Here is a 144,179-nt window from a genome sequence, read left to right on the forward strand (position 1 = left end):
GTGCTTGAGTTGCCAGTGTCAGACATGTTCAGCGGTGCTTTCCATGGCAGTCTTTGCCCTGTTCAGCGGTCCTTGCCAAGGTGGTCCTTCATTGCCCAGCAGGGCTGTGGCTGGCGGTCCTTCATGGGTCAGCTGGGCTGTGGCTTGCGGGGCCCTCCTGGCCAGCTGGGCTGTGGCTGGCGGTGGCCTCCTGGACAGTGATGATGGGGCTGGCGGTGGCCTCCTGGGTAGTGACTCTGGCGGTGGCCTCCTGGCCAGTGACAATGAGGCTGGCGGTGACCTCCTGGCCAGTGACTGTGGGGCTGGCGGTGGCCTCCTCGCCAGTGACTCTGGAGCTGGCGGTGGCCTCCTGGGCAGTGACTCTGGCGGTGGCCTCCTGGGCAGTGACTCTGTCGGTGGCCTCCTGGCCAGTGACAATGAGGCTGGCGGTGGCCTCCTCGCCAGTGACTCTGGAGCTGACGGTGGCCTCCTGGGCAGTGACTCTGGCGGTGGCCTCCTGGGCAGTGACTCTGGCGGTGGCCTCCTGGCCAGTGACGATGAGGCTGGCGGTGGCCTCCTGGGCAGCGGGGATGATGGCGGTCTTCTCCAACGTGCTGCTCCTCCCAGACTTTGGAGATTTCTTCTGCCCCTTCCCCACCTTGGGAGGAGTCACAGCTGAGTCGACACTCCCCCCGGGACCCCTGTGAGCGGCTTTGCTGGCTGGAGTCTTCCCCCTCTCCCGCCAGGCACTGTCCAACTTCTGGTGCTTCACAGGGGGGGGGACCGGCTGTGCTGTGGCTCCGTGCCACACTGGCTGGCCTGGTGGCCGGTGCACTCCACATACCTGTAACAACAGGCACCACTGGTCCCGGAAATTTTTGGGCTGAGGTGCTAGTACGGGACCTATGAGTTGGACGGGGGGGAAATAGGTTAAGGGTGGACAGGAAACGTTTTTTGGAGACACTGGGACGGGTAGCTGGAGGGGTTTTGGGAGTGGAGGAAGAGGTGGTGGTTGTAGGAGGTGTAACTTTTGTGGATTTGGGCACGAGTGCATGGGCTGGAGGCTGTCGTGAGGTGGATGGCTGTTAGGTGGGTGTGTGCCTGCGTTTGTGTCTCTTGGGAGGGGGCGTCACAGACACACTGGGAGAGGACACAGGGGATGTGGAAATGGTAGGGGGGTGGTGACTGCACGTGAGCGGGGTGTGGTAGTGGGTGTGCTGGTGTGGGATGTAGTGGCTGTAGTGGTAATTCATGCAGGTGTGAGTGTAGACGAGACTAGGAGGGAGGAGGGTGACGACGAGGAGGGGGACACAGTGGAGGCAGTGGATGTTGGTGTGTCTGCATCTGTGTGATGCTTGCGTGAGTGCCTGTGGGATGTGTGGTGCTTATGTTTCCCTGAGCTTCCCTTGTGTGGTGAGGTGTGTGCAGGCTGGTCTGATGGTGTGCTTGGGATAGGCAGAGGTACAGGGGATTGGGTCTGGGTGGAGGAAGTTGGAGGGGGGAGGCTAAACACAGGGACAATGGCTGCCATCAGTGCTGAGGCCAGAGTTTGCAGGGTTCGATGAAGGGCAGCCTGACCAGAATGAATGCCCTCCAGGAATGCATTTGTGTGTTGCAACTCCCTTTCTACACCCTGGATGGCATTCAAAATGGTAGACTGCCCAAAAGTGAGGGACCTGAGGAGGTCAATGGCCTCCTCACTGAGGGAAGCAGAGGTGACAGGGGTAGGGGCTGAGGTGCCTGGGGCGAAGGTGATGCCCACCCTCCTGGGTGAGCGGGCACGGGGCGCACGCTGAGGGGCTGCTGGGAGGGCGGTGCTGGTAGGGGGTGGCGGCTGTACCTGTTGAAGTGGGGGGCACAGATGTTGCCGCCACCACAAAGGAGCTCCCATCGGAGGACGAACCCGTGTCGCTGGTTGCAGATCCTGTGACCGCCGTGGTGCTCCCTTCGCCCTCCGTCCCACTGGTGTATTCTGAGTCCGTGGTGTGGCACTCCATGGCCATGTGGGATGCAGCTCCCTCGTGCTTCGGTGCCACTGTACCTCCGCCTGATGATGCTAATGCACACAAGAACAGGGAGACCACAAAAAGGGGGGGAACGACAGAAGAAAGACAGGTTGAGTGCATGGCTCACCGCTACCGTTGACGGACAATACAGACACAGCAGCCCCCTGCACTACGTCGAGCTGTTGGGCTCTACAGATGCAATTCCTGGGAAATGGCCTACAAGGCTATGGACGACATCTGCACACATAGATGACACAGGGGCATGAATAACTGTACTTGGCACTCTACAGAGGTGGGGTGCCACATGGCCTGCCTTACGGAGGGGCCTAGCCTACGGAACTCGCCCTGGCCTAGGGAAACCCACAGCCCTCCTCCCCCACCCAGACACCTTCACTGCGCGCAAAGTCCGCTGAATGATAGTGTACTCACCCCCTTGTGTCTGCTGTGATGCCCTCAAGCACCCATCTAACTCAGGGTAGGCCACCGCCAGGATCCTGAACATCAGGGGGGTCATGGTTCGACGGGCACCCCTCCCACGTTGGGAGGCCATCCCCAGCTGAGCCTCTGCCATCTTCTTGCTCCAGCGGCGAATGTCCTCCCATCTTTTCCGGCAGTGGGTGCTCCGTCTGTGGTGGACCCCCAGGGTCCGGACGTCCTTGCCGATGGCACGCCAAATATCCTTCTTCTGGTGGGTGCTGACCTACATGACATGTACAGGGAAAGAAGAGAAGTAATTACCAACTGCACCGTCAAAGTTAGTGGCCCACATCCCTACCCTTGCCATGTGGCACATGCATTCACAGTCCTTCACGCACACAGAACTGTGCCCCTTTCCTTCTTACAACCAGCCCTCCCTGTGTACTTACCTGTTGGTCTGGAGGACCGTAGAGTAGCGTGTTCTGGGGGAGGACCCCGTCGACGAGCTTCTCCAACTCCTCTGCAGTGAAGGCAGGGGCCCTTTCCCCAGACGCACGAGCCATTGTCTCTTCCAGACCGAGGTCACAGCAGCACTTGCAGTGTAGGTCCTCTCCTGTCGAAGATGAGGTATCGAGTGATTCAACAGCTAGAAAATGGTGGTCACGTCGGCGGCGGTCACGTCCGCGGCGGTGCGTACCATAACCGCCGTGAGGAGATGGCGGAATCCTCCGGTGTACCGATCGCTGGTGGACCTGTCGACAATGGAGGAAATAAGTTTGATCATCACCTACAGGTTTGACCGTGCCACAATCCAGGAACTGTGTACCCAGTTGGAGCCTGACCTGATGTCATCAATCCGCCATCCCACAGTAATCCCCCCTCAAGTGCAGGTGCTATCAGTGCTCCATTTCCTTGCAAGTGGGTCATTTCAAACAACAGTGGCCATGGCATCAGGGATGTCCCAGCCTATGTTTTCCAACGTGTTGTCCAGAGTGTTATCTGCCCTTCTGAAACACATGCGGAGTTATATAGTTTTCCCTCAGGTGGAGGACTTGCCTACAGTGAAAGGTGACTTCTATGCCCTTGGACATATCCCCAACATCATAGGTGCCATTGATGGGACCCATGTAGCTCTGGTCCCCCCCCACAGGAGTGAACAGGTGTACAGGAACCGGAAGAGTTATCATTCCATGGTATGTTTGGCAGACCAGTACATCTCCCAGGTAAATGCTATGTTCCCTGGCTCTGTGCATGACGCCTACATCCTGCGGAATAGCAGCATCCCTTATGTGATGGGTCAACTCCAGAGGCACCGGGTGTGGCTTTTAGGGGACTCTGATTACCCCAACCTGTCATGGCTACTGACCCCAGTGAGGAATCCCAGGGCAGAGGAACGCTACAATGAGGCCCATGGGCGGACTAGGAGGGTGATCGAACGCACCTTCGGCCTCCTGAAGGCGAGGTTCAGGTGCCTCCATATGACAGGTGGTTCTCTATTCTACTCACCAAAGAAGGTGTGCCAGATCATCGTGGCCTGCTGTATGCTTCACAACTTGGCTTTGCGACGACAGTTGCCTTTTCTGCAGGAGGATGGTCCAGATGGCGGTGTTGTGGCAGCTGTGGAGCCTGTGGACAGTGATGAGGAGGAAGCAGAGGAAGAAGACATTGACAACAGGAACTCAGTCATCCAGCAATATTTCCAGTGACACACAGATGAGAAAACATTCCTGCCTACTACAAGTACTATAACACTTCTACCTCTATCCTGTCTGTCGATTTCAACCAGTATATGGTCACTGAGTTGTAATTTTCCCTTACAGTTTCACAGGTGTGGTTTCCAACGTGTGTCATCTGCTTAGATTCCTCATGGACTTGAGATGTGTGACATAGGTATGTTGACATTACATTTGAAAAAGCATTTTGTCACTGTCATTGCTAATACACAATTTTGAAATCACAGACTGACTCCAGATTGTTTTGTGCTTCAAGGGTGTTTATTAAAGTGCTCAATATTGGAGGGGGTTGTAAAATGGTGAGGGGTGATGGTGGAGGAGTGTCCATGGCAGAGTCCAGTCTATTAGTCTCACAGGTGCATTGCCCATATGGGAATAGGAAGTGGAGCTGGGGCAGTTCCAATATGGACAGGGTGACAAAGTGGGACAGTGGTTTGACAATCAGGGTGGTCTCATTTCATGGCGGGGGTCTTGGCATCGTGCTCTGTCTTGTTCCTGGATCTCAGGGACTGCTGGCGGGGTGGTTCTCCTTCTGCAGGGGGGGGTGCTGGTGTGGTGGTCCTGTGGCGGTGCCTCCTGTCCACTAGCGCCGGCAGAGGTGGTGGGCAGTTAATCGTCCATGCTAGTGTCAGGGGCCCTTTGGAGTGCCACAGTGTCCCTCCTGATGTTAAGTATTTCCTTCAGCACCCCTACGATGGTGCCCAGGGCAGAGCAGATGGTTCTGAGTTCCTCCCTGAACCCCAAATACTGTTCCTCCTGCATGCGCTGGGTCTCCTGAAACTTGGCCAGGACCGTTGCCATCATCTCCTGGGAGTGGTGGTAGGCTCCCATGATGGAGGAGAGGGCCTCGTGGAGAGTGGGTTCCCTTGGCCTGTCCGCCCCCTGTCGCATGGCAGCCCTCCCAGTTCCCCTGTGTTCCTGTGCCTCGGTCCCCTGGACCGTGTGCCCACTGCCACTGCCCCCAGGTCCCTGTTGTTGTTGGGGTGGTGGTTTATCCTGGGTTCCCTGTAGTGGTGGACACACAGCTGATTGACGTGTCCTGGGCACGGAGGTATGGGCCCGCTGGGTGGGTGCTGTGCTGGTGTTATCAGAGGGTGGAAGGTCTGTGGTGGACTGTGTCTGTGTGAGGGGAACCGACTGTCCCGAGGCCCACGATGGTCCGGGCTGGTCATCTGGATCCAGTTGTACAGAGCTGCTGTCATCACTGTGGGCCTCTTCTGTGGGTGGGGTGGAGATGTCTGGACCCTCCTGTCTGGTGACATTGGGTAGTGGTCCTGCAGGGGTGTAAAAGCACGATTATTGCATCTGTGTGTGTCATGGTGTGCAATGGGTGGGTGACCGTGTACCCCAGTGCTAGCATTCCTGTGTGGGGGCTTGTGTGATGATGGTTGAGGGGGGTGTTATGGGTATGTGCAGTGGGCATGCTTTAGTGATGGGTGTCCATGCTTTGTTATGTCATGCAGGGCTTGGTGTTGGGATGTGTGGTTTGTGTTATTAGTACATTTGTGAGGAGTTGGAGTGATAGGGGAGGGGGCGAGTGTGGGGGTCTGTGATAGCATGCAGGTAGGGTGGGGATATGATAGTTAAAGGTTTGACTTACCAGAGTCCATTCCTCCACTGACTCCTGCGAGGCCCTCAGGATGCAGAATCGCCAAGACCTGCTCCTCCCATGTTGTTAGTTGTGGGGGAGAAGGTGGGGGTCCGCCGCCAGTCCGCTGTACCGCTAGGTGGTGTCTTGAGACCACGGAACGCACCTTCCCCTGTAGGTCATTCGACCTCTTCCTGATGGCGTCCCGATTTCTTGGGTACTGTCCCACTGCGTTGACCCTGTCGACTATTTTTCGCCATAGCTCCATCTTCCTAGCTATGGAGGGGTGCTGCACCTGGGATCCAAATAGCTGTGGCTCTACCCGGACGATTTCCTCCACCATGACCCTGAGCTACTTCTCAGGGAACCTGGGGTGTCTTTGCCGTGCCATGGGGTGGTGTGGGTGATGTGTGGGGTGGTGTGTGTGGTGATAAGTGTGGTGATATGTAGTGGTGTGTGGTGTTTTGTGCATGGAAGTTGTGTGGGTGATGGTGTTGAGTGCCTTTGGCTGCTTGTTTGTGGATGGTGGTGTCTCTCTCTGGCCTTCTTTCGAAATTTGTGGTCGTAGGGGTTTGTGGGTGAAGTGGGTGTGTGTTTTATATTGTATTGGGTGTGTGGGTGTGGTGTGTGTATGTGTATCAGGTGTTTGTGTTTGGAATCGTCCAATGTGGCGGTGTTTTGTATGTGTGTGTGTATTTTGAGCGCGGCGGTGTGTACCGCCAATGGAATACAGCAGTTAAAAGACCGCCGCGTGGATTCGTGGGTCGTGATAGTGTAAGCGAATTTCTGTTGGCGTGATGGTGGAGGTTTTGTTTTCGCCAGTTTATCACTGACCTTTGGTGTGGCGGACTTGTGTGGGTGTCTGAATTTTGTCGGATTTCGAGATGTGGGTCATAATAGCTGTGGCGGAATTCCGCGGCCGCGGCAGTGTGTTGGCGGTCTTCTGCACGGCGGTAAGCGGCTTTTACCGCCAATGTTGTAATGACCCCCTTAGTCTCTTTTTTGGAGATTTTCTTCACCGGGACGAACCCGCAATTCAGGCCGGGTCGCGGTTGAGGCAATCCGGCTAGAGTTGCCGCAGTGGGTCGGTCCCTCTATGGAGGTTTTTTTTAACAGTTCTCCAAACTTCTCCAAACTTCTGGGTCTTCTCCCAGATGTTCTTTTAAGGTTCTTTTGGGGTCCACAGCTCACCCCAAGGGTCCAGAAGCTCTGAGATGATCCTGGGGGGGGGTGGACTACAACTCCCCGAATGCATCTGGGCAAACTCCTTTTTGGTCGCTGGGCAGTGTTCAACTGGTTGATTTCTTCAGGAGTTGGTGCAGGGGACTCTGGTTAGCAATTTTTCACCTGTACCAAACAGGGAGTCCCTCCTTAAACCAGTTGAAGCCAGGAAAAGTCCTTCTTGTAGGGAAGCCCAAGCGTGCAGCTGGTGCAGTCCTTCTGAGTGCAGGTTCCAGGTGCAGGCCAGGGGTCTAGCAGGGCAGTCCTTCTTCTCCTTTGGTTCTTCCTTGTTGGAATCTGATGGGGCTCTGAGGTGTGGGTGCAGGTCTGCCAGTTTTATCCTTGCTCCTGGGTGAAAAACAGGGGGGTCCTGATTCTCCAATCAGGTGCAGGGTCCTTCCCCCTGTGATGACCACTTCCTGGGAAGTGTGGCAAAAATCTATCCCAGGAGGCAACATTCTTCAAAAATCCATCATGGCTGAAAATGTCTTTTGGAGGTTACATCTGGCTGAGCCCACTCACTGGTGTGGCTAAAAATCATAAACACACCCCTCTCCTGCCCTCTCCTAATCTAATCAAGGGGGCACCTAGTTGTCTGGGGTTGCAGGATGTGGGGGTGTTGCTGGTTTGCTCCAAATGTCCTTCTCTGCCTTTGAAGACCAGTTTGGTAGCCCTACCCCTTCCTGCCTCACCATCTGCTGAGGGGAAAATCCCTCCCACAGGCACATCTCTTTGTGTGAAGCCAGGCCACTTCACACCTCATCAAGGCAGCCTGACCAGGCTGCCAGAGGCTGGCCATATCAGAGCACAACAGTAAAAACAATGCAGGTCTGAAATTGGCAACTTTTCAGGTAAAGTTTAAAACTCTTTACCTGAACAAGTTATATTAAATCCCACAACTGGAAGTTGTGGGATTTTTTATAACAATTAATTTGATACCAAACTCTTTGTATCTGACATTAAAGGGGACTTTTAAAATTAAAATAAAGTCTCCCCATTCTAGCCCATGAGGGAAAAATTAATTTGGCTGTTTTTACCTCACCAGGGCTTATAAAACTACTTTTATAAGGTCCCTGCTTATAGTTACATGACACCCAGCCCTAGAGGCACATAGGGCACACCTTAGGGGTGACTTATATGTAAAAATAAGGTAGGTTAAGACTTTGGAACTACTTTTAATTCCAAAGTCGAATTTGCATATAACTTTAATTTAAAAGCAGCCAGCAAGGCAGGCCTGCCTTTAAAATGACACTGGGCACCTCAGCAGTGCGGGTGCACTACCTATGCTGTGGTCCAATACCCTACATGCCCTACCATATACTAGGGACTTATAGGTAGGTTAACTTAGCCAATTATAATTAGCCTAATTTGCATATCCTCTTTACACAGAGCACTGGCCTTGGGACTTGTAAGCAGTACCCAGGGCACAGCCAAGAGTCAGTAACCACCAATACCTGTCCAAAAAGTGTGGGGGTGACCAGGGCAAAATGGAAGACTTTCCTACACTGCCCCCCAGATGAAAGGTGATGGGTACTAACCTACACCCTGGTAGTCCTCATCAGCTAAGTGGGAAAACCTGGGAAGGCCATCTGCATTGGCATGGGCAGTCCCAGGTCTATGCTCCACTGTGAAGTCCATCCCCTGTAGGGAAATGGACCACCTTAACAGTTTTGGGTTCTCCCCCCTCATTTGCATCAAACATCTGAGAGGTCTGTGGTCAGTTTGTACACATAAGGGAGTGCCAAACAGATATGGCCTCAACTTCTTCAGGGACTAGACCACAGCAAAGGCCTCCCTCTCAATGGCACTCCATCTTTTCTCTCTGGGGAGTAGTCACCTGCTGATGAAGGCAGCTGGTTGATCTTGGCCCTCTTCATTAACTTGTGCTAACACTGCCCCAATCCCTTCCTCCGAAGCATCTGTTTGCACTATAAACTCCTTGCTATAGTCAGGGGCCAGTAACACTGGTGCTGAACACATAGGGGGTCATTCTGACCCCGGCGGGCGGCGGGAGCCGCCCGCCTGGAGGGAACCGCCAAATGACCGCACCGCGGTCAAAAGACCGCGGCGGCCATTCTGGCTTTCCCGCTGGGCCGGCGGGCGACCGCCAGAAGGCCGCCCGCCGGCCCAGCAGGAAACCGCCCTCAACAATGAAGCCGGCTCCGAATGGAGCCGGCGGAGTTGTAGGGGTCCGACGGGTGCAGTGGCACCCGTCGCGATTTTCAGTGTCTGCAAAGCAGACACTGAAAATCTTTATGGGGCCCCCAGGGGCCCCACGACACCCATTCCCGCCATCCTGTTCCTGGCGGTAAAAACCGCCAGGAACAGGATGGCGGGAAGGGGGTCGGAATCCCCATTGCGGCGCTGCAAGCAGTGCCGCCATGGAGGATTCCCTGGGCCAGGGGTAAACCGGCGGGAAACCGCCGGTTGCCCTTTTCTGACCGCGGCTTTACCGCCGCGGTCAGAATGGCCCAGGAAGCACCGCCAGCCTGTTGGCGGTGCTTCTGCGGTCCCCCATGGACCGCCAGGGTCGGAATGATCCCCATAGTCTGTTTTAGGGTGTCAAAAGCGTTCTGACACTCTGGAGTCCAAATTACCTTCTTGGGCTGTTTCTTGGAGGTAAGCTCAGTAAGAGGGGCCACTATGGTCCCATAATTCTGAACAAACCTCCTGTAGTACCCAGTCAGGCCAAGAAAGGCCCTGACCTGAGTCCGGGTTTTAGGAGCCTTCCAATCCAGATTTTGGGCTGGAGAGGTTGTACATGGCCTCCACCAACAAGGTGGCCCAGGTACACAACTGAGCTTTGCCCTATCTGGAACTTGCTTGCCTTGATAGTCAGGCCTGCTTGGAGCAGGGCCTGAAGCACTTCCTTGTGGACCAGGTGGTCCTCCCAGGTGGAACTAAATACAGCTATGTCATCCAGATAAGCTGCACTGAAAGATTCCAACCCAGACAGGACTCTATTCACCAACCGTTGGAAGGTGGCAGGAGCATTTTTCAGGCCAAATGGCATCACCTTGAACTGAAAGTGGCCCTCTGGTGTGGAAAATGCTGACCTCTCCTAGACTATCTGCCAGTATCCTGAGGTCAGATCAAATGTGCTCAGGAATTTGGCAGCCCCCAGCCTATCAATGAGCTCATCAGCTCTAGGTATGGGGTGAGCATCAGTCCTAGTTACTGCATTTAGACCTCTGTAGTCAACACAGAATCTCAATTCCTTCTTCCCACCTTGGGGATTAGGTTTGGGCACCAATACCACTGAACTGGACCAAGGACTGTCAGAGGGCTCAATCACCTTGAGCTCCAACTTCTTAACTACTTCAGCTTTGATGTTGGCCTTGACCTGGTCAGACAGCCTGTACATCTTGTTTTTTGACAGGTAAGCTGTCACCAGTGTCAATGTCATGGACACACCAATTGGTGAGTCCAGGGGTCAGGGAGAACAGACTAGCAAACTGTTCCAAAACTTGTCTGCAGTCTTTTTGTTGCTGGTCTGTCAACTTGGGAGAGAGTACCACTCCCTCCACTGACCCATCTTGTTCATTTGAGGACAGGAGGTCTGGCAGAGGTTCACTCTCCTCCTCCTTCCCTTCATCAGTGACCATCGGCATGGTCATGTCTACCCTGTCCTGGTGGGGTTTCAACCTGTTAACATGCAGGATCCTATGAGGATTCCTGGGGGTGCCAAGGTCCACCAAGTAGGTGACCTCGCCCTTTTTCTCCACAATTGGATACGGCCCAGTCCATTTGGCCTGAAGTGACCTAGGAGCCATGGGCTCCAAAACCCTCACCAGCTGTCCTGGGTGATACTCAGGCATGGCAGCCTTCTGATCATGCCAGAGCTTCATGAGCTCTTGGCTGGCCTCCAGGTTTCTGCTTGCCTTCTTCATGAACTCAGCCATGCATGACCGCAGGTCCAGCACATAATCTAGCACATTCTCCTTGGACTCTTTGAGAGGCTTCTCCCAAGACTCTCTCACCAAGCACAATGGGCCTCTTACAGGGTGCCCAAACAGTAACTCAAAGGGGCTGAATCCAACCCCCTTCTGTGGCACCTCTCTGTAGGGAAACAGCAGGCATGGGAGGAGAACACCCCATCTCCTCCTGAGTTTGTCAGACAAACCCATGATCATGCCCTTCAGGGTCTTATTAAATCTTTCCACCAGACCATTGGTCTGTGGATGATATGGGGTGGTGAACTTATAAGTAACACCACACTCATCCCACATGGCTTTCAGATACGCAGACATCAAATTTGTGCACCTATCTGAGACCACCTCCTTTGGGAATCCTACTCTGGTGAACACACCAAGTAGGGCCCTAGCAACTGTGGGAACAGTGACTGTCCGGAGGGGTATTGCCTCAGGGTACCTGGTGGCATGGTCCACAACCACCAAAATGTACCTGTTAATCCCCACCCTCTCAAAGGGAGTCCCAACCACTGGCAGTGGTATCAAGGGAGCCTTTGACTTGCCCTCTGCCTTGCCACTGGCTTGGCAGGTAACACAGGAGCTGCAAAACTCCTTTACTTTTTCTGACATTTGGGGACAACAAAAATGGTTGACCAGCTGGTTCCAGGTCTTGGTCTGTCCCAAATGTCCAGCTAAGGGAATATCATGGCTTAAAGTAAGGAGGAATTCTCTATACTTCTGGGGGACCACTACTCTCCTGGTTGCCCCTTGTTTGGGGTCCCTTGCCTCGGTGTAGAGAACTCCATCCTCCCAGTAAACCTTGTGGGTCCCACTGGTATCCCCTTGTTCTTACCTGGCAGCAGTCCGCCTTAGGCCCTCAAGAGTGGGACACTCTCTTTGTCCCTGGCACATCTCCTCTCTGGTGGGCCCACCTGCCCCTTGCAGCTCTGCCAAGTCAGGTAGAGCTTGCAGGGGAAGTAGCCCTCCCTCAGAGGTCAGACCCTCCCCCTGAGGTTTGGATTCTTCCTGATCCTCTGTACTTGTAGGGGCTGGCAAGCCAGACCCAGTGCCCTTTCTCTTCTTCTTAGAGGCTTGGCCCATTGTTTCAGGGTCCAAGTGTCTAGCACTTCCCTGTTGTGATGCCTGTGACCTGGTCACAGCACACACCCATTCAGGGAGGTCCAGCATCTCTGCATGGACCCTTCTCTCCACCTCTGACCATTCAGATGCTTCAAGATCATTTCCCAGCAGACACTTTACTGGGAGGGCAGGAGCTACAGCTACCTTCGTAGGGCCAGTCACACCTCCCCATTCCAGGCTCACCATGGTCATGGGACGGAGTTGGGTTCTTCTATCTGCATAAGTTACTTGGTAGAAGACACCAGGTAAGACCTGTTCTGGAGAAACCAGCTTCTCTGTGACCATTGTCACACTGGCTCCTGTATCTCCCAGAGCTTCCTCCTCAGTCCCATTGACTTTAGGCCTCTGCCTATACCTCTCCATGCTGGGAGGTAAGGTGGCCATAGTTGCAATGTCCACCCCACCCACGGATACTAAGGTGACCTCTGTGTACCCTGATCCCAGCCCTGTGACAACTTCCACCCTCAACCCTACACTAGCAATCCCCTGGGATTGCCCACCAGTGGGGGGCTTCATGGAGCAGATAGCATCTTCTCTTTTGTGTCCAGGTTGATGACACTCAAAACACTTGCCGGCCTTAGCAAGCTCCTGAAACTTTCCTGCTTTAACAGGATCATAATGCTTCCCCTGATACCCTTTCCCCTTAAAAGTGGAATTGCTCGGGGCTCCCCCACCCTGAGAAGTTTTTGGGGACTCTTGTGAGGAGTCCTTGGGCTTTTTGTCATCTTCCCCTTGGTTCTTCCCCTGAGAAGAACCATGTCCTCCCTTTTTCTGATCACCCCATGTGGGTTTCGGGTTAACCCTAGTTCTTAACTAGTCATCTGCTGCCTCCCCCAGCTCTCTGGGGTTAGTCAACTTAGAGTCAACTAGATACTGGCAGAGCTTCTCTTGGACACAATTGGTTAGAAGGTGCTCCCTCATAATCAAATTGTACAACCCCTAAAAGGTACTTACCTTGTTGCCCTGTATCCAGCCCTCCAGTGCTTTAACTGAGATATCCACAAAGTCTACCCAGGACTGGGTACTTGTCTTTTGGGTGTCCCTAAACTTGAGCCGATACTGCTCTGGGGTCAGACCAAACTTTTTAGTCAAGCATCTCATCATACAGTGGTATGAATCTGCCTCCTCCCCCCTCAAGGTTAGGAGCCTATCCCTCCCAGAGTTGGGGACCAACTCCCAAAGAAGTGAACCCCAGTATGAGGCTTGACTCTCCTCATCTGGAGGGCCCTCTCAAAGGCCCGTAGCCACTTGTCTATTTCATCTCCATCTACATAGGCAGGAACCACCACCTTGGGTAATCTGGGGCAAAAATCCCCACCCACGGACATCTCGGCTTCTCTGTCGCTGCCACCATCTCTTTTCTATTCCCTTGCCCACATTTTCTCTTCTAGGGTCAGCTTCTTGGCTTCCAAAGCTATAAATGCTAGCTGGGCCTCCAGCTCTCTTTCCCTGAGGAACAGGTTCTCTCCTCCTGAAGGGACCCCCTTCCCCCAACTAGCTTTGGGTATGACCCTAGTAACTGTGTGCAGTGAGGACCTGTCTTCCTCCTCCTTACTTAGGCTCAGATGCCCTCCCTCCCCTGAGTGGTTGGAGCTAGCATCCACCCCTGCTTCTTCTTCCTCTGGAGCTTCCTCTGAGTCTACCTCTTGGGCCTCAGCCCATGCTGTCAGGGATTTGATCAGGACATGCTTCCTGAGATCAGGGGTTGCAGGCAACCCTCTTTCAGTACACATCCCCCTAAGATGGACTACTGTCAGTGTGGGTAGGCTAGCCAGATCAAGCTCCATGGTTCCCTAGTTCTGTGTCAACAAAAACTTTTAGCAAAAAAGTGGAAACAAGAATTTAGAAAAATCACAAAAATTCAATAATTGAAATTAATCCAAATTAAAAATTAAAATCAATTTTTCTACTAGGACAATTTAAATGATTGTTAATTTGTTTTACTTAAACTGTAATGTAATACTGAACACAAGTACAGGATCCCACCACTGCGCACCAAAAATGTTGGAAAATGGGTTATTGGTAAGGGCAGGTAGGTACTTACACTTAGCAATAGGCCACTAACCTCCACTTAGGTCCAATTAGTACTCAGTAAATTAAACCCAGCTCAACCCTTGGTAGCTTGGCAACGAGCGACAAGGCTTAACTAAGGAGAATGAGTGTAAAGCATGCAAATATCACAAAACAGTAATTAAATAAAACACAGGAAACAGTTTAAAAATCCAAAACCAAGTTATAAAAATAGATTATATTTTTATCTTTAAAATGACACAAAAAGGAATAAAATCGGATAAGGGGAACCGGAGATATTAATTTTAAAAGAATTATTGTTTTTTAGCGCCTAGAAACAAAAAGCACCAATTGGGTCATCTGGTTGCACCTCGACTGGGGCAAAGTCAAAGTTTAAGGCCGACCGCGACGGAGCCCGGCTCAGCTACAGCCCGCGGGAGGCCTCGGTCAAAAGTTTACTTTTGTACTTAGTCATTTTTATGAAGATTTTCTTCAGCGGGACGAACCTGCTAGTCCAATCCGACCTCCTGGAACCCTTCTCCGGATACGCATCGCGGGAATCCTCAGTGGAGATTTTTACCTTCGGACTTAGTCGTTTTTTCGAGGTGAAAATCCTTCGACCGGGGTAAATCTGGATCTTGATCCGACGTCCCTGGAGCCCTCCTCGGATACGCTGGCTGGGAGGTCCCGGTCAACTTTGTAGGTTCGGACTTAGGGCCAGATATAGGAAGCTAAAAAATAGCGAGTTGGAAATTGCGAGTCGTTGCGAATCGGAATTTGCGACTCGCAAAATGGTATCCAACAAGAAAAAGCAACTTCATTTTGCGACTCGCAAATGAAGTCGCAACGCAGATTGCGAGTCCGCTGTTTGCGAGGTCACTTTTTGCGACCTCGCTAAAAACGGACTTGCAAATTGCGAGTGGGTGTCGCAAATTGCGACTGTGCTGCAAATTGCATGCAGGTGCAGCAAAAAAGTCTGAAAAACACTTCCTGGCTCTTGCTGATGACATCACAGCCAGGAAGTTAACAAATACACCTGGGAGGAGGGAGGACCACACCCTTCTCTAACTGCTGAGCAACCACCTGGAGGAACAGCAGCAAGAATGGAAGACTCTGGCAGCGCATTCAGGAAGAGAAAACTGAAGTACTCTGAAAAGGAACTTGAGGTGCTGACAGAGGAATGCTGCCAGCACCATGACCAGCTTTTTAGAAGGGCTGTCCTGAGTGTTCCAGACTCGGAAAAAAAGGAGGATCTGGCATGACATCCAGGAGAGGGTCAATGCCATGGGGTGAGCCACAGGAGTATAGAAGAGATAAAAAAGAGGTGGTATGACCTGCGCTCCAGGACCAAGGAGAGGGTGGCAGAGCGCCTCAGGGAGATGAGGGACACAGGAAGAGGCCCATCCACCGTCCCACCACCCACACCCATGGAGGAACTGGTGGAACAGACCCTTGAGCCAGAGGCAGTGGCAGGAATGGGAGTACTGGACATGTCAGCGCCAGGGACTTCAACAAGTGAGTACCATGAAACATGCATGTACACCCATAAGTGCCATACCCCCACCCACCCAGTACACAGCAGCATGCACAACCAAACTAGCTCCATTCCAGACTTGCAACAACCAGAATGGTGCATTATGGGCAATGTAGTTCAGTAGGCAGCTGATAGGCAACAGTTTATTAGGAGGCATACAACAGATGTTAGATACTGACAGTGTGTTCCCTATGTCCCACAGGTCTCCCACAAGACACCCTCACCAGCCAGTCCGTCCAGGGTGCAGAAAGCAGGCAACAGGCAGCACAGGAGTCCCAAGCAGCCACTACAGGGCCCAGCACCACACCACCACACCACCACAGTTCCCTCCAGCTGAACCAGTGGACATGGTGGAAATAGACACAGCACCTGGTCCCAGCCACAGTGTCAGACAGCAGGACCCTGAAGCACCACCGCGTCGCAGACGCAGACTCCATGTCCCAGCAGTGTCCCAGGAGGATGGAGGTGACTCATCTATGTCCGCAGCGGAGGCAGCCATCATATCTGGTCAGCGCCTGCAAACAAGGCAGATGAGAATCATATCTGGGGCAATGCAACGGATGGAGCATAACTTCACCACTCGGCTGGCACAGGTGAACACACAGTTCACACGTCTGAACGATAATGTTGGTGACCTTGCACTCTCCATACGTCAACTGGTAACAGAACTAGTGTCAGAGAGACAGAGCGCAAGGCGCCGTGAGCGGCAACTGGTACACAGATTGGACCGTATGGCTGCATCCATCGTCCGCCTCGCAGTCAACACCACAGGGCTGTCACTGTAGGAGGCTGGCCTGGCTTGTAGTGGGTACCAAGGGGTACTTACACCTTGCACCAGGTCTAGGTATCCCTTATTAGTGTAGAGGGGTGTCTAGCAGCTTAGGCTGATAGAAAAGGTAGCTTAGCAGAGCAGCTTAGGCTGAACTAGGAGACGAGTGAAGCTCCTACAGTACCACTAGTGTCATATGCACAATATCATAAGAAAACACAATACACAGATATACTAAAAATAAAGGTACTTTATTTTTATGACAATATGCCAAAGTATCTCAGTGAGTACCCTCAGTATGAGGATAGCAAATATACACAAGATATATGTACACAATACCAAAATATGCAGTAATAGCAATAGAAAACAGTGCAAACAATGTATAGTCACAATAGAATGCAATGGGAGCACATAGGGATAGGGGCAACACAAACCATATACTCTAGAAGTGGAATGCGAACCACGAACGGACCCCAAACCTATGTGAGCTCCTAGAGGGTCGCTGGGACTGTAAGAAAACAGTGAGGGTTAGAAAAATAGCCCACCCCAAGACCCTGAAAAGTGGGTGCAAAGTGCACCTAAGTTCCCCAGAGAGCACAGAAGTCATGATAGGGGAATTCTGCAAGAAAGACCAAGACCAGCAATGCAACAACAATGGATTTCCAGACGAGGGTACCTGTGGAAAAAGGGGACCAAGTCCAAGAGTCACGATCAAGTCGGGAGTGGGAAGATGCCCAGGAAATGCCAGCTGTGGGTGCAAAGAAGCTGCCACCGGATGGTAGAAGCTGAGGATTCTGCAAGAACGAAGAGGGCTAGAAACTTCCCCTTTGGAGGATGGATGTCCCACGTCCTGAAGAAGCTGGCAGAGGTATTTTCGTGCAGAACGACCGCAAACAAGCCTTGCTAATGGCAAGGGTCGCGGTCGGGGTTTTTGGATGCTGCTGTGGCCCAGGAGGGACCAGGATGTCGCCAATTGCGTGAGGAGACAGAGGAGGCATCCAGCAAGACAAAGAGCCCACTCACAAGCAAGCAGCTCCCGCAGAAGTGCCGGAACAGGCACTACGACGTGGAGTGAACTGGAACTCACCCAAAGTCACAAAGGAAGGTCCCACGATGCCGGAGGACAACTCAGGAGGTCGTGCACTGCAGGTTAGAGTGCTGGGGACCGAGGCTTGGCTGTGCACAAAGGAAATCCTGGAAGAGTGCACAGGAGCCGGAGCAGCTGCAAATCACGCGGTTCCCAGCAATGCAGTCTAGCGTGGGGAGGCAGGGACTTACCTCCACCAAACATGGACTGAAGAGTCACTGGACTGTGGGAGTCACTTGGACAGAGTTGCTGGATTCAAGGGACCTCGCTCGTCGTGCTGAGAGGAGACCCAGAGGACCGGTGAAGCAGTTCTTTGGTGCCTGCGGTTGCAGGGGGAAGATTCCGTCGACTCACGGGAGATTTCTTCGGAGCTTCTAGTGCAGAGAGGAGGCAGACTACCCCCACAGCATGCACCACCAGGAAAACAGTCGAGAAGGCGGCAGGATCAGCGTTACAAGGTCGCAGTAGTCGTCTTTGCTACTTTGTTACAGTTTTGCAGGCTTCCAGCACGGTCAGCAGTCGATTCCTTGGCAGAAAGTGTAGAGAGAGATGCAGAGGAACTCTGATGAGCTCTTGCATTCGTTATCTAAAGAATTCCCTAAAGCAGAGACCCTAAATAGCCAGAAAAGGAGGTTTGGCTACCTAGGAGAGAGGATAGGCTAGCAACACCTGGAGGAGCCTATCAGAAGGAGTCTCTGACGTCACCTGCTGGCACTGGCCACTCAGAGCAGTCCAGTGTGCCAGCAGCACCTCTGTTTCCAAGATGGCAGAGGTCTGGAGCCCACTGGAGGAGCTCTGGGCACCTCCCAGGGGAGGTGCAGGTCAGGAGAGTGGTCACTCCCCTTCCCTTTGTCCAGTTTCGTGCCAGAGCAGGGCTGGGGGATCCCTGAACCGGTGTAGACTGGCTTATGCAGAAATGGGCACCATCTGTGCCCATGAAAGCATTTCCAGAGGCTGGGGGAGGCTACTCCTCCCCAGCCCTAACACCTTTTTCCAAAGGGAGAGGGTGTAACACCCTCTCTCTGAGGAAGTCCTTTGTTCTGCCTTCCTGGGCCAAGCCTGGCTGGACCCCAGGAGGGCAGAAACCTGTCTGAGGGGTTGGCAGCAGCAGCAGCTGCAGTGAAACCTCAGGAAAGGCAGTTTGGCAGTACCCAGGTCTGTGCTAGAGACCCGGGGAATCATGGGATTGTCTCCCCAATACCAGGATGACATTGGGGGGGCAATTCCATGATCTTAGACATGTTACATGGCCATGTTCGGAGTTACCATTGTGAAGCTACACATAGGTAGTGACCTATGTGTAGTGCATGTGTGTAATGGTGTCCCAGCACTCACAAAGTCCGGGGAATTTGCCCTGAACAATGTGGGGGCACCTTGGCTAGTGCCAGGGTGCCCACACACTAAGGGCCTGATTCCGACCCTGGCGGTCAAGGACCGCCGGGGCCGGGGTTGGCGGGAGCACCGGCAACAGGCTGCCGGTGCCCCGCAGGGCATTCTGACCGCGGCGGTTTGGCCGCGGTCAGAACAGGAAAACCGTCGGTGTCCCGCCGGTTTTCCGATGCCCTGAGGAATCCCCCATGGCGCATGGGGGATTCCGACCCCCTCACCGCCATCCTGTTCCTGGCGGTTCCGACCGCCAGGAACAGGATGGCGGTGAGGGGTGTTGTGGGGCCCCTGGGGGCCCCTGCAGTGCCCATGCCAATGGCATGGGCACTGCAGGGGCCCCCGTAAGCGGGCCCCACATAGAATTTCAGTGTCTGCATTGCAGACACTGAAATTCGCGACGGGTGCAACTGCACCCGTCGCACCCTTCCCACTAACCGGCTCCATTCGGTTCCGGCATCCTCGTGGGAAGGGGTTTCCCGCTCGGCTGGCGGGCGGCCTTCTGGCGGTCACCCGCCAGCCCAGCGGGAAACACAGAATGGCCGCCGCGGTCTTTTGACCGCGGTGCGGTCATTCGGCGGTTCTCGCCAGGCGGGCGGCTACCGCCGCCCGCCGGGGTCCGAATGACCCCCTAAGTAACTTAGCACCCAACCTTTACCAGGTAAAGGTTAGACATATAGGTGACTTATAAGTTACTTAAGTGCAGTGGTAAATGGCTGTGAAATAACGTGGACGTTATTTCACTCAGGCTGTAGTGGCAGGCCTGTGTAAGAATTGCCAGAGCTCCCTATGGGTGGCAAAATAAATGCTGCAGCCCATAGGGATCTCCTGGAACCCCAATACCCTGGGTACCTCAGTACCATATACTAGGGAATTATAAGGGTGTTCCAGTATGCCAATGTGAATTGGTGAAATTGGTCACTAGCCTGTTAGTGACAATTTGTAAAGAGAGAGCATAACCACTGAGGTTCTGGTTAGCAGAGCCTCAGTGAGACAGTTAGGCATCACACAGGGAACACATACATATAGGTCACAAACTTATGAGCACTGGGGTCCTGACTAGCAGGGTCCCAGTGACACATAACAAACATACTGAAAACATAGGGTTTTCACTATGAGCACTGGGCCCTGGCTAGCAGGATCCCAGTGAGACAGTGAAAACACCTGACATATACTCACAAACAGGCCAAAAATGGGGGTAACAAGGCTAGAAAGAGGCTACTTTCTCACAGTCACGCCGTACTGTGAGTTTACAGGTGGACTTGGGCCACTTTGCAGGGGATGTGGCTCTGGGACTGGGTCGCATTAGCCACGCTGTGGACATGCTGGAGGCTAGACAGGTGCCTAGGGGCATGACAGAGACACCTCAGGATAGTGAGGAGGGGTCCACCGTCAGCAGCGCATCTGCCACAGACACAGGTGTCTTGAGGAGTGGCAGTGCACGTCAGGGGTCTGCTGACACACCGAGCACTAGCCATGCTGGGCATCCCAGGCGGAGGTGTTAGGCCCATGCACTGCAGGACACACGAGGCACATGAAGTGAATGTGTCCTCATTGCAGGTGGACATTCACAGCCCCTTCACAAAAGTTCAGTTCTTCACTTATTAGGTTCACGTAATAAAACTTCTTGTTTGTTCCACTTCACAACTGGGCTCTTTGTGTGTGACATTAGTGTGTGTGCTGACAGTTACCACGTACCGTCCAAAGTATTGGTTTGCAATGTGGTCCCATCTCTGTGTGCCTTTATTTGCAATGCTTCTATCCCCATGATGGCGATGTGGTAGCTCTTGCTCTTCATCCTCTGAATCTGGGTCTTCAGGGGTGAGATGTAGCCCACGCCTGGTGGCAATGTTGTGCAGTATAGGCCATGCGCCAACTATCTTGAATGCTGTTATTGGGGCATACTGGAGCGCACCTCCACTTCTGTGGAGTCATCGGAATCTTGCCTTTAACAGTCCAAATGTCCTCTCTATGACATTTCTGGTCCTCCTATGTGCACTGTTATATCGCCTCTCAGTCTCATTGCTGGGTGTTAGGTACGGGGTAAGTATCCATGGTCGTAGCGCATATGCACTGTCACCTGTTTGGCAAAAATGAACAATGTTAGCAGGGCATGGATGGTTTCTACAGTGACCTGTGTGTATGTCTTCAGGGTGTCTGCATCAATACCTAATAGATATCCGTCTCCAAAATCCCCACGTTCTAGGCGTTGGTGTATCCCACTGGGCCTGAAAATGTAAGAGTCATGTGTACTCCCTGGAAATTTGACTATCATGTCAGTGATGACATAATGGGCGTCACATACCACCTGGATGTTCAGTGAGTGTGTACACTTCCGGTTGCGGAACAGATATTCCAGATTTGCAGGAGGGCATATTTGTATATGTGTCCCGTCTACACACCCTATCACATGAGGGAAGTTGGCAATTCTGTAGAATTTCAACTTGGTGCTGTTGATTTCTGCCTCATTCCTGGGTAGGTATATGTATCTGGACATGTGTGTGAGTATGGCATCTAAGAAACATCTGAAGAACCGTGAGAGTGAACTTTGGGATACCCCACCTGCCACAGCAATTACCCTCTGATAGCTACCTGAGGCCAAGAGGTGCAGTGAGCATAGCACTTGCACATGTGTGGGGATGGCGCTGCCGCGCACAGTTTGGCATTGCAGCTGCGGATTGAGTAGATCTATTAATTCTAATATTGCTGCACTGCTGAGTCTGTATTTATCATATATCTCCTCCTCTGTTTGTTGGAAAAGTGTCTGCCTGGTTCTGTATATCCTCTCCTGTCTCTGGCTCCTCCTCCTCCTCTGCTTTGCTGCTTGGACTCTCCTCCTCCTTGCTATCACATATATCTCAGCCATCTTGAGTAACCCAGATGCCTTCTGGGTCTCCTTTTATACTTAGGTTCTGGTTACCACTTGCTCTGAAATAGTGGTAATTTGGGTGTGCAAAATGGGCTTTTTGCGACTAGTCGCAATTTGCAAGTGGCTTTTTCATATGGTTTGCGGCTCGTAAATTGCGTATCCCTATTTGCGAGTCGCACAATGGGGTCGCAGAATTTGCGAGTCGGTAATGGCTCGCGTCGCAATTTGCGATTTGAAAATGGGGTTCTTGCATCCCATTTCCGATTTTGCGGGGTCGCAAATTGCGATTCGGGCCCTTTGCGACTCGCAAATTTTTGCTACATCTGACCCTTAGTCTCTTTTTGGAGATTTTCTTCACCGGGACGACCCCGCAAATCAGGCCGGGTTGCGGTTGAGGCAAGGGGGCTAGAGTTGCCGCGGTGGGTCAGTCCCTCTATGGAGCTTTTTTTTTAAAGTTCTCCAAACTTCTCCAAACTGCTGGGTCTTCTCACAGATGTTCTTTTAAGGTTTTTTGGGGGTCCACAGCTCACCCCAAGGGTCCAGAAGCTCTGAGATGATCCTTGGGGGTGTGGACTACAACTCCCAGAATGCACCTGGTGCAAACTCCTTTTTGGCCACTGGGCAGTGGTCAGCTGGTTGATTTCTTCAGGAGTTGGTGCAGGGGACTCTGATTAGCAATTTTTCACCTGTAGTAAACATGGAGTCCCTCCTTGAACAAGTTGAAGCCAGGCAAAGTCCTTCTTGTGGTGAAGCCCAAGTGTGCAGCTGGTGCAGTCCTTCTGAGTGCAGGTTCCAGGTGCAGGCCAGGGGTCCAGCAGGGCAGTCCTTCTTCTCCTTTGGTTCTTCCTTATTGGAATCTGATGGGGATCTGAGGTGTGGGTGCAGGTCTGCCAGTTTTATCCTTGCTCCTGGGTGAAAAACAGGGTGGTCCTGATTATCCAATCAGGTGCAGGGTCCTTCCCTCTGTGATGACCACTTCCTGGGAAGTGTGGCAAAAATCAGTCCCAGGAGCCAACATTCTTCAAAAATCCATCATGGCTGAAAATTATTTTTGGAGGTTACATCTGGCTGAGCCCACCCACTGGTGTGGCTCAAAATCAGAAACACACCCCTCTCCTGCCCTCTCCTAATCTAATCAAGGGGACACCTAGTTGTCTGAGATTGCAGGATGTGGGGGTGTCGCTGGGTTGCTCCAAATGTCCTTTTCTGCCTTTGAAGACCAGTTTGGCAGCCCTCCCCCTTCCTGCCTCACCATCTGCTGAGGGGAACTTCCCTCCTACAGGCACATCTCTTTGTGTGAAGCCAGGCCACTTCATACCTCATCAAGCAGCCTGGCCCGGCTGCCAGAGGCTGGCCAATCAGGGCATAGCAGCAAAAACAATGCTGGCCTGAAATTGGCAACTTTTCAGGTAAAGTTTGAAACTCTTTACCTGAACAAGTTATATTAAATCCAACAAATGGAAGTTGTGGGATTTATTATAACAATTAATTAATTTGATGCCAAACTCTTTCTATCTGTCATTTAAGTGGACTTTTAAAATTAAAGTAAAGTCTCCCCATTCTAGCCTATGAAGGCCATTCACTACAATGAAGGAAAAATGAATGTGGCTGTTTTTACCTCACCAGGTCATATAAAACTACTTTTATAAGGTCCCTGCTTATAGTTACATGGCACCCAGCCCTAGGGGCACATAGGGCACACCTTAGGGGTGACTTATTTGTAACAATAAGGTAGTTTAAGGCTTTGGAACTACTTTTAATTCCAAAGTCGAATTTGTATATAACTTTAATTTAAAAGCAGCCAGCAAGGCAGGCCTGCCTTTAAAATGACACTGGGCACCTCAGCAGTGCACCTATGGGTGCACCACCTATGCTGTGGTCCCTAAACCTACATGCCCTACCATATACTAGGGACTTATAGGTAGGTTAACTTAGCCAATTATAATTAGCCTAATTTGCATATCCACTTTACACAGAGCACTGGCCCTGGGACTGGTAAGCAGTACCCAGGGCACAGCCAATAGTCAGTAACCACCAGTACCTGTCCAAAAAGTGTGGGGGTGACGAGGGCAAAAAGGAGGACTTTCCTACACATAATATTTGATTAAGCATGGCTAGTATAAAGGGAAACAGGTCCATCATGTTCCTTCACTCCTTCCTCATGGTTATTGAGACACCTCTAACAAACTGTGGGTCTCATGTACAAAGATGTGGCATAGGACAGCACCACAAGTCTTTTTGCTGATTTGCCTTAAGGCAAACCGAAAAAGCAGAAATGCACCGTATTTACGAGATACTGTGCATTCCTGTCATTTCAGCTGGTGCACAATTTGGTGCCTAGCAGCAGGGCAGACACCTGTGCACCATGTGCAAGGGTGTCTGTGTTGTTAGCAGGATTGAGTTTTGTGCAGAAAGGAACCTCTTCCTGCAGAAAAACAATCTGTGGATGTGCTTTACTCATTCTATGTATGCTGCAGAATGCAGCACACATGGAAAGAGGAACGAATGAGAAGAAATTAAAACATTTCTCCTTGTTATGCCTACTCTGCTAAGGAATAAGATTTTGATGCTATCTGGGGCAGCATCAAAATCATTGAGTGTTGCATGGAAACACCCACCTCAACATCCATGGAACGCCTCGTTGATGCAGAGTAAGGCGAGGCAGTGCTTTGTTCCGTACCTATGAGGTCATGCAAGGCCATGCAGCGTGACTTTGCGCCGCCTCATAGATATCATTGAGAGACCTGCACCACTGGAGTGCCTACAAATTATCACTCCTGTGGCATAGTCCTCTTGTATATAACCCCCTGTATGTCTATATTATTGAAAATCTCTGAACTGTTAGACTGTTCTTGGCCAAACTGAGTAAAATTAGTGCTCTCATGAATGAGGGTAAACCTGCAGGGCAGCTGAATCGTTCTTGCGAGTTCAGTATAGTTGATGGTATTATGAGTGTCCTCCTCAGTGCAACTGACTTGCTGGTTCCTCATTCACTGCTTTATATCCTTTATCATAGGTTCCATAAAAGTGTCCTCTTTAGCCTCATTTCTTTGAGCAGAATGCCAAGTGTCCAGAAGTGTGTCTATCTCTCTCTATCTCATTGTATTCAGTCTTCATGTGTGATCACTAGAAAAGCTGACCCACCCTTTTGGCTTCAATGTATTTTTAAACTGACACCCAGGTACTTTTGGAGTGTTCCCATCAGCCATCCTTTTCCATCTCTGCACTGCCTAGGTCATGGGCCATGAGCATCCTTTTCCACCCTACACTTCCATGCCACTTTCCCTGACATGGAAAGGCTGGGGGAAAGCTGAGTTGTAATCAGCCAGGCAGTGCTGAGTTCAGTGCCGCCCTGCCTGAGTACAAGTCAGGCCACAGTCACCACGTCTGGAACCAGGTTCTTGGCGGGCACGGTAGTCTTTAGGTGGGTCAGCCTGCCAGGGTTGTAATGTGAAAGTCTGACCGCCACCACGAGTGTAGCAGTCTTTGGACCACCACACTCATAATGAGACCCTCAGTAATTACAGAAAAAGAACAGTAGATTGTGTGAAGCGGTCAGGAATAAGTAGACTTGCATATATACATCATCTTCATTGCCACAATGTATTGTCTAACAGCAAGAGCAAGTGGGGATTCCTTTAAAAAATGTTTTGAAAATAGTACAGAACTGCATGAAATTTAAAGAAAAATGATTGCTGGTATTTCACATGAAAAAACAATGTTGAGGGGTACATTGGGCTCAAATGAGACTCAAGAGAGCAGCAGGGGACTGGCTTGGGAATAAAATATCTCCCTGTTGTAATTTTACTGATTCACTGAGACATTTCTTGCTGGAGGCAGCCTCCAATTGTCAAAACTCCTGAGACATTTGACGACGGCAAAATCTCGCTAGATTTCACGTGAATAAAGCCAAAGCTTTGACGAACCTAATTGCAAGGTCACTGATTATACATTGAAGGACTGACTCTAGTAATTTTACTACTAGAGACTTGTGGAGACTGTTGAAAAAACAGTACTATTGGTTTCGTGGAATAATAATTGCAATCATTTCAGAGAACGAATTCGTTGAAATAGTTCATTCTGTATCACTGATCTTGCTTTTTTCGAGACACTGCGCAACCTCCAGTACATTTGTTTTGGCTGTTGCATGTTCGATGTGAAGCCCAATGCTTTCCATAGATGAAATGTTTCTAGAAACGTTCTGAGTGCTCCAAATCTGATCGTCTTAGACCCAGGACGGCACTAACATCAGCAGCATCTGAATTTTACACCCTGCTCCTGGCAGCTCTAGGCCATTCAGCTCTCCTGTATTCTGTTAACTTTCACATATTTTGGAAAGAAGGGCTTAACTGTTAGTTAGCATGTCTCCCGTGGCGGTGCCAGGAATTAATAGACTCCACAGAGCCCTCATATTATACTAAACTGTTCTGTGTGTAATTCGTTTACCCACCAAAGACAGCAACGACCATTCAGATTGCTGGAGTTGGCGCCTGTAGGATTTACAGTACTTCTGTATTCTGCTATTTTTAATCAGGGAGGTAATATATTACGCTGTAAAATTCCTTTACGAGCGTGCACTAACAGTGCAGAGCCATCCGATTCTTGGCAGGCCCAATCTAAAATAGCACCTTCTGACACTTTCAAAGCAGAGAGATGAATATTCAAACGCGGCACTAACTTTCGATGGGGGCCTGGTGGGGGGAATTCGAAGCGAATTTATTTTGCAAGACTCTTGTTTTGAAGTGACAGGGTGATCGCCCGGGACGAGAGGGGCTGTCTGCGGGACCCACCACGCAGGGAAGCAGCAGGGGAGTGGCAAACCGAAGTCAGAAAGGGTGTCGGGACCTTGTCACACGGCTTATACTGTTTGGACAAATCAGACAAGCATGTGGTGGAAGTCAGCTTGAAGCATCACACCTGGAGCATAAAGACAATTTGCTCTAGTCTCAGTGCCACGAGACTGGCTCCACTAAGTCTAGCCAACATCTGGAATGGATATCTAGAGATACAGTGCAGCCCTGACTGGCTCCACTCTACCTTTGTACTTTCCACTGCAAACTGAAAAGCAAAACAGACAAGAAGGGTATATTTATATAACTGTCTTCAAGCTGCATGCTGTACTCCCATCCGCTACATATGATAAGTTTCACGTTTTCTCATAAAAACACAAAGGAATTCATTCTGTGCTCTTGTCGAGCACTCGTTCCTTTTCTAAGAGAGAGGAGCGAGTTTTAACTTTCCTAACTTGTGTCAATGCATTGATATATGCAGGAATTAAAATGTCTGTTGTTTTGTGACATGGAGGGTTGCAAGCTTACAAACAGCAATACGCACTTGAAAAGAGCACTTAGAGGGACTGGAGGAAACCAAACAGCGGCATAAAAATTGTGAATAGATAATATCAGCTGACCACCTCTCAGAAACCTAATAGGAAAATAGACACATTATATGATGAGTGGTTAACTATTTATTAGCCCATGTGGTTTATGGATTTGCCAGTATTAGGTATGGCTCTGCTCCTGCAGACCTTGAGGGCAAAAGAGAGAAAGCCAGCATGTTGGGCGTAACCCTCACACACCCTCTCGGTTTCTCATGACACCCAGATATCCTGTGTACAATGTGGCACTTACCTTTACCAGGGGGCGGGTGGGGGTGGTGGGTTCGAATCTGGAACCAGTACCCCTTTTTCTCTCTCTTGCAGGTTCCTGATTTCTCCCTTTGATTCGTTTTTGTCCACCCTGCTCTTCTCCTCTTTTCACTTTGTGAGTTTTTCCCTCTCTTACTTTTGGCAAATGTCTGATACAGTGTCGGTCCCCAAACATGAGTGTTGTGGGCCACACCAGCCACCACGAGCTCAACTTAAACACTGCCTGTCATCCCATATAAGGGTGGGTGCTTTGGTGGCCAATTTAGGCACCTTCGCACTTTCTGCATCTGTATTAGGCCTCGCTTTAGCAAACAAACATTCTCAGTTTTAGTGGAATATGCAAACTACCCTGACTGGTCCACATCTCAACTGCCACCCTGTGAAAAGAAGGCCTTATCAGAACAGGCGCCAGATTGGTTGGGATAACAGCATTCGCTTGTAGCAAACAAAGATAAATGCAGAATTACTCTAATCCTGTAATTCCATGTAATCTTGTGGAATTCTCAGGTGGTGCTGCGTGATTAGGCTACACGGTATTACGCAAGTTACATCCACCTCTAGTAACTTAAAGCATTTCCACAGCTGGCACTGTTGTTCCTAAGCTTGGAAATGCAGGGTCCCAAGGTGGTAGATTTTATGGCTGTATTATGTGGCCTCGGGTGTTCAAGAAACACGTTTAATATTTTTATGATAATACATGCTTTGACAAAACCAACGGGTTTCAATTTAATATATTGAAAGTAACACATAAAAAAAAAAAAAAAAACTAGAAACTCACTCACAAATTACAGCTTAAAATGATAGTTACAGTGGAATTCACTAGAAAGAAGAAATGTTAAAGGGACAATAAAGGTATGTGAAAATGTCAGTTAAACATGTTTCAAAAAGACAAAACCACTGACATTCACCAGTTATAATAGTATCTAGTAGCTATGACTTGTGCCCTAAAGTAGCTATAACTTGAGCCCCTCTCTTAAGGCCCCAGGTGATGGGGTCATAACTAATAAGAAAAGCAAAACGTATCAGGGGTTGCTTTTATTAATTGCAGATTGTCTTAGATGGGATTTTACCAATCCAAAGATGTAATACTGTGCCCTGAGTGCTAAAAGGCTTTTGACATTTTTCAGGTCAGCATGTATGGCACTAGCTAATACTATATTTAAAGACTATATTGTAAAAATGGCAAAATACTTTGTCACTTTCTAGCTCAGAGTGGATGGCACCGAAATTTGAGGTGAGCAGATTCAGAGTGTTGCTGGTGTTCTAAGGTGCTCTATACAGGAGCTGCTCTCCTCCTAAAATCAGTAACTACTCCCCAGAGTTCTTTACTTCCTTTTTTTGCATAATTTATGCAACACAGATATATATATATATATATATATATATATATATATATATATATATATATACACACATTTATGTGTTTGCCTTTTTCAATACTCACTACAAACAAGATAACACAGCGGACTTTAAACATGGCATCATTCACTCCCATTGGACAAATAATTTTAATATGGTTAAGAGGTCTGCTGCTGCCATCCTCCTGGTAATACAATGTCTCTGGCAGCCATTCTTGCCTGGTATGTTCAATGTGAATCCAAGTGGTAACACCACATATTGAGCCAATTACAGACGAAGTATATTTATGTATTGATATATATAGATATATCACTCAATTTGGTATTTGGTGTAAATCTATTAAGTAGTTTTTGGGAAATTAAAGAAAAAGCTAATTTGTATATATAAGGGCATGAAGGCTTCACAAACCCTTCTGATCTGATTGGATATCATCACTTCAACAAGGAAGTGTTGGCAGCCATCTCGGGACTAAGCTTCAGCCGAGTCCCAGAAAAAAACATTAAAAACAAGAACATGCTTTTATTGAAGTAGGCTGGTCCTGTGCCCTGAGGACCTCCACCTCCCGGGGCCAAATATAGAATGAAATGCAGGGGAGCCACATGGCCCCCTGCAGCCCCCGGGACCGTCACCTCCTTGCAGCCAAACATATAATGAAATGTGGGAGGGATACCCACCTCCCTCTCACCCCTGGAGACCACCAACTCCTCGGGCCAGACATAGTATTAAATGCTGGGGGTCTGCCTGCCCCACAAAACCGTAGTGACTGTCACCGCCCCAGAGCAAACATACATTGAAAGGTGGGGGCCGCTACGGCCCCACATTCTCAGGCACTGCCACCTCCCTGGGGCTGAATGTAAAGAAGATAGGGTTCTGTTGTGGACCCCTTTCCCTGGGGACAACCAACTCCTCGGGGCAAATTTTAATGATGGAGGGGGGGCCATGAGGCCCTCCTCCTGGATCCAACAATGGCCCTGGGACCACCATGCCCCAGGGACGGCTCCTGCTATATCCCAGGGTGCCCACCCCTAGGATATAGCTGTTTGCTCTGACTTGGCGGGAGCTAAAAGCTCCCACCAAGTCAGAGTAAACACCCCAGTTCCAGCAAGTGAGAGCTGTTAAACAGCTCTCTCTTGCTGATAGTGAATATTTCTTCTGTTTCCCTGTCTGTAGACATGCAGGCAGGGAAACAAACAAAAGTATTACTCTCACAGAAAGGGAGCTGCATCTTTCGCACCTCTCTCTCTCTGACAGCAATGCCGGCTTCCACAGGAGGCAAGAGCTGGCTGGGACCCTGGGGATGGGGTACCCAGGGCCAAAATCAGACTGGGGAGGGAGGCCATGCTGTGCCCCCTTCCCTAAATATATAAAAATATTAACACCGGGCCCTGGGAAATGGGGTTCACAGGGCTGAAACCGGCTGGGAGAGAGGGGCCATGTGGCCCCCTTCCCCACAAACCATATTTAAGAAGTCCAAGCCCAGAGGAATGGGGTCCCTGGGGCCATAATCAACCAGGGGAGGGGGCGATGTGAACCTGTGGCCAGCTCCCCCTACACATGGGCAAAGGCCATGCACAGTGTGAGGTTGGGTGGTTAGGGAGGTTGGCCACAGGGAACGGCCACATGCCAGGCCCTGCAGCCATCACCACTGTGCATGGCCAAAGGCTGTAAGCGGTGCAAGGTTGGGTGGTTATAGGAGGTTGGCCGTGCGGCCTTGGTTAGATTAACATATAGTAATGAAAATTACTTTACGTTGAAAAAAAAGCATTGAAATTCAATGAAAAAAAGAAAGGTTACAGGGACATTAAAGTTAGAAAAATAAAATTAAAAAATGACAAAAATTCACTTAAAAAAACAAAGGTTACATTGGCGTTATAGTTAGGCTCACATTTTAAATGTACAAAACCATAGAAGTTCACCTGTTATAGTTAGAGTTAGCTCAGGTAACTATAATTTATGCCGTAAGGTAACTATAACTCGCACCTTAGCCATGTACTGCTAATGATAAAAAAACTGCGCATGGCGGGGTGCAAGTCCCTAGAAAAAACACCAAAAAAACATGAGCCAAAGTAGTAATACCCTGACCGCTGTACCTGGTGGTGGGATCTCACAGGGACCTGGCCTGGGGCCAAAAATGTTTTTCTCTTATTTTGCTGCAGATCTGGGAAGGTTCCATGGATCCTAGAAATGTAGTGCGGTTCCCCATGCTTGTTTTATTAATGACCCCTGGATGGGTCAGGGCTGGGGGTGGAAATTAAATGTGGCGGTGGGGGCACATGTGCCCCCCCAGGCCGATTTCATCCCTGGGACCCAACCCTCAGTGCCCAGCTAGTTTTGAAAACAGGGAGTTGGGGCCACATGGCCCCTCCCTCCCCGTGCTTATTTCTGCCCTGGGGACCCCATTCCCTGGGGCCAAGCTGATTTGAAAACAGGAAGGGGAGTCATGCAGCTTCCCTCCCAGGCTAATTTTAGCCCCTGGACCCCATCCCCTAGGGCCTGACCTTATCAAAAAAGGGGATGGTTGACCATGTGACTCCCGTCAGTAAGCGATATTTGGCCACAGGGGCCCCATCACCAAGGCCCAGCCATGCCTTAAATGGTGAGACAACTGGATTGCTCCCCTTCCTGGAACCATTAACGGACCTAGGACCCCAACCCCCAGGGCCGGCTCCTGCTATGTCCCAGAGTGCCCACCCCCAGGATACAGCAGTCTCGCTGCCTGCACTGGCACAGGCAGGGAAACGTGTGTTTGCTTTTGCTTGGCGGTAGCTAGTTCAAAGCTCCCACCAAGCTAAAGCAAACATGAAGTCCATTCCCAGCTGGCTCGAGCTTTAACACTGCTCCCACCAGCTGGGGGCGGACTTCAGATCTGTTTCCCTACCTGCAGTGATGCTGGCAGGGAAACAGATCTGAACAGTACTGCCACCTGCATGGAGCAGCATTTTTAACTGCTCCCTGCTGGCGGCAGCCATGCTGGCTTCCGCTGGAAGTGGGGTGCTTTCTGAAGCCGTGGATGCCTTGTGTCTCCCCCATGGCACCAAACAAGGACATGGTAGGTGCCCAGGGTGGGCACTAGGGCACCCACCCATTGTTGGCTGGGTCCCAGGAGATTGGGTCTGTCAGGACAAAATCAGCCTGGGGAGGGGGTAACTCATGACATCATCAGTGATATTAAACGTCTCAAATGACGTCACTGATGTCATCATCTAGTGAGTTTGTTTCATAAACGTTTCTGACACCTAAAGATATATAATGAGCTACTGCATAAGATAAATTACTATTCTTTCCGTACTACTAATGAGTGACACTATGTCATCTGATCTATAATTCTGTTTTTAAAGGGGTTGTACTTTGGTTTCTTCAGTGAATTTCTAAGCTTTATTAATGCCATTGCCTAACTGAAATGTCCTTATAAACCTTTTTTTTGAGTTACTTTCTCCACTTTGTTTTCAATATAAATCATACTACAACTTCACTCGTAAGCTCAGTTAGGCAGTATACATTTTCACAAGTTTATTAATATATTTTATTCAGACATTTATTCATATTTTACATTTTAAAAGTGACAACAAATCAGGGTAAGGCAATTTATGTTGTTTTTCCATAAATGCAATATAGCAAGTTTTTCTCTTATACTGATACGCAGATCCAATACGAATTCTAGAGGGGAGCACGTACGAGTACTCTATGGTTACTAGATCCTGGGCCAAAATTGTTGTGGCTCTGTAGATTCATTAAAACATTAAAAAAATAAAAACAACCTATATAGGCCCCTCAAATTTAAACATTTACATCAGAGAAATCATATCCATGCATTATTATTTTGAAACCTATCTGTGTTCGACAACATATTTATTGTACACATTCAGCGAATCTGCTGCTCTGTCACAATGTCACCGAAGTTCTGCGGTGCTACCAGAAACACACACAAGCCTCAACTTCTGATTGGATACAGTAAGTCCCCACCTATGCACATTGTAAACAACACCATAAATCAGTTATTTGGCTTTCACATCTTTCTAGAGAAGACCTGAAATCCAGAGCTCCACTGTTTTTGTGGCTTTCCTCCAAAAGAACACAGTTTGAAAATCAAGATGTCTTCTTCTGAAGATAGAAGACAAGGGGAAGAGCACAATGAAGAGAAAGACGGCTTGCCACCACCCAAGAAGGAATCTGACATGTAGAAGCATTGCTCCATCCCATCAAAAGAAAATTGTTGTCAAAATGATACACTGCAAAATATGCAACAAAAAACTATTGAGAGGAACACAGAAAGGAAATGTTCTCATGGAACATCTTTCATGTGAAAACATCTCAAAACCATTTATACATGGACATATGACAGGATGATTTGAGAAAAGGAAGGCAGTGCAGCATCATCAGCAGCTAAACCATCTGTGGGGTCCTTACCACCCGACTAGATGATTACTATCCCTGCGGTCTCACAGAAACTACCAGACATGGTCCCTCCATGTGGCAAGTGTCATATGCAAGTGGGACTAAAAATGCCAACTGTTGCCGACTTCACGGATGCTGTCAACAATCACACCTGTTAATTTTTTTCTCCTCACTGTTCCACATTTCATTCCTCATAAAGACAGGAGCCAGTTGCTTCTGTTAAGTTACCTTCCCTTACTCCTTTTACTCCTTTTACTACTCTTATTATTTTTGTTCCAATAGAAAAAGAAATTGACATTTTGTTTAACAAAACACACAAAATGGTTCTTTTTTAGAACTACTTCATCTGGTCTAATATTGTGTGTTTAAGTGTTTGTTATTTTTTATGAGTACATGTATCATACCATGCATAAGTGATATGAAAGTAGCACAAGGGATAACCAATAAAGCATTAACGAAGAAACCAGCAAACATTTTGCAATGTCATCTAGAATACTACATTGGAAATGGATGTGTAAGCCGCTGTATGGGTGTCTCTGTGGATGTGTGCATGGCTCTATGGGCGTATGAGTGCTTATGTAAGTAGATCTCTGGGTGTGTGAGTAGCTGTATGAATCTATGAGTGGGTGTGTAAGTGTGGGTGTGTAAGTGGCTGTGTGGATGTGTAAATGTATGTGTGAGTGTCTGTACAGGTATATGAGTCTGTGTGAGTAGGTGTGTGCATGTGTAAATGGGGATATGAGTGACTGTATGGGAGTGTGAATGGGTGTACAAGTGTTTGTGTGGCTGTGTCAGTACGTGTGTGAGTGACTGTGTGGGCGTGTTAGTGGGAATATAAATGACTGTGTGAGTGTGTGAGACTGGGTATATGAGTGGCTGTGTGGGTCTGTGAGTCAGTATGAGAATTGCTGTATCAGTGTGTGGGTGGGTAATTGAGTGGCTGTGCGAGTTTCTCAGTGGCTGTATGAGTGACTGTGTAGCCATGTTAGTGGGGATCTGAATGTCTGTATAGGTATGTAAGTGGGTCTGTGAGTGTGTGAGTAGGTGTGTTGGTGTCTGTGTGGGTCTGTGAGTGGGTGTGAGAGGGGTTGTATGGATGTGTGAGTGGCTGTCTGAGTGGCTGTGTGGGGGTGCCATTAAAATGTAATTTCTGCATCCTCTTGAGTATTTTGAGTAAACTGTACAGATCAACTACATACATCTACAGTGTTGTGAATACTGATGCAGAATTTATTTTCATTCTCTTATTACATAGGTAAGTCAACAAAGTACACAGAACACAAAACCTGCTGTTTCACTTGCATTGCATCTACTAAAAGAATGCATTTACCACAACATTAACATAGCAATAAACACCAGAGGGGTTGGACAATTTATAACCAATATCTTCCTCATTTTCAATTTTCTGTTTCTTAACAACTTCCTTCTTCACTTTTATTTCTTTCTGTGCAACACCATCACTGCACTGCTTTGAAACCTTCATTTTGGACAGATGGAATGTCTCCCATAAACTGGAAGCTGTCCTAACTTGAGAAGCATGCAGGCTTCTTAATCAGTTGTATTCTTTAATACAACTTGAGTTTGCATTTACTATGCTCTCATCAAATGTCCTAACTCAAGGCAACGTTACATATGACATGCCTTGCTTGCACACTGTAATACCAATATTAATGAATGCTGCATCTAAACTTAAACCTTATGGTTTATGAATAGTAGCAGCATATGCTAGAGAAACTGGAAAATGTTTCTGTTGAACATAAATTTTTCACAAGCACAACACGTGTAGTAGATTATCCAATTTGCTTTGTGTTGTCAATCGATCAAATTTAATCACAATGTATATCACATAATTACTATAAGGAAAGGTAATAAAATCAACAACTTTACCCATAGCACGATTAACCAAACTTTCTTCAACATTTAAGTTTCAGCACAACATTTGTGCCTAGAAAAACATTTCTCCAATCCTGCAGTTTGTGAAATAATATTTTCTAATGAATACAGTTTTGTTTTTAACACCAATCCATTGTTGAAATATGCACACTCCTCAAATGTAGGCATTAGGCACACACTATTTTTACCATTGTGTGTAATACTGAACATTAGTTGCACTGCTGTCTTCATTGTTGGATAATGGATTTCTAAAACATGCTTTCCCTCTCTAGAGAGACACCTACTGTAGTATCTTTCAAACTATTACTATATTCAATATCTGATGTGTGTCACGTAGTCCTAATTAATTCTTTGTATTTCAAATTTAATAAAATTTTCACATTTCCGAAGCTTCCGAAAGAATTCCTAGTTTCATCATGCAACAGTGTTTGACCATAAACTGACCCTTCTCATGTGTAAGTTACAGTCAATCTCCAAAAACAATCAAATATTTTCCTCCAATAGGACATCATAATACATTCTCTGAACCTCTTGCATTCTCAAATGTAAAAAGGCAAGCATTAAACTTGAGGCTATACTCACTTCATCAATGATTAAAAGTTTCAACATTTTTAACACGCTTGACACTCCATGACAAACTTCACCACATAACTTTTGGTATTCCAATTTGTTGTCATGTTCCACAGGTAGCATCAAACGTTCATATGAAGTAATACCTTTGATATTGTATAAATCTTATCGAGTATGTGCCGTAATCACACATGATAAATTGCAGTCAGTAGTTTTCTGTAGAAAATCAGTAACAACTTGCATAAGAAACTTTTACCAGTCCCATCTTGACAGCTGACATACAACAGCATAGGTTCAAATGTTGAGCATGCACACTCTGTCTTGCCATGAAGGAATCCCTGCTCAACTGCAGCTTTCACCTCCATATTTGCTTGTCATTTAGCTGTGCAACTAAATCTGCCAAATTAATTGTTTACTGTCTTGCTTGCTCAATTTCAATCTGCACATCATTCATTGCAATATTAAATTATTAGCTGTCCAGGTGGGTCCTGACTTTGAGAACATTAACTTTGGCTGCTTTGTGAACTCAAGTTATCAACCTCAGTGGGAATTGTATTTTCCTGCTGAAATTTATCATTCAACATTTTCAAGTAGTTTGGAAATACTGAACACTCAATGCTATCCTTTGCATCATTGAACGAGTCTTCACAGCAGTCAAACTCTCTTAGCAAGTCTGTTTTACAATGACAAGATTTAAACAGCTGCAAAAGTGTCAATTAGAAAAAAAAAAAAAATTTCTGCAGTCTGGCAACTCAGTTTTCTAAGGTTAATTATACCACCTTTGCTCTGTTGCACCAAACACCCATTGCAACCAACTACTGCAAATTTACCTTCACCTACATTTTCTGTCACATTGTTTCTATATGTATACTGCAGCAATTCATAGAGACAAACATTTTCAAGATGTACACTCAATTTGGATAGTATGTGTCCAGGATGTTTGTTCTTACAATGTCTGTACTATCATGCTCAAATTCAGCAAGATATAGATTTTCCAGAAAAGACTTCAAAACTCTGTTCAAGCTGATGCTAGGCATAGACTCACTCAAACAATTCTGTTCAACTTAATATAAACCAACAGAACTCAACTGATTGCAGCATTCAGAGGATCCAACTTATCTGTGAGAAAGCATCTTCAAACTGATGCTCTACAATTGTTTTCAGCAGAAATCTCTTCCCATACATCTTTCACCTCCATGTTCTCAGCTTTGTTATATATAAAGTAACAGAACGAGCAGTAGCTATAGAGTTGCCTGCCGGGAACTGAATATGCATATTGGCATTACACTTTTTCAAAATGGCAGAATTGTAGTCATTAATATATTGTGAAGCCACAGTGCTCCTCATGTTGTAGGTGTTTTTGGGTGATATACGAGTAATTGTATGTTTACTGCAGGCATAAAATTGTTCACCCTTCCTTTTGATATAAGAGGCCTTGGAAATCCAAAACGACATGTTAAAGTTTGCTTGTCACAAAAAATCATGGAAATCATCCCATGTATAACTCAGTGTTACAAACCAAGCTGGTGCACCTAAAATTCATAACTTATAATGATGACGATACCTAAATTAATTGGTCCCATGTTGGCATGCCATCAAATCTATCAAATTGTGCTTGAACTTCTCATCCTTTCCATGAATTCTTTCAGCAAAGTCTTTTGCAGACATACTTTATACAATAACTCCTGTCTTGAGAAAATGTTTAATGGCATATGACAGTCCAGACAACTCACTTTCAAATAAGAGATAGACTCTAGGGTCTTGAGATCTAGGTTCCTCTGAAAACCTATTTTGAATGTAATGGATGGATACTGTATTGCTCAAATATTTCTTCAGATCTACTTATATCCAATTTTTCAAACTGTCCTCTTGATTGAAAAAATTCTTCCTCCATGCAACTTCAATATGCAACAACATCTACATTTTTAAGGTGCACATTGGGTGTTAGTTTCCTAGTTTTTGGCTCCATACATACTATTGCTTCTAAAGTGTGTTTAGATTGTATTAGTATCCCTTCATAAATATTTAGATGTCAAACTTCCTCTGGAATATTAACCACCTCTAACTTATTGTGCATTGCTGTGGCGAGCATTTCATTGTCCTCTACTTTCTTGCAGCCATCCTTGCCCATGAGCTGGCATGTCGACAAATCAAAACGTTCCTCCTCAAATTAATACACTCCAAATCCTAGCCACTTTTTGCTGTTTTCTTCTTCAGTTTTCAAAGATACAGCAACATTTTAACTTTGGCCTTCGTAATGGGTGATTCGACAACAAATACAAACATATCGCTTGATTGCGAGTCTGGCAGTCTCAAGACCGGCAAACTCGCAGTGGAGGTCGGACTGCCGTGGCTGTGGCAGCCCAATGGCCACATTGCGACCCTGGTAGTCAGACCGCAAGGGGACAACCATCTCCACCAGGATCTCTGGTCCTGACAAGCTAACAGTCGTCTTGGTTGTAATCAGCCAGGGCAGCACTGAAGTCAGCACAGCCACGCTGTTTACAACCACGTTTTCTGCCAGCCTTTCCATGGTGGTTCAAGTGCCATGAAAGGCTGGTGGAGAACAAGTGCTGGGTGCCACAGGAGTAGCCTTGTACTTCCCAAAACATCGTCGTGAGCAGTGAAGAGGCCTCGCTCCCTAGCACTATCAGAATGCACAGCATTCTTAGGGTGCTGGTCGGCCCCTCTCTGTGACGTCAATGGATGAGTGCAATGCCACAACATGTTTCCCACTGGGCTGACTGGCAGAAATCTTGGTTTCCATTGGTCAGCCCCATGGAAAACTCATGATAGGGCAGGGTGGGGAGACCACCATATCTGCAGTGGTCTCCTCACCATGGGTCTGGTGTTCGGGTTTTATGACTGCCAAACTCAAAATCAGGCTCTAAGGGCCTAAGAGCCCCTCCAAAATAATAATCAATCCCATGGTGGACCACAGGGCTCAAAAGAGCCCTAGGAGGAGAGCGGCATGCACCCCCTCCTTTATATTTTATAATCGCATTCCCCCAGGACCTGGCCCATCCAGGGGCTGAATTGTTAACAAGCATGGGAGATCATGCTTGCATTTTTTTATTTTGTGGGAATTCACAAGTCTGTCACAATTGTCTCTGTGAAAACTCAAACAAAATGCTATTGTGCTCTGGAGGGGTCCCAAGGGGACCCGAGCACGAATGCTAGGGGATGAGGGTATTCCTACCCTGCTTCTTTTTTTGTTGTTAATGTTTTTGTTTGGACCGCTAAAACTTTTGGGTTGAAGATTTTGCAGCTGATCAGATATCTGCACAAGATCAGGAGGAATCACAAACTGTTTATGCCTCTAGATATACAATTTATTTTTATATCTCAAAAACTACTGAACCAAATATCAAAAAGGTCACTTTCTGGACCAAGAGCTACCTTTCTGCAAAGTTTGGTGTAATTCCATCCAGCAGTTCGGGCTGTATTGATGTTCAAAATCTCTAGGGGAATTTGCATGGGAAACACACTTTTTTTGCCCCCTCTTTTTCTCTGCCCCCACTTGACAAATCATCCTGATCCAACAATGCCAAAGATATAGCCAACTCAAAAAAATCCTAGTTTGTGGGATTTTAATGAAAATCCAAATTTGTATATCAGGGTGCGCAAATTATTTACAGATAGTCTCGATCTGGAACAGAGATCTGATTGGCTGCCAGCACTTTAACTAGGAAGTCTTGGCAGCCATTTTGGGACTCAGCTTCAGTAAGTCTGGAAAAAAATGCAAAAAAAGAAAAGGGCACATTGTACAAATACCTTAACCCCTTAGCCTTGGTCCTGGGGTCCTCCTGCGACACCACCACAGCAAAAAAAACATTATTTTTTAATTCATGGTGACATTTGTACATATTTGCAAATTTTGCTTTGAATTAAAAAAACAAAAAAAAGAAGTGCAGCCTCCTGCACTTATTATAATTGTAGCCGCAAGATGGGCCAGATCATGGGGACATGGAGAGTTTATTTTAAAAAAATAAGGTGGGCACAAGGGGGACCCTCCAATAGCTTAATAATGACCTGGGGACAATCACCTCCCCAGGACTAATGGCATGATTCAGCAGGCAAGCCACGTGGACCACCCCCCAGGCCCGGGGGACAACCACCTCCCCAGGGCTAGAATAAACATTAAAGATGGACACTGCACAGTTCCCTGGTCTTGGGGACCACCACCTAACCGGGGCCAATAACCTTTTTAAAAAGAAGAAGGGGGCAATCTCATGTACAGCCCAAGGGACCACAACCTCCCCTGGGATGGCCTGTGCAGAACCAAGGAGGCCGACCCCTTTTCTCAACCACTTTGAAAATTTGCCTCCTGGCACACTACTCATTGGGGGATGAAGTCTCCTCTGATGTTGAGGGTCATTGGGGGGCCAAGAACCACGCCTGTTACCATCAATAAGTCCCACACAGTGGGATTGCTGAGAGCTCATCAGCTCATCATCAGCCCGGACCACTTTCTCAACCACTCTAAAAACACACCTCCTTCTGCACAACTCACAGAGAAAAAGTCCCTCTGGCAGCTGAGGGTCACTGGGGGTCAAGAAAAACAAGTAAGTCCTACACAGCCAGGTTGCTGCAAGCTCATCAAAAGCCCTGCCCCTTTCTCGAACACCCTGCAAACCCCCCTTCTGGTAGACTTCTCCTTGGGGCTGAAGTCCCCATGGATGCTGAGAGTCGTTGGGGGCCAATAACCTCTTCTGTTATCACCAGTAAGTCCCATTCAGCTGGATTGCTGAGAGCTAGTCAGAGCTCATGAGAGGCACCTCCCCCTTTCTCCACCCATTGTACAGACGCATACAGCCACTCAGACACCCACTCACAGACCCATACAGCCACTTACACACCCACTTGCAAACCCATACAGCCACTTACAAACCCACTAACACACCCACACAGCTACTCACTAACACTAAAAAAACACAGATATTTACTGAAAAAAATAAACGTTACAGGGACATTATAGTTAGGGAATAGAATTTAAGAAACCTAACAAATTCTCATCACTGATGTCATCAGTGATGTCACTGACCATGTCATGAGTGAACTAATATGTGAGGTTATAAGCAGTGCATTAAGAGGGAGTAAGTTATAGTTCGCTCAGGCCCGTATAACTGCTGGCTTTCAATGGTTTTGTGCTTGTGAAATCTCAGCCTATTTATAACGTCCCTGTAAATATTTAAATATATGCAATTGCAATTGGTCAGACTCGAGTGTGTTAGGTGATGAGGTTCTGGGCAAATCTCCTGAGTGTGAGTATGAACTCTACTTCCTTTACTAAGAAGCCTACCACAGATCATGCATATACCTCATTGAACCTCTCTGAAAAAATGCACACACACACACACATTCACTTTAAAAAAATCAAAGGTTACAGGGACGTTATAGTTAGGCTCACATTTTGGATGTGCAAAAACATAGAAGTCTACCTGTTATAGTTAGAGTTATCTCAAGTAACTATAACTTGTGCCCTAAGGTAACAATAACTCACACACCCGCCATGAACAGTTTTTTCATCAAAAATTTTATATTTAACAAAAATGCTCTTCTTAGAGCCATCCTACTTCCCAAACAGTACTTAATTGTGTTTAAAATCCTGATTCATTTTTTGCGACTACATTGCAGATTGCAAACCAAAAGCACACATTTAATGTACAACAGCAAACACAGAAAGCTTATTCCTTATATTAGTGTGTGAGTGGGTCTGTCAGTGGGTGCACAAGTGTGTTAATGTGTCTGTCAGTGGGTGTATGAGTGTGTGAGTGGCTGCATGAGTGTGTGAGTGTGTCTGTGATTGGGTCTGTGAGTGAGAGCATGAGTGTTTAATTGGGTCTCTGGGTGTGTTAAAGATTGTCTGAATGGGTCTTTGAGTGGGTGGCTGAGTGTGAGAGTGTGTCTGTGGGTGCGTGAGTGCCTGACTGGGTCTAGGAGAGGGAGCAAGAGTGTTATGAGTGTGAGTGGATATGTGGGTGTCTTGAAGATTGAGTGGATTCATGAATTGGTGCATGAGTAGATATGTAAGTGGGTGCATGAGTGTATGAGTGGGTGTGTGAGCGGGAGTATGACTATGTAAGTGGGTCTGTGGCTATGTTGAAGAGTGTCTGAGTATGTGAGTGGGTGTGTGAGTGGCTGCATGAGTGTATTTATGGGTCTGTGAGTGTAGGAGGCTGGACTGGCTTGTAGTGAGTACCAAGGGGTACTTGCACCTTGCACCAGGCCCAGTTATCCCTTATTAGTGTATAGGGTGTCTAGCAGCTTAGGCTGATAGATGATGGTAGCTTAGCAGAGCAGCTTAGGCTGAACTAGGAGACGTGTGAAGCTACTACAGTACCACTTAGTGTCATATGCACAATATCATAAGAAAACACAATACACAGTTATACTAAAAATACAAAAATAAATAAAGGTACTTTATTTTTATGACAATATGCCAAAGTATCTTAGAGTGTACCCTCAGTGAGAGGATAGGAAATATACACAAGATATATATACACAATAGCAAAAATATGCAGTATAGTCTTAGAAAACAGTGCAAACAATGTATAGTTATAATAGGATGCAATGGGGACACATAGGGATAGGGGCAACACAAACCATATATACTCCAAAAGTGGAATGCGAACCACGAATGGACCCCAAACCTATGTGACCTTGTAGAGGGTCGCTGGGACTATTAGAAAATTGTGAGAGTTAGAAAAATAACCCTCCCCAAGACCCTGAAAAGTGAGTGCAAAGTGCACTAAAGTTCCCCTAAGGACAAAGAAGTCATGTTAGAGGAATAATGCAGGAAAGACACAAACCAACAATGCAACAACGATGGATTTCCAATCTAGTGTACCTGTGGAACAAGGGGACCAAGTCCAAAAGTCACAAGCAAGTCGGAGATGGGCATATGCCCAGGAAATGCCAGCTGTGGGTGCAAAGAAGCTTCTACTGGACAGAAGAAGCAGAGGTTTCTGCAGCAACAAAAAGGGCTAGAGACTTCCCCTTAGGTGGACGGATCCCACTCGCCGTGGAGAGTCGTGCAGAAGTGTTTTCCCGCCGAAAGAATGCCAACAAGCCTTGATAGCTGCAAATCATGCAGTTAGCGTTTTTGGATGCTGCTGCGGCCCAGGAGGGACCAGGAGGTCGCAAATTGAACCAGAAGGTAGAGGGGACATCCAGCAAGACAAGGAGCCCTCTTAGCAGCAGGTAGCACCCAGAGAAGTGCCAGAAACAGGCACTACAAGGATGCGTGAAACAGTGCTCACCCGAAGTTACACAAAGGAGTCCCACGTTGCCGGAGACCAACTTAGAAAGTCGTGCAATGCAGGTTAGAGTGCCGTGGACCCAGGCTTGGCTGTGCACAAAGGATTTCCGCCACAAGTGCACAGGGGCCGGAGTAGCTGCAAAAGTCGCGGTTCCCAGCAATGCAGTCTAGCGAGGTGAGGCAAGGACTTACCTCCACCAAACTTGGACTGAAGAGTCACTGGACTGTGGGGGTCACTTGGACAGAGTTGCTGGATTCGAGGGACCTCGCTCGTCGTGCTGAGAGGAGACCCAAGGGACCGATAATGCAGATTTTTGGTGCCTGCGGTTGCAGGGGGAAGATTCCGTCGACCCACGGGAGATTTCTTCGGAGCTTCTAGTGCAGAGAGGAGGCAGACTACCCCCACAGCATGCACCACCAGGAAAACAGTCGAGAAGGCGGCTGGATCAGCGTTACAGAGTTGCAGTAGTCGTCTTTGCTACTATGTTGCAGTTTTGCAGGCTTCCAGCGCGGTCAGCAGTCGATTCCTTGGCAGAAGGTGAAAAGAGAGATGCAGAGGAACTCGGCTGAGCTCTTGCATTCGTTATCTAAAGTTTCCCCAGAGACCCTAAATAGCCAGAAAAGAGGGTTTGGCTACCTAGGAGAGAGGATAGGCTAGCAACACCTGAAGGAGCCTATCAGAAGGAGTCTCTGACGTCACCTGGTGGCGCTGGCCACTCAGAGCAGTCCAGTGTGCCAGCAGCACCTCTGTTTCCAAGATGGCAGAGGTCTGGAGCACACTGGAGGAGCTCTGGACACCTCCCAGGGGAGGTGCAGGTCAGGGGAGTGGTCACTCCCCTTTCCTTTGTCCAGTTTCACGCCAGAGCAGGGCTAAGGGGTCCCCTGAACCGGTGTAGACTGGCTTATGCAGAATTGGGCACATCTGTGCCCAAGAAAGCATTTACAGAGGCTGGGGGAGGCTCCTCCTCCCCTTCCTTCACACCATTTTTCAAAGGGAGAGGGTGTAACACCCTCTCTCAGAGGAAGTCCTTTGTTCTGCCATCCTGGGCCAGGCCTGGCTGGACCCCAGGAGGGCAGATGCCTGTCTGAGGGGTTGGCAGCAGCAGCAGCTGCAGTGAAACCCCAGGAAGGGCAGTTTGGCAGTACCAGGGTCTGTGCTACAGACCACTGGGATCATGGGATTGTGCCAACTATGCCAGGATGGCATAGAGGGGGCAATTCCATGATCATAGACATGTTACATGGCCATATTCGGAGTTACCATTGTGAAGCTACATATAGGTAGTGACCTATATGTAGTGCACGCGTGTAATGGTGTCCCCGCACTCACAAAGTCAGGGAAATTGGCCCTGAACAATGTGGGGGCACCTTGGCTAGTGCCAGGGTGCCCTCACACTAAGTAACTTTGCACCTAACCTTTACCAGGTAAAGGTTAGACATATAGGTGACTTATAAGTTACTTAAGTGCAGTGTAAAATGGCTGTGAAAAAAACGTGGACGTTATTTCACTCAGGCTGCAGTGGCAGGCCTGTGTAATAATTGTCAGAGCTCCCTATGGGTGGCAAAATAAATGCTGCAGCCCATAGGGATCTCCTGGAACCCCAATACCCTGGGTACCTCAGTACCATATACTAGGGAATTATAAGGGTGTTCCAGTAAGCCAATGTAAATTGGTAAAATTGGTCACTAGCCTGTCAGTGACAATTTGAAAGAAATGAGAGAGCATAACCACTGAGGTTCTGATTAGCAGAGCCTCAGTGAGACAGTTAGTCACTACACAGGTAACACATTCAGGCACACTTATGAGCACTGGGGCCCTGGAGAACAGGGTCCCAGTGACACATACAACTAAAACAACATATATACAGTGAAAAATGGGGGTAACATGCCAGGCAAGATGGTACTTTCCTACACAACCCCCCCCCCCAAACGAAGGACAATAAGACTAGCCATGACCTGATGAGTCTTCATTGTCTAAGTGGAAATATCTGGAGAGTCCATCTGCATTGGAGTGGCTTCTCCCAGGTCTATGTTCCACTGTATAGTCCATTCCCTGTAGGGATATGGACCACCTCAACAATTTAGGATTTTCACCTTTCATTTGTTTTAGCCAAAGTAGAGGTTTGTGGTCTGTCTGAAAAATGAAGTGAGTACCAAACAGGTATGGCCTCAACTTCTTCAGTGCCTAGACCACAGCAAAGGCCTCCCTCTCAATGGCAGACCAACGCTTTTCTCTAGGGGTCAACCTCCTACTAATAAAAGCAACAGGTTGATCCTGGCCCTCAGAATTAAGTTGCGATAGGACTGCCCCTACTCCTAATTCAGATGCATCAGTTTGGACATAGAATTTTTTAGAGTAACAAGGGCTTTTCAGGACAGGTGCAGAGCACATGGCCTGCTTCAGCTCCTCAAAAGCTTTCTGACAGTTTGCTGTCCATAATACCTTTTTAGGCATTTTCTTGGAAGTGAGGTCATTAAGAGGGGCTGCAATGGAGCCATAGTTCTTAATGAACCTCCTGTAATACCCAGTGAGGCCTAGGAAGGCTCTCACCTGAGTCTGAGTGGTAGGGGGAACCCAATCAATAATTGTTTGGATTTTCCCCTGTAGTGGTGCAATCTGTTCGCCACCAACAAGGTGTCCCAGATAAACCACCTTACCCTGCCCTATATGGCACTTTGAAGCCTTGATAGTGAGGCCTGCCTTTTGCAGGGCCTCCAAAACTTTCCATAGGTGGACCAGGTGATCATCCCAGCTGGAGCTAAAGACAGCTATATCGTCCAAATATGCTGCACTGAAAGCCTCCAGCCCTTGCAGGACTGTGTTCACCAACCTTTGAAAAGTGGCAGGTGCATTTTTCAAACCAAAAGGCATTACAGTAAACTGGTAATGGCCTCCAATGGTTGAAAATGCAGTTTTAGGTTTAGCATCTTCTGACAATTTGATCTGCCAATACCCTGCAGTCAAATCAAAAGTGCTTAGATACTTGGCAGATGCCAGTGTATCTATGAGCTCATCTGCCCTGGGTATAGGGTGAGCATCAGTTTTGGTTACCAGGTTGAGACCTCTATAGTCTACACAAAACCGCATTTCTTTCTTTCCATCTTTGGAATGGGGTTTTGGTACAAGTACCACAGGAGAAGCCCATGAACTTTCAGAGTGCTCAACCACTCCTAGTTCTAACATTTTCTGCACCTCTTGCTTTATGCAGTCCCTGACATGGTCAGGCTGCCTATAGATCTTACTTTTGACAGGTAAACTGTCTCCAGTATCTATAGTGTGCTCACACCAAGAAGTGGTACCTGGCACAGTAGAGAAGAGTTCAGAGAATTGATCTAAGAGATTTATGCAATGGTCTTTCTGCTCAGCAGTAAGACAATCAGCCAAAACTACACCTTCCACAAGAGCATCCTGTTCTGTGGAAGAGAAGAGATCAGGTAGAGGATCACTGTCTTCTTCCTGTCCCTCATCAGTTGCCATGAGTAGGATGAGATCAGCCCTGTCATAGTAGGGTTTCAGGCGATTGACATGGAGCACCCTAAGGGGACTCCTGGCAGTGCCTAAGTCAACTAAATAGGTGACTTCTCCCTTCTTTTCAACAATTGTGTGGGGACCACTCCATTTATCTTGGAGTGCTCTTGGGGCCACAGGCTCCAAGACCCACACTTTCTGCCCTGGTTGGTACTGAACCAAAACAGCCTTCTGATCATGCCATTGCTTCTGGAGCTCTTGGCTGGCCTGAAGGTTTTTACTGGCTTTTTTCATATACTCAGCCATCCTTGATCTGAGGCCAAGTACATAGTCCACAATATCTTGCTTAGGAGCTTTTAAAGGTTGTTCCCAACCCTCCTTTACAAGTGTGAGTGGACCCCTGACAGGGTGTCCAAAAAGAAGTTCAAAGGGGCTGAAGCCCACTCCTTTCTGGGGTACCTCCCTGTAGGCAAAAAGGAGGCATAGTAGAAGGATATCCCATCTCCTGCGGAGTTTTTCAGGGAGACCCATAATCATGCCTTTGAGAGTTTTGTTAAATCTCTCCACCAGTCCATTTGTTTGTGGATGATAGGGTGTAGTGAACTTATAAGTTACACCACACTCCTTCCACATGGCCTTTAAGTATGCAGACATGAAATTGCTTCCCCTGTCTGATACTACTTCCTTTGGGAAGCCCACCCTAGAAAATATTCCTAGGAGGGCCTTTGCCACTGCAGGTGCTGTAGTGGTCCTTAAAGGAATTGCTTCAGGATATCTTGTGGCATGGTCCACTACCACCAAGATAAACCTATTGCCTGAAGCAGTAGGAGGGTCAAGGGGGCCAACTATGTCAACCCCTACCCTTTCAAAGGGAACCCCAACCACAGGCAGTGGAATAAGGGGTGCCTTTGGTGTTCCACCTGTCTTGCCACTGGCTTGACAGGTTTCACAGGACTTACAAAACTCTTTTGTGTCCTCAGACATCCTAGGCCAATGAAACAAGGGAACAAGCCTGTCCCAAGTTTTCATTTGTCCTAGATGTCCTGCTAGGGGAATGTCGTGAGCAAGAGTTAGGAGGAACTTTCTGTACTCCTGAGGGATCACTAATCTCCTGGCAGCTCCAGGTTTAGGATCCCTTGCCTCAGTGTACAAGAGATTGTCCTCCCAGTAAACTCTGTGAGAGTCACTAGCATCCCCATTAGCCTGTTTGACAGCTTGCTGTCTCAGACCCTCTAATGTGGGACAGGTTTGCTGTGCCACACTCAGCTCCTCCCTGGCAGGCCCCCCTTCACCCAAAAGCTCAGCAGTGTCTGCTTCAAGCTCCTCTGGTGTAGGTTCTGCACAGGGAGGGAATTCTTCTTCCTCAGAAGTTGAATCCACTGTAGAGGGAGGGATAGTAGCAAGTGGTTTGCTTCTACTAGCCCTAGCTTTAGGGAGCACTTGGTCCATTGTTCCAGGATCCAAGCTTCCCTGTCCTTTTTGCTTTTTGGCCTGAACCCTGGTTAAAGCAAAAATATGCCCTGGGATGCCCAGCATTGATGCATGGGCCTCCAACTCCACATCTGACCAAGCTGATGTCTCCAAATCATTTCCTAGTAGACAGTCTACAGGTAAATCTGTGGCTACCACAACTTTCTTTGGACCAGTAACCCCCCCCCCAGTTGAGATTTACAACAGCCATGGGGTGGCTAAGTGTGTTGTTGTGAGCATCGGTTACTTGGTACTGGTGACCAAGTAGGTGTTGTTCACGGTGGACCAGTTTCTCTATGACCATAGTCACACTGGCTAAAGTGTCCCTGTAGGCCTGAACCTCAACACCATTTATTAGGGGTAGCTGCTTGTACTTATCCATATTAAGGAGACAAGCAACTAAGGTGGCTAAATCAATAGCCCCCTCAGAGACTAACACAGCCTCTGTGGCCTCCCTAACAAGGCCAACCCCAACTAAGTTACCAATAGTGAGCCCAGCTACTCCCTTGGATTGGCTATTAGTAGGTTTGCTCCCACCACCACTGCTATTAGTAGGGACACTAGGTGTAGCAGTAGGGGTTGTAGTGGTAGGAGGCTTGGTGCTTTTCTTTGGACAACTGGGATCTGTTGTCCAATGGCCTTTTACTTTACATAAATAGCACCATGGTTTCTTTTCTTTGTTTTGATTGAAGGAGGATTTGGGCCCACCACCCCCACCAGAGTGTTTTTGTGGGCCTGATGAAGACTCATTTTTAGATTTGTCCCCACCCTTGTTAGAAGACTTACCATCCTTCTTTTTGTTGCCATCTTTGTCACCCCCTGTATGAACTTTTCTGTTCACCCTTGTTCTGACCCATTTGTCTGCCTTCTTTCCCAATTCTTGGGGAGAGGTCAGATCAGAGTCCACCAAGTACTGGTGCTACAAATCAGACACACAATTATTAAGAATATGCTCTCTCAGGATCAAGTTATACAGGCTGTCATAATCAGTAACTTTACTGCCATGTAACCACCCCTCCAAGGCCTCCACTGAATGGTCAATGAAATCAACCCAGTCTTGTGAAGACTCCTTTTTGGTCTCTCTGAACTTTATCCTGTACTGTTCAGTGGTTAAGCCATAACCATCCAGGAGTGCATTCTTAAGAACTGTAAAATTATTGGCATCACTTTCTTTCACAGTAAGGAGCCTATCCCTACCTTTTCCACTAAATGATAGCCATAGGATAGCAGCCCACTGCCTTTGAGGGACATCCTGTACAACACAGGCCCTCTCAAGTGCAGCAAACCACTTGTTAATGTCATCCCCCTCCTTATAAGGGGGAACTATCTTATGCAGATTCCTGGAATCATGCTCTTTTGCAGGATGACTATGGGGAATACTGCTGCTGCCACCATGGGTTTCTAAACCCAGTTTCTGTCTCTCCTTCTCTACTTCTAAAGTCTGTCTATCCAAATCCAGCTGTTGCTTCTTGAGCTTCAGTCTGGTTTGTTCCACTCTCAATCTATTGAGCTCCCTTTCTAACAATCTGTCATCAGGGTGGGTTGGAGGGACATGTCTTGAAACAGAAGTATGGTGAGAATGGACAGAAGGAGACCTGTCCCTTACAGAGGTCACCCTAACAGCTTGGCTGACAGTGTAATGTGAGAGCACATCATCTGTATGATGTGACTCCACCTCAGTACCAACTATGCTAGACTGTCTTGTAATGGGAAGGCTAAGAAGTTTCTTTCCTGAACCTTTACCTGGGGGAGTCCCTGGATCAGATTGGGAACCATTAGCTACATTTTCAACAGATGGGGCACTTTTAGCCTTATCTGGTTCTCTAAGCATGTTAAGTAACAGTTCCAAGGAAGGATTCTTCCCTACACTCAAACCTCTCTCTACACAGAGACTCCTTGCTCCTTTCCAGCTAAGGTGATCATATGCAAGTTTGGACAGATCAACATTTTGGCCTGTGCCAGACATTTTTAGAGAGAGTTAAAGTGATAGTAAAAGATAAAAAGTTTGTCAGAGCTTTTAGAAAGACAGAGAAAAAAACTTTTAAAACTTTTTAGAACTTTTTAGAAAGTTTAGAAGTACTTTTCAGCACTTAGAAAAGAGTGAAAAGAGGAAATGCTAAACTTTTTGGCTATGTGTATATACACTGAACTTGTTTTGTATATTTTTCTCTTATGAAAAGTACAATGACAAGAGTGGTAAGTAGTCTCAAAGCACTTATCCCACCGCTGCACAACCAATGTAGGAGGCTGGACTGGCTTGTAGTGAGTACCAAGGGGTACTTGCACCTTGCACCAGGCCCAGTTATCCCTTATTAGTGTATAGGGTGTCTAGCAGCTTAGGCTGATAGATAATGGTAGCTTAGCAGAGCAGCTTAGGCTGAACTAGGAGACGTGTGAAGCTACTACAGTACCACTTAGTGTCATATGCACAATATCATAAGAAAACAAAATACACAGTTATACTAAAAATAAAGGTACTTTATTTTTATGACAATATGCCAAAGTATCTTAGAGTGTACCCTCAGTGAGAGGATAGGAAATATACACAAGATATATATACACAATAGCAAAAATATGCAGTATAGTCTTAGAAAACAGTGCAAACAATGTATAGTTACAATAGGATGCAATGGGGACACATAGGGATAGGAGCAACACAAACCATATACTCCAAAAGTGGAATGCGAACCACGAATGGACCCCAAACCTATGTGACCTTGTAGAGGGTCGCTGGGACTATTAGAAAATAGTGAGAGTTAGAAAAATAACCCCCCCCAAGACCCTGAAAAGTGAGTGCAAAGTGCACTACAGTGCCCCTAAGGACAAAGAAGTCATGTTAGAGGAATAATGCAGGAAAGACACAAACCAACAATGCAACAATGATGGATTTCCAATCTAGTGTACCTGTGGAACAAGGGGACCAAGTCCAAAAGTCACAAGCAAGTCGGAGATGGGCATATGCCCAGGAAATGCCAGCTGTGGGTGCAAAGAAGCTTCTACTGGACAGAAGAAGCAGAGGTTTCTGCAGGAACGAAAAGGGCTAGAGACTTCCCCTTTGGTAGACGCATCCCACTCACCGTGAAGAGTTGTGCAGAAGTGCTTTCCTACCGTAAAAACGCCAACAAGCCTTGCTAGCTGCAAATCGTGCGGTTATAATTTTTGGATGCTGCTGTGGCCCAGGAGGGACCAGGAGGTCGCAAATTGGACCAGGAGGTAGAGGGGACGTCGCGCAAGACAAGGAGCCCTCTTAGCAGCAGATAGCACCCGGAGAAGTGCCAGAAACAGGCACTACAAAGATGCGTGAAATGGTGCTCACGCGAAGATACACAAAGGAGTCCCACGTCGCCGGAGACCAACTTAGAAAGTCGTGCAATGCAGGTTAGAGTGCCGTGGACCCAGGCTTGGCTGTGCACAAAGGATTTCCGCCGGAAGTGCACAGGGGCCGGAGTAGCTGCAAAAGTCGCAGTTCCCAGCAATGCAGTCTAGCGAGGTGAGGCAAGGACTTACCTCCACCAAACTTGGACTGAAGAGTCACTGGACTGTGGGGGACACTTGGACAGAGTTGCTGGATTCGAGGGACCTCGCTCGTCGTGCTGAGAGGAGACCCAAGGGACCGGTAATGCAGCTTTTTGGTGCCTGCGGTTGCAGGGGGAAGATTCCGTCGACCCACAGGAGATTTCTTCGGAGCTTCTAGTGCAGAGAGGAGGCAGACTACCCCCACAGCATGCACCACCAGGAAAACAGTCGAGAAGGCGGCTGGATCAGCGTTACAGAGTTGCAGTAGTCGTCTTTGCTACTATGTTGCAGTTTTGCAGGCTTCCAGCGCGGTCAGCAGTCGATTCCTTGGCAGAAGGTGAAGAGAGAGATGCAGAGGAACTCGGCTGAGCTCTTGCATTCGTTATCTAAAGTTTCCCCAGAGACAGAGACCCTAAATAGCCAGAAAAGAGGGTTTGGCTACCTAGGAGAGAGGATAGGCTAGCAACACCTGAAGGAGCCTATCAGAAGGAGTCTCTGACGTCACCTGGTGGCGCTGGCCACTCAGAGCAGTCCAGTGTGCCAGCAGCACCTCTGTTTCCAAGATGGCAGAGGTCTGGAGCACACTGGAGGAGCTCTGGACACCTCCCAGGGGAGGTGCAGGTCAGGGGAGTGGTCACTCCCCTTTCCTTTGTCCAGTTTCGCGCCAGAGCAGGGCTAAGGGGTCCCCTGAACCGGTGTAGACTGGCTTATGCAGAATTGGGCACATCTGTGCCCAAGAAAGCATTTCCAGAGGCTGGGGGAGGCTACTCCTCCCCTGCCTTCACACCATTTTCCAAAGGGAGAGGGTGTAACACCCTCTCTCAGAGGAAGTCCTTTGTTCTGCCATCCTGGGCCAGGCCTGGCTGGACCCCAGGAGGGCAGATGCCTGTCTGAGGGGTTGGCAGCAGCAGCAGCTGCAGTGAAACCCCAGGAAGGGCAGTTTGGCAGTACCAGGGTCTGTGCTACAGACCACTGGGATCACGGGATTGTGCCAACTATGCCAGGATGGCATAGAGGGGGCAATTCCATGATCATAGACATGTTACATGGCCATATTCGGAGTTACCATTGTGAAGCTACATATAGGTAGTGACCTATATGTAGTGCACGCGTGTAATGGTGTCCCCGCACTCACAAAGTCAGGGAAATTGGCCCTGAACAATGTGGGGGCACCTTGGCTAGTGCCAGGGTGCCCTCACACTAAGTAACTTTGCACCTAACCTTTACCAGGTAAAGGTTAGACATATAGGTGACTTATAAGTTACTTAAGTGCAGTGTAAAATGGCTGTGAAATAACGTGGACGTTATTTCACTCAGGCTGCAGTGGCAGGCCTGTGTAAGAATTGTCAGAGCTCCCTATGGGTGGCAAAAGAAATGCTGCAGCCCATAGGGATCTCCTGGAACCCCAATACCCTGGGTACCTCAGTACCATATACTAGGGAATTATAAGGGTGTTCCAGTAAGCCAATGTAAATTGGTAAAATTGGTCACTAGCCTGTCAGTGACAATTTGAAAGAAATGAGAGAGCATAACCACTGAGGTTCTGATTAGCAGAGCCTCAGTGAGACAGTTAGTCACTACACAGGTAACACATTCAGGCACACTTATGAGCACTGGGGCCCTGGAGAACAGGGTCCCAGTGACACATACAACTAAAACAACATATATACAGTGAAAAATGGGGGTAACATGCCAGGCAAGATGGTACTTTCCTACAGTGAGGGAGTGAATGTATATATTTTTTCACTTGCTCGGCTGGAGTTTCAACTCCGTTGTGGCTTTACACAGGGGTGGGGGGCATACTGAGCACCACGACGGAGTTGCAACTCCAAGATCATGGCCATAAAAGGGTTTTAATTTTTTTTAACTTAATAAGGGGCCCCCTCAGACACCATGTAATAAGTTCCATGGGGTCAGAGTACTTCTACTATGACCACTACTATTGTTCTCAGCCTCCATTGCCATCCCCAGGACTGTGCCCTGTTCATAAAATGCAGCTGCAACATTCTGAACAGGTTGCGACCAACCAATCTTAATATTCCTCATTGTATGAGTGTACGCGATGATCCGTGCAGTTGTCGTGAGAGATCCACGTCCCTAATTATAAGAATTTGGAGTTTCTTTAATTTGTCAGAAACTAATGAAACGTTTTACACCAAACAACAAAGAAGGGCTCTTTCTGGACCAAAATCTACCATTCTGCCAAATTTGTTGTCATTCATTTCAGTAGCCCTATTGCTGTTCAAAGTCCCCATCGGAATTAGCATGGGAAATGCACCTTTTTTTAACTCCCCTTGACGGATCACCACAAAACTGTGCAGATGGCAGCTGACGTGACTGTGTGAAGATTTGTCAAGTGGCACTAAAGATATAAGAAAGTCAAAAAACACTTTTTCTATAGCAACTAGGTCCTAACCATAACTATTCGCCACTAGGGAACAAAAATAAATAAATATATACCTTCACCAAAGGGAAGAGATGAGTCGCACTCCCAAGTCAGGTATTTTTTTTATAACAACCAGTTCCAGTTACTATTCCTCTTCTGATGCGTTTTGGTCCCCCTGGACCTTGTTCACAGATGTTGTGCTGCACAGACGTTTAGTCCATGTTAGAGCACAACATGATTCCACTCAACCAGGACTGTTTTTTGGTGAAATTGTAACATGTCGTTCAGCTTTTCAACTCTTTCACATGCATTCAACGACTTATAATTGTCCCCACGTGTGGCTCTTTAATTTTTGCTCGCATACGTTCAGTTCATTGTTTGCTCTTTCCCAGTGCCTTCTGGATTCCGTGGTTTGAACAATTAATTTAAAATAAAATGTCACCGCCCTCCAATGAGCATAGGCAGCAGATACACTGGAATCTTTTCCATGTTTCAATACATATTTCCTGCTTGTTTCGTTCGGCTTTTCCAATACTGTGCCAGAACAGACTCGCTTTTCGCAATAAAGCTGCAGCAGCCTTTGCCCTTGTGCATTTCTGAAGCTCCAAAAGGGTCCCAATTTGGGTAAAATAGGTGCCCCTTACTCTGCGATGGAGCACACTCACGGCAGGACCCCGCCGTTAAACAAACCACCATTCCATCTTTCCCAAAAGGAAAGTCAGGTATTTTTTAATTACAACTAGTTCCAGTTATAATTCCTCATCTGACGCGTTTCGGTCCCCCTGGATCTTGTTCACATGTATTTTGCAGCACATACTTTTAGCCATCCAATACCACGACATAATCCCACTTGAGCCAGGACTGTTTGCTGGTGAAACTGTACCGTGCCCTTCAGCTTTTCAACTCTTTCACATGCATTCGATGACTAATAATTGTCCCCATTTGTGGCTCGTTGCTTTTTGCTCGCCTTCTGTCAGTCCATTATTTGCTCTTTCCCAGTGCATTCTGGATTTCGTGGTTTGAACAACCAATTCAAATAAAATGTCACTGCCATTCAATGGGCATAGGTAGCACACATACTGGAATCTTTTTAATATTTTAATACATATTTCCTACTTGTTCTATTCTGTGTTTTTCAATTCAGTGCCAGAGCAAATACGCTTTCTGCCTTAAAGCGGCAGCAGCCTTTGCCCGTGTTCATGTCTGAAGCTCAAAAAGGGGTTCCAATTTGGGCACAATGGGCACTCATTACTCTGCGAAGGTGCTCACTCACAGCAGGACTACCATGTTAAACATACCGCCATTCCATCTTCAACAACAGGAAGAGACGAGTCGCACATCAGTGAGGACAGAGGTGGGCATTCCATTTATCATACACCTAACATAAGGACCTTTTGATTTATGCGAATTCGGGTGTTCTGGGTTCAGTTGGCACCTCTCGGGCTGTACTAGTATTCAGGATGGGAATATTGTGTGACATGGTTAAATTCTCGTGGATCGGTTGAAGAAGGTACATTTGAAACAGCATTAGGACAATCTCTTTTCCAATGTACCAATTTCTTGCAAGCAAAACATGACCCTCAAACTCGTAAGCAATCTCCCCTGCCTTGTCCCCTTTCCCCTTCCTTCTCCCTCTCCTCTCTATCTTCCTCTGTACATACTGCTGCATTTTTCCTAATGTCAAAGACATCAATTTTGATGCTACAGAATTTTTCTTGAGCTCCTGTTACACTAACAATGATGAACTGTGCCACCTTTTAAGTTTGTCATCCAATTCAAAAAGTCATCAATTGATTGTGCACATTCGGTGACAACCCCTGCATAAAAACTCCACCTACAGATTCCTGGGAAATCTGTTGCCATATTGCTGATGCCTGAATAACTCTCATACGCCTCCTTGAGCTTATATAGGCAATATTCTGGCGATCCTCCTTCGTTTGGTCAGAATTCAAAATCCTAGTCCTACATGTCTTTACTGGGCGCTCCTTGGGAATTGCATTCAATAGGGTATGCTTCGCTGCACTCTGTGCACAATTGTTCCCAAGGTTCTATCTTGGCCACCCTCCCATCTCAACCAATTGATCGTTTACTTCACTTGGCACCCTGAAATGCAACAATTGATTCACATCAGTGTGTGTAGCAACATACATTTCAAACAAACTTTGCAATTCCTCACAGAACTGTGTAGGTGTCTCTCATGTACTGGGAACTGTTTCTTAATGTTGATTAAATCAGATAAAGTCCACGGAACATGAACAGCAATTCTTCCCTCTGGGTGATATTTTATTAAATGAAGGAGATTGTATGAGGCTGGTAAAGTGGGACATTCATTACCTTTATTGCTACTGTGTGGGGAGACCTCAGTTCTATACTTTAGAATCCTACTTTTACCCAATCCCTCTGGTGTCGATCTCCAAATTTCTCATAGGATAGTGGGGTTGTGCTCACATGTATCTCTGCGCCACCTCGGCCTGAATGTAGTCCGTGTCTGGACTGCTCAAAAGCAGTGGAGTATGCATATTGTGTAGCTAAACACACACCTCCTTCTAGTGTCCCACTGTCGGGTGCTTACATATCACTGCTAACTTGCAGGTTACTGTCTTGTGGTGCTACCAGCAGTGGTCTTACATGTTTCGGGATGCACCTACTGGTGCACCCTCAGCATCAACAGCTGGCATGAAAAATTGTGAATTATCCTTCAAAGTCTGCCTCCCTTGCTTCTGCTGGCACACCCAGTCCTTAGTAAGTAAACTTACAAGGGGACGCTTATAGGTCAATTAACCTTTTGAATCACATGGAGTCTCCTAGTTATGCTGTAACCACTAATCAACATCAATAACCAAGATAACCACTTTAAGGAACCCCAGTAGAGATCATACTAATAAGAAATAACCAATACTCATAACACGTTTTATTCCCTATTGCTTACAATTCTAGGTCATCTGTTAGTTTAAAGTTTATTCAATCAATTCTTTATTAATTCATCAGTTAGAATACATTATTCTCTTGAAGGAAACATAGCCGACCAAGCAACAACATAAGCTATGAATATCAGCATTAACAATGTAATTCAGCAATAAAGTTCGTAGTCATTTGTCACTGTCCACGTCTCTCCTAACAGCCTACCTAACCAAGATCAGCATTAGCATGGGGGTCTTCATGCAAAAACAATTTAGAGAAAAACATTAATTTGGAAACAAAAATCTACCTAAGAGTGAATCTTTGTAAAACAGCGCAGTTGGTACCTTGAAAGAAAGGCCCAAATTCATCAGTCACATTTTCATAGCTAGCTATTCAAGATGGCTCAGCAACCAGTTAATCTTCGTCCCCAGGTCATCAATAGTCAGCTACAGATCAGGCTCACAGAGTATGAGCCCAATATCAGCACCTCGGACAGCGTCTCCTGGCGTCATCAACTTTCTCCTCGCAGTTCTGAGTTCCCACCCCTTGTCATGACTTTTTATTAGGGTCTCCCAGTCCATCCCACTAATTGCTAATTGGTCCGTCTATCGGAAGTTATGACTCTACCCTATAGTTTTTGTTTACCAAATCTTTGAGTTTGTATATGACTTGTGTCCTATAAAACTGATTGGCTCTGCTTGCGATGAGAACATCATCCGGCTCTTCAGGTAACAACATTTTTGCATACGAGTCTTTAGTCAGTAACTCTATTGGTCAAGTCCTGGGAAAGTACATTTAGCCTATACTACTCATAATTGTATCAAATTGTCTTCATCATCTCCTGTCCATTGGTACATTTGCAGAATGTTCTAGCTGAGCGGCTTAAACTCTGAGCGGTTCAAGGTTGCAATCCCCAGCTACCAGTCCTCTGCAAGACATTCAAATTCTCCATGTTCAGGGCAAGCAAGGCCCAGTGACACCAGGCCCTTAATCAGGGCTAATTTAAGAAGATTAATTAATATAAAACATAAGTTATACATGTCGTTATGACATATTAATACATTTTTCTTTACACTTTCCATTATTTTGCATCTGTTAATACACATGGTGACCACTCCCAGAGGGCACATTTTCAAACGCACTCATTATTTTTCTAAGATTAATTTCTCTATGCATAGTTCTCAATAATAAACACACATAAGTCATAGACATTTCTTAATTAACATATCTGCTCCATCAGTCCTTCCTCTGATGACTAAATATGTCATCATACCTTTCTTGTCAACACTTTACAAATTTGTCTCAGATGTATTTTGCCTCCTTCTTGAGTTTTCCCTATACATTTGTCTCCTAGGTGGTTCTTCCCTCCTCTGATAATTTTAAAGTTTCCTTAATTTTATCTTTTGCCATAATTTGCATGTACCGCATAATCCTAATATGGAAACAATCACAATTAATATTCCCTGGACAATTTTCCACAATACCCCATTCCAAATTTGACTAAACCAATTTCACACAGATGCAAATCCATTTCCAACCTTCTCCCAAACCCCTGGTTCCTTCAAATCGTTCAAATCTTTGCTTGAATTAGTTAAGTTAGTAAGTCCCTTATCTCCTTATCATTCTCTGGAATATATGAACAACAGTGTCTGGCATTAATAATTTTACAGACTCCGCCCTCTTTCACTAAAATTATGTCTAAAGCAAGCCTATTTTGAAGCGTCAAAGCTCTATCCGCAGCCAATTCAGTATTTAACAGGAGTATTGCCCCTGTAAAGTTTGTCAGCGTGTTATCCACAATAGTAGACAACTTTTGTAACTTAATTGGATGCAGAATAACTCCTACAGAAGGAATTATTGCACCAAAAATATATCCCACAAGTGCAGAAGAGGTTTCCCTCCTTTGTCGCTCATGATGTAATTCAGTCACTTTCTGATTTCTCTTTAAATCATCTATCTGATAAATCTTAGGGAAAACTATCCCTAAATAGCCTGTCCCCTCCAATCCTCTAGGAAGACGATAATAAGCATTAAGTCCACAAATATAATAAATCCCAGGAATCACAGGGTCCTGACCATTCAACATAAAAGTCCATTTACTCTGAAACAAACACACATGCCTTCATTCACTCGTTCCCACAAATAAAGTGTGGGTGCGTGATTTTGGCCTATATATACAAAGCTTCCTTTACATGTAATGCATCTAAAGCTCATTTTCCTTGTGTTTTAATAGCAGTGGAAGCATAATCATTCTTATAAGTCCTTTTCTCCAGTCCTTTCTCTAACTTCTTCTTCAATGCCTTCCTTCTGTCATCAGTGTGCCATATAAAGCTCTTTTCTAATGGGATTAATACATAAGTTAGGTTGTTACAGTGTGCATAAGCAGTTCCAAATGTTAGTGTTGGCTCAAAGAAACCTCTAACAAATACTACATCATGCACCTTAGCTATTTTACTCAAATATCTAATAATAGATACAAAAGTAAACACTAAATTGTGATTTGAATAGAAATACTGAATATACTCTTGATTATAGAATCTGGTTAGTAGCAAACTAAAAGTTATGCCATATGTTAGGGGTAGACTGTGGTACGTAACCCCTTCTTCCACAGAGAAAGGAATTTGCGTACACACAAGACAATTCCTTGTAGCCATGACCTCCAAATACTCACTCAAGAACCGATAGAACACGTTAGAAGAAAGGTCTCCTTGAGCATTAGTGTAGTCATGCAAATATTTTTCATCTAGCTTGAACCTCTCTAAAGCTGTTAGTGTAGTAGTCTCAAGAACATGTGTATTAGCAGTTTCTTTTATCTAATGAAGAGACATACCCACAATCATTGTTATAAACATTATTCCACACATAATGGCCACTCCAACAATACCTAATATTTCTAATGAGGTTATCTAATTCAGCCATGATCTGTAAAGAATCAGAAAGTAGAAATAACTCTTAGTTAAAGTGCAACAGGAAAAAGAAAAAATCAAAATCAAAGAATCAAAAATGCTTCTTTTTTTTCACAATTCAATTTTGCACACAGGAACCCTTTTCTCCTTTATCAAAAATCGGTTAGCAGCTTGTGGCATCCAGGGTTTCAAATGTCATATCAGGTTATCAATGTCTTTCCCGGTTTTATTTCCACAGTCTCTCTTTTAGATTTTTCTTCAGATTGGCTCAACAATTCAGTCTATTGATTCCCTTCAAGTTGCATCGAAGCACTGATTCGGAACTTCTCTGTCAAAGCTAAAGGACATGAACTTGTTTTCCATTCACTTGCTGCTGCATATGCCCACTCTGGACCCGCGTATCTTCGACTTGCTACTCTCTTTCTTTTCAACCTTCGTTCTCCCCCTAATTCTCCTTCACTCAGTTCGGCTTTTGTTGTAGCATCTACTTCTTCCTCTATTCGCTCATTTATGACCAATTCTTTCTTCTTTCTAATTTGCGATTCAGGCCAATTATCTCCTTTCCTTGATCCCTCTGTCAGTATTTTCTTCAAGATTGGACTTTTCTCTTTCATTCTCTCTATGGTGTGTATGGATCTGCAGTGGGTTCAGAAGGAGTCGGACCACTTAGGCTTTGATACGTCTCAAATCTTTGCCCTCCTGGTCTGGCACTTGCTCTGCTTGTGCTTCAGCACCATCTGCTTCTGGGAGAACTTTTCCTGTGCTTGGTTCTCCTGCTGTATCTGCTGAGTTGGACTCTCGCTCACTCTCCTGTAATTCTGCACTTTCGTCTCTTACTGGGGTGATTGACCCATCTTCCACCAGCTCTGGGTCAATTTCAGATTCAATCTTCTCTTGTTCTGGTTCAGGTACAGCTACTTGTTTTGCTGCTGTTGGTGCTCTCAACAACACATCTTCATGCTCTTGCGGACTCACCACTCTCTTTGTGTGACTTGCGTGTATCCAATTCGGCAGTCCTGCACACTTCACAGCTGTCGTAGTTGTCAGCACCACTTGGTATGGACCTTTCCAACGTAGCTCTAAGCAAGTCTTTCGAACATGCTTTTTGATGATGACTCAATCTCCAGCTCTTAAATTGCGACCTGGGTCATGGATGGGTAGCAGGGTAACAGCCTGCACCTGCTGAGAGAAAGATCGAACCACATCAGACAGACCTTTGTAGTACTCCAACACCATATCATTTGCAATATTGACAAGAGCATTTGCTGGAATTGCTGGTAACCTCAGTGCTCTGCTCATGAGAATCTCATGGGGTGACAGTCCTGTCTTTCTTTCAAGTATATTTGGCATTGACATCAACACCAAAGTTAATGCATCTGGCCATTTCAGATTTGTTGCGGCACATATTTTGGCAATTCTTGAGTTCAGTGTACCATTCATTTGCTCTACAAGTCCTGAAGCTTCTGGGCGGTAAATGCAATGCAACTTCTGCTCAATGTTTAATGCTGCACATAAGAGTTTGATCACTTCATTATTGAAGTGAGTTCAACTATCTGATCCTAAAGAGATCGGAAATCCGAACCGTGGTATTAACTCTCTGAGTAACAGCTTTGCAACTGTGAGACTGTCATTCCTACGTGGGGGGTATGCTTCAATCCAATGACTAAACACACACACAATCACCAGCACGTACTTTAATCCACCACATGAGGGCATTTCACTGAAATCTAACTGCATTCTGCTGAATGGTCCTCCTGCTCTTCCAATGTGGCTCAAATTTACCACTGTCCCTTTTCCCACATTTAGGGCCAGATGTAGGTAGGAAAAAAATAGCGAGTCGGAAATTGCGATGCAATGCGACTCGCAATTTCCGACTCGCAAAATGGAATTCAAGAAAAAAGTGCAACACCAATTTGCGACTCGCAAATTGTGTCGCACTGCAGTTTGCGAGTTTGCTTTTAGCAAGGTCGCTTTTTGCGACCTCACTAAAAGCGAGCTCGCAATTTGCGAGTCGGGTGTCGCAAATTGTGACTGGCCCGCAAATTGCCTGCAGGTGCAGCATAACAGTTGGGAAATACACTTCCTGGCTCTTGGTGATGACATCAGAACCAGGAAGTCATCAAATACACCTGGGAGGAGGAAGGACTACACCCTTTCCAAACTGCAGTGCAACACCCAGGAGAGAGGACCTGCTGCTACTATGGAGGAAACAGGCAGTGCTGGGAGAAGAAGAAAACTGAAGTTTTCTGACAAAGAACTGGAGGTTCTCACTGAGGAATGCTGCCAGCACCATGACAAACTGTTTGGGAAGGCAGCCCTGAGTGTCCCAGACACAGAAAAAAAGAAGATTTGGCTGCAAATCCAGGACTGGAATAATGCCATAGGGGTGAGCCACCGCACCCTGGAGGAAATAAAGAAAAGGTGGTATGACCTGCGCTCCAGGACAAAGGAAAGGGTAGCAGAGCGGCTCAGAGAAATGAGGGGCGCCAGAGGAGGCCCATCCACCGTCCCACCACCCACAGCCATGGAAGCAATGGTGGAGTAGACCCTGGAGCCTGAGGCCGTTTATGGAATGGGAGAAGTGGACAGTTCTGCGCCAGGGACATCCAAAAGTGAGTATCATGAGATATGCATTCACACCTACAAAAGCAGTATCCACACTCTCCCAGTACACAGTAGCAGGCACAACCAGACTAGCTCCATTCCAGTCTAGCAACCACTAGAATGGTGCATTATGGGCAATGTAGTACAGTAGTCAGCATATAGGCAAATGTCTATTATGAGGCATACAACCGATGTGAGAGACTGACAGTGTATTCCCTATGTCCCACAGGTCTCTCACACGACACCCCCAGCAGCGACAACATGCAGGGAGGAGACAACAGGCCAGAGACAGTGCAGGAGGCTGCAGTAGAAATTCCTGGGCCCAGCAGGACACCACCACAGTCCCCTCAGGAACAAAAGCAGGAAATGGGGGAAGCTCACAGGACCTCTGGCCCCAGCCCCACAGCAAGTCGTCCAGAGCCAGCAGCATGACAAAGGCGCAGACACAGACGCCGAGTTCTGCGGTGCTCCAGGAGGAGATAGGGGAGGCAGCAATGTCAGGAGTAGAGGCATCCCTCCTTAACGGTCAGCGCCTGCAAAACAGACAATTGCGGTCAATATCAAGTGCATTGCACAGAATGGAGAGCAACATGACCACTGGCCTGGCTAAAGTGAACACGCAGTACACTAGACTGAATGATGATGTGGGGTATCTCACCCAGGCCATCCGCCAACTTGTGACTGAACTGGTGGCAGACAGACGCAGCGCAAGGAGCGCCACACAGTGGCACGCTTCCACCGCATGGCAGCGTCAATTGGGTGTCTTGCAACAAACACTACTGGCCTGTCTAGATGGACCGTGAGTCTACAGGTGGAACTTGGCCACTTTGCGGGGGATGTGGCACGTGGACTTGGCCGCATCAGCCACGCAGTGGACTTGTTGGAAGCTAGGCAGGTGGCAAGGGGCACAGGTGAGACCCCTCAGGACAGTGAGGAGGGGTCCACAATAAGCAGTGTGTCTGCAAGTGACTCCCGTGTGCTGAGGAGTGCAAGTGCACAGCAGGGGTCAGCTGACCCACCTGGGATAAGCCATGCTGGGCGCACAAGGAGGAGGTTGTAGGCCATCAGACAGAATGACTCATGAGGCACATGATGTCAATGTGTCCTCATTACGTTTGGACATGTACAGACCTTAACGGACAGTACTTTTCTTTCATCATTTAGTTTACAAATAAAAAGGTTTTGTTTGTTCCACTACACAACTGGGCTCTGTTTGTGTGACATCAGTGAGTGTGGTAACAGTTGCCACGTACCTGCCAAAGTATTGGGTTGCAATGTGGTCCCGTCTCTGTCTGCCTTGATTTGCAATGCTTCTATCCCCAGGCTGTCGATGTGGTAGCTCTTGCTCCTCATCCTCCGAATCTGTGTCTTCAGGGGTGACATGTAGCCCACGTCTGGTGGCAATGTTGTGTAGGATTGCACATGGGCCAACGATCTTGGATGCTGTTACTGGGGCATACTGGAGCGCACCTCCACTTTTGTGGAGGCATCTGAATCTTGCCTTTAACAGTCCAAAGGTCCTCTCAATTACAGTTCTGGTCCACCGATGGGCACTGTTATATCGCCTCTCATTCTCATTGCCAGGTGTTAGGTAAGGGGTAAGTATCCATGGTTTTAGCGCATATGCACTGTCACCTGTTTGGCAAAAATAAGCAATGTTAGCAGGGCATGGATGGTTTCTACAGTGACCTGTTTGTATGGCTTCAGGGTGTATTCACCAATACCTAATAGATATCCGTCTCCAAACTCCCCACGTTCTAGGCGTTGGTGTATCCTACTGTGCCTGAATATGTATGAGTCATGTGTACTCCCTGGAAATTTATGGGCGTCGCATACCACCTGGATGTTTAGTGAGTGGGTACATTTACTATTGTGGAACACATATTCCAGATTTGCAGGAGGGCAGATTTGTATATTTGTCCCGTCCACACACCCTATTACATGTGGAAAGTTGGCAATTCTGTAGAAGTCCAACTTGGTGCTGTTAATTTCTGCCTCATTCCTGGGTAGGTATATGTATCTGGACATGTGTGTGAGTATGGCATCTAGGAAACATCGGAGGAATCGTGAGAGTGCACTTCGGGATACCCCACCTGCCACAGCAATCACCCCCTGACAGCTACCCAAGGCCAAGAGGTGCAGTGATCATAGCACTTGCACATGTGTGGGGATGGCGCTGCCGCGCATTGTCTGTCTTTGAAGCTGAGGATTGAGTAGTTCAATTAATTCTAATATTGCTGCACTGGTCAGTCTATACTTGTCATAAATCTCCTCCTCAGTTTGTTGGAAAAGTGTCTGCCTGGTTCGGTATATTCTCTCCTGTCTCTGGCTCCTCCTCCTCCTCTGCTGGGTGGCGTGGACTCTCCTCCTCCATGCTATCACATACAGTTCAGCCATTTTGAGTAACCCAGATGCCTTCTGGGTCTCCTTTTACACCTTGGTTCTGGTAACCACCTGCTCTTACTTAGTGGTAATTTGGGTGTGCAAAATGGGCTTTTTGTGACTAGTTGCTATTTGCGAGTGGCTTTTTCATATGGTTTGCGACTCGCAAATTGCGACTTCCTCTTTGCGGGTCGCACAATGAGGTCACTATTTTTGCAAGTCGGTAATGGCTTGCATCGCAATTTGCACTTCGGAAATGGGATTTTTACATCCCATTTCGGATTTTGCGAAGTCGCAAATTGCGAATCGGGCCATTTGCAACTCACAAAACTTTGCTACATCTGGCCCTTAGTTGCTGACAGATTACACATCGATGAAACACTGCCTCTGCTGCTTGTCTGAATTTTGGAAAACCAATCAACCTTGAACAATCTAACCATGGCATCTCTTCCAATATGTGCTTGGCTGTGTTAATACCAGGCCATCTGAGTCAACAAACTGTTTGGCAGCACCATCTGACCCTCTTCAGAAACCCACATCTCATCTGGGCTTGGAACACATTTAGGGGCATATTTATACTCTGTTTGCGCCGGATTTGCGTAATTTTTATTGACGCAAAACTAACTCCATATTTATACTTTGGCGTTAGACCTGTCTAGCGCCAAAGATTTTGGAGTTTGCGTCATTTTTTTGCGTGGACACCTTCCTTGCGTTAATGATATGCAAGGTAGGCGTTCCCGTCTAAAAAATTACTCCGAGGCATGTGCGCCGTATTTATACTCCCGGGCAAAAATGACGCCCGGGAGTGGGCGGGTCAAAAAAAATGACGTCCAGCCGCTTTAGCGTCATTCTTTAGCGCCTGGTCAGGGCAGGCGTTAAGGGACCTGTGGGCTCGGAAGGAGCCCAGAGGTGCCCTCCCATGCCCCCAGGGACACCCCCTGCCACCCTTGCCCACCCCAGGAGGACGCCCAAGGATGGAGGGACCCATCCCAGGTAACTTAAGGTAAGTTCAGGTAAGTATTTTTTTTAAATTTTTCTTGTGGCATACGGGGGCCTGATTTGTGCCCCCCTACATGCCACTATGCCCAATGACCATGCCCAGGGGACAGAAGTCCCCTGGGAATGGCCATTGAGCAAGGAGGCATGACTCCTGTCTTTGCTAAGACAGGAGTCATGTCAATGGAGGGTGGGAGTAAAAAAAAATGGTGCAAATCGGGTTGAGGCAGATTTTTTGCCTCAGACCGACTTACCCCATTTTTTGACACCCAAGCTTCATTTCCCCCTACCCCGGTGCTGCCTGGTGTGGGTCATTTTTTTTGACGCACACCAGTCAGCTCCGCCGGCTAACGTCATTCCATAAATAAGGCGCCCGCATGGCACTTTGGAATGGCGTTAGCCGGCGTTAACATTTTTGACGCACAACTGCGTTGCCGCAGTTGTGCGCCAAAAAGTATAAATACGGCCCTTAAACTTTATCCAAAGCTTTTTCTCTTCCTTGTCAGCATAGTCCTGCAATATTTTCAATTCCTCTAGTGTGTCAATTATTTTCAAAGCAAAACTTGCTTTTCTTCTTCAGACATTAATTCCCACTTGTCCTTGAATGATATACAGTTCAATGCACAAAACCTTGCGACTTGATCCGCATATCCATTTCCCAAGGAAATGTAATCCTGTGTCTTCTGATGTGCTCTACATTTTACCACAGCAATTTCTTAAGGTAACTGAATTGCGTACAACAACTCTTTTATTTAGTCGCCATTTCTCACTGGAGTTCCAGTAGAGATTATAAAACCTTGTAGCAACCACAACTGGCCAAAATCATGAACAATTCCAAATCCATATTGACTGTCAGTATAAATTGTGACTCTCAGTCTTGCAGAAGCATAGCATGCTCTAGTAAGAGCTACTAATTCTGCTAGTTGTGCTGAATATACATCTGGAAGCCATGAAGCTTCTAGTGTGCCCGTAATTGTGCACACAGCATACCCCGCCATCAGGGTGCCTGCTCCATCTCTGAGACACGAACCATCAACAAAGACAATTTGGTCATTTTCTTCTAAACACGTGTCTCTAATATCAGGCCTCGGTTTTGTACATAGCTCAGTCACCTCAAGACAATCATGCTCAATATTTTCCTCTTTTTCAATTTCAACTGTGTCACTTGGAAGCAAAGTCGCTGGATTCAACACTGTACATCTTTTCAATGTTACATTTGGAGCACCCAATATGTTCGTCTTATACCTTGTCAGTCTCACACCCATCAAATATTGAGTTTTCGTCCTTGTCAGTAAAATCTCAATAGAGTGTGGTACCATTACCGTCCAAGGGTATCCCATGACTACCCCCTCACATTCGGAAAGACTTTGACCAACTGTGGCTACTGCATGCAGGCAACCTGGTAAAGCTGCTGCAACCGGATCCAAGGTAGCTGAAAAATAGGCTACTGGGCGATAAGCACCTCCATGGACCTGTGTCAAAACAGACAAAGAACAAGCATCACGTTCATGACAAAACAATGTAAAAGGCTTTGTGTAATCAGGCATTCCCAATGCTGGAGCTCTGCACAAACTCTTTCTCAATTCAGTGAATGCCCTGGTCTGATTCTCATCTAGGATAATTGGATCTGGAAATTCCTTATGTGACAATTGCTGTGAGGGTTTGGCAATTTCAGCAACATTTGGAATCCACTATCTACAGTACCCCACCATTCACAGAAACATTCTGACATCTTTCTGTGAAGTCGGGGGACTTCTCTGCAGAATCATGGTAATTCTTTCTCTGGAAATTCTCCTCAATCCCTTTTCAATCTGATGTCCCAACTATTTCACAGACTTTTGGCAATACTGCAATTTCACAGGTGGGACCTTATGTGCAAATTCTCCCAATTGATTCAACATGGCAATCCAGTCATGTTTACATTCATCCCTCATTCTGGATGTGATAAGCAAATCATCAATGTATTGCACAAGAGTCGATTGGCATGGCAAGTCCAATGACTCTAGGTTCTTTATCAAGATCTGATTAAACAGTGACTCCGTATACCCTTGTGGAAGCCTGCACCAGCTGTAGACTCTGTCTAGGAATTTGAAACTAAAAAGAAACTGACTATCCTCATGAAGAGGCACAGAAAAGAAAGCTTGTGACAGATCTACTACTGTGAACCACTCTGCATCACAAGGAATCTGAAACAGTATCACTGTGGGATTGGGCACTACAGGACAACATTCAACCACCATGTCATTCACTTTTCGCAAATCTTGTACAACACACATTTTTCCACATGGCTTTTTCAGACCCATTATCTGTGAATTACATGGGCTGCTCATCACTTCTTTCAACACTCCTTGTTTTAAAAAGCCTCCAATTATTGTGCCACCTTCATTAAAACATCTTGTGCCATGTTATACTGTGGAAGCTGCGGGAACACTGCATTTGGCTTCAAAGTGATCTTAATCAGCTCTACTCCCTTAATCAGACCTACTCCCTTCCCTGTCAAATCCCAGACCTCTTTCTTCACTGTCCCTTGCAAGCCTGCATGCAATTCTTTCAAAGTAAACATTGGGAAAAATTAAAACAATGAGTATTCTCGATAAGCATAGTTAGTCATTGTTTAAGTCGCTTGTTCTTCTTCATCATCACTATTCGTCTGGACCTCTATTCTAGTATCTGAACAATTGATGGAACATTTTGTCTTACACAGTAAGTCTCTTCCCAATAGGGATACAGGACTTGAATCGCACACCACAAATCGATGCAGTCCTTGATCATTTCCAATTTCAATCTGCACTTGTTCTGTGATTGGACTGGTCAACTGTCTGTTCTCCACACCCACAACTTGAACTGTTTTGCCTGAAAGAGGTAAATTCTGGACCTCTATGCTTCTTACTGTAGAGCGCGTAGCTCCCGTATTGGACAAGAATGAGACCTCGTAACCTATCACTTTCCCCCATACAAAAGGTACCCTCTGATCTACTTCTAGGGAAGCGGCAAACATACAAGCTCCTTCGTCTGAACTGTAACTCATCCATTCTTCATTTCTTTCATCCTCACTGTAAAATGGAAACTGATGCACTATGTTATTACTATTGTCTTGTCTTTTACCTGTGACCTGCTGAGTAAGCATCAGCTGTTGCTTCTCCATCGGGGCTTAAGGTATCTGCATTTGCTGTCGAGGTACCATAGGGACCCACTGCTGTATCAGTTGTAATTGGGTAAACTGTGCGCGGCACCTGCATTTGCTGCACAGGTAAGAAATTCTGTCCTTGATTCTGAACATAAGGAATAAATCCTTTCATTTATGGGACTTTCACAGTTTGAAATGTACTGACATCACCTTGCTGAACAACACCATCCTGCACCATCAACGGACACTCCTGCTTCCAGTGTCCCACGTTTCCGCACTAATGACACGGTAACATATTTTGAATTCCCTGCATGTCATTCTGAACAACCACAGTCCCTAAATCCAGACCACGCATCATATCAATTCCACATCCTCTACCCTTCATCTGAGGCTGAAATATAACAGCTATCTGCTGGTGCAGCATAGGCGGTACTATAGCTCCTTGCAATCCTGACTTGGCTGCTTTTATTTGCATCACCATTGCTTTTTCCTTCAACTTTTTCTGCTTCAATTCAATCTCATCGCTACAGTACTTTGCATGTTGCAACACCTCATCAATTGGTTTCGCCTGCCAGCAAATCAAATGTTTCTTAATCATTTGCCCTACTTCTGGTCTCAAACCTTCGACGAATCTGAACACAAATTGCAACATGTCCTTCAGCTCAATTGCTTCCTTACCACTGTACTCTTTAAATGCTTTCAACAGCCTTTCATAGTAGGTATATATTGACTCTTCAGACTCTTGGACCGTTCTATCAATCCGCTGCCAATCAATGTTTTTGGGAGAAATCCTCGTCTTTAGGAACTCAATAACCTTGTAATAATTTGTCATTACCTCGGGTAAAGGAGCACCTGTTACTCTATCCCTTTCTGATTCACTTGTTGGCCAGTCTACTGCTCTCTTACACTCCATCCACAAGTCAGCTGGTACCACTATCTCTAATAGCGTGTTCAAGTCTTCCCACAAACATTTGGAAAGCTTCACAAATCTTTCTGTCTGTTGATACCACTCAACTGGCTTCTCTCTTAATTTTGGATAATCATTTGTAAACGATAATATATCACTCATGTGCCATGGAACATGAACAAACTGCTCTCCTGGAATTTTGCTCATTGGAAGCATCTTAACTGATTCTCCCTTGTCGACATCATCAGCCCCTTCTTGTGAATCCCATTTTCATTTATCTTTTTTCTTTGTCCACCTACCTTCCCACTTCTCTAATGTGCTCCAAATCTGTGCACTCTGCAGCATTTCTCTCAAGTGTGCCTTCATTTCGGCTGATCTCATGTGTTCAAAATCCTTCGCCTCAAAATCTAATCTATAGCTGCGTTTCAAATGCTTTATTTTCTCAATGTCATGTTTTTCTGCTAGCTCTGCCAATTTCTGATGTATTTTACTCACTTCTCTTGTGATATTTGGGCATAAGTACCTCAGCTCTTCTTCTGTGTAGGATTCTAATCTGTTCACACCCATTGTTTCCTCGACTAATTCAGTTGCTTCTATATTCAACCTCATTATATTTATCTGCTCTTCGCCCTTGGATGCATTCTGAGGTGTGTTTAGACTATCTAACCACTCACTCATTTGCTGAGCTGACAATCCTTGTAATGAAATGTTGCTCGCATTTGGCACCGGTAGCTGTTGCACCACTGTACTTGAAGCTTGTGGGGTCAAAAGTTTCAAACTCTGACTCACATTCAGGCCATTCACTGCATCTGGAAGTGATACAAGTGGACTAAAATCCATTAATGGTCTAGATCCATTGAAAGGTTGTCCTGCAGATGACATCATCTGCACAGGATCACTCACTCCACTCCTCACAAGACTCTGTGACAGTTCAGTCTGTTCTCCTGTGTCGGATTTCTTCTGCGCAAATAAGAGTACCGCTGGAACAACAGTAATTGGTAGCGATATTGCATCTGGAGCTGCCCTAACACTCGCAACTGGCGGGAATGCTACCCCCATTGTCTGATTCATGACTGGTGTAATATCTGATTGCGTTCCTGTCAGTGGTGTAAACTTTGGTAAACCCTGTGCTTGAGCCAAAGGCAATTACATAGGTGTCGGGTCTGTTTGACCCAGCATTGGCTCCGGCCAAATTCTCTGCACTGAATGGATGTATCTGCGCTTGAACTACAGTAGTACTTCCTGCATTAGGGTACTCTGTACTACCCCTGGTATCTGTCCGTTTTCTGCCTCTTCAGCTCTCCCGGCTCCCTGGGCTTGTGCCGGAGCAGCTGTAGTGGCTGCAGCACTAGTGCCTGGACCCCCGAATAGGTCGTTAAAGGTGGAGGTCTGTCTCTTAACTGCTGCGTAATGAGATCCTCAACATCAGAATCGTCATCATCCACATAAGACTTTCTTTTTTTCTTCCTCCCTCCACTCTTGTCCTCTTTAGCACTATCTTCCTTCTCTGCCCCGTCTCCCTCTGTAATTGCAGGAAACAGTTTGACATCCTGTAATTTCACCATTCTCAATCTCTTTTGTTCCCAATCCCATCTAGCTTCAGCTAATGATTTTTCTACTTGCTTCATCCTCCTTTTGAACTTTATCTCCTTTTGCTGTCTGGCTACTAGCTCCCAAACCGCTAAAGCTTCAAACTGTGCTGGTCTCGATAATGGCTTCATATCATATAATGACATTTTCAATTGCTCCAAAATTCTCAAATTAAACGTTCCATGCTCCGGAAATGCCAAAGACCCCTGTTTTTTATTATAACTTACACCATTGCTTTAACCATAAACACAGTGCTACACCTCGCTCCGCCATCACAATATAAGCCGGAGAGTCATCCGTTGGGCCTGGCTCCCCCACTGATGCCTTAATGTAAGTATCACCCTTCATCGCACTCTTCAAAGCCTTGAAAATCTTCATTTTTTAAATGACTTTTTCTCCCAAGCTTCCCTTCACCCGCTCAACCAATTGCCTCTTACGGACAGCTGCCAATCCGCTCACGGCTCTTCTCAGAGACCTATCCCAGCCCGGCACACTCTGACGTCACACTCACACACAGCGGCTGACAAAGTCTTGCAGTTTGTCCTCCTCAACTCGATTCACACAGCTACTGCAAAATATTGCGAGCAAAACCAATAACTACAACAAACTTGCTGGTTTACTACAGGAAGGGACACAACCGCTTCAGAGACCTTACGGATTTTCACTAATGACTCTTGGTTCATATAGCTATTCCTCTTTCTCAGCCTCCCACACTCGCAAGCAAAATTCGACCCACAAATTTTACTCTCAGCTGATCAGTGGGTCTGTCCTGGTGCACATAGAACTCGCCAAATTTCAGTTGAAATCCCTTTTACTCAATTATCACACACACCGACTTGTTTACCACGCCCGATCAACCTACTAAACTAGACAGATTACAACATATAACCAAGTGTCTTCCACACTTGTCAATTTACTCTGAAGTCTTAGACGACTCAGGGTCTGTACATCACCAACAACTACGTGGATAATTTTTTAGCACAAAGCGCCACACACATATGAAGTACGACGACTTCCCTACTCTCATACCATGGAGTACACACACCCTTACTAACCTCAGCTGGAGTACGCAGACTACCTACTTTACCTCACCTACCTCACAATTCACCTGCAATTTGCTTAAGCCAGTGCAAGCGCAGAGAACATACCCAACTTTACTAGCAGGATCCAGGATCTGGGAAAGTCATTTCTGGGTTTAAGGGGACATCATCTTTGCTACAATTGCCATTTCAGAAAAACAAAATTCAAATCTCATAAAAAAATACGAACAACTAACCCTAACTGTCAGAGTCACCAGATCCTCGGGGTCTGCGCACGTTCCCAACACGTCCACCACTGAACAGCTCCAAGACTCTGATAGATTAATCACAGAGGCTAAGAGAGTTCAAGAGGGGAAGAGGGGATTAGGAAGGGAACAGCTGGGAAGGAGACCTTTAGTAAGAAATACGTTAAAACACACAATATGAAAATGACATCTCATGAAATCAATACTAGACTATGACTCTAAGCCTAGTCATTCTGAAAACATGAACAACCTAAGAATTAGGCTTAAAATAACTAAGTTTCAAGATGGCTGGATACCTGTAAGGGAATCAAGATGGATTAAATGAAACTTTTAAATTCAAGTACTTTCCTTTACATGAGTATCAGGAAAAAACATTCTGAATAAGTTCTAAACCAGTCATATGAATCCTTTTTTTGATAATGCATACTAGGACTATGCAATATTGCATCTAGAAACTCTGGTCTTCTGTGTTCTCTTGAAATGTTTCAACAAGAATTGCGCACATTGCAGATTTTCATATAAATAGTAAACACCATAAAAGGATTGTGCACCCTGAATAACACAATATGGATTCAGGAAACAAATCACACAACTTGTCAAGTCGAATATTACCTAATAAATGTCTTAGAATAAATGGCATACAATGAACAACATGAATTAAGCTCAAAGAGAGAATCGTGCGTCTTGCCGATTCGAGTGCCACCATGTAAAATGTCAAGAAATGGTAGCACGCAACGAATATCAAGGTTAAATCACCATTAAACAAATCGCGCGTCTTGCCGATTCGTAAACCACGATGTGAATGCCAAAAAATAACGGCGCGCAATGAATAACAAGATTAAAGCACCATGAAACGAATCGCGCGTCTTTTGCCGATTCTTAAGCCACCATATAAATGTCAAGAAATGGTAGCGCGCAATGAATAACAAAGTCAAATCATCATGAAACGAATTGCGCGTCTTGCCGATTCGCAAGCCACCATACAAATGTCAAGAAATGGTAGAGCGCAATGAATAACAAGATCAAATCAGCATGAAACGAATCGCGCGTCTTGCCGATTCGCAAGCCACCATGCAAATGTCAAGAAATGGTAACACGCAAAGTAATCTGTTAATCATTAAAGAATTAGGCCAAGAATATGAAAGTTCTTGATAACGGCGTCAGGAGGTCAGCCCAACCACCGTCTTACCGCCCAGAACAAGGATCACAAATGAAGAATGAAGGGCAGAGGCCTGGAAGATCAAATAGGCCACCGAGACAGGAGCTCAGGAAGTAGCTGCTGCTCTGCACCGGGACCTCTGAATAGTGAGCACTTGGAGCTGCGCTGATGCTATAGAGTCTTGGCCCAGCCCACCACCACACCCTGGCATGCCGCAGGGAAAGTCTCTGGAAGGCCCTGGAAAGGGACCACACCCTAACACACTCTGAAAGCCTGCAGCAATACATTGCAAATTAACAGTATTTGTAAACACATAAAAAATAAGTCTTCAGGATTAAACTCTGCAATGCAAAAGGTTAAACAACAACATATCAGCACAATGCATAAAGTACATTGTTTTGAGAGTGCTGGGTTTTTGCATTCTAGTCGCCAATAGAGTGCGCACTGCCCTGGTGTTGACACCTAACGTAAACTAGTGTCATAACCAGTAATCACCACATAACTAGTTCTCCAAGGAAACAAACCATCAAGCTGCTGCCAAAAACTGCTATGACGCCCGGTCCTTAGTAAGTAAACTTACAAGGGGACGCATATAGGTCGATGAACCATTTGAATCGCATGGAGTATCCTAGTCATGCATTAACCACTGAACCAGAAATCAACATCAATAACCAAGATAACCACTTTTAGAAACCCCAATGGAGATCATACTAATAAGAAATAACCACTACTCATGAAAAAGGTTAACAAGTTTTATTCCCTATTGCTTACAATTCTAGGTCATCTGTTAGTTCAAAGTTTATTCAATCAATTCTTTATTAATTCATCAGTTAGAAGACATTGGGCCTGATTGCAACTTTGGAGGAGGGTGTTAATCCGTCCCAAACGTGACGGATATACCACCCGCCGTATTACGAGTCCATTATATCCTATGGAACTCGTAATACGGTGGGCAGGATATCCGTCACATTTGGGACGGATTAACACCCTCCTCCAAAGTTGTAATCAGGCCCATTATTCTCTTGAAGGAAACATACGCGACCAAGCAACAATATAAGCTATGAATATCAGCATTAACAATGCAATTCAGCAATAAAGTTTGTCAGTCATTTGTCACTGTCCACTTCTCTCCTAACAGCCTACCTAACCAAGATTAGCATTAGCATGGGGGTCTTCATGCAAAAACAATTTAGAGAAAAACATTAATTTGGAAAAAATCTACCTAAGAGTGAATCTTTGTAAAACAGCACAGTTGGTACCTAGAAATAAAGGCCCAAATTCATCAGTCACATTTGCATAGCTACCTATCCAAGATGGATCAGCAACCAGTCAATCTTCGTCCCCAGGTCATCAATAGTCAGCTACAAATTAGGCTCACAGAGTATGAGCCCAGTATCAGCACCTCGGACAGCGTCTCCTGACGTCATCAACTTTCTCCTCGCAGTTCTGAGTTCTCACCCCTTGTCATGACTTTTTATTAGGGTCTCCCAGTCCATCCCACTAATTGTTAATTGGTCAGTCTATCGGAAGTTATGACTCCACCCTATAGTTTTTGTTTACCAAATCGTTGAGTTTGCATATGACTTGTGTCCTATAAAACTGGCTCTGCTTGCGATGAGAACATCTTCCGGCTCTTCAGGTAACAAAATTGTTGCATACGATTCTTTAGTCAGTAACTCTATTGGTCAAGTCCTGGGAAAGTACATTTAGTCTATACTACTCATAATTGTACCAAATTGTCTTCATCATCTCCTGCCCATTGGTACATTTGCAGAATGTTCTAGCTGAGCGGCTTAAACTCTGAGCGGTTCAAGGTTGCAATCCCCGGCTACCAGTCCTTTGCAAGACATTCGAATTCTCCATGTTCAGCGTCTCCTGACGTCATCAACTTTCTCCTCGCAGTTCTGAGTTCTCACCCCTTGTCATGACTTTTTATTAGGGTCTCCCAGTCCATCCCACTAATTGCTAATTGGTCAGTCTATCAGAAGTTATGACTCTAACCTATAGTTTTTGTTTACCAAATCTTTGAGTTTGCATATGTCTTGTGTCCCATAAAACTGATTGGTTCTTCTTTCGATGAGAACATCATCCAGCTCTTCAAGTAATGAAATTGTTACATACAAGTCTTTAGTCAGTGACTCTATTGTTCAAGTGGGAAAGTACATTTAGCCTACACTATACATAATTGTATCAAATTGTCTTCATCTCCTGTCCATTGGTACATTTGCAGAATGTTCTAGCTGAGCGGCTTGAACTCTGAGCGGTTCAAGGTTGCAATCCCCGGCTACCAGTCCTTTGCAAGACATTCAAATTCTCCATGTTCAGAGCAAGCAAGGCCCAGTGAAACCAGGCCCTTAATCCGGCTAATTTAAGAAGATGAATTAATATAAAACATAAGTTATACATTTCGTTATCACATATTAATGCATTTTTCCTATACATTTCCATTATTTTGCATCTGTTAATACACATGGTAACCACTCCCCAAGGGCACATTTTCAAACGCACACATTATTTTTCTATGATTAATTTATCTATGCATATTTCTCATTAATAAACACACATAAGTCATTAGAGATTTCTTAATTAACATATCTGCTCCATCACTACTCACTGTCCTTCTCTTATTTTCATTGGTCAATGATTACATGTTATAACTAGGGAGGAGTTGGGCATTAGAAGTTCAATTCTATTTCTGTTCCTACATGTTAGAAATTCAGTCTCTTATTGGCAGAAGTATGCATCCTATCCAAGTAGAGACCACAATCCTAGTCAGGGTAAGCCACAACGCAACCTCAATTATCCTGTGCTCACCCTCTGATAGCTTGGAATGGAGCAGGGACACTAAACTTACAAGGCAATGTGTAAAGTATTTGTGCAGTAACCCATATAGTAACACAACGAAAGCACCACTAAAAGTCTATACACCAGGTTAGACAAATAAAGAATATTTATGTGAGTAAAACAAGACCAAAATGACCAAATCCTATCCAGTGGAAGTAGAGATATGACGTTTTAAAGATTAAGGCCCTTACTATGAGTTTTGCGGTCTTTCAGAAAGACAGTATTAAGAGTCCACAATGAAGACTGTCAAAAAACAGCCACAAATCCTACACTGCCAGGACACTGGTGGGCGGGAAAGATATGGTCCCACCACCAGCACCACCATGTCAACAACTTTCCGTCCACCATATTGCAATTCACAAATCAACACTGCGGTCTTTCCAGGGTGGAAAACCATTGGTGGTCCAAACTGCCATGGACAGAACATGCTCCTGTCAGAACACAACATCACATTGGACAGTTTGAAGACCCCACACCTGACACACACATGCACAAGCCAGACACTCGCACTCACAGCACCATATTACACATCCCCACACATCCCACAAGCCTGTGTGACTAAAACCACAGATCGAAAGACGAGAGCAGCCACAGTCACACATCTAGCACCTACACATTAGAGGCACATATAACCTTCACACTCACCACACATCACACAACTGCACCACCAGCACTATACACACATCACAACTACATACAAACACCACAACCTACCAGCACGCACAACCAAACACATCCACTCCACCAAGCACCCTACACTGCACCCTACATGCACAACACCTACCCCCACCCACAACACAACCACCATGTCACACCAAAAGCACCCAGGATTCAGTGACAATGAGTTGAGGGTCATGGTCGACAAAATCATCAGGGTAGACCCACAACTCGTAGGAGCACAGGTACAGCAAACCTGCATAGCCAGGAGAATGGAGTTATGGCATAGAATAGTTGACAGGGTCAACTCAGTAGGCACCCCTCCACGCACAAGGGAAGACATCAGGAAGAGGTGGAACGACCTACGGGAGAGGGTATGTTCCATGGCCTCGTGGAACCAGCTGGGATTACTAAAGACTGGCGGTGAGTCCCCACCTCCACTCCCAGAGTTCACATTGTTGGAGGAGAAGGTCTTGGACATCCTGCATCCTGAGGGCGGGCCTGACTGGAATACCTGGAGGACTGGACTCTGGTGAGTAACTCACATTCCCCTGGCACTAATTCATCCTGTCAAGCATGCTTCCTCGCCACCAAAACACTCCCCAATTCACTCCCTCTCTCACGATACCTCCCACCTAGTCACTTAGTGCCCCTCTCCTGAATGCCACACCACCACCCACCCCCAATACCCGTGCACTCCCTGCCAAGTACACATCTGGCACTGCCAAGTTCAATCACTACGACACCCACAATGCACTAGCCCATCCACATCAAAACCTGCAATGTTCTTGTTACATTACACCTCTTGCATGTATGACTATTGCACAAGCTACAACAACATGATGATTCAACAGAGGACCACTGCATGGCAATGACAGCAATGCAATGGCACTATAGTATGCCAAACTAGCCCAAAGACAGACACAACACTGTTGCTTATCCTAAGGGCCACTACAAATCCAGGCCTACTACCCTGAAATGGACTAATCCTAGCCTTGAAAGTAAGAAGGTATACTCCATGCACAACAGGAACAGACAGGGCAAACAACCTTGCATACAGATATACCCCCCTCCCATTTGGACACCATGCTGCAATGTACAGCCATTCCCACTTACACAAACCAAGCCGGAATGCCCATCAGCTAACAGGACAAACCTACAATGTGAACCATCACACAGGAACAGAACCCTCCCACCCAGCTAAAGTGACCAAGCCTGATTCACAACAACCCCACGGAGCATGGTACACATGTCACTGTCCACTATCCACAAACAAAACAAGCTGTGCTGCATCTGTCAATGCCATTGCTGGAAATCAAGTCAAGCTACTGTATGCTGCATCAGACTAACAGAGAACCATACACACCTCCAACATTTAACTCTCTGTCACTTCATCCACAGGTACCCTTCCCACAGCCACCTCCCCATCCACAGGTACCCCTCCCACAGCCACCTAAGAGAGGTTACCGGAGACTACCAGCCCTCCTCAGGCCCCAGTGAGGACAATGCTTCTGGATGTCTGGACAGTGACAACCTACCTGGCCCATCTGGGACCCCTGGTTAGTCTACCACTCTCTGCCTCAACCTGCTCACATCAACCCCCGTGGCAACAACATCTCAGCCAACCCTTCTTCTTCAAACCTGTGCCCCAAGGACTGTTCAATCTATTGTGTGCCCCACAGTACAGGTACCTGAGTCCACCCCTCACACCCAAAACAATGAAGGTCCTGGTGAAACTGAGAGTGGCCACACCTTGCCAGGGGCACAGGCACATGGGGGCAGGGGACGCGGGAGGAAACCTCTGGACCAGTGGACAGGGCAGCCAAGGGAGGTTTCTGACCAGGAAGCCATCTCCCAAGTCCTGGGAGCATATCAACTATCCCAGGACAGGAAGGGCCAGATCATATCCGGCCCTTCATATCCATTTTGGGGGAAAACCAGAGGCTGCATAGGGAATACCAGTAGGAGGTCATGCATCAGTGGCAGGACAACAGTGCCACCCTGGCCTCCATTGCAGGGGTGCTCAGGGACCTCACCACCATCATGAGTGCCTCCTCCACCCACCAGCAGACTCCTTCCACTAGCCACCTCACACCTGAGCCTTCTACATCTGCAGCTGCTAGTACAATCAAGACTTTGCGAGAGGAAGCACAGGCCTCAGTCACCCCTCCCTCTGTAGCTGAAGAACTCCCCCACAAATATGGACGTCCACCCAGATATCCGGCTGGATCAGATTCCAAGACTAAACCCACTGCCAAGAAGTGAACCTCTCCTGATCACTTTCCCTTGTGTGCCACTGAGACACCCTGTTGACTGTTCAATGACATTATTCCATATTCTTATGGCACCTTGGCACTGGATCTGTGCTACCTACGGCAGTGCCATATACCCAGAGGCTTTCATCAATCATGACCCCACTCATCACCTGTTTGCCACTCTATTCACAATAAACACTATAGATCACAGCTATTTCATCTATGTCTTTATTTGTACAGATACAACTGTATGTTTACCAAATTGTCAACGTGGTATGGGCCACAATCCAACAAGCAGTGAAATGGACTGCAGAGGGAGGCATCCTCTGTAGCAGACACAGCACAACAGATATGTGTCAGGGCTGATGGAAGGGAGTCCCTAGTCTTGCCACTCACCAGAGGAAATCCACTTACTTAATGGCTAGATTGTGAACCATGCAGCAGGAAAGTATGATCTGGCATACCTTTTTGGGGGTTTAGTGGAGGGCACCTCCAGAGACGTGCAGACACTTTAACCTGACCTTCAGGAGGCCAACTGTCCTTTCTATTACATGCCTCCTCCTGTCGTGGACCTCATTAAAACAGTGTTCCCCTTCAGTGGCAGGGTACCTCACCGGTGTCAACAGCCAGGGAAGGTTAAGATAGCCAGAGTCACTTGTGTGCACAGAAATAGGACATGTTACACGATAGGTACAGCCACAGGGAACATTGTGATGACAGTTGCCATAACAGGGGCACACATCCAAATGCTTAAATACCAATGAGCCAAGCCCTCTCCCTCTTTACATGTGTCATCATGTGTGAGACATTGCTGTTCCTCAGAATGTAGGAGTCATGCACAGATCCAGGAAACTTGGCTGACACTTGGGAGAGGTACTGGTCTGCCACACACACACCACCTGAACATTGATGGAGTGGTAGTTTTTTCAGTTCCCATACACCTGTTCATTGGCAATGGGAGGAACCATGGGTATATGGGTGCCATCTGTGGCCTCTATCACATGAGGGATGTCTCCTACATCATAGAAGTCTGCCTTCACATAGGAGAAATCCCATAATTGGGGGAACCTGATGTAGCTGCCCAGGAGTTTGAAAAAAACACACAGTACATCCTTCAACACAAGACTAAACATGGGCTGTGACATCCTTGCTGCCAAGCCCACTTTAATCTGAAAGAATCCTGTGGCAAGAAAGTGTAGAATTGACAGCACTTGCACTGGGATGGATGGCATAGAGATTATGTATGACAAACAATAGATTTTGCTCCAACTGGGTACATAGATCCATGATGGTCTGAGTTGTCCTCCATAATGGCATTACTATACTGAGTGGCCAGCCATGTAAGGACAGGTAGGTGGTGTGTGCTCAGTGAGTGGACTTGTCTTTACTTCAATGGACATTTTACAGAGGACATGGACTAATTAGGTGTTGTCACTGTGGAGGCATGCAGTGTTTTGTTGTGTCAGCTGCACATCCAATGGGCGATAGGGGAATGGAATGGTAAGATGTGTATTCCAGCATAGTATTGATGGTGCATCCAGGACATGCTATGTCATCCTAAGAGGGCATTGGTTGACATCATCGGGATGAGTCTAGTAGTGTAGTCCTACATAGGTATTGCTGTAGGTCTGAGGGTTGGCAGACTGGTGTGGGTAGTAGTGACATGCCATGGTGTAGGTAATGTGCCTTTACAAATGAGTTTGCTTAGCCATGATATGTTTTGTGACATAGCTGTGTCAATGGGAGGTGTATGTTAAACATTTTGCCCCCATCTCTCTCTCCCTCCCTCTCTCTCTCATTGTGTGCATCAGCATTGTCTGTCAAAGGAGCAGGAGCACAGGTGAGTAGGGAAGCAGCAGCCCACAGGACCCAGGAAGGTAGCACCACTGACACCGAGGGAGTCAGTGGGACAGACGGTGAGAGGAGTGCCACGGGAAACCGGATCCATCACTTCAACTTCGGAATTCTCCTCCAGTGGACACTTCCTGGATGTGGTGGACCCATCTGGGAATAACCCAGCACCATCTTTGTCAACCAGCCCCCTTACTATCACCACCCTCCCTGTAGCTCCCCCCAGTTGCCCTTGCCTGCTCATCCTGGGGAGTAGGCTTCTCCTTTTCCACAGGCACCGCTGCCTCTGACCCAGTCATCCATGCTGCCCTCAGTGAGTAGGCTATTGACCGCCTGAGGTCCATCTCTGTGGGTCAGTCAACCATCGTGAATACCATCCAGGGACTGGCAGATCAAGTATAGCAGATCAATGATTCCTGGAGGCCATTCACGGTGCCATGGTTGGCCTACAGAGATTCTTTCAAGCTCTGGCCTCCTCTCTGACACAGCCAGTGTCCCTTTGTCTACCATCCCTCCTCCAACTACTTCTTCCCAAACCCAAACTCCTCTCCCTATCCCCATCAAAAGCACACGTACACACAAGCATGCATCCACCTCCACAGGCAAGGGTTCCACAGACAAACATAAGCACCACAAGACCCACCACCGCCATGCACACAAGTAACACCCACCTGCAGACACACCAACATCCACTCCCTGCACTGACTCCCCTGCCCCCCTCCCTCACAGACACTACACCAGACTCACCTGCAGCCACTACACCATTGACAGATCCAGCCCCATCTCAGACTTTTTCCTGTTCCCTACCCCTCTCCCACCCTGTGAGACCCCCAAGCCCTCTGTGTGCCTCTCAAGTCTAGCCCTTCCACCTCCAAGTCCTCTCCTGCCCCACTAGTAATGATTCTCTTAGACAGTGCGGTGTTGTGTGTGCAGGTTGGTGTGTGTATGGCACATTTGTATTGGCCGTGGTGTGTGTAGTTTGTGTGTTCGTGTGTGTGTAGTATATGTGTGCATGTGTATATGTAGATGTGTGTATGTGCTTGTATGGGTGTGTGGTTACATGATTATGCGTGTGTCTGTCGCAAGTTGTCCATGCTGTGTGTGTTGTGTGCAGTTGTGTACTAATGCCTTTCCGTCCAGTGTGTGCTTGATGGGTGTATTTACGGTTGTTGTCTTTGTCACCGTCGCTGGTTCCAGAGTCGTTGTAAGAGCTGCAGCAGTGGGAAGACTTAGAGTTCAGGTTTCATGGCAGCTCCGGGCATCTTAGTGTTCCAAAAGGTAGGTGTTTCCTTTTATAGAGCTGGTTTCTACCAGGGTTTTTGTGGCGGTGCGACCCCGGCGGAAACCCAGGCAGTGTGCAGCCTCATAATTTGCCAGGCGGCAACATGGTCTGCAGGTGCCTACCGTCATCTGTGGTGGCCTGCCCAGATTAGCAGTACTGGCGGTGATTTGGCTGTAAACTGTTGGGAAGACAGCCATGGTCATAATTTGTCAGTCTTCACCACCGGGCCGTCAGCTGTACCACCGCGTCCGCTAAAGTGGCGATCTGGGTATCACCAAACTTATAATGAAGACCTAGTGGCCTGGTTTAGATATTGGCAGATGATTTACTCCATTACAGCGGTGACGGATATCCCATCCACCAGATTCTAAATCCTATAGGACATAAGAGGATTTAGAATGTGATGGAGTAACCCATCTGCCAATATTTAAATCAGACCCTAGATATGAAAGCAGTGCTTAAAATTCACTAACAGACGCAAGAGCTTGAGAGGGAACGGTGCAAATCCAAAATCCAGGACGGTCGCGATGGAGGGTAAACCAGCTACAAGATCCATCCTGGGCCCACTGAAACAGTACCTTTGGAGGAGTGATGCAGTGATGCTGAGGGCACGATGCATCAGTATTTGCCATGCACTTGGGGCACTGGTCAGCAGCGGGTTCCATTGAGGTAAATGCAATACATCATCGCTGGTCATTCACAGCGTCATTGTCAGGCATGGAATGTGCCGATTCCTATGTTGCACTTGGGGTGACGCATCAATATTTCTGCTGCACTTGGGGCGATGCATCAATTTTTCTGTCACACTCGGAGCGATGTGCCAATCTTTGCAGATTTTGGCCACAGAATCCACTTATGAGGACCACAGCACAGATGGGGCACCTCAGGCAAGGGTTTGAATCACAGATAGCAGAGTCCAGCAGCAAAGGAAAGTTGTGGGCAGTAGTTGATGTCCCCGAGACTGTAGGAGAACAGGGGGCAAACTCTGATGGAAAAGCAAAGTCTTTCCCACCAGGTCAGAAAGCAGGAGGCAGCAGGGAAACAAGATGAAAAGCAGTCTTTGCAGAAAAGCCACCCAGTTGAGTCCTTTGTGCAGCACAGCAGTTCTTCTAACAGAGGTTTAGTTCCAGGTCCAGAAGTGTCTGACTTGATGGGGCTCAGAGACCCAGTACTTATACCCAAATGTGCCTTTGAAGTGGGGGAGACTTCAAAGGGTGGCTTTGAAAGGCACCAGTTCCCCTTTCAGCCTAGTCCTGTCTGCTGGGAGATCTGTGGGGGGGTAAACATTCCTTTCTGTGGGGTCAGGCCACTACCCTTTGAAGTGTGAGAGACCATCCACCCTTTCTGCCCAGGAGACCCATCAGTATGCAGATGAATGCTGATTTAGTTGAGTGCCTTGTGTTTAGGACTGTCTGGATGTAAGGCAAAGGTAAGCTGTCACCCAGCACAGACCAGACATGGATTGGAGACAGGCTGTAAGGCACAAAGAGCAGAGAAATGCCTACTTTCTAAAAGTATAATTTCTAAAATAGTAATGTTAAATCCAACTTTACCAGTAAAGAGGGTTTATTATTACTATTCCAAAGATATAAAACACAATTTTGCTACTCCTTTCTGATCAGGAATTACAGTGTTAAAATATATTAATTAATTTCCAATGCTGGCCTATGTGAGAAGCAGGCTACCCTATAGCGAAAAATGACTTTGGGAGTTTTCCACTATCAGGACATTTAAAACGTATAAGTACATTTCCTGCCTTTTGACTACACTGCACCCTGCCCTGTGGGTCACATAGGGCCTACCTTAGGGGTGACATTTGTGATAAAAGGGGAGTTTATGGCTTTGCAAAGAGTTTTAAATGGCAAGTAGAGGTGACAGTAAAACAGCACACACAGGCCTTACAATGGCAGGCCTGAGGCATTGATAAGGAGCTATTTATTTGGGTGGCACAATCAGTGCTGTCAGTCTACTAGTAGCATTTAACTTACAGGCCCTGGCCTCATATAGTGCACTTTACTAGGACTGTATAGGTAAATTACATATGCCATTTGGTAGGGGCCATTATTGCCATGTTTAGGGAAGCAAGCACAATCACTTTTTTACTGATCATTAGTGGTAAAGTCTGCAGATTGCTAAAACCAAAAACAATTAGATAGGAAAAATAGAGAGAAGTAGGCAAAACGTTGGGGAAGACCGCCCTAAGGCTGTCAGGTCTAATAAGTGCCCCTCACCTGGAAGTGACAAGAGCTACCCAACCCCTTGGGAGCTCTCTTCACTAAAGTGGAAGAATCTGGAGAGACCATGAGCATTGGTGTAGCCAGTCCCCGAACTATGTTCCACCATAAAGTCCATTCCCTGTAGGAAGATGGACCACCTCAAGATTTTAGGATTTTCACCCCTCATCTGCATGAGCCATCTGAGAGGCCTGTAGTCTGTCTGGACCCACAACTGAGTCCCAAACAGGCATGGGCTCAGCTTCTTCAGTGCCCAGACCACAGCAAATGCTTCTCTTTCAATGGCTCTCCTCTTCTGTTCCTGTGGAAATAACCTCTTGCTAATGAAGGTTACTGGTTGGTCTTGGCCCTCCTCATTCTGTTGCGTTAAGACTGCATCTATGCCATGGTCTGAAGCGTCCTTGTGCACAATAAATTCCTTGGAGTAATCAGGGACCCTGAGCACAGGTGTTGTGCACATGGCTCCCTTGAGAGAATCAAAGACTTTCTAAGAAGCCTCTGTCCAGATCAGCAAACTGGGCTGCTTCTTAGAAGTCAGCTCATTTAAGGGTGCAACAATGGTGCCATAGCCCTTAACAAATCTACTGTAGTAGCCAGTGAGGCCTAGGAAGGCTTGCACTTCTATCTGGGTTTTAGGTGGTTGCCAGGTCATGATGATCTCAATCTTGGCTTGGAGAGGCTGTACCATGTCTCCACCTACCAGGTATCCCAAATAGACTGGCACTTCCTGGCCCAGTTTGTCAAGCCTGCCTCATGCACGACCTGAAGCACTTCTTGGAGGTGATGCATGTGTTTTCCCCTTCTGCAGTATAGAAGCAATATTCTCTAAGTAGGCGATTTAGAAAGCCCCCTTACCAGCTAGGACCCTGTTAACCAACCATTAGAAGGTAGCAAGGGAATTCTTCAATCCAAAGAGTATTACCCAGAATTGGTAATGGCCCTCAGGGGTTGAGAATGATGGCCTCTCTTTTGCTCTCTCAGTCAAGGTGATCTGCCAAATCAAATGTACTGAAGAATTTGGCAGCACCTAGCCTGTCAATGAGCTCATCAGCTCTGGGGATGGGGTATGCATCAGTTTTGGTGACAGAATTGAGGCTTCGTATAGTCCATGCAGAACCGAAGTTCTGCTTTGGCGCCCAGTGTGGTTGTCTTTGGTACCAACACCACAGGGCTGGACCAGGGTCTGTTTGAGGGCTCAATCACCCCTAAAGCTAACATCTTGGAGCCCTATCCCTGGATGCTGGCTCTTAACCCATCTGACAACCTGTAAATTTTGTTTTTCACACGGGCACTATTTCCTGCGTCAATATCATAGACACACAAACGTGTGAGTCTAAGGGTGAGTGACAACAGTGTGGCAAACTGTCACAGCAACTGGTAACAGTCACTTTACTGCTCTGGGGTCTGTGTGGCACAGAGGTTAACACCCTCTGCTGGCCCGTGTCTCTGTGAAGTAGGAGGTCAGGGAGAGGTTCACTCTCATTCTCCACAGCCTCATCTGTCACAAGGAGTGTTAGAAATGGGGTTTCTGGTTGGCAAAGGTATGCACCTAAGCCAGGCAGACACACCCACTCTAGTCAGGGCAAGAGAGTTACTCGTTCAAGATAACTCCTACTCACCACCTTGGTAGCTTGGCATGAGCAGTCAGGCCTATCCTAGAGGCAATGTGTATAGCGTTTGCACAAACACACACAACACACATGATGTACTATCCCCAACACAAAGGAAACACAACACCAACTTATATAAAAATAAACTGAATTGTACACAACTTTATTAGACCAAACACAACATGTCAGTAATACCCTGCTACCCAAGCAGTTATCAGAACATTACACACTAGTGTTACCCTGTTACTCTCGCCCCTTGCCTTGCAGAAATCATCATTAGTTACATATAACACACATGTTACTCATGATTCTGCAACGTAAGCAGTAGTCAGGAAAATATTACTATAAAAACGCACTTGTCATGAAAGTATCAGAAATGCCCATAGCAGAAAACATATGGCAAGTCAAGAAAACATATTAGCATATCATGTCCACAAAAGGAACATCAGCAATTACACAGCAAATCATAAGAGAAAACAGATTAACATACCGGTCCATAGTCCCTATACCAGCAACATTAGAAAAGTGTGTATCCTTTTAAAAGTACCTGTTTCTATTGATGAGGGCACCTCCAGTGCCCCAAAGTAACTGGTGGCTCCCTGTGCTCCTCTGACAGGGGCCGCTCTGGTGTCTGGGGGTGCCACTCACCCGTCTGGTTTTTAAATCGGGTACACTCCTGGATCCCATGCCCTCTCTGGGTGACCATGATCTCTGCCAGCCGCTCTCCAGGGCCACAACCAGCCCTCCGGTGGGGGGAGGAGAGCAGAGCGAGCATGCTTGGGAGGCTAGGCGCGAGGGTCCTCCGATGAGGCTTCCTCCCCGCCCGCAACCTACTAACAACAATAAGGGGCCCGGTGGGGCGTGGGAACTTTCAGCAATGTTTCCTCCCTGCCTGGTGTCCTTAAAAAAATGAGAAGGGGCCCAGGAGAGGTGCGGGGTGCCTCCGATAAGGTCTCCCCCATCCACAATCTTTTGGTGGGCAGGACGCCCACCTAACAGTCCCCTGAAGCCACAGCTCGGCTCCTGACTCGCCCCTTGCCTGTTTTGGGAGCCACAGCAGTGATGCACCGAAGTAGGTGCCTGCTTGTGCCCCGGGGGCGCCTCTCTCTGTGCACTTCACCCCAGGGGCACTTATAGGAGCACACCAGCTCTCGCTCCTTCATGCCCCAGGGGCACTAGATGCAGCGGGTCTCTGACGCGCTCAGACTTTTGAAGAGCCTGAGTCGAGGCGGTGATCTCCTTCACGGATATGCGCTTCCCAAAGTGCTAGGGGCAATTTTGAAGAGACTGGGTTGCAGCAGTGATCTCCTTCATGGCAATATGCTCCCAAAGTGCTGGGGGGGCAAAATAAAGCACTCACGAGGCGCTAGGTGAATTGAAGTGCTCCTCCTGCGCTTTAGCAGTGTATGGCAGGGGTCAGGGACCATAGCACCCAGCCCCTGGGGGCACAACAAGGTGGAGCATAGGGAAGCAGGGCCCAGCAGCAGGCCAGCACAAGATGGATGCAGGCAGTTGGCAGTTCCTGCTAGTGACCCAGAAGGTCACAGGTCAGCACAGCAGCAGCAGTCCAAGGCGGTTCCTGGTGAGTCCACTGTGTCCCGTGTTTCAGTTCCAAAGGATTTCCAAAGTGTGGGGAAAAATCCCCTGTAGTTATACTCAGTTTTGCAGTGGGTTAACAAAGAAGGGGAGAGGAGGTGCAAACCAGTTACAACTGGTTCTGGGAGTGCCCCTCTCTCCTCCACCACAGGCTCCAAACATCACTTTTGAGTAAACAACCCTTTTGTGTGAGGCCATGGAACAGCCTTTATAGATGAATGTGTGCCTCGTCTCCCCCTTCTCTCAGCCCAGGAAGACCATTCAAAATGCAGATGCACCTCTGTGACACCTCCACCCTTCCAGTGTACAGGCTGTCTGTAAAGTATGCACAAAGCCCAACGGTCACTCTGCCCAGACGTGGATTGGAGTCAAGCTGTAAAACACCAGAGTCATAAGCACAGAGAAATGCTCACTTTCTAGAAGTTGTATTTCTGTGATAGTAATAAAGAATTCACTTACACCAGTGAGCAGCATTTCTCAATACCATTACAACCATACCAAACATGCCTACGCTACCCCTCCTAAATCAGACAATACCCCAGACATAAGGCAGGGCATTTCCAATGCAATCCTATGAGAAGGCAGCACTCACAGGAGTGATAAACCAAATAGGCTGTTTGTCACTGCCAGGGCAGGCCACGCTACTACGCACATGTCCTGCCTTTTATATACATAGCACCCTGCCCATAGGGCTAGCTAGGGCCTACCTTACGGGTGACTAACATGTAGTAAAAGGGGAGTTCTTGGCCTGGCAAGTATGTTTAGATGCCAGGTCCCTGTTGCAGCAAACTGAGCATGCAGGCCGTTCGCTAGGAGGCCTGATACCGGATAGAGAGGCTACTTCAGTGGGTGGTGCAAGCAGTGCTGCAGGCCCACTAGTAGCATTTACTTTACAGGCTCTGGGTATAGAGATACCACTGTACAAGGGACTGACAGGTAAATTAGGCATGCCAATTAGGTATAAGCCAATCCAACTTTAGTAGGGAGAGCACCTGCACTTTAGCATTGATCAGCAGTGATAAAGTGCTCAGAGTCCTAGAGCCAACAGCAAGAGGTCAGAAAAATAGGAGGAAGGAGGCAAAATGTCTGGGGATGAACCCACCAAAAAGGGCTAGGTCCAACAAGGAGCATGCTTACTTTGGACCTCTCAAAGTAAGGCTTCAGGTTGTTGACATGGAGCACCCTTAAGGGTTTCTAGTGGTCTGAAGGTTCATTAAGTAAGTGGCCTCCCCTTACATTCCTTGATTTTGTGTGGGCCAGTCCAGCAGCCTGGAGAGCTCTGAGCTCAACTGACTCAATGCCCCTTACTTTGTGGCTAGATTGACACTCTACTAGAGTGGTTTTCTTGTCATATCAGCGTTTTCTTACCTCCTGGCTGGCCTTGAGGTTGCTCCTGGCCTTTTTCTAGAAGCAGTGCATCTGGTTCCAGAGGAACAACATGTTGCTGACCACATCCTGTGGGGGTTTCCTACCCCTCCTTGACAATGCTCAGAGATCCTCTGACAGGGTGGCCATAGAGGAGATGAAACAAGCTGAACCCTACTCCTTTCTGTGGCACCTCCCTGTAGACAAATTGAAGGCATGGCAAGAGAACATCCCACTTACGCCTCATGTCTTGAGATAGGACTGCAATCATGCCCTTCAAGGTTGTGTTGAATCTTTCACCTAGACCATTGGTTTGTGGGTGATAGAGTGTAGTGAACTTGTAGTTTACACCAAACTCATCCCACATGGAGCTCATGTCTGAAGGCATGAAGTTAGAACCTCTGACATACACTATCTCTTTGGGGAACCCCACACAGGTAAAGATCACCATCAGAGTTCAAATCACCACAGGTGCAGTTACTATCCTCAGAGGGGCTGCCTCTGGGTAGCATGTGGCATGGTCCACCAAGACCAGGATAAACCTGTTGCCTAGGGCTGTCTTGGGGTCCAAGGGACCAGTGACATCAACACCCACCCTTACAAAGGGGTCGATAATGACAGGAAGTGGGATCAGGGGAGCTTTCAGCTTTTTCCCTGACTTCCCACTGGCCTTGCAGGTGGGATAGGACCTGGAGATTGTATCTGAGTCTGTCCTCATTCTAGGCCAATTTAAGTGGGCAGCAATCTTAGTGAAGGTCTTGTCTTGGCCTAAGTATCATGCCAGGGGTATGTCATGAGCCAAACCCAGTAGGAAGGCCCAGTTACACTGGGGGACCACCAGCAGCCGGGCTGTTCCAGTACCCATAGCCTTAGGCTTACTGTAGAGAAGATAATTTTCTCAGTAGATTAGGTGATCCCCAGAGGCTTCACCTGCTGCATGGTGTGATGCCTGTCACCTCAAGCACTCAAGAGTGGGACACTCTCTCTGTGCTTTGCAGAATTCCTTCCTGGTGGGCACACCCTCAATTTGCCAGCCAGCAAAAACAGGTAAGCCACCTAGGGTGACAATGTGCTCCTCGGTTGGCTCAGCGGCGTCCTCCTCAGGAACGCCCACCATGGGAACTGTAGGGACTGGCTTCCTGTGACCCTTGCCCCTCTATTTGGCAGCCATCTGGGCCATTGTTCTAGGCTTCGGACACCCTTGACTCCCTTCCCAGGCAGCCATGGACCATATGGTTATACAGACCCACTAAGTCAATCCCATCATCTCCAAGTGAGACCTAAGCTCTACCTCCCTCCAGGTAGTGTGCTTGAGGTCATTGCCCAACAGACAATCTACAGGTAAGGCAGGGCTCATAGCAAATTTCAGAGTATCTGCGTCCCCCCTCACACTCAAAGGGAACCAGGGCCACTGGTAGATGGCTCTCATGATTGTCCATAACTTTGACTTGGTGGAATGTGTTCGGTGGAACCTGCTCTGCTGACACTTGACAGTTGTCATGCTGGCACCTGTGTCATGCAGAGCCTTCACCTGTTACCCATTAATGGTGACCCACTGTCCATAACTGGAAGTATTTGTAATCATGTAGGCTTTTAGCACCGTGTCTTTATCCCCCAGGGACACTATGATTACCTCTGTCTATTCCCTAAAAGTAGCTGGTACTATCTCCTCCCCAAGTGCTACACTGGCCAACCCAGGCGTCTGCCCACTGGAGGGGGGCTGTGCCCTCTTGGGGCATTTGGAGTCACCCTTAGAGCGACCATACTTGGAGCACTCTAAACTCTTTCTGTTTTATGGCCAAATAAGTCTTTCTTTCTAGAATCAGACTGGGACTGGCTGCCACTACTCCCCTGGGAATTATTATGGAGGTCTTTAGAGAACTCCTTATTTCAAAGTTTTTCTCCCCCCTCTTTCTTCTGGTGGGAACCCTGACCACTTTTGTGGGTGTCCCCCAGATACCTTTTTGGACACTCTGGTGCCAGCCCAGAGGTCTGCCTCTACAGCAAGCTTCCTGGGATCAGGTAGCTTACTATCAACTAGTTGCTGATGCAACTCTGTGAAACAAATACTGAGCATGTGCTCTCTCAAGATTGAACTGTACAACCCAACATAATCACTGACTTTGCTGTCCGTCATCCAGCCATTTAGTGCCTTACTGGAGTAATCAATTAAATCTGACTGTCCCAAAATCTTTGGCGGTACTTCTCAGGGGTCAGTCCAAATTTGTAAATCAAAATGGGTTTCATGGGAGCGTACTTGGTCTGGTCCCCAACCTCTATTTAAAGAAGTGTGTCCCTCCCAAGTGTTGCCATGTGTTTCCACAGACCCGACCCCCCAGTGCATTTCAGAAACTCTGCGTACCTTCAGTGCAAATTAATAAGCAGATAACCACTTATCAATGTAATCTCCCACCGCATAACTGGGCACCGAGTCATTGGGTATATCAACCTTCTTATCTCCATGAGGTACTCAATGTATGCTGCCACTATCACTCCTGGAATCCGCCTGCCTGGCTTTAAAACTCAGTTCATTAGCCAACAAAAAATTCTTCTCATCTAAGGCTCTTTCAGGATCAGCATTCTTCTCCTTGGCCTTCATTTTTAATTTTACCAACTGAAGCTGCAATTCTCTCTCATCTCTCCTTTCCTCTGGGGTCAGGTCATAAATAAGGACACTGCTTCCTGCCCTCACAGGTAGCACAAATCCAGGGGTGTCCTTCTCAACAACTGCATGCAGCTCCTCAGAAAACTGGGTAGTGTACACGTAGCTGTTGTTTGGTACCACACAACCACAAGTCCTAGCCTCACCGCTGATCACCAATGTTAGATATTGGGTCGCTAGTTGGCCGAGGTGTACACCTTGTCCAAGTAAGGATCATGATTCTAGTAAGTCACAACACAACCTAACTTATTCTGTTCTCACTCTCTGGTATCTTGGCACAGAGCAGACAGGCTTAACTTAGAAGGCAATGTAGTATTTGTGCAATAGCTCATACAGTAACACAGTGGCAATACTACAAGAAGACTCCACTCCATGTTAGAAAAATCAAGGATATTTATCTGAGTAAGACAAGACCAAATGACAAAAATTCATCCAGTGGAAGTCGAGACATGTTTTTAAAATTTGAATGGCCTCATTACGAGTGTGGCGGTCCGAGGATTACCACACTTGAGTTAACAGTTGCACCGCCGCACACCAGGTGTTCCAACTGCCACATTACAACCCTGTTGGGCGGCCCAACCAGGGAATCACCATCCCCGCTGGAAAAATGGTACCCAACTACATGACGGCAGTCAGAGTTGTACTCAGCCAGGGCGGTGCCTCACTCAGCAGCCCCCGGTTGACTACAACTCAACTTTCTGCCAGCCTTTTCATGGTGGGGTCCCCGCCATGAGAAGGCTAGAGCAGAGCCAGTGCTGGGAGCCACGGGGGGCCCTGCTCCATCAGAATGTGCACTGTCTGATTTTAAGACAGTGCGCATTCCAAGGGTGCTGGTCCGACCCCTCTGTGCTGCGAGATAGCACTTGACTCCTTTAAGGTAGACAATTGCTAACTCATAGTACTGTACCTGCTGATCTGACCAGAGGGAATGCTCTATTGCAATGTTCCTGCCAGTCAGACCTGCAGGAACATTGTAGCAGGGCTGGGGGACGGCACCGCCATGGCAGTGGTGTCCTCACCTCAAATGTGGAGGTCCCGTGGTGGGACCGCCAAACCCTTAATGTGAAACCATGCTTAGAAGTCACTAGTGTTCAAAAGGTTACTTGACTTCACGAGGGACTGGTGCAAATCCAAAATCCAGACCGAGTGAGATGAGGGTAGGCTAGCCAAAAGACCCACGCAGGACTTGCTGAAAGAGTACCTTTAGTGGAGTGATGCCGTAATGCTTAGGGTGCGATGGGTCAGTATTTTTCATGTAGTCGGGTCACTGAGTCATATGCGGGCTCTGTTGAGATAAATGTGATGTGTTGTTGTGGGCAGTCATAGCGTCATCATCGCAGATGCAATGCATCGATTTCTCTGGCACACTCGGGGCAACGCGTCAATTTTGCTAAGGGGAGTTGTCACTTAGCACAGACCAGATGTGGATTGGAGACAGGCTGCAAGGCACATAGAGCACAAAGAGAAATGACTGCTTTTTGAAAGTGGCATTCCAAAAAATGCTAATGTTAAATATGACTTTTTCCAGTAAAGAGGATTTTGCATTACTATTCCAAGGATATGAAACATGATGTTGCTACTCTTTTCTGAGCAGGAATTACAGCTTAACAGTATATTAAGGAATTCTCAATGTGAACCTATGAGAGGAGCGGACTTTCCTTTAGTGAAAAATGACTTTGGGAGTTTTTGACTACCAGGACATGTACATGTCCTGCCTTTTACATATGATGCACTCTGCCCTTTGGGTCACATAGGACCTGCCCTAGGGGAAGGCATATGTAACAACAGGAGAGTTTAAGGCTTGGCAAAGGGTTTTAAATGCCAGGCTGAGGTGGCAGAAAAACTGCACACACAGGCTTTGCAATGGCAGGTCTGAGACATGCTTAAGGGGCCACTAATGTGGTTAGCACAACCAGTGCTGCATGCCCACTAGTTGTATTATCTTACAGGCCCTGAGTACATATAGTGCACTTTACTAGGGACATAAGGATAAATAAAATATGCCAGTTGGGTGGGAGCCAATATTGCCAGAGTTATGGGAGAGAACACAAGCACTTTAGCCTTGGTCAGGAGTGGTAAAGTGCACAGAGTCCTAAATCCAGAAAGAATGAGATCAGAAAAACGGAGGGAGGCAGGCAAAAACTTGAGGGAAGACCCACTCAAAGCTATCAGGTCTAACAGTACATATTTGATATTCCAATCTTTGTTTCATGGCACAGACTTAGGATTCAAGTTTGCATTTAGTCTCTTCTTCATAACAATTCAGAAATGCAGAAGCCATTGCTTGGCATCTAATTTTTTTTATTTTTCAAACCGTTCACTTTCTTTTCAAATAATTCAAACAGTATAGGTCAAAAGTACTCTTATCCGAAAATCACTTCTTCCCATTTTCATTAGCGAGTCTCACTTGTTGTTGCAGAAATCTGCATGTGTCTGTATTTGGTGATGAATAGCATGGGAAGGTGTCTCTTTCAGTGGTGGTTCATTATGATTAGATTTTCTGCCCCCCTTATGCCTCCTCCATTCACACATGTAAAACAATGAGGTGTTTGCTAGCCTTGTGCTGCAGCTCATGCTATGGAGGGGACTAGGAAGGAAACAGCCAGAAGGGTGAAGAAGGGTCTCTCAGTTGATTTCCACTTAATGACTTTACAGAGGGAAGGAGGAAGAGTATCATGCATTCATACACAAAAATCTTTTTGTGTTCAGTCAGTTTTGGATTGTGCGTCTAGAGGGTCTTTTGAAGGGACAGTGTAGCTTAAACAGAAAGCCTCTCTTTACTTTTGGCCATGGCTCTTTTTGTTATCTTCCCTCTACATGCACTATGTTCTAGAGTTAAACAGCCTTTACAGGCAGTCTTTACCAAAAATTGCCCTTATCACACAGTGTTTACCATGCATAGGTCTTTAGCATATGTGTTTTCAACGCACATAGGTTTTTACTATGCATGCCTTTACTGTGCATGCCTTTCCTACGTATATCTTTATCAAGCATAGTGGGAAGTATAGGAAAGTATTGGTAAGTCTTTTGTGATGAAAAAAAGTAATTATAGTGTATTTGCTCAATATTAGGTTTTTCAAAATATTTTAAAATTAAAACATATGTTTAATTAAAAAATGTGAATGTATATAATTTTAAAACATGCAAATGGAATGTTTTGGAGCGGGATGTAAGAGAATGGTAGTGAGTGGTGAAGTGCATTAATACACAGGTATCATTTAAAGTAACTGAGCAGTAAATAGTTCAGTACATTAATATGTATTATGTAATTATTAAAATAAGTAATGCATATATTTTAAAATATGCAAAAAATGCTGTTAGAGTTGGGATGTAAGATTAATGGAGTATGGGGGGAATGGGTGAAAAGTGTCTCAATATTAATTAAAATACATGTATATTAAAGGTTTAAATCTACATTATAAATGAAATATGAATTATAAAAATTATTAATTCAAGTTATTTCAGAATAAGCAGGACGTGAGGGGTCATGGGCTGTGAAGGGTAATACTCGTGTAATAATTGCAACACATCTTTATTTTAATAAAAGTTAAAAAACATTCTTAAATTAAATTTCAACAGTAATCAATATTTAATATTTTGAAAACAGGTAAAAGTAATGTAATTAGAAACTTTTAATTGCACATTAATCATTTCAGACATTTATACTGTATATATTATGAATAAATAAAACATGTTTTTTTAAATCAGTTTTATTAGATATTTGAAAATAAAGATTTTTACAAATTACAACATAGTACTGTATTTTTAAAATTAAATATACATTTTTGTTATAACATGTTACAATGTTAATAACATTTTTTCAAAATTTCAAATGGTTTCTCCTTTCATTTCAATTGGAAAAATCGTCCTATTCCTATTGACATAAACGGTTCGACGTGTGTTCCAAGAGTCAGTGGAGCATCTTGCTCAACATCAGAAGCATGGAGGTACTTGTGGTCATGTAAGAACAATTTAATTTCCTATTAAAACTTATGGATTATGTCATTTATTGTGAGAGGAGAGGGAGGAAGCTAATTAGATGGGTTTTGTTTTAGATAAAAATAGTTTTAAAAACATAAGTAATATTTTTTAAAGAACTCTATTTAAACCAATTTAAAAAAGATACAAATTTTATTTAAAATTATTGTTTTTTTTATTGATGATCAACTTTTAAATGAGTAGTTGTGGATTAAGAAGAAAGGAGAAAGCTTTATTGGAGTGGATTTAAATACTTGTATTTAGCGTTTTTCGGGAAACCTGTTTTTGGATTTTTTGGGATTGAGATCATTTCATGGGAAATCGAAGACGGCAACGTGTGAAATGGTTTGTGTTTTATAAATAAATTGTTCCTTGGGTTTTGAATGGTTGTGCCTTTTATAGTTTATCTGATTACAAGATACTTTTGGTGAGGAAGTAGATAATAAATCACCAGAAAAAAGACAAGTGCAGGTAGGATAAAATTAATCATTAATATTGGAAAATAATTTTAAAAATGCCAGTCAATTGTAGAAAAATTGCCAAAGCAGAAGAGCAATATTTGTAAAGACTTGTAGGGTTGCAAAGTGTTAAATGTAAGAAATCTTGTCAAGGTAGGATGATGCTCCGAACAGAGGTAACTGGAAACAGATTTTTGGCAGTTTTAGACTGTTGGGTCTAAAAAGACATCTCTTTTCTTTTTTTGAAATTCGAGCATTCAGACTACCTTCTCAATGATTGTACCATATTCATTTGCTGTAACATTTATCTTTTGTTAACTATTGGAGAAAATGATAAAGGTTGGTAAACTTTTCACAATAGAATATTATTATTATTATTTTATATAATTATATTAGTTTAGTAAAAGAATATAAACTTTGATCGTATTGTTTGTTTTTACACCCCCACCTAAGCAGGTCGAGTAGCAGTTCCAACATTCAATACAAAAACATAATTTCTTCTGTGACCCAACCTACTTAAATGACCAATCCATGTGTCTTCAAAGTAATTAAGAAGTGGTGCCAATTTTTCTGCATTTTGTGCAAAATTTTCTGATTGTATAATTGATGTGTACAAAACACAAAGTTTTTTTAATTCAAATTAAAATTTACTGTTTGACTCATATTCCTCAGCTAAGGATGTATTTTCAATTTGTTTTAAAATATGCCTGAGAAAGGTGAAAGAAATCCTCAAATTTGGGGATTGTGCAAATTGTAGTAATAAACATTTGTAATTTAAAATCAATTATGATTTTCATAGGACTGAAAAAAATCAGTATATGTTGAGGATTGTCAGGCAGTAAACTGTAAATGAATCTTATCATTATGTTATTTATACTAGCATGTATAGAGTAAGGGCCTCATTGCAACTCTGGCATTCAGAATGAGTCATCCACCAAAACTGTGGGGAGGAGGCTGCTGTGATACCAGGGGCCTTCCCCCCAGTCATATTACATTCCCACTGGGCTGACCAGTGGAAACATCGTATTATAATGTTTCTGACGGTCAGACCGACAGAAACAATGCCATGGCATTGGCCTCGACTCCCTTAAGAGAGCCAAGGCCAGTGCTGTGACACAACAGCACCCTCGGAATACACAGTCTGCAGCGCAGGCAGTGCGCATTCCAAGGCTGCACTGCCCATGCCATGCCCCTTGTGGCCCCCAGCACTGACTTTCCACCAGTCTTTTCATGGCAGAGACCCCACCATAAAAAGGCTGGCGGAAAGAGGACTCATGATCAGCATAGCGTGCTGAACTCAGCGCTGCTGTGGCTGACTACGACTCCGACCACTGCTACCCCTCAAGGATCCATGGGGCGTAGTCAGGAATGCGACGGTCTAACTGCAACTGCAGGTTTGGCCATTCTAGGATCACCAAACTTGTAAAAGGGCCCGGAGTACATGCCAAGGAAAGTGCTGAGAGTCTCTGAGATTTTAGACTTATCATGGTCTCACGTAACTGCCACTTTTCTTCCTGGTGACTACCTTGAAGGAGTTACTTATAACCGTATTTCTGAAGCATATTCTATCTTCTTTTTACATACATTTGGTACTTTCCTGACCGCGCCCTTGCTTTGAGCCTTGAAAAAGTCACTTGTAACGAAACACGTGTTGGCTTGCTTATGCAAAGATGTTCATCCAACTGAGTACGATGGTTGTGGTTAAGGAACGTTGATCACTCGATGGACCTATGCTGATGCCTTCTAATGAAGGATAATTTTGCAACTGTTTTCAACTGAAAGACTGATTAATATATGGACTTTCTGAGTGCGGCAGTGTCTGTTATTAACTTTGTTGAAGTGTTCTGAACACCAAAATAAGCTCTCGGGTAGTGGGGTATAGTTAACCGCATTGCTCCTACAGTTTTCTATCTAAAATGCCACATTCATACTGTCACCACATTTGGGAAGTGCATCTTACTTGCCACCACTACCCAGCTTGTTTTGTATATTCAATACATCTGTTAGTGAACTTCCACATGAGGTGTACTCACCTGGGAGGATATAATTTGTATAGCGTGTGTAGTAGTGGGAGGGAATCTGACTGCAACACCCAGATGGCCCTGTGTCAGTAACTCCAAACACGAGCCCAGTGTGCAATTGTCCAAATACCCCTGTTTGTGAACTCTCAATTAAAGTGCACTCATATGGGAGGATACCATTTGTATAGTGTGTGTAGTCGAGGGAGTAACCGGACTGCAACTTCCAGGAGGCCTTGTTTCACTAACTCCAAACACCAGCCCAGTGTTCACTTGACACAATACATCTGTTAGTGAACTCCCACATGGCTGGTTCTCACCTGGGAGGATAACATTTGTAATGTGTGTGTAGTAGAGGGAGTGATCTGACTGCAACTACCAGGAGGCCCTGTTTTAGTAACTCCAAACACTAGCCCAGTGTTCACTTGTCCAAATACCCCTATGTCTTAACTCTAAATTGAAATGTACTCACCTGGGAGGATACCATTTGTACAGTGTGTGTAGTAGTGACCAGATTGCAACTCCCAGGAGGCCTTGTTTCAGTAACTCCAAATGGCACCGACACTGTGGCCTACAATGATGAAACACATCTACAGCTACATACATGTGATACAAAAAGAGTGTTTAGCAAATGTGATTGGAAACTGACTTGGTCGTGACCCAAGACTAAATATTTGATGACCACATGATGACACACATGACGGATCAGGCCCACCACAGCACACAAAACAAGTCCAATGAGCACTTCTGAACTTCCATCTAAATACTGTGCAAGCTGGCTTGGCACAGCTCTTCTACACCCAAACTAGGTGACTTACATTACCTGGAATAATCCATGCCCACTTTGTATGTCAGAACAGCATCACATACCTGCCAACGTCACAACTCTGAAATGCCCATGAAGATGTCATGGTAAAGGTACCTGTACAAAGAACAAAACAAGGAGTATACACTTAAAAACATACATATGACACAAGTCACATAACAATCATCTGGAAAACAAAGTACATTGCAATAAATCTGACACAAACAAAGCAACATCATGAAGGTGGAAATGTGTCAAAAGCTATCTAATCCATAAGCCTTTGGCTGATTTTTGCAGAATATCTGCTCCCCAACGGTCTTAAAAACACTAACTTCCACACATTCTCAGAACTACAGTTCATGGTACTCCCCTAGTCATGACATCAAATGATGTACTTACACTCATGAGAAGTAGCCGTGGGCGGAATCTTCTTGCAAGCCAGCTCCTTCCCCTTCACTGCTGTCTTTTTAAGTTGGCATTTCAGGATTCTCACCTGGTTACATTGCAAGCCCTCCCTCCTCCTGGATGTATGGAATATTCCTCCACAGGGCGATGTTGTGGAGCATGCAGAATGCCACAGTGATCTGACACACTTTCCTGGGTGAGTCGAGGAGGGCTCCACCAGGCCTGTCCGGACAGCACAAGCCCAAAAGCCTACTCCCCTGCCTGCTGCATTCTTCCATGGGCCTCTTTGAAACAGACTTCCCCTGGCATAGTTGAATTCCTCAGCAGCGTCAATAACCAAGGACAGTTTGGATGTGCTGAGTCTCCTGTTAAGGAATGAGACATAAGTGCAACAATGAGTCACCCACTTCATGACTGTAGCACCTGACATTGCTCACATACAATGAGGACAGACATGACTTACCAACCAGCTAGGCCCTCTCTGGTTGTAGCTATGACATCAGCTGGGGTATGGTGTGGTTCTGCATTATAAAGGAATCATGGACTGATCCTGGGAAACATGCACATACATTTGAGATTTAAAGAACCGCTAAACGGACTACTTGCACGTTGATGGAATATACTTTTTTTCTGCTGCAATAGGCTTGTTCAATGCTTTGCAGTGGCACCAAGTCAACATGTGTGCCATTAAAGACCCCCGCCACATTTGGGATGAGGGTAAAGCCATAGAAGTCAACCTTCACTCTGGCTATTCCTCATGTCGGGGGAACCTGATATTGCTGTCAATGTGTTTTGACATTGCAGAGAGGAAATCTCTCAACACCAGACTGAACCTAGGTTGGGACATACCACCAGATCGGGCCACTGTATGTTGGAAGGACCCTGTGGCCAGGAAATGCAATACTCACATGACTTGAACAATGGGTGGTATGCAGTATGGATTACCATTAGTTGTCATCAGATCTGGCTCCAACTGATGGCATAAATCTACCATTGCTTGCCTATTCAGACAGTAGAGCTGGATGACATGACATTTCTCCATGGTCTGGAGGTCTGACAATTGATGGATGAACAGGAGGTGGTCCCATCCTCCGTCTCCCAGGTCACCTATGTGTGACAATATGTGATTTGGATTATTAGACACTGTGTCCACCGCAAAATACATGCCAACAATAGCATGTGAAAAAGTATTTCTTACTGGACTGGAAATACGTTACATCCAGTACACATCACAGCTGGCAACTACACAAGGGTCAAAAGTGACCCGTATGGTTGTGAACACGTGTCCACAACATGGATTCGGGTGACATCCAACTATCTGCTACTCAATTGCCCCCCAAAATGTGACAGTCTTTTTCAACCTCCAAAAATACCATCTGCGGTGGTGGACTGTGCACTGCCATCATAAGCCATCTGTGCCCTGCAACACACTACACTGGTGTTTGTGTATTTGGACCTCCACAACAATATAGATTAAGGATGTTTGTGATATCCTAAACATATATTGTTATAGTGATGCTGTTAAAAGGGCCATATACAGTATTTCAAACTGCCAAAATGGCGGATGCCTGACCTACTTCACTGGACATCAGGAATCTCCTGCATCTGCCGGAAGACATCCACGCAGTGGGTGGTACCAACCGCAGGGGACACAGCCATAGGCTAACATTGTTGCCTGTGCTGGTTGCAGCCCAACGGCTCTGTCCATTGGCAGTGATGACCGCATACATTGCGTACGTGTATGCCTCGTTGTGCAAAATCAGTAATTTGACTCCTGACACTACTGCCAGCAATACCTGCACCACCTCAGCTGCTGTGTGTCGCCTCTGGGAGCAATCATGCCATATGCAGCAGGTGAAAGGGACCCTGCCTTCTCTCCAGAGGAGCTGGAGAGGCTTGTGAACGAGGTCCTTCCCCTGTATGATCACCTCTATGGCTCACCAGATGAGCAGTTAAGTACAATTGACTCTGTTTAACACATCCTCTCCCCTCTCCCAGGATACAATGTGCCCCTGTGTGCCAGTTAGACTTCTTCTGTGCCTGTTGCAGTTTATGTGGCATCAATGGGATATACATATTGCAGGTATTGGAGACCAGTACTATATGTTGCATTCATTCACATTGTGTTATGTGATGTTGTTTGAGGCTCTAGATCCTCCTCATGTTGGTTGCACAGAACTAGGCAAGGACACTTTACTGCCATACAATGACATTTCTTTGTTTACAATGGTTAAAAATGTTAGACAACATGAGTGTGCATGACAGCATGAGCTGTGCATACATCATGTCTTAGTCATTTGAAGATCTTGTAAGCAATGTGTATTGTACCACAGATCTTTCAACCCACATCTGACCTTGCCACACTGTTGTCTGGGAGGCATATCATGACTCACTGTGCCCTTCAGGTTGCCACACAAGCCACATTGCAGATGGTCACATGATGTACTGTCATACATATAAGTAAAGGAAATGTGCAAGTCATATAGGTTATGCCTCTCAGCCTACAGAGACAAGGGCCTGTCAAATGTATCTCCCAGTATGGGACATAGTCCAGGCTGAGTGAGAATCACTGTGTCTATGCAACTGTGGCACTGTGTCCATTCTCTGTAGGCTTTCTGATCCTCTCTTGTGGCCAATATGAGGCTCTGCTGGCAAACCATGTCCTGAATGCCTCAGTCCATTGACTAGATTAGGAATGTGCACTGAGGTAAATCCAAGAACTAGCCCATATGTGCATTTTGCATCATTTTCAATGAGTGTCTTTGACTTAGGACAGGTCCCTGTCTCCCACAGCTCTGTTGTCACCTTCACATAAGTCAAATTTGTCCTGCACAGGGGTATTGCACAAAGGACAAGTCCACATTGCAGACAATGTGTAGATTCCTGGGAGGCCGTTACATGTAACTCAGTAGCTTGGTTACATAGCAGAATTTGAACAAACCATACTGTTGCATGTTGGATGCTACCTCTATAGGTTAGATATACATATGTTCAAAGGTGTGTTCTGTGGTACAGGTATATAGCACAGAGACCCACCCTGAAATGTCATGAGTCTGCATTTGGTAGGCCACATATCCACACATGCACAGACACATTCCATACCCACCATTCCAGCCCTTTCATTGCTACTCAAGTGTAAGGGTAAATTCTGTACAATGGAGGTTGCCTGTAGGGACTGTATGCATTGAGTCAATGTTGCAGACTGTAAATGTGTTTATCCAGTCAGACCTAAGGAGGTCACCCTTCAGAAGCCACATTGGTGCGTAGTGTTTAATTTTAGCTTACATCACAGTACATGTTACTCGAGCAAGGGCTACCTGATGTCTTTAGGCTTGCTTAGTTATTGTATGCCATGAGCAGGTTAGTGGGTTAGTCTGCAGATGACTCCAAAAATGTGTAGGCATGTCCCTGTACTTATGAGCAGATGTGCTTTACACTTGTGGTGTGTTGACAATTTGCCCATTTTGTGCTTGGTGTTTCTGACATGTGTGTGACACAACAATTTGTGTATAAACATGCATTTGTAATTGTTCGATTTGACTCTTGCATTCATAGAGGTAAACGCCCATTAGAAGAAAGGATTTGGAGAGCCGTTGCCAGAAAGGTGTGGACTCTGTGGGTCCCTACCTGGCGGAGTGCCCCCTGTCAGAAGAGGTGGGAGAACCTGAGATGCTGGGCCCGGAAGATCATGGAAGTCCAGCTGAGGCTGTCTTCCCAACATGGGCGGGGCACATGTCAGAGCATTACCCCCCTAATGGCCAGCATTCTAAGAGGTGGCCTGACCAGAGCTTGATGGGCATTAGAGGGAAGCACAGCAGCCAGAAGTTGGTGAGTACAGGGCATATTCCTGCCTGTCACATAGCTAAGTTGATGTGTTAGGTTCTGACATCTCCCCCTGAGGTTTGGAAATGGGCCATGTGTGACACACAAGATGAGCATCTGTTTGTGTATACATGGAATTTGTCTTGCCTATTAGCCCAGGGACCTAGGCTACAACAGAGTACACCCCACAAAAAATGCTCTCCAGGAACAACACATGGCTGTGTAGATTGATGAATCAAGTAATGTTTGTTGTTGTGGTGGGTCTAAATTCTATGCAACAATGCACTATTCCTCAGTGTTACAGCCCAAAGAAATAGAAGTGATGGATCATTGTCCTCAGCCATGTGTCTGGTGAAGTGAGTAAATTGCCATCTGCCCCCCAGAGGCCACTTGTCTTCAGTGTGTGATGAGTGCTGGTGCCTCACTACTGTCTGTCATGTGAAGGTTGCCATCATACATGTGACATAGGATACATTGTTATTTGGGTGCAGCTACAGATCAATACTTTCCCTTGGTAAGTGGGGAATGACCATTGACATGATTTATGTGCCATCACATTTGCCAGCATTCCTTGTACCTACATGTTAGCTTGTGCCCCTTTCTCTTTTGACAAATCATGTGCACTAATATTGTTTCATGCATGTTCTACCTGTGTTAATTGGATCATTGCTGTATTTCTTTGTATCTATGTGTATGCCAACCAGTGTTTGGAATTGAACATATGTAATAGGGCTACATTTCATGTGGTTCCACAGTCAGGAGTGTGTCACCATTGATTGTTGACTCACAGATACCCACACCCTTCATTGTATGTCATTTGGCATGTGCAACTGCTGCAGCAATGAGTGACATGGCAGGTAGGACTACAGTTTTTACACACAGCGTGCATTTCCATGCCAGTGATGTGGCATCATGTAGCAAAGTGCTCTGCACATGTGATATGGGGGAGATTTGTTTTCTGATTGTAGGTATGCATCATGGAGTGACTTTCAGTTCTGTGGGGCTCATATGTGGTTGGGTACAACCATTCATCCATGAACATCTGGGTTTGCAGGACCAAAATGGAGACAGTGATGTAGTTTCCCATTGGGCAACATGTTCAGGGCTTTCTACAAGTTCTTGAGCCTCTCTGGGACTCTCCAACATATAAAGGACTAATGGTTTTGCCACACAGTAGAGGTGATTTCCCTGGGGCTAGCCAATTTATTGTGTTGTGTACTTAGAGACATATCTCTCTGTCAATTTGCACATTTTGTCTACAGTGTACATTTCCATGCCAAAAGTGTAGTTTATCTGAGCAGCATTAGTACTACCCCCATGACTCCATTAGGACAATTTACACATGGTGATGTGTGCATTATTCATGATTCCAGTGTTATATGAATATGTCTATGTCACCCTCTTCAGTCTACTGTACTGCTGTTCACAACATGGCAAGATTTTGGAGCATCATTTCTTATTCTTGTGTTATTGTGTTTATGACAAATGGATGTATGTATGACCTTGTGTGGGTTCTGTGGGAATGAACTTGGCATTGATAACTTAGGTATGCTCCATGAGGCAAAGCATTGAAGGTGATTAGGTCTCCTACTTGTTCAATGGTTACTGTGTTGCACAACTTCATCCATGCCATTGGAGTTGTCTGAGTTTCTGATTTTCCTGTGGGCAACTGCTCCCAGTTCCTGTGGACTGCATGCATATGGTGTGGTACATGTGGGAGTCACTTTGATGACGTTTGTTGCTGAGGCATACCTGACGTTATTGTAATGTTTGCTAATCACAGCTGTGGTTCAAGTCTGATCAGGAACATGTGGTGACCATTTTTCTCTTTGTAATTTCAGCATCATTCTAGGTAGGCAAAGGAGGCAAGGCGGAACAAAGTGGGGAAGCATCTGGGGACCCAGCGGCCCAGAGGGTGAGGGGAGTGCCATGGAGGACACAGGATCAACCTCGTCATCTTCAGATTTGACCTCCAGTTGCCATACCCTTGTGGTGGCAAACCCATCAGGGCATGCTCCTGTACCATCCTTAGCCCCCACCCCCAATTCTATTGACACCCTCCCTATTGCTCTCTACCCAGTTGGCCAGGCCTGCTCACTCAAGAGGTTGGGTGTCTCCTTTGACCCAGGTACCTCAGCCCCTGTTGCCCCTGCTGCCCTAGTTGAGGAGGCTAATGACCTCCTGAAACGTTTCTCTGCAGGACAGACTACCATTGTGAATGCCATTGAGGGGTTGGCAAGCCAACTTCAGCAGAAAAATGCTTTCTTGGAATGCATTCATATGACATGTCTGGCCTATAGAGATCCTTTCAGGCTATGGCCTCCTCACTGACAGCAGCCAGTTACCACCCACAATCCTCCTCCCACCAGCTGTAGGAAGGTAGCCTCTTTCTAGCCTTGTTACTCCCACTTTTGGCCTGTTTGTGAGTATATGTCAGGGTGTTTTTACTGTCTCACTGGGATACTGCTAGCCAGGGCCTAGTGCTCATAGTGAAAACCCTAGGTTGTCATTGTGTTTGATATGTGTCACTGGGATACTGCTAGCCAGGACCCCAGTGCTCATACGTTTGTGGCCTGTATGTGTTCCCTGTGTGGTGCCTAACTGTATCACTGGAACCTCAGTGTTTATGCTCTCTCTGCTTTTAAAATTGTCACTGCAGGCTACTGACTAATTTCACTAATTCTGATCAGCACACTGGAACACCCTTATAATCCCCTTGTATATGGTACCTAGGTACACAGGGTATTGGGGTTCCAGGAGATCCCTGTGGGCTGCAGAATTTCTTTTGCCACCCATAAGGAGCTCAGACAATTCAAACACAGGACTGCCACTGCAGCCTGAGTGAAATAATGTCCACGTTATTTCACAGCCATTTTACACTGCAATTAAGTAACTTATAAATCACCTATATGTCTAACCCTCACTTAGTGAAGATTAAGTGCAAAGTTACTTAGGGTGAGGGCACCCTGGCACTAGCCAAGGTGCCCCCACATTGTTCAATGTCCCTGGACTTTGTGAGTGCGGGGACACCATTACACGTGTGCACTACTCTATGTAGCATCACAATGGTAACTCCGAACATGGCCATGTAACATGTCTAGGATCATGGAATTGTCACCCCAATACCATTCTGGTATTGGGGTGACAATTCCATGCATCCCCGGGTCTCCAGCATAGAGCCCGGGTACTGCCAAACTAACTTTCCGGGGTCTCCTCTGCAGCTACCGCAAACACAAGCCCAGACCCAGGAAGGCAGAACAAACGATTTCCTCTGAGAGAGGGTGTTACACCCTCTCCCTTTGGAAATAGGTGTGAAGGGCCTGGGAGGAGTAGCCTCTACTGGCTTCTGGGAATGCTTTGAAGGGCACAGATGGTGCCCTCCTTGCATAAGCCAGTCTACACCGGTTCAGGGATCCCCCCAGCCCTGCTCTGGTGCAAAACTGGACAGAGGAAAGGGGAGTGACAACTCCCCTGACCAGCACCTCCCAGGGGAGGTGCCCAGAGCTCCTCCAGTGTGTCCCAGACCTCTGCCATCTTGGATGCAGAGGTGTGAGGGCACAATAGACAGCTCTGAGTGGCCAGTGCCAGCAGGTGACGTCAGAGACCCCTCCTGATAGGTGCTTACCTTTCTCAGTAGCCAATCCTCCTCTGTGGGCTATTTAGGGTCTCTCCTGAGGGCATCTCCCCAGATAACAAATGCAAGAGCTCACCAGAGTTCCTCCTCACTTCCCTGTTCAACTTCTGCAAAGGATCGTCCGCTGACTGCTCCAGGATGCCTGCATAACCGCAACAAAGTAGCAAGAAGACTACCAGCAACATTATAGCACCTCATCCTGTCGGCTTTCTCGACAGTTTCCTGGTGGTGCATGCTCTGAGGGCTGTCTTCCTTCACCCTGCACTGGAAGCCAAGAAGAAATCTCCCGTGGGTCGACGGAATCTTCCCCCTGCTAACGCAGGCACCAAACTTCTGCATCACCGGTCCTCTGGGTCCCCTCTCATCCTGACGAGCGTGGTCCCTGGAACATAGGAGCTGGGTCCAAGTGTCTTTGAAAGTCCAATGGCTCTTCTGTCTAAATTTGGTGGAGGTAAGTCCTTGCCTCCCCATGCCAGACAGTAATCCTGTGTACTGCGTGAACTGCAGCTGCTCGGGCTTCTGTGCACTTTTGCAAGACTTCCTTTGTGCACCGCCTAGCCCAGGTCCCCAGCACTCCGTCCTGCATTGCCCAACTCGCTGAGTTGGACTCCGACGTCGTGGAACCCTCTTTTGTTGCTCTGAGTTGACCGTCGTCCTCAGATCTTCTAAGTGCCTGTTCAGGTGCTTCTGCGGGTGCTGCCTGCTTCTGCGTGGGCTCTCCGTATTGCTGAGTGCCTCCTCTGTCTCCTCCCCTAAGGGGCGACCTCGTGGTCCTTCCTGGGCCCTAGCAGCACCCAAAATCCTCAACCACGACTCTTGCAGCTAGCAAGGCTTGTTTGCGGTCTTTCTGCATGGAAACAACTCTACATCATCCAGCACACCGTGGGACATCTTCTGACTCAAGGAGAAGCTCCAGGCACCTTCCGTTGTTGCAGAATCTTAGGCTTCTTCCACCCGGAGGCAGCCCTTTTGCACCTTCATCTGGGGTTTAGTGGGCTCCTGCCCCCCCTGGACACTTGCGTGACACTTGGACTTGGTCCCCTTCCTTTACAGGTCCTCTGGTCCAGGAATCCGTCTTCAGTGCTTTGCAGTCAGATGTTGTCTTTGCAGAATCCCCTATGTCGACTTTACTGTCTTTCTGGGGTAGTAGCGTATCTTTACTCCCACTTTTCAGGGTCTTGGGGTGGGGTATCTTGGACACCATTAGTGTTTTCTTACACTCCCAGCGACCCTCTACACACTACACTCGGTCTGGGGTCCATTTGTGGTTCGCATTCCACTTTTGGAGTATACGGTTTGTGTTGCCCCTAGGCCTATTTCTCCCTATTGCATTCTATTGTGTTCTACAGTGTTTGCACTATTTTTCTAACTTATTACATACCTGATTTGGTTTGTGTGTGTATATTTTGTGTATATTACTTACCTCCTAAGGGAGTATATCCTCTGAGATACTTTTGGCATATTGTCACTAAAATAAAGTACCTTTATTTTTAGTAACTCGGAGTATTGTGTTTTCTTGTGAGATAGTGCTAAGTGATATAAGTGGTATAGTAGGAGCTTTGCATGTCTCCTAGTTCAGTCTAAACTGCTCTGCTATGGCTACCTCTATCAGCCTAAGCTGCTAGATCACCTCAAATCTACTATTAAGGGATAACTGGACCTGGCACATGGTGTAAGTACCACAAGGCACCCACTATAAGCCAGGCCAGCCTCCTACACCACCTCCCTCTTCACAGTCTAAAGACCATATTCCTCTACCTGTCCCAAACACACAGACACATGCACATGCACCCACCTCAACACACACAAGCAGCACACATTGACACAAGCACCACAAGACACACCGGCACACAGACATTCAACAGTCATCCACAGATACCACATCAGCCACCATTTCAACAGAAACCCCAGCACACAACACAACCCACACACCACAACTACCATACCCCCAGTCACCACCACAACAGCCAGCGACACATCCACCACACCCACCATACACCCAGACAACAGTTCTGAAACGATGAACCGCACACCTCAGACACCATACCCTCAGACACCAGCACAAGACACGCATCCACCACATCAAGCATACCCCCAGACACTACCTCAACACACACAGACACATGCACCATACCCACAGATAACACTCCAACACACACAGGCACATCCACAACATCCACCATACGTGCAGACACCACCCCAACAGAGACACACACATCCACCACTCCCACATCACCCAGCACCTCCACCTCCCAGCCCCCCAAGGCATGCAAATGCCCACACACAACACGCACCACCCAAAAACAAGCATACCTCACAGACACACACACACTCAAGGCATCAACACCCACAGACAAGACCACCACTCCCTCTACTTCCAAAACCTCAACCTCTTCTGATGACCCTACCCCTTTTCCCAAGAAGAGTTTGCTTCTTTGACCTTGCCCTTTCTCCTGTTCTCTCCACAACCCCATCCTCTATGGGACCACGTGCATCATAATACAGTGGTCCAGCTGCCAAGCTGATGGTGGTAGGATTGCCACTGCCACCATGGCGAGCCACGGACCACCAAACCCATAATGAGACCCTAAGGGCCTGATTACGATGTTGGGGGTCTCACCGCCATCCCACAGTGGCAGTGGGACTAAGTACTCTGTTGAGTTGCAGGTCATCCCACCTATTGAGTTTTCAAATAGGCAGCGAGTCTCTTTGTAGCCAAGTCATGATGGAGTGACATTATGCTGCTGGAACTTCATTCAATATCATTATGGCTCCATAGAACAGGGAACCCTGCATGCTCTATCTATGTTATGGGTGCTGCATTCATGTACAGTGTGGCCCTATGGAACAAGAGACATTGCATGCCCTGTCACCTGGAAAGACGAACACACACACTTTGATTGTGTCTTAGCAAGTTACAGACACTCGGGCCAGCATTCAGTGAGTTATTAACAAATGTACTGCCTTTCCACTGACTCACGCATGGCGGTGTCCCTGTCAGGGCAGAAAGGCAGATCATAATATGCACGGCAGGAAGCTTGGTGAGACTCCCTCCATGAGCAGCCTCTGGCTCTCCTGACACCTCTGTGGGAGCAGGAGTATCAGCACTGGCAACAGGACTGTGACCATCGTGTAGCAGTGTTCCCACTCAGTTCAAAATTGGGAGGTCAGACTCCCAAGGAAGTGCGCGGGAGGACCGCTGGAAAAGCAACTCTGGGAGCCATCCCACCAACATTGTAATCAGATCCTAAATGTTCAATGTACAACTTTGGAATACAAAATGGAAGTGCATTTTAAAAAATGTTGTTCATGTTTATTAAGGCAAAGGCTTTGGCGGTTGGCAGATATAAAAACAATTCTAGTGTTACTACAAGCACATATAAGTTGCACTCTCTGAGCTCAAAAACATTCTGTGTGGCTTTACGTTAAGGGAATACGTTGCAGTGTAAAATTGTAATTTCTAACCATTGAAGTTTACATTGCTGTTCATGACATCAACTAATCCGCCTTCTTAGAACACTTTATATTGTCCACGATTAACTGGGACTAAATTGGAAGAGCTTCTTCTCACATTTACTAGACACTTGATAGCTGAAGAATGCAATATACAGCTATTCTTCGTATTCATGATACCATTGAATAACATGTTCTAATCACATGATTTAATATTACACTATGGAAAATCAGCTTCACCGGCTTCATATTCAGCAAAGCCACCATGGAAAACTCCCAATCCCTAGTTGCTCTTGATACACTTCCAGTCTCGAGATGAAGTTCAAAAAGAGAAAACGAAGACCTTATATTCACCCCAGGATCTGGAATGACACTCCTGTATCCATCATGGTTGCTCAAACTCAGTTCCAATGTAGGAAAGAACACAAACATCCTTAAAGAACAATACTTTACAAAACATTGGCATTCAACTTCCACAATCACAACCCAGCTACTCGTTCAATCACTTGTTAGAATGACCCTGCCCAGCACTCTATTGCCTTTCATCTAGGTTTGCTGTAAGTGGAGTCTACATACAAAAGTTCGGTTTATTTGTTTTTCGACTTCTGCTAATGTTGAAATGTTGTTAGTAAAATAGCTTTCAATGTTATCCTTCAGTGTTACATTATAAAATGAGGTGAGCTGCTGTTGACAGCTGAAGGAAGGGTTTATGAGCAGTAGGATCCTAAAGATGGTGAAACTGAAGATACACTTAAATGCAGCATTTTCAAAACCTGAAGCTAGTGATGTGGGCTAGTAGCACCAGTAGGTCTGAAGAACTCCACAGCCTGATTGCTTTCCCACCTAGAGAACGTGTTTTGTTTGGGGTCCACCTCGGGCTGTGGTGGCAGCTCATGCTGATTTTAAATTTTTCCCCACTTTTGTGAGAATAATTATCACCACAGCCAAGGGAGCACTTGTGTCACCACACTCTGTATGTTAGGCCGCAATGGCACAAGCTGCATTACCTGCTTCCCTCACAGTTGGTGAGCAGGTGGATAGTAAAGCAGAGACAGTTGGCTTCCCCATCTGGCATCAGGAAGTACTACGCTTGACGGTGGTTATGGTGCAGAACTGTGTGGCTCAAAGAAACTGACTACATGGTCTCACCCACTCTTCCAGACAGGGTGAAGGTGTGTGTGCATGCTTTCCCTATGATGTGAAAGAAGAACCAGAGACACCCACCTACAAGGAGCCTGGAATAAAAAGAAAAACATCTTAGGAAAAGTCCAATATCCCGGATGTCTCTCATCTCTACATTGGTGTTAATATTCATTTCCCATTCACTATCATACAGTATTGTTTCTTGAATATCCAACAGTAATTAGCGAGTACTTGCAACAGCATTGTGTGACATTGTCGCCAAGACTTAAAATGTATTGACCTAACTTAGTCCAGCAACCAAACTTGCAGCACTGTATTGCACAAGGAAGGCAAAATTGCCCAGGTCCACGCTTCATAAAAGTGGCATGCTGCTGATGTCATCCCCTCTGTTGGTTTTCTTGAAGGCTGTCATGAGTGACTCATGACTTTTGAAACCATGGTTTAGAGGTGTATGCATACTGTCTTGGATAGACTTTGTACTGGAAGCATAGGGCCTGATTACAACTTTGGAGGAGGGTGTTGTTAATCCGTCCCAATTGTGACGGATATCCTACCCACCATATTACGAGTTCCATAGGATATAATGGACTCGTAATATGGCGGTTGGTATATCCGTCACATTTGGGACGGATTAACACCCTCCTCCAAAGTTGTAATCAGGCCCATAGTCTTCCAATACAAAATCCTAAGCCTACATAAATTCGGAAACATTCCACTCATGGTACTTGGGCTGTACAGTGCAGCATGCATGCAATCTTTGGAATAAAACTGTTTTGCCTTGTTAGCACTTGCTTCAAGGAGGCATCATTTCTAATGCAAAACACCGTCTGAGTAGCTTACAAGCTCAAGCTTTGCATCAGAAACTAAAGGTGCTTGCACTGGTATGTTCAAGTTACACCCAAGTAACGCTTCCATGATGAAAAGTGTTGCAAAGTATCATAAAGCACTATTTGAGCAGAGAGAAAGGCACCTTTTCAGGCCAAAATGTTTTTTTTTGCACTTGAAAGTAAAATCCCATGAAAAACGTAGCACTGGTTTATGTCATTGTGTATGACTGTGCTGCTGCAACCCCTAGATAAATCTGGCTCTATGTGAATGGAAGTTATATTAGCATGGTCAAATGTAGGTGTGGGAGGCACTCATGGAATCTGGCTCTGGAATTCCGCAGAATTAAATAAAATCTTAGTGAGATTCAGTGGCGTTCCCCCAATGGGAGGAAATAAGCACGTTGCACTGCTCGTTCTGTAATTTAGCCCTTGGAGCATCTTTCGTGCTGACAAATCAGTGCAAACGACACCACATGGTGTGTCTCGGGGAGTAACTACGCAAGTTGAATTTGCTGCCACTTGAGTAGATTTTCTTCTCAAGCGACAGCCATCTGACCGTGAACAGTTGCAACCACCCATGTTGGAAGCCAAATCATGTTTGTGCTCGGACCATAAAAATTTCCCCTAAACCTTGCTAATGCTGAATCTTTCTTGATTTTTCACTACATTTTTACTATTTCATTACTATTTTTAGTCTACAGTTTCTTCTATCAAATACAACACTCAGGTTCTCTTTAATTGTTTTTCCTCGTTTACTACTCGTTAATCTGCCACTTACCCATCTTTAACCCTCCCAATGCATTCTATATCCCAGTCAGTAATGTAAGAAAATGAATCACTTGCACAAAAGATCAGTACTCACACTACAGATTCTCTAACCTTTTGTTGAAAGTTGTGGAAATATCCCAATGAAACTTTCCTTAATAAGAACATTCAACCACACATATCCCCTCATCCAGTTTGTGAACTAAACTCAGCTTTATGATGGAAGGGTACCCTCATATAAACCTCCAGGGTCAGGCTTTAATACTAATTTAAGACTTTTTTTAATTATATGATGCAAGCATAGGCTTCTGTAGACCAGTGTACAATATTATATGTTTAGCATATTTCCAGTTTCTAGTCAGGTCAAAAGTTCACCTCACATTTCTTCAGTAAACTTTTACTTTAAAATGATTTGTAGATCATGTTTAGCTTAGTATTATTGCACAGTTATTTAAAACCTTTAGAAAGCAATTCTCATTAAAAATCTCAGCATTATTAGTTCGTTTAGAAGAAAATTAACATAACATGCGTATTGCTATTGTAAAAACGAGCCACCAATAACAGATTTAAATGTAAAGTGCCTATTAATGACATGATGTGAACCCCCGCCCGCCATGGGGGTTAATTAAAACTAAGACAAACTACAGTTAAAACCCTCATCATAGATAAGATCAAGTCGAGTGAAAGATAGCAAGAAAAAGGGTGGATCGCACATTATTTGTCTCTAGGCTCTTTGGGAACGATTACTGCTGTGCTATTCCATTGCCTGGCAAACTCGAACTAGTGATTGCTATCTGCACGTGATACAGCAGCAGCCTTCAGATGTCTAACGACCGCTGCTTCTTACAGGAGCATGGTTTAAGGTCCTCGCTCTTGGTCGATGGTGGAGCAAACGGGCCCCAGTTTGAACACAGCCTCCTTGATAATGTGATTGTTTTTTTTAACATTCAAGATAGTGTCCACTGGGTTAAGGCAGGCAATTATAGCCTGGCAGCAGGTGTGCACTACCAGATTTAGGGACATATTTATGGAAAGTGGCACAGCATTGAGTGTAGCGCCACTCTCCCTGCGCCCCTTACCGCCCCTATACTGCCACCATGTGTGTGTCGTATTTAAAATATGGCACACCATGGAGCAGGGTATGGGGCAATAGCGTCATTCTATGTGATGCTATTGATGTATTCTGCAAGAGTAGTGCCAAAGTGTTGGCACTACTCCTGCAGAGTACGTAGGAGCCCATTCTAAATAATGGAAACCCCCTTATAAGGCCTGCCCTGAGCAGAAGTAGGAGCTGATGATGACCACCAAACCTAACATCGGCCCCCAGTGTTCCAGTCTGCCAGTCTGAGGGCAACAAATCTGGTTATGAGCCACAACGGGTAAGTGCAACTGATTCTGCTGGATCCACGGTGTATAGGAGTTAATTACTGCTCAAGCATGCAAGCACTTGCTCAGCATTGCCAAGTCATCCGGCCTGGATAGCCTTTTCACTATTGTCACTGCAAGCTTTTTGAATGCAGAATGCCTGAAAAGATTTTCCCTCGCTTCTGTGAGTGTGAGGCCTCTTAAGTTGACTTGAAAATTACATTTAATGGAAGAGCTTGAGCTCTCTAGATCTTGTCACATTAGGTCATTCATGGAGTCTAGTGGGGTGAGCCTGAGCCTATGGAAGAAAGTTAGAAATGGCTGCCTCTGGCCCAGGATTTCTGTACTAAATTAAACTCAAGCCTTAAGTTGCACAGGTGATGTTCCCTTTTGCAAATGTAATGCAAACGTAATGTAGCTTTATATATTTCAGTGGTGATCTTGTCCAGCAGAAGGGCCTCAGTGCCCAAGTGATTTCACTTAGATATGACTGGGTCAGGATGACCTTTGCTTTCATTACCCTGAGCAGAAGGTCTACACTCGGACCCTTAAGGTTCTGTGTAAGTGTCACAAGGGCGAGCATGAGGCTTGTGCCTTTTTTCCTCAAGGTGTGAAGATGTGATTTGCATGATCCATGGCAGTCCAGGAGAATGCCCAAGTATTTGTACTCTGCAGTGCGAGAGCCATTCTCCATTTAGTTGCCACTCGCCACAGCTTGCCTTTATCATTCCAAATGTGACCGATAGTATAATTCTACAGGCAGGACAGTTAGGCTGAAGGCCGATTTTAGCTTGACTGAGCAGCACAAGATCATCCACATATAGCAGACGTGACAGGCGGTGCCCTGCCAGGTAGGAGGTATGACAGTTGACTTCATCTTTGGCCTCTGGTAGTTAATTACGAGCTTACACCAAGTGCTGCAGAGTCCATGTTTTGCATTAAAATTCTTTATTTGTAACTTTACATTTTGCTCTATTTGACAAACAGCAGCCATTCACAAATAAATAGTTTTTTTCTGTTTAAATTGCTGTCTATTGATTAAGATTTCTAAATTGGCAGCTCATTCTTTAACGTTTACCCGAGCTCCAACAGCATGGATCAGGTCTACATAGAACGTCTCTACTTTGCCCACTGGGTAGGATTTATTTCCCCTCGCAGCCTTTGTATATTCTTAAATCTATAAAAGGCAAAAGTAGAATTAATCCAGCCGGCTTGGCCTACTAAAAGACAAACCCTCGAAACAAGTCAACAAAATGATTTCGACATACCTCCAGGTCAATAGCATGGAATCCAGCTATAACAATAAGATCCGGTTCAAAATGCCTTTTATTATCGAAAGAGTTAGAGTACATTCAATAGTAGAATGCAAAGGATCTTCCTTAGCAATCTAAACTAATATATGAAATTATTTCTGTTCGTATGGATAACGATATAATGAACACAGAAACACATTTACTCAATAAAATAATTTTGTTTTTAAGACATTTTTTTTTGCAATGTATGCGCTCCACGGATGCTCCGACGTTCTAAGGCAAACCCCCATTTATTCACATGGCTTCCCCTTTGCTTTCCTTAGGTGTAATCCATTCCCAATGTCAAGTACATCTTTATGGCAAAAATGGCTCCATGGTTAGGCATGATTGAGAAATCTATCCTTGGAGAAGGCATTGCTTTAAATGTGGTGACACCAACATTGTAACTGGGAGCTTTACAAGGGGATGAGGTGTATCTCAGGATAAGACATCTACTAAGCTTCTTCCATTAGGCTTTGCTATTGCTGGCAGGTATTTCCTGATAATTTTTTTGAAATAGAACCATATTATGAGTAAAGGGACTTACACTGCTTTTTTTTCAAGCTGGCTAAGAAAACTCTGCACAGCGTACCTCCATGAATGATATTGATAGACAAAACTGGAAAGGTAGCACTTCTTATAAGACGTCTATTGATGAATCCTCATTTCACAAACCGTGTAGCATGTTTTGTGCGTAATACTGTGATCTTGGGCGATTTCCCATTCCAAATCTATGTTTCCCACCAAAAGTACTAAATCATGTAAGATATGGTTGATAAAATCTTAGTCCTAGTGTTTCCCATCATAGAATATCGAAAGTCTGCAAACATAAAATCCGGTAGAACGGACATTTTTAATCAAGAAACATGATATTATGCTGCAAGTAAACTAGGATACTTACCAAATGATTGTTGATGTGTCAATTGCATGCATGTGCTCTGAGCTCCTCAAATACCAAACATTCACAAGATATGACTATTGGATATCCAAAATCATACTCTGCTCCGTTAAAGTTGTAAGAACCCAATGCACTGCTAATCGGTCTTGAATGTTATGTTTCAATTGTATACAAGGTTCTTACTTGCAAATTTATGTCAGTATGTTTCAGTGAATGCTCGGAAGTAATTCACGGGGGTCTCCTAGAGAACCAGGGTAAAATACACAATGCACCAGCAGTCGTCCTTGGTGGGGATTTTAACCCCCAAAATTGTGACTGTCCAGTTTGGCGATGCCAACATTTTTTGTGGTTCTTAAAAGATGTAGTGTGGGATGTTGCAAAAAATGAAGTCTATGGAAACAAGGCAAGAAAATAATGGTCCATAGATGTTGGGCATTATGGCTGTTCTTTTTTTAAAATCCTTGAACAATAATATGTGCTCCGATTTCATACGTGAGGTGCTTATACACGGATTGAAAGAAACGCACCATTGTAACTTAAGAATACATACTATTAAAATGATATCTAGATTAAAAACATCAGGATCAATCTGAAGTCTAGGATTGATCATAACCTAAACCACTCCGTGAAGAGTATACTATGAGGAGCACTTTTAATGAGGTGTGGAACATGATTGCTAGTGACTGCGGTACACTGAATTAACAACAATATTTAAGAACCTGGTTATGATCTTGGTGGATGGGATACGTTGAACTCGTAGTAGGGGCGAGGATATCAGTCACGTTTGTGACAGAGTACCCCATCGGCCAAGATTGTAATTAGGTCTTAAGGGCCTCATTAGGAGTTTGGTGGTCGTACCGCCAGACAGACATGTTGGAGGTCCTGAAAAGACTGCCATGATGGCAGTCTCTCAGACTGCTCTGTTACGAATTACACAGGTAGGACCGCCAACCGTTACCCAAAAAAGGCAGACCGCCAGAGGTGCAGAGGCCTGGAAATAGGTGGTTCGACTTCCAATGACGTCAGCACAGTAACCAACCACTGACTGTACTACAAGCTCACAATCCCCATGGTGGACCCCCATGGCAGTCAGCAAATGGCGGTCTGAACCACGGTGGTCCACGGTCAGCAAAACAATACACAACTGCACATTGGATGAATTTGAAAGCAAGACAGCTGGCACACATTGCCACACTGGACACACCTTCAAAGAACACTTTAAAACACACCCCTTCACACATCACAATCCTTTGCAATTACAACACCAAATACAGATGCCAGATAGCCTTATTTTGTAGGATAAATAGAGTAGGCACTCCTTTTTTCATCATCCTGTTGAACACCCTTCACACACGTTTGTCCAGTCACACCCTTTTACACTTCCCCTGTTTAGTAAGTCACTGTCACCTGTTTTGTTTTACTTACCATGGCACATCTAAAAAATCTACATTTCTCAGAAGATGAGTTAAGAGTAATGGTGGATGAAGTCATAAAAGTAGAGCCACAATTGGTTGGGGCACAAATCCAGCATACTCCTCTCAGCAGGAAAATGGAAATGTGGGACAGGATAGTCAACAGAGTAAATGATGTAGGTACCATACCCCACACAAGGTAGGATATTAGGAAGAGGTGGAATGGCCTCAGGGGCAAGGTCCATTTCCCGGTCTCCAGGCACCAGCTGCAGGCCAAGAAGACTTGTGGTGGCCCCATTACATCTATTTCCATGGGAGGAGGAGGTCTTGGCCATCCTGCATCCTGAGGGCTTGGCATGAATAGCTGAGGGAGTGGAGTCTGGTAAGTCACAACACAAACATATGTCACTAAAATGTTATGTCATGCATGCCCACAGCTCACCTTTTGCCACTTTTACTGTCACTCCACTCACCAGCCCAGTTTCCACCAGTCCAAAGACCTCTATTTGGCAACACACATGTGAAGTGTACTCACTTGGTGAGATGACATTTGTATAGTGTGTGTAATACAGTGACTTACATGACTTCAACTCCCAGCAGGCTCTGTTCTACAACTCCAAATGCCAAACCAGTGATCACTTTCCAAATACCCCTGTTTGGTACATACCAATTTAAGGTTACACACCTGGGAAGATAATATTTGCCAATTGTGTAGTATGGACACTGACATGACTACAAGTCCCAGCAGGCACTGGTCTTGTAACTACACACATTACCACAGGGGTCACATGCAACAATACATTGGTTAGTGAACTCAATTGAAGTGTACTCACCTGGGGGGAGAACATTGTTCAACTGTGTGTACTAGTGAGAGTGACATGACTGCAACTCACAGGAGGCACTGTTTCAGCAACTCCAATCATCAACGGTGGTCACTTGTCTAAAGACCACTGTCTGGCAACTCACAATTTAAGTTTACTCTGCTGAAAGGATACCATTTGTCAAATATGGGAAGTAGACTGAGTGACATGACTGCTAAGGCCAGGTAAGCCCTGTGTCTGTAAAACCAACCATAATCACATTATTCTCTTGTCCAAGTACCATTATTTAGGAACTCTCCATTGAAGTGGACTCGACTGGGAGGACAACATTTGTATAGTGTGTGTAGTACAGGGAGGTACATTACTGCAACTCCCAGGAGGCCCTGTATCTGTAACTCCAAACACCAGACCAGTGTACTCTTGTCCAAGGACCCCTGTGTCTTAACTCTCAATTGAAGTGTGCTTACCTGGTGAGATACCATTTGTCAAGTGTGTGTAGTACAGGGAGTTACATGAATGCAACTCCCAGGAGACTCTCTTACTGTCCCTCCAATCACCAGCCTTGAGTCCTCTTCACCAAAGAATCCTGTTTGGTAACTCACATAAAGTGTACTCACCTGGGAGGATAATATTTGTATAGTTTGTAGTACGGGAACTGACCTCACTGTTAAGGCCAGGAGGCCCTGTGTCTGTAACTTCACACACCAGCACAGTGCTCGCTTCTCCAAAGACCCCTGTTGGGCAACTCAATCCAAAATAAATTTTACTCACCTGGGGGATAACAGTTATCAAGCACTGGGGAGTAGTGGGAGTGACCTGACTGCAACTCCCAGGTGGCCCTGTTTCTGTAGTTCCAAACACCAGCACAGTGTCCTCTTCTCCAAAGACCCCTGTTTGGCAGCTCAATCACAAATACATTTTGCTCACTTGGAGGGATAACATTTGTCAAGTATTGGGGAGTAGTGAGAGTGACCTGACAGCAACTCCCAGGAGGCCTTGTTTCTGTAACTCTAAACACCAGCACAGAGTTCTCTTCTCCAAAGACCCCTGTGTTCCTCTACAGGGCAATGTTGTGGAGCATGCATCATGTCACAGTGATCTGACACACTTTTCTGGGTGAGTAGAGGAGCATCCATCAGTCCAGTCGAGAAACCTAAATCTGGCCTTCAGGAGCTCAAAAGCCTATTCCACTTCCCACCTTGTTCTTCCATGGGTCTTGTTGAAGCAGACTTCCACTGGCGTAGTTGGGTTCCTCATTGGCGCCAACAACGAAGAACGATTTGGATATGCGGAGTCTACTGTTAAATAATGGGACATATGTCCAACAATGAGTCACTCACTTCATAGCACCAGACATTGCACACACACAAACAGGACAGATGTGACTTACTAGCCAGCCAGACCCTCTCTGGGTACAGTTGTGACATCAGCTTGGATACTGTACTGTTCTGCATTACAAAGGAATCAAGGGTTGAAGCCGGATTATGGGCATAGACCTGTGAAATGTAGAACCACAGTCTCTCAAGTCTCTAGAGTGGGCGGTTTGCCCACTGTTCAATCCTGGGGAGTGCAAAGCCACAGTCTCTCAAGTGGATAACATTTTCCACTGGTTTCTGGAGGGGGCTTTGTGCCCAGAGTGCTTCATCCTGCCAATGACTGAGGTAGTGGATGCCTTTCTCCACTGGTTCTGGAGGGGGCTTTGTGCCCAGAGTGCTTCATCCTGCCAAGGACTGTGTGAGTGTATGTGATACTCCACTCGTTCTGGAGGGGGCTTTGTGCCCAGAGTGCTTCATCCTGCCAAGGACAGAGGTAGTGGATGTGATACTCCACTGGTTCTGGAGGGGGCTTTGTGCCCAGAGTGCTTCATCCTGCCATGGACTGAGGTAGTGGATGCCTTTCTCCACTGGTTCTGGAGGGGGCTTTGTGCCCAGAGTGCTTCGTCCTGCCAAGGACTGTGTGAGTGGATGTGATACTCCACTGGTTCTGGAGGGGGCTATGTGCCCAGAGTGCTTCATCCTGCCCGTGGCGGCCTCAGTAGCGTCGGAATCATTGGCGCTTACTGGCCTGCGGTGCTGCTGGCGGCGGTGTCCTGGGCAGCGGGGCTGGTGGCGGCGGTTTTACTGTGCCCCTTCCCCACATTGGATGGTGGTGCAGCTGTCTCCACATCTCCAACTGAACCCCTGGGAGCGGCTTTGGTGGCTGATTTCTTTCCCCTCTCCCACCAGGCACTAGCCAACTTTTTATGCTTTACAGGTGGGGGACTGTCCGTGCTCTGACTCCAGAAGCCGGTTACTAATGGCACCACTGTTCCCACAGATTTTGTGGCTGAGGTGCTGGGTTGGGACCTGGAGAGTCGGGCCATGGAGACTGAAGGGGTGGGGGAGGTGAGGGAAAGAGGTCAAGGTTGGACAGGAAAGGTTTCTTAGCAACACTGGGACGGGTAGATAGAGGGGGTTTGGGAGTGGAGGAAGAGGTAGTGGTTGTAGGAGGTGTACGTTTGGTGACGTTGGGTGAAGGTGCATGGGCTGGAGGCTGTCATGAGGTGGATGGCTGTTGGGTGGGTGTGTGGCTGCGTTTGTGTACCTTGGGAGCTGGCCTCACAGACACACTGGGAGAGGACACAGGGGATGTGTGAATGGTAGTGGGGGTGGTAACTGCACGTGAGAGGGGTGTTGTGGTGGGTGTGCTGGTGATGGATGTAGTGGCTGAGGATGTAGTGCATGCAGGTGTGAGTGGAGACGAGACAGGGAGGGAGGAGGGAGACAAGGAGGAGGGGGACACAGTGGAGGCAGTGGATGTTGGTGTGTCTGCATGTGTTTGATGCTTGCGTGAGTGCCTGTGGGATTTGTGGTGCTTGTGTTTGCCAGAGCTTCCCTTGTGTGTTGAGGTGTGTGCATGCTGGTCTGATGGTGTGCTTGGGATAGGCTGAGGTACAGGGGTTTGGGTCTGGGTGGAGGAAGTTGGAGGGGGGAGGCTAGAGACAGGGACAATTGCTGCCATCAGTGCTGAGGCCAGAGTCTGAAAATCTCTCTGCTGGGCTGCCTAACCAGAGTGAATGCCCTCCAGGTATACATTGGTTTGTTGCAACTGCCTCTCTACACCCTGGATGGCATTCAAAATGGTAGACTACCCAACAGTGAGGGACCTGAGGAGGTCAATGGCCTCCTCATTGAGGACAGAAGGGGTGACAGGGGCAGGGGCTGAGGTGCCTGTGGCGAAGGAGATGCCCACCCTCCTGGGTGAGCGGCCACGGGGCAAACGCTGAGGGGCTGCTGGGAGGGTGGTGCTGGTAGGGGGGGTGGTGGCTATACCTGTAGATGCAGGGGGCACAGATGGTCCCACCACCGCAAGGGAGCTCCCATCAGAGGAGGAGTCCGTATCACTGGTCTCAGCTCCTGTCCCCGCCGTGGAGCTCCACTCGCCCTCCGTCCCACTGGTAAATTCAGACTCCGTAGTGTCACCCTCCAGGGCCATGTGGGATGCAGTTCCCTCTTGCTCCGGTGCCACTGCTCCTCTGCCTGATGATGCTAATGCACACAAGAACAGGGAGACCACAAAAAGGAGGGGGAAGACAGAAGAAAGACATGTTGAGTGCATGCAATACTGCTACAGTTGGCGGACACTACTGACACAGAAGCCCCCTGCACTACACCGTGGACTTGGAGTTCCCTATTCAATCCCAGGGACATGGGTTACAAGGCTATGTCCGATTGCTGCACACATGGAAGTCACAGGACCCTGACTAGGTGTAGTTGGCACTGTACACAGGTGGGGTGGAGTGCCACAGGGCGTGCCTTAAGAAGGGTCCTAGCCTGCTAAACTCACCCTGGCCTAGGGGAACCCACAGCCCACCTCCCCCACCCAGACACCTCCAATACGCGCTGAATCAGCAGAATGAGAGTGTACTCACCCCCTTGTGGCTGCTGTGATGCCTTCAAGTGCCTCTCCAACTCCGGGTACGCCACCGCCATGATCCTGAACATCAGGGGGGTCATGGAACGACGGGCACCCCTCCCACGTTGGGAGGCCATCCCCAGCTGGGCCTCCGCCGTCTTCTTGCTCCAGCGGCGAATGTCTTCCCATCTTTTCCAGCAGTGGGTGCTCCATCTGTGGTAGACCCCCAGGGTCCGGACTTCCTTGGCGATGGCACGCCAAATGTCAGGCTTCTGGTGGGCGCTGACCTACAGGAATAGTACAGGGGAAAAAGAGAAGTTATTACCGTCCGCACCGTCACAGTCAGTGGCCCGCATCCCTACCCGTGCCATGACGCACATGCACTCACCGTCGTTTCATGCACGCCTCATTCTCACCCCCCCTATCTTTCATCTACACCACTCCACACAGGCATTGCCCATACAGCATGCTCACAGTGTACTTACCTGTTTGCCTGGAGGACCGTAGAGTAGCGTGTACTGAAGGAGGACCCCATCCACGAGTTTCTCCAACTCCTCCGTGCTGAAGGCAGGGGCCCTTTCCCCAGACAGACGAGCCATTGTCTCTTCCAGACTGAGGTCACAGCAGCACTTGCAGTGTAGGTCCTCTCCTGTCGAAGATCAGGTATCAAGTGATTGAACAGAGAGAAAATGGCGGTCACGTCCATGGCGGTGCGTACCGTCACCGCCGGCGTACATTGTCATTGGCTCCTGGGACCCATAGGGTCCAATGTTAACCAATGCAGGATTGCGCCGCGGTCTTCGACCGCCTACCGCAAAGGTGTACAACTCCAGCACAATTACCTCATGTCCCATTGTCCCACTTTACAGGTCACGCAGCCGCCATTTCATGGGCCCACATGACATTATTTTGGACTGCGTCACACATATCTAGGCCTTGCCTAAACACTCATACAGGCATATGTCGATTTGCTAATATTTCAGAGTAACCTGTGTTTACGTACCTCAGAGTTGGTTGACTCTCTGCTCGCTGTTCTCCTCCATTGGCACAGTCCGCTGGGGCACGTGAGGAGATGGCGTCATCGTCCGGTGTACAGACCGCTGGTGGACGTGTCGACAATGGAGGAGCGACATGTGATCATCACCTACAGACTTGATTGTGCCACAATCCAGGAACTGTGTGCCCAGTTGGAGCCAGACCTGATGTCAGCTATCCACCATCCCACAGGAATCCCCCCTCAAGTGCAGGTGCTGTCAGTACTCCATTTCCTAGCAAGTGGGTCATTTCAAACTACTGTGGCCATAGCTTCAGGGATGTCCCAGCCTATTTATCCAACATGTTGTCCAGAGTGTTGTCTGCCCTGCTGAAACACATGCAGAGCTACATCGTTTTCCCTCAGGTGGAGGATTTGCCTACAGTGAAAGGTGATTTCTATGCCCTGGGACATATCCCCAACATCATAGGTGCCATTGATGGGACACATGTGGCCTTGGTACCCCCCGCAGGAGTGAACAGGTGTACAGAAACCGGAAGAGTTACCATTCGATGAATGTGCAGATGGTGTGTTTGGCAGACCAGTACATCTCCCATGTGAATGCCAAATTCCCTGGCTCAGTGCATGACGCTTACATTTTGAGAAATAGCAGCATCCCTTATGTGATGGGGCAACTCCAGAGGCACCGTGTGTGGCTATTAGGTGAGGACATGGACCCAATACAGTGTGAATGGGTGTCTGGGTCTGGGGATGTCCCTATGAGTTAGTGTGTGTCTAACAGTTGTCCCTCGCCATTTGCAGGAGACTCTGGTTACCCCAACCTGTCGTGGCTACTGATCCCAGTGAGGAATCCCAGGACAAGGGTAGAGGAACGCTACAATGAGGCCCATGAGCGAACTAGGAGGATTATAGAGAGGACCTTGTGCCTCCATATGACAGGTGGTTCCCTATTCTACTCACCAAAGAAGGTGTGCCAGATCATCGTGGCCTGATGTATGCTTCACAACTTGGCTTTGCGATGACAGGTGCCTTTTCTGCAGGAGGATGGTACAGATGGAGGTGTTGTGGCAGCTGTGGAGCCTGTGGACAGTGAAGACGAGGAAGCAGAAGAAGAGGACATAGACAACAGGAACTCGGTGATCCTGCAATACTTACAGTGAGACACAGGTAAGAAGACAACACAGCCTGCTACATCTGATTTCATTCTACTACCTCTCCTCTGTCTGTCATGCTCACCCAGTGTTTGGTCACTGCGTTGTCACTTTCCCTTACGATTTCACAGATGTGGGTCCTACTGTGTGACATCTGCTTTGTTTCCGCATGGACTAGAGCTGTGTGACATAGGTATGTTGACATTACATTTGATATAGCATTTTGCCACTGTTATTGCAAATACACATTTTCGAAAGCACAGACTGACTCCAGATTGTTTTTTGATTTAAAGGTGTTTATTTAAGTGCTCAGTAGTGGAGGGGGTTGTAAAATGGTCAGGGGTGATGGTGGAGGAATGTCCATGGCAGAGTCCAGTCTATTAGTCTGACAGGTGCATTGTCCAAAGGGGCATAGGAAGTGGAGGTGGGGCAGTTTAAGTATGGACAGGGTGACAAAGTGGGACAGAAGGATGACAATCAGGGTGGCCTTATTTCTTGGCGGGGGTCTTGGATTTGTTCTCTGTCTTTGTCCTGGATCTCAGGGACCGTTTGCGGGGTGGTTCTCCATCTGCAGGGGGTGGGGTGCTGGTGTGGTGGTCCTGTGGCGGTGCCTCCTGTCCACTAGCGCCGGCGGAGGTGGTGGGCAGTTCATCGTCCAGGCTAGTGTCAGGGGCCCCTTGTTGTGCCACAGTGTCCCTCCTGGTGTTCACAAGTTCCTTCAGCACCCCTACAATGGTGCCCAGGGTGGAATTGATGGATTTGAGTTCCTCCCTGAAGCCCAAATACTGTTCCTCCTGCAGCCACTGGGTCTCCTGAAACTTGGCCAGTACTGTTGCCATCGTCTCCTGGGAATGGTGGTAGGCTCCCATGATGTTGGAGAGGGCCTCGTGGATAGTGTGTTCCCTGGGCCTGTCCTCCCCTTGACGCACAGCAGCCCTCCCAGTTCCCCTGTGTTCCTGGGCCTCTGTCCCCTGAACTGTGTGCCCACTACCACTGCCCCCAGGTCCCTGGTGTTGTTGGGGTGGTGGGTTAGCCTGGGTTCCCTGTAGTGGTGGACCCACTGCTGATTGATGTGTCCTGGGGACAGAGGTATGGGCCCACTGGGTGGGTGCTGCACTGGTGTTTCCAGAGGGGGCAAGCTCTTTAGTGACCTGTGCCAGTGTGAGGGGAACCAACTGTCCCAAGGTCCCAAATGGGCTGGTCATCTCGATCCAGTTGGACAGAGCTGCTGTCATCACTGTGGGCCTCTTCTGTGGGTGGAGTGGACATATCTGGACCCTCCTGTCCGGTGACGTTGGGTAGGGGTCCTGCAGGGGTGTAAAGGCATGATTATTGCATCTGTGTGTGCCATGGCGTGCAATGGGTGGGTGACCGTTTACCCCAGTGCTTGCATTCCTGTGTAGGACCTTGTGTGATAATGGTTTAGGGGTGTGTATGGGTATGTGTAGTGGCCATGCATTGGTGATGGGTGTCCATGCTTTGGTGTTACATACAGGGCTTGAGTTTGGGATGAGTGGTTTGTGATATTGGGACACACGTGAGGAGTTGGAGTGATGGGGGTGAGGGCAAGGGTGGGGGTATGTGATAGCATGCAGGTGCGTGGGGGATGTAATAGTTAAGATTTGACTTACCAGAGTCCATTCCTACAGCTACTCCTGTGAGGCCCTCAGGATGCAGTATAGCCAAGACTTGCTCCTCCCATGTTGTTAGTTGTGGGGGAGGAGGTGGGGGCCAGTCCTCTGAACCACGATGTGGTGTCTTGAGACCACTGAATGCACCTTCCCCCGTAGGTCGTTCCACCTCTTCCTGATGTCATCCCTAGTTTTTGGGGCTGTACCACTGCGTTGACCCTGTCCATGATTCTTCGCCTTAGCTCCATCTTCCTAGCTATGGTGGTGTTCTGCACCTGTGATCCGAATAGCTGTTGCTCTACCCGGATGATTTCCTCCACCATGACCCTGAGCTCCTCCTCAGAGAACCTGCGGTGTCTTTGCGGTGCCATGGGGTGGTGTGGGTGATGTGTGGGGTGGTGTGTGTTGTGATGTGTGGGGTGATATTTAGAGGTGTGTTGTGTGAGGTGCGTGGATGTTGTGTGAGGGATGGTGTTGAGTACCTGTGGATTCTAGTTTGTAGATGGTGGTGTCTCTCTCTGGCCCTCAGTCGCAATTGTTGACGTAAGGGTTTGTGGGTGATGTGGGTGTGTGTTTTATATTGCATTGGGTGTGTGGGAGTGGTGTGTGTATGTGTATCAGGTGTGTGTATTTTGAAATGTCTAATGTGGTTGTGTTTTGTATATGTGTGTGTATTTTGAGAGCGGCGGTGGGTACCGCCAATGGAATACCGCGGTTGAAAGACTGCCGTGTGGATTCGTGGGTCATGATGGTGTGGGAGTATTCCTGTTGGTGTGACGGTGGAGGTTTTGTTATCGCCAGTTTGTCACTGACCTTTGGTGTGGTGGACTTGTGTGGGTGTCTGGATTTTGGCGGATTCCGAGCTGAGGGTCATAATGACCATGGTCGAATTCCGCGGCGGTGCGTTGGCGGTCTTCTGCACGGCGGTAAGTGGCTTTTACCACCAATGTTGTAATGACCACCAAAGTGTCATAAGTCTTTTAAAAGCTAAGAAAGTCTCTTTCAAGCACAAAGTACCTGGTTTGCGTGAAAAATCTCCGCAAAGGGCCGCAGAGGGGGAGAAGCGTGGAAACAAAGGGGTGTGCCATTTAGTTTCCACGCAGGGACGGCTGTGTGTCAATTTCTGGCGCTCGGTCGTGGATCCTCTTTGGGTTGCTGGGTTTTCAGACGCCCCGGGAATGGTGCATGATTTCCTGCGCCGGCAGGACAAAGTCAAAGGAGCTGCGTCGGTTCGGTGGGCGTTGCATCAAATTTTCTACCGCACGGCAGGCGCTGCATTGATTCCTCTCTGGAAGTCGGACTGCGTCGCTCCGGCTCGGCTATGCATCGATCCAGTGGGCCTTGCGTTGAATTTCCGGTCACTACGCTGGCGCTGCGTTGATCTTCTCATTGCGAAGTCGGGCTTCGTTGTTCCGGTTCAGTGTGCAGTGAAATTTTCACCACAGGCAGACTGTGTGTCATTTCTGGCAGGCTGTGCATCGAATTTCACCACACAAGGAGTCCTTCTTGAAGAGATAAAGGGGGTCATTCTGACCCCGGCGGGCGGGCGGAAGCCGCCCGCCTGGCGGGAACCACCAAAAGACTGTACTGCGGTCAAATGACCGCGGCGGTTATTCTGACTTTCCCGCTGGGCCGGCGGGTGACCGCCAGAAGGCCGCCCGCCGGCCCAGCGGGAAAGCCCCTTCAACAATGAAGCCGGCTCCGAATGGAGCTGGTGGAGTTGAAGGGGTGCGACGGGTGCAGTGGCACCCATCGCGATTTTCAGTGTCTGCTTTGCAGACACTGAAAATCATTATGGGGCCCTGTGAGGGGGCCCCTGCACTGCCCATGCCAGTGGCATGGGCAGTGCAGGGGCCCCCAGGGGCCCACGACACCCGTTCCCACCATCCTGTTCCTGGTGGTATTTACCGCCAGGACCAGGATGGCGGGAAGGGGGTCGGAATCCCCATGGCGGTGCTGCAAGCAGCGCCGCCATGGCGGATTCCTTGGGCCGGTTGCCCTTTTCTGACCGCGGCTTTACTGCCGCGGTCAGAATGGCCCAGGAAGCACCGCCAGCCTGTTGGCAGTGCTTCCGCGGTCCCCGGCCCTGGCGGTCATGGACCGCCAGGGTCGGAATGACCCCCAAAGTCTTTTTAGTCCTGAGACTTCAGGGAACAGGAGGCAAGCTCTATCCAAGCCCTTGGAGAGCGCTTCTTCATCTCAGCCAGAGAGCAGCAAGGCAGCAGTGCAACAGCAAGGCAGCAGTCCTTCACAGAAAGCAGTCAGGTGAGTCCTTTGGGCAGCCAGGCAGTTCTTCTTGGCAGGATGCAGGTGCTGGTTGCACATTTCTTCTCCAGGAAGTGTCTGAGTTGGAAGGGGCAGAGGCCCTGTTTATAGACCCAAATGTGCCTTTGAAGTGAAGGAGATGTCAAAGAGTGGCTTAGAAGTGCACCAAGTCCCCTTTCAGTTCAATCCTGTCTGCCAGGGTCCCAGTAGGGTGTGTGGCAGTCCTTTGTGTGAGAGCAGGCACTCCACCCTCTCAGCCCAGGAAGCCCCATTCAAAATGCAGATGTATGCAAGTGAGGCTGAGTATCCTGTGTTTGAGGTGTGTCTGAGTGAATACACAAGGAGCTGTCAACTAAACCAGCCAGACGTGTATTGTAAGGCACAGAAAGATTTAAGTGCAGAGAAATGCTCACTTTCTAAAAGTGGCATTTTTTAAATAGTAATATTAAATCCAACTTTACGAGTCAGCAGGATTTAATATCACCATCCTGGCCATACTAAATATAACCTTGCTACTCCTTTCAGATCAGATCAGATCAGCAGCTACCACTTAAACAATGTATGAGGGCAGCCCCAATGTTAGCCTATGAAGGGAGCTGGCCTCATAAAAACGAATTTGGGAGTTTTACACTACCAGGACATGTAAACTACATAGGTACATGTCCTGCCTTTTGCCTACACCGCACCCTGCCCTATGGGTTACCTATGGCATTTCTTAGGGGTGTCTGATATGTAGAAAAAGAGGTGATTTAGGCTTGGCAAGTACTTGTAAATGCGAATTGGCAGTGAAACTGCACGCACAGGCCTTGCAATGGCAGGCCTGAGACAAGGGTATGAGGCTACTTAAGTGGCTAGCACAATCAGTGCTGCAGGCCCACTAGTAGCATTTAATCTACAGACCCTGGGCATACATAGTGCACTCTACTAGGGACTTATAAGTAAATTAAATAGTCCTATTGGGTATGATCTAATGTTACCATGTTTAAAGGGAGAGAGCACATGAACTTTAGCACTAGTTAGCAGTTATAAAGTACGCAGAGTCTACAAACCAGAAGAAACGGTGTCCAAAAAGTGGAGGGAGGCAGGTAAAAAGTTAGGGGTGACCACCCTAAGGCTGTCAGCCCATTGTGACTCAACTGTTGATTTATATCTGTTATCTACAGGTGCATGTAAGGTTTTGTGAATAGTGGAGGCTGTAGGAGAGGATCAAAGTATATGTAGTAAATGGCAGTTGCGAAAAGTAATAGGTTTATGTGTTGAAAGTGTAAGAAGGAGCAGTAAGATTGCTTGTAGTAAAGTATTAAATTTGTATTGTAACTTAGGGGGGAAGTCAAAGATCAATTGGGCTCACCCTTTGATTAATATACAATTACATTCATGATAGTTTATTGTTTTCTTGTATTTCTCTTTTTAGGGTATTGGTGCAAGGGTTTTTTAAATTGGGCACATTAATTGTATATATGGCACTGCTGTATTGATGGTGATACTACTTCTGCATGTTATTTTTCCATTGTGAGGTCTGTATCTTATAAAACCTGTTCCTGATACTACCATTCTTGATATGCAGTGGCAGCCTCCTACTGTTGCACTGATGTCAATGTATGAATCTATACCTGACTAAATCAATAAAGAAAGTTTGAGGAAAAAAAGATTCCACATGTCATTGGCTTGTTGAAATTAGATAAAGGAATCATCCTGAAGATGTAACAACCCCTTTTTTCTCCAAGAGCACCATAAATGTGTATGGTAATTGCTTTTGACAAGTTCATGCACTAAATAGAGGAATTAAGAAATTGATCTTCAGCAGAACGATTAGATGTGAATAGTGGTTTTAGAATCTGCAAATATATTTGTGACTAGGCAGAGTCATAGAATTAGGTAGAAGTGAAAGATAAACATTCTTTAAAGGACAAAAGGTGCATAAATATGATTCAAAATCAAACCACAGAGGTCAGAAATCGGGAGCATTGGTTATAAGATAGTGGGAGTTTTTTTTTCTTTCAAAAAGAAGGCATTAGAATTGGATTTGAAGTCTGGAATAGTTTTACCTCCTTGATGTTTATTGCATTCAAGTTTGAAAAAAGACATTCAAGATTTTTCATTACTCCAGAGAAATGAAAATAAAATGCTATGAATAATCTTAAAAAAGGAAGAAGGAAAATTACTGGGAATTGCTGAATGAGTAAAATAGATAGCTGGGACAACCATCATTCTAATACAATCAAATCTATTGCCATAATAATATCTTGTCGGGAGGTGTCTTGTTCTAAAAGACAGAAATCTGGCTAATTGTGAATGGACAATAAGTAGTGTTGAATATGTTCATAATCAGGAACGGATTTCGGGGGGTATAAAGGTTTGAATAAGATTTTGTAACTTCTTTATTAATTCTAATCCTAACTTCTAAAATGTAATCATTTTTTAAAACAGAAGAGGAATTTACTTGGAGTATGAATTCTCTCTAAACTTTTTGAATTTTGAGATAGTTAACGATTTACCCATATTATGTTGACCTCCATAATACTTAGTGCTGGATTTCAGTAAATATAAGGCAGCACTTTCTGTGGAAAGTATGTTATACTGAAATTTGCTTTAATTAATTCATCTAAATGGGTGTTGTACTTAGTAGGAAAATAGAGCTGTTATCATGTTGCATGATTTATTTATATTGTTGAGAGTTTAATAATAAAATCCCTGACTGCAGTCTTAAAACAGTCCTAAATACTTTGAGGAGAAGGGTCATGAGATGAATTGGCTGTAAGGAAAGCATATATGAATCTTTCTAAAGCACCCATAAAATAGGTCCCACTAATAGAGCAGTATTAAAGTATCATCTTATACTACTTTTAGCTGTAAGAAGAAGGTATAAATCTGGAATGGCAGGAGTGTGAGAACCCATTTCAGCATGTTAAATATGTTGTGAACAAGATTTAGGGCCTCATTGCGAGGTTGGCGGGCTGACCATCAGCCCGCCAGCCCCAGGTAGAGGAGCCCACCACAGAGCTGGCAATTCTCCCCACCCAGGTCGAATACAAGGTTTTCACTGAGCTGACTGGTGAAAACCTCTGAAATCAGAGGTTTCCGCTGGTCAGCCCAGTGGAACCTGTGCATCAGCGCTGGCCTGGGTGCCTCATGGAGCCGAGACCTATGCTGTAGCACTGAGGGTGCTCCCAGGACCCTCGGAATACACACTATCTACAGTAGCAGATAGTGTGCATATCAGGGGTGTTGGGCAGGGGGGCCCCTGCACTGCCCAGTACATGGCCCTTGGCCCCTGTGGCCCCCAGCATTGGGTTTTCACCAGCCTTTTCATGGCGGGGTCCCCACCATGAAAAGACTGCTGGAAGCTGAACCCAGCGCTATTGTGGCTGACCACCACTCCGACTGCCACCCCTCTACCATGAATCATATTCTTGGCAGTGGTAACACAGTCATATTTTGGCAGACAGATCACCTGGAGTACAGCGGTTTGATTGCCGCTGTGAGCCTGGTGGTCTCAAGACTGCTGGCCTCATAAAAAGGCCCTTAGAAACAAATGGTCAAATTTAGATTGGGAAAAATGTATTGAGAGAACATTCTCATAGACTAAGGTTACAGAGTCCGCAGGTATGTGCAAATAAGTTCTGTTCTAAAGCTGTAGTAAATTGTTTATGAATTGTGGAGAAATCAAAGGTGACAGTAGACTTGAAGTCTATCAGGTGATCTATCACCAGATTACAATGACCACCAAAAACTATTTAATCACCCACAATGGACATCAGTTTGTGTGAAATAGAATGCCAAACATATTATTGGGTTATATCTGAGCATAGACATTAAAAAGAGTGAGAGGAATTTGAGTGATAAACAATTTCACTTTAACCCATCTCCCCTCTGTATCTGATGCCTGAGGTAACAGCGTAACACTGACAATCACAACAAAATATAAGAACATCATTTCTCTTCCCTGAATCTGGTGAAGAAAAACATGCCCCACCCCTTGTCTCTTGAGTTTTAATACCTCTGAATCAACAATATGCGTTTCTTGTAGAAATCAACTTTCAACATGGATAAGTGTGATGTTTTAGTTGGTGAACCCAAAATTTTAACATTTCAAGAGATAACTTTTAAAGTCATTTGAGAATCAATGAAAAATCATGAACTTATACACATTGAAATTGAGAGTATGAGGTAAATGTGTATACGAAGGTAAGATATATGATTTAGAAGGGAAAAAGAGAGGCAAAAAGAAGAAGAAAAAAACAAAAAGAACAAAATGACATATACAACATGGCTAAAAAGCAGACAAATAACCGGGAATGGTGAAACCACATGACGAAAATGACATACCGGACCGTATGACATATTGGAGAAGTACGGAAAACCACACAGCCAGATGTAGGTACATTCCAGCATTTTAAAGTGGAACACCAAAAAGGAGGGAATACAGAACAAAAAGCATATCAGTATTATATATGAATAACAATATATGCGAAAAAGAACAACAACACTATCATAACTATGTATTGTGGGCAAAATACTGAAGTATAAGAAAGTCTTGTCATATCCACTGGTTCTTCTCTTCAACTATCTATACATTTCTGTTGAAGAGCTCTGTCTTCTAATGTAGTTGTTTTGTTCTTAATGATGACTTTAAATAAACAAGGTTGAAATGAGGCAAATCTGTCAATGACATTTCTGTGAGCAGAGTGCATCTCCAAGAACTTGTTAAATCTGATAATACTGGCGTTGAGTGAAAAGTAATTGAGATCCCGGCCAGGAAATGCAACCTTTACATTTAGTTGCTCCAAGAGTCATCAATAAGTCAGTATAGTCCAGAAAAAAGAATTATGACACCTGTGGGTTTTAAAGAAGCTGGAGCAAGCCTAGGAACATGATTAAGTTGATGAGCTCTTTGGATGTTTAAAGAAGTAATCTCTATTATTCCAAGAACCTTTGAATGAAAGATTGAAAAAATGAAATAGGAGCGGCTCTTTCAGAACCTTCTGCCAATCCATAAATATGAAGGTTGTTTCACTGTTTTTGATTTTCAAGATCTTCAGCTTGCTTCTGTTGACAACCCTCAGATACAGAAATGCAAGTTGGTATGGGGCACCTTGTAGGTGTCTATTATGTCTGTGACCCTATTATCGAGTGATGACTATTTTTTGTCTATGTTTTGCAGGGTTTGATTAGTTTCCTTCATATACAGCTTGGGAGTACAAATTTACTCCAAAATAATTCCTATGGTAATAGGAGAGGGGATTTGACTAGAGAAGGAGGACCCTTTTTAACCCTTTGAAGTGAAGAAAGAGGTTAGGTGCTACTCAATTTAGAATAAGACTTAGAAGAACCTGCCACTGGAAGATGATCAACCAGTAAGGTAGGCATTGACGGGCCCTGCGGAGGAAGGTCAGAACTTTTCATATCACTCAGCAAAACAGAGAAAAGACTAGCGTCAGCAAGCATACAGTTGTTTGAAGCAAGTTAAATTTCAAATTTCGTGTTTTCCCGACAAATGAACTGTTGAGTGTATGATTCATGAGAGTATGCATTGAGAAACCAGCTGAAGTACAGAATCTCCCCAGAATAACCAGATGTATCAGCAAAGTATGGGATATAGCAGAGCAGAAGGCTGAATGATATGGAGAAACTAATGTGGCTGATGAGAGTTTTGATCTTGCTGAAAATATGCAGCAAAAATCATAAAATTCTGTAGACATTATAAGTACCTATGATAAGAAGGAAATTATCCCATTTATGTAAACTGCATTTCAGTTTAATCACTGACAGTCATATTATTCACAGAATGTGGAGGAGTATAAAATGGTGTCCCCACCGACATACTGAGTAAAATATCAGAGCTGCCATAATTCTAGGCATTGGCCTGCTTAAAAGGAAGGGACATACTTCTCCTAACTATTCCGCCTCCTAGCAAGGAGCCATAAAACACAACATCATCCGTAGGTTGACTGCCCGCTCTGCCAGCCCCCAAAGCCATGCAAAAGAGTGACCATCTTCCTTCAGCACCAAGTAAAGCCCACTCCTACTCTTTTTTAAGTGTTATTTTTACTTTTCTTTACGACATTTTCTTCTTTTCTGATTTTATTCATTCTTGTGACTTTTTGGTACTATGCTTGTCTTCTTAAGCTTCATCTCAATTTTATTTCTAAGTAGTATTGTTGGGACCACATATATTTCACAGGTATTTACCCTGCAAAAGTCCTTTTTGCTTATTCTAGCTCCCTGATAAGAAGTAGACCTGGAGGTTCATTTACTGCAAAGTGTGACTCATGTGTGGGTTAACAGTACTCAAAGCTCACTGTTGTTGAGTACCTTTCAGTGAAGAAAAGGCTGGCAACCATTCTCGAGTGCTGGTGCTGACTAAATTAAGGCTGCATCCACGAAAATGATGCTGCATGACAGTATGCGGGTCTAGGGAAAAGATAGCTATCTTGCAACTTTAGGTATAACTACCTTGTGGTTTTTAGTGTCCTTTGCTAGATAAGTATTGTTAGAAATGGGGTCTCTGGTTGGCAGTCAGTTTGCACTCTGTCTGAGCAGGGACCCTCACTCTAGTCAGGGCAATGGTGATACACACTTAGATAACCCCTGCTCACCCCCTTGGTAGCCTGGCACAAACAGTCAGGCTTATTTCAAAGCAATGTGTAAAGTATTTATACCAACACACACAGTAATACAGTGAAAACACAAAAAAATGGACACCACACCAGTTTTGAAAAATAGTTAAAATTTATCCAAATCAAACAAAGCCAAGATGACAAAAATCCAACGTACACAAGTCTCGATATGAATTTTCAAAAGAATAAGAGTCTTACTCCATAGGAAACAAAAGAAACGTTGATTTTACACAAAGTACTTGGTTTGCGTCAAAAATAAAGCCACACGTTGAAAAAGTCAGTGATGCGTCAATTCCTTACTCGCAAGTGAGGCCGTGCATCCTTTCTTCTCCGGTTGGGTTGGTGAGGCGTTGTGTCAGAAAACCACACTGTGTGGGGTTTGCGTCAATATTAGCAGCCGCAAGCGGGTGTTTCATTGTCTCTCCAGCTGCGATGCATCGATTCCCCAGCTGTGATGCAGGTGCGAAGTGGGTGGCACGTTGTTTATCAGTCGCTTGCAGGTGGTATGTAAAAAATGTCCCTGTATGGTGTTCTTTGCGTGGATTTCAGTCCTTGTTCTGCCATCTTCAGCTTTCAAGGGCCCAGGGACTGGATGGGGCATCACGTGGCAAGGCAGGAGTCTCAGCAGAGAGTCCAGGTGCTGACAGAGGAAGTCCTTGATGGCCCCGAGACGTCAAAACAGGAGGCAAGCTCAGTCCAAGCCCTTGGAGATTCTTCTCAAGCAGGAATGCACAAAAAAGTCCAGTCTTTGTCCCCACAGGCAGGAGCAGCAACTGCAGGATAGCCCAACAAAGCACAGTCATAGGCAGGGGCAGAACTTTTCAGCTCTTCTCCTAAAGTCTGAGGTTTTGGGTCCACTAGTAATACCGCTTTCTGTCTTTGAAGTTGCCCAACTTCAAACAGAGGTCTCTGCTATTTACAGGGTCCTGCCTTGCTAGGCCTGACCCCAGATTCACACCAAGGCGTTGGAGACTGCACTGTGTGAAGGCAGACACAGCCCATTCAGGTGTAAATGACCACTTCTCCCTCCACTCTAGCTCAGATGGCTCATCAGGATATGCAGGCTACACCACAGCTCCCTTTGTGTCACTGTGTAGAGGGGATTCTCAAACAGCCCAACTATCAAACTTACCCAGACGGGAATCCTCAAACACACATCAGTACATGTCCCACCTTTAGCTTACACTGCACCTTGCCCATGGGGCTACCTAAGGCCTATCTTAGGGGTGCCCTACATGTATGAAAAGGGAAAGTTTATGCCTGGCAAGTGGGTACACTTGCCAAGTCGAAATGGCAGTTTAAGACTGCACACACAGACACTGCAGTGGCAGGTCCGAGCCATGTTTACAGGGCTGCTCATGTGGGTGGCACAACCAGTGCTGCAGGCCCACTAGTAGCATTTGATTTACATTCATTAGGCACCTCTAGTGCACTTTAATAGGGAATTACTAGTAAATCAAATATGCCAATCAGGGATAAACCAATCACCAATACAATTTACCCAGAGAGCATATGCACTTTAGCACTGGTTAGCAGTGGTAATGTGCCCAGAGTCGTAAAGCCAACAAAAACAGGTCAGAAAAAATAGGAGGAAGGAGACAAAAAGTTTAGGGCCATGCAAAGAGGCCTGCAAAGAGGGCCATTTCCAACAGGTAGCTTGGTGAATCTCGAACCACAGTGACGGTATGATTTAGTTGCCTAAAAGTATACAAAAAAGGCTCAGTTTAGGAGCCAGGACATCTTTCTGATCCCCTTTGAGAGCAGACTTCATGCTAGACTGGTATTTGGTCTATACTTTTTCATCTCTCTTCCTTGTCTAATCAATCCTTATGAAAGAATGCTTTTTGACTCATTAACTGCTTTGTGCTAGTCCATTTCAGGTCTGGCTATTGATTAGATTATGGCACAACTTTCACTGCAAACACTTACTTACATTTTTTTCACTTTTGGAGCAGTTTGAATTGATTGACTAATTATGTATCATTTTGCCTTTTGTAATAATCCTTAAAAATTTTTAAAAACCTTTACGGTTTGCACTTTAAACCTTGTCTAATGTGGATTTTCCTGTGTGGATGTTCTCATTTTTATAGCCTCACACATGGCAAAGATCTGTCTATCATCCCATTTAATCCAAAAAAGCATCGGCAATTTATAGGGTATACATACAATTGCTAAAGAGTAGGAAACAACAGGATATTTATTGTATTTAATATTTTGTAGTTTCCAGAATTCAAATAGGTGCTCAGCTCAGTCTGCACAAAAGAGTGAATCATGTCAAAGCCTGAGGTGGTTATTCAAAGCATAAAGAAAGCTGTCAGAGCCCTTGTCTTCTTTGAGATGCTTCTTCTATGTCTAGTTTTAGGAATTTCTAGTCAAAATATGATTCTGGGGCCAAACATAGCATACAATTATAGATGGATAAAAAGTAAATAACAGGGATATTTTTCACCTTGGGCTTCCTAGTGACATCAGAAAAAATCCTTGCTTCGCTCTCTTTTACTTGATGTCACCCTGGGAGAAAAACATCTGCATTACTCATTGTTAAACAACAATAATTATATGTCATGAATGGCTTGCATAGAGAGCCATTAGCATGAAAAACTGCATTCTACATCCAGTCATTCACTACTCTGACACAGAACAATGGGTAACAGAACTTATAACCAACTTTTGCAACATCACCAAGGAATTCAAAGCTGCTCTGGCTCAGCTCTGTAACAACCTGTCAGAAAAATGCTAGAGAGCGGGCTTCTGTAAGAGAAAGAAGGTGTTGTAGCTGAAAGCAGAGGCAGATGACTTTAGGAGCCATACATACCATACAATTATAAACAGTAGAATAGAAAGTAAACTTGTTGTTTCATCACTGACAACTCAAACGTTGTCCTCTTTGTCTATTTGATGTCATTACTCAGACCTTTTGGTGAAAAACATGCCCGTAATTCACTGTCACCTATCTATGACTCTATATGTATTTACAATTACACTTAGCATTCTTATTATAAATCACCCAGTAAGGCCTGAAAAACTTTTACAACAGGAATAATCAGTAGACCCAGGTGGAATTTCAATTACGGTGGATTATTGAAAATCATTTTGGCAAATCTGCATTACTCTTTGATGTGGAATCACTGATAATAACACAATTACTTCCTCTTGCCCAATTAAGAGTAGTTTGGGGGACAAAATACTACCGCAAGAGCACATTTAGAGAGTGTGAGCAGCTGCTGAATGTTTGCTATTGATGTTCTGCTGCATTTAGATTTATTTGTTAGTGCAACATGCAGCCCTGCATCTATTTTAATGTGTTATCTTGTGGAAGTCTTAAGTAATTTCACATGATTAAGCTAGACTGAATTGTGCAAGTTATGCCCACCCCTATTAATCAGGCAGAATGGAAGAGGCCTGTATCTCTGTTTTCTCCCTTTTCTCATTTCCTTCCCCACTTCTATCAGTGACCTTCATATTGTGGTATATGTGGATAATGGTGAGTTTAATGAGAGTCAGAAAAGATCAATGCTTCAGCAAGATCTTGCACAGAAGGTCAGTACAAACCTGACACCACCATGCATGAGCCATCAATTCTTCACAGAACTACCACCTAGACTAAACAGGTGGCATTTTCGTATGTGATTTGGAAGAATGTGCATTTGTGGGCAGAACCTACATAATTTGACTCCATAAAATTCCGTGGAGTTAAATAGTGAGATTCGGTTGAGTAACGTCAATGGGTGAAAATATGCATGTCGTACTGCTTGCAGTATGATTTACAACCAGTAGCGTATTTTGCCCCGAAAAATCAGCATGAACAGCAACACGCAGGCCCATATTTATACTTTTTGACGCTAAACTGCGCTAACGCAGTTTAGCGTCAAAAAGTTTTGCGCCGGCTAACGCCATTCTGAAGCGCCATGCGGGCGCCGTATTTATTGAATGGCGTTAGCCGGCGCAAGCAGACCGGCGCTGCCTGGTGTGCGCGAGAAAAACCACGTACACCAGGCAGCGCCGGCGTAGGGGGAAAATGGCGCATGGGCGTCTTAAAATGGGGCAAGTCAGGTTACGTCGAAAAAATCGTCGTAACCCGACTTGCGCCATTTATTTTCGACGCCCATCCCCCATCAACATGACTCCTATCATTGTAAAGATAGGAGTCATGCCCCCTTGCCCAATGGCCATGCCCAGGGGACTTCTGTCCCCTGGGCATGGTCATTGGGCATAGTGGCATGTAGGGGGGCACAAATCAGGCCCCCCTATGCCAAAAAAAATCATTAAAAAAAAATAAAAAAATACTTACCTGAATGTCCCTGGGGTGGGTCCCTCCAGCCTTGGGTGTCCTCCTGGGGTGGGCAAGGGTGGCAGGGGGGGTCCCTGGGGGCAGGGGAGGGCACTCTGGGCTCATTTTGAGCCCACTTGTCCCTTAACGCCATGCCTGACCCAGGCGTTAAAAAGCGGCGCAAATGCGCCGTTTTTAGCCACGCCCACTCCCGGGCGTCTCTTTTGCCCGGGAGTATAAATACCACGTAAAGGCCTGGGAGTCATTTTTTAGACGGGAACGCCTCCCTTGCATATCATTAACGCAAGGAAGGGGTTCACGCTAAAAAATTACGCACATTCCGGGAACTTTGGCGCTATTCGCCTCTAACGCCATAGTATAAATATGGCGTTAGTTGGCGTTAGTTTAGCGTCGAATTTGCGTCGAAAAAAACGACGCAAATTCGGCGCAAACGGAGTATAAATACGGCCCGCAATGTGCAAGAGCGTCTGGCTATTCAAGATGATTTTGCTGCCCTTTGAGATAAAAATCGATTTGAGAGAAGCAGCCCTCTGACCACGGTTACACCCTCCTGTGATCGCCTGTATTAGAAAATGTTACCAGATGTCCTCCTAGTGAATGAAAATCACTCTAGGGGGGCCCAAAGCTCACATTTCTGGAGCCTCATGGAGAAGAAATTCCACCACACGACAATTAGCAGAACTTGATTAGAACTCTGTATGATAAGTGTAATGCGGAATTGCCAAATTCCTTCAATTCCACGAGCGGCATTACATTTTCTTCCTGGGCCTAATTTGGTGGACATATTTATTTTTTGATTGACCTCAGGCAAGCTTGAGTAGAAAGTGACATTGTTTTATATTGGGTATGTGCGGTTGTCATCAGGAGGGTATGGTGTTGCAAATTGTGTAGGTTGTCACAATGAAACATGTGTGGTTTCGATAAGTATTCAGTTAACAGCTGGTGATTTGGTGTTGTGCTTCATGCGTTTCAGAATAAAATGGTTGGATTACATCCAGTCAGGAGTCTGGGGGGGTTGAGTGCTTGAGAGGTCAATCACGAGGCCATATTAGGTACGTGCTTAGGGGCACTGGTGATTTTTATACCCTACCCAGGGTTTCTTTTGTATTACAGAAGGAGCTGGAAACTGTACTAATTGCCCTGGTACATCTTTTCATGTTTGTGATCTCAGCAGCATAATAACTTATTTGAATGTGGTTGCAGCTATATGAAAATGAGGAAACACTCCTGTCTCTTCACACTCGCTATATTACTGACCTGGGCGATATGGTGATGAAGCAGAAAATGAAGGTTTTGGATTATTAACGCATAAACGTAGTATTGCAATAATCGTGTGTGACTTTAACCGAACTAATAAAGATTGTACGGGGACAAAATGTGCCCTTAGAGTAGTTTGCCAACATTTATAAGCGTGCTTTATATAACATGATGTATTAGAATTGCACTAATCCGACATAATTATAAACGTGTGCTACGATTTGCTTGCTTGAAATGTGTTAGCTTAGCATAACTTTAGTGGAGGCTTTGGCCTAGTTGCCTGGTCTCACGGTTTAGATGCTCGTATTTTTCCAATGAGCTATTAAACGTGTATTTTTGCTTGAAGCTGTACTTTTCCACTGAGATCGTTCACATGCTTATCTTAAGGTTTCGTGCCAGCCTGGCATATTTTCTCTTTACTCCAAGGTCGATCTGCAGGTGCGGACAATGGAAGCTCAGAAAGTGAGCTAATTGGTATAAAATGTTGCAACTTGCGTACCCATCTCCAAGGATAATGTATGCTTAAGTAAAAGCTTGAGAACTGTCGTTTTTGATTGGACAATTTGAAGCTAACCTATGAACCCTCCAATGGAAGACCCTACTGGATTTGAACTGTTGTCTATAAAACCCAGGTGCACGAGAGGAAAGTATCCATTATTGGACATCCCGCCATTTTGCAGACTTCGTAGCTATTATGGCCCACTTTGCTGCGACGCCATTTTGAAAGAGACTTTGATGCTTTCTCTAATCGAGAGAAAGAGACTTTAATGATTCTTGGCCTAGAGACTTTAACTTTGATCCCTTGCATGAAGTAGTAGTTTTACCTTGCCGCCGTGAGGCAATTGCCCCGTCCACCCCTGCCCCTTTGCCCCGTCCCATGCTGATCGAAACAGTACCAATGCTGATCGAGAAACGGTACCTGTGAGACGAAGACTTCCTTGTATGCTGATCGTAATTGGTAAATATGAAAGGAAATTGTACAATTGCATTGTGTTTCTTTTAGGTGACCAACTGCTGATTTTTGATAAGAGCCTTAGCTAGGAGTTTTCCAAATGTATGTGGCTAAATTGTTTTTGCATGAAGTCCCACATGCCGATGCTAATTTGAGGTTAGATGAGGATTCCTTTTGTTGCACGATGCAATTTGAGACCTTGTTATGCTGACTAAATGTATGCAATTAGTTCGTTACAGATTATAGTATTAGTGATTTGCATTGCTATTATCGAATGCCTTGTGATTCAAATGCTACATAGATTGCACTTGTTTCGCCGCTATGGACAGCTATTAATGTTCATTTACGTTTATCATTTGGTGTTGAGACACATTTACATTGTGCTAGCTTTGTTAATATAGGGGAAATAAATTCACTAACTTTGCAATAAACTGGTGTGGTTATTCCTGACTGAAAGGTCAGGGTTCGCCGAAATGTATTCTGGATTAATTGTTAAGTGTTAAGTTGATCAAGGTATTGCTTATGTTCGTTATTGATTATTGATTTGATGCAATTGATCGATATAGGGTACAGAGAGTCCCACTTAGTCAAAAGATTCATCGGCCTAAAGAGCGTCCAAAGTACCGGTAAATCACTAGTACGGACCGCTCTATCAGTAGATGGTAGCAGAGGACGGTTTCGTCTTTTGGGACCCTGTACTCTTAAAGTACATGGTGTTGAATTAACGGTTACGCCTTTTGAGACCCCACTCGAGAAGTTGAATTAGATTTTTCTTGGATAAAACTGATTGACAGAATGATGATGGGCTAGGTCCACCGCGACTTTCCCGGGATCTCGGAGCTTGCGGATGGAGAGAACGGAGGTGTGGAAACAGCGTTGGCGGTACTAGTGATGGTTTGAGAGAAGTTAGGGTTCTGCGCTTGCACAGCTTATTGCCGCAGGGTGTGTGAAAAGGTTGCGAGGAATATTTATAGGATAGCGGAGGTGCGACTCCGAGTGTAGAAGTAGAGAAGTCGTCGAACTTCATAGAAATAGCGGAGGTGCGACTCCGAGTGTGAGAGTAGGGAAGTCGTCGAACTTCATGTGCATGTGGCGCTTTGTGCATAAAAAGGTCCACGTGGTTGTTGTTGTTGAGGCGGGCCCTGCGAGGTCAAGAGACTCCGGAGTATGTTGATCTATGTTGTGGTCTGGGCGGTTTAGTAGGTTGATCGGGCGTGGTCAACGAGTCGGTACGTGTGTTAGGGAGTGAAAGAAACTTCGACTTCGGGCTTTGACAAGATTCTAAGTGCACTAGAATAGATCATTGACAAGTTGAGAGTAGGTCTGCGGGTCAGATTTGCTTGCGAACGTGGGGACCGAGAAAGACGGAATAGCGGCCGAGGCTAGTGAAAAGTCCCTAAGGTCCTGAAGTGACTGTGTTACCCTTCCAGTAGTAAACCGACAGATCTGTTTTATTTTTGGTAGCTCGCGATACATGCAAAGGTTGTTACGAGGGGAGCTGAGTGAAGGAGGACTAGCCGCGAGGCTTTGTCAGCCGCAGTGTGTGTGAGTGTGACGTCACTAGGAGCCGCGCTGGGATAGGTTGGTTGGTGAGAAGGGTCGCGCACGGATTGGACGCAGTCCGTGGGGCTCGTTTGGAAGGGGAAAGGCAAGCGAAGAGTATTCCGGGAATTAAAGTCACCTATTGATTACAAACTTTGTGAAATAAAAGACGAGAAAATGAAATTTTTTAAAGCATTAAGGAGTGCGATGAAGGGGGAGTCTTACATTAAAGCGAGCGTAGGAGAGGAGACGCCGCCCGAAGGCACACCAGCTTACATCGTAATGGAGGAAAAGGGGGTAGCTCCGTGCCTTTGGCTAAAGCAATGGCACAAGTTGACAGAGAAACATGGGAGCGTAGCATTCCCGATCCACGGGACATTCAATATAAGGATTCTGGAGAATTTGAGGTTCACGATGTACGACATGAAGGTGCCTCCAAGGCCAGCACAGTTTGAGGCTCTAGCGATTTGGGAACTGATGGCTAGACAGCAACAGCAAAATAAGTTCGAGAACAGGATAAGGAAGGTAGAAAAGACACTAGCGGACGCTAGGTGGGATAATGCACAGAAGGTGTGGAGGTCAGATGTATTGCAGGGGATAAAATTGTTCCCGGCAATTACTAAGGAAGATGAGGAGACAGGTAAGAAAGCTACCTGTAAG

This window comes from Pleurodeles waltl, chromosome 5, assembly GCF_031143425.1.
Source record: "Pleurodeles waltl isolate 20211129_DDA chromosome 5, aPleWal1.hap1.20221129, whole genome shotgun sequence".
Classification (NCBI taxonomy): Eukaryota; Metazoa; Chordata; class Amphibia; order Caudata; family Salamandridae; genus Pleurodeles; species Pleurodeles waltl.